General features: G+C 43.6%; 6 protein-coding genes, 4 long non-coding RNA genes and 1 pseudogene across 12 annotated transcripts; 7 read left to right on the top strand and 4 right to left on the bottom strand.

Moving 5' to 3' along the window:
* Positions 1–8,453: 8,453 nt before the first annotated feature.
* Positions 8,454–9,905, bottom strand: LOC121270206 (gastrula zinc finger protein XlCGF8.2DB-like). Its single transcript, XM_041175520.1, has one exon. It carries the CDS (start codon positions 9,558–9,560, stop codon positions 8,886–8,888), a length of 675 nt encoding a protein of 224 aa, XP_041031454.1. The 5' UTR covers positions 9,561–9,905; the 3' UTR covers positions 8,454–8,885.
* Positions 9,906–10,923: 1,018 nt separating this feature from the next.
* On the top strand, positions 10,924–18,831 carry LOC121270205 (gastrula zinc finger protein XlCGF71.1-like). 3 transcript variants are annotated; one of them, XM_041175517.1, is made up of 2 exons: positions 10,924–11,000; positions 17,341–18,831. In XM_041175517.1, exon 2 carries the CDS (start codon positions 17,687–17,689, stop codon positions 18,503–18,505), a length of 819 nt encoding a protein of 272 aa, XP_041031451.1. In that variant the 5' UTR covers positions 10,924–11,000; positions 17,341–17,686; the 3' UTR covers positions 18,506–18,831. The 3 variants fall into 3 exon arrangements, with proteins under 3 accessions (XP_041031451.1, XP_041031453.1, XP_041031452.1); XM_041175519.1 differs by lacking the exon at positions 10,924–11,000 and adding an exon at positions 12,284–12,345; XM_041175518.1 differs by lacking the exon at positions 10,924–11,000 and adding an exon at positions 12,303–12,426.
* Positions 18,832–28,605: 9,774 nt separating this feature from the next.
* Positions 28,606–33,392, top strand: LOC121270207. The gene is made up of 3 exons (XR_005941491.1): positions 28,606–28,863; positions 29,700–29,815; positions 32,413–33,392. It is a non-coding gene; the product is annotated as an uncharacterized LOC121270207 (long non-coding RNA).
* Positions 33,393–45,686: 12,294 nt separating this feature from the next.
* On the top strand, positions 45,687–46,883 carry LOC121270167 (zinc finger protein 239-like). Its single transcript, XM_041175470.1, has one exon. The coding sequence runs from the start codon at positions 45,687–45,689 to the stop codon at positions 46,554–46,556; it is 870 nt and encodes a 289-aa protein (XP_041031404.1). The 3' UTR covers positions 46,557–46,883.
* Positions 46,884–53,292: 6,409 nt separating this feature from the next.
* LOC121270606 lies at positions 53,293–57,698 on the top strand. The gene is made up of 3 exons (XR_005941581.1): positions 53,293–53,469; positions 54,470–54,523; positions 57,222–57,698. It is a non-coding gene; the product is annotated as an uncharacterized LOC121270606 (long non-coding RNA).
* A 12,673-nt stretch (positions 57,699–70,371) lies between these two features.
* LOC121270546 lies at positions 70,372–75,411 on the bottom strand. The gene is made up of 2 exons (XR_005941567.1): positions 75,357–75,411; positions 70,372–74,652 (listed from the first exon to the last, which is right to left on the bottom strand). It is a non-coding gene; the product is annotated as an uncharacterized LOC121270546 (long non-coding RNA).
* Positions 75,412–75,826: 415 nt separating this feature from the next.
* LOC121270625 (zinc finger protein 239-like) lies at positions 75,827–86,019 on the top strand. The gene is made up of 2 exons (XM_041176013.1): positions 75,827–79,327; positions 85,668–86,019. Exon 1 carries the CDS (start codon positions 76,938–76,940, stop codon positions 77,784–77,786), a length of 849 nt encoding a protein of 282 aa, XP_041031947.1. The 5' UTR covers positions 75,827–76,937; the 3' UTR covers positions 77,787–79,327; positions 85,668–86,019.
* On the top strand, positions 85,865–89,357 carry LOC121270627 (zinc finger protein 214-like). Its single transcript, XM_041176014.1, has one exon. It carries the CDS (start codon positions 86,031–86,033, stop codon positions 86,703–86,705), a length of 675 nt encoding a protein of 224 aa, XP_041031948.1. The 5' UTR covers positions 85,865–86,030; the 3' UTR covers positions 86,706–89,357.
* On the bottom strand, positions 86,824–115,823 carry LOC121270166 (annotated as a pseudogene).
* Positions 115,824–117,837: 2,014 nt separating this feature from the next.
* LOC121270624 (zinc finger protein 235-like) lies at positions 117,838–121,976 on the top strand (the record flags this gene model as incomplete). Its single annotated transcript, XM_041176012.1, has 2 exons — positions 117,838–117,872; positions 120,953–121,976. A coding segment is annotated over exon 2 (921 nt), but the record flags the coding sequence as incomplete, so codon positions are not given.
* An 11,176-nt stretch (positions 121,977–133,152) lies between these two features.
* On the bottom strand, positions 133,153–143,012 carry LOC121270628. The gene is made up of 3 exons (XR_005941586.1): positions 142,903–143,012; positions 142,047–142,157; positions 133,153–134,091 (listed from the first exon to the last, which is right to left on the bottom strand). It is a non-coding gene; the product is annotated as an uncharacterized LOC121270628 (long non-coding RNA).
* Positions 143,013–144,179: the final 1,167 nt, after the last annotated feature.

The raw sequence follows: 144,179 nt of genomic DNA, 5'->3' as shown, positions 1-144,179 counted from the left end.
TGGCCCCATGAATTCTGCTCAATTTCACAACCTGTCTTTTGTTTTTGTGTTCTCTCTCACACTGTCTTTTTCTTTTTTTCTATTTGTTTTACCAGATATTAAAAGGAGAGAATGTACCGATGGGAAACCCAAACCTAATATCACATCTGGATCTGACAGAGCTGCTCAACTCCTCTGGATCTGAATATCATCGGCCTTTGAACATGGAAGGAAATAGCACTGTTCACAGTGGGGATAAACCGTACACATGTTTTGTGTGTGGACAAGGTTTCAGTTGATCATGTGGCCTGTCAAAACACAGGCGGAGTCACACTGGGGAGAAATCATGGAAATGTGGGGATTGTGGGAAAGGATTCAATTATGCCTCTGAGCTGAAAGGTCATCGACGCAGTCATACGGGGGAGAGGCCTTTCACCTGTACTGAGTGTGGGAAGGCATTCACTCATTCATCCACCTTGGTGACACACCAGCGAGTTCACACTGGGGAAAGGCCATTCACCTGTTCCCTGTGTGGGAAGAGATGTATGTTTTTATCTGGGCTGCTGAGACACCAGCAAGTTCACAATGATAAGAGACAGTTTCATTGCTCTGACTGTGATAGGAGCTTTAAATGTCCGTATGGACTGAGGGAGCACCAGCGCATTCACACTGGCTACTCACCATTCACTGCTCTCACTGTGGGAAGAGCTTCAGGCGATCATCCAGCCTGTTGATACATCAGCGAGTTCACACCAGGGAGAGGCTGTTCACTTTGCTCTGTGTGCGGGAAGGGATTCATTAATTCATCCAATCTGCTGATACACCGGCGAGTTCACACTGGGGAGAGACCTTTTAAATGCTCAGACTGCGGTAAGTGTTATAAAAGTTTTGGAGACCTGGCTCACCATCAACCAGTTCACACTGACGAGAAACCGTTCAGGTACTCTCACTGTGGGACTGGGTTCAGGCAATCATCTGACCTCACTGTACATCAGCGAGTTCACACTGGGGAGAGACCGTTTACCTGCTCAAAACGTGGGAAGCGCTTTGCTCGTTCATGCAACCTGTGGAGGCACCAGCAAGTTCACACTGGGGAGAAGCCTTTCACCTGCTCTGTGTGTGGGAAGGGATTCACTCGTTCTTCCACTCTGCTGATGCACCAGCGAGTTCACAAGTGACTGCAGGGGTTGGACTCTGCTGTTATTGTTGCTGTTAACCACATCCAGGACAGAACCATGTTCATTCTAAGAGTTGGGATCTGTTTCTGATGATTTTGATAAACTCCAATCTAGTTACAATTGTTCAAATTCTGGATAAGTGTCAAATCAACTTTGTATTAAACACAGTGTGTTGTGTCTTTTTAAAAGCACTAAGACAAGTTAGTTCCTTTTGAAATACTCTTTTTGTTCTTTCACAACAGCCAGTTTGTGCACAGCAAGATCCCACAAACAGTAATGCGACAAATGACCAATTAATCGAGATTTTTTTTTGTTGGTGTTAGTTAAAACACGAATGTTGGTCCCACTGCACCAGGAGAACTCCCCTCTGGGTAGTTTGTGGAGTTGTTAAGGTCTTCTGAGTTGAGAGTGGAGCTGATTGAGCTGCTGGGCCTGCAGCGTACCTTGAAGAACCGCTGTCTGGGATCTTTCCTCTTAATGCTCTGACTCCCAGTCGAAGTTGTTTCTGCAGCAAAATAGGTAACTTTGAATATCAATTTCAATTTAATCTTTGGAGCAAAATTGACAACTTTTAATCAGCTGTAAAACAGAAAGAAAGTTCTTGTGTTCATTTAGCACCTTTCAGATCCTCAGAAAGGGATCCACAGTCAATGATACAGTTTGGAAGGAAGAATGAGGAGAGGCAGTATAAACTAAATGGTACAATTTTAGACAGAGTGCAGGAACAAGAATACCCTATATGTGGAGAAATCTTTGGAGGTAGCAGGACTATTTGATAAAGCTGTAATAAAGCACAAAGGATCCTGTTTTCACTGAAATAGGCTCAGAGTACAAAAGCAAGGAAGCTATAGTAAACTTTTATTAAACCACTGGTGAGTCCTCAGCTGGATATCATGACTAGTTCTGGGCACCCCAATTTAGAAAGGACATCACTATCTCAGAGAGGGTGCAGGAGAGATTCAACAGAATTATACCAAGCCTGAGGGATTTCAGTTCTGTGGAGGGACTGGAGAAGTTGGGATTTCCCTCCTTGGAGCAAGGAGGTTAGGGAGAAATTTAATGGTGGTGTTCAAAATGCTGAGAGGTTTCGAAAGGTAGATAGGAAGAAAATGTTTCCACTGTAGGAGAGTCAGTTAGCTCTGGAATTCCTTCCCTAAACATCTCCACCTCACTTTCCTCCTTTAAGATACTCCTTAAATCCTACCTCTTTGATGAAGTTTTTGGTCTCATCTGCCCTGTTAATCCTTACATGGCTCATTGTCAAAAGGTGATTGATAACTCTCCTGTGAAATGCTTTAGGATGTTTCACAATGTTAAAGGTGCTACATAAATACAAGCTGTGGATGTGAGAGTCATACTGGGTTATGGATTATAAATTGTACAAACATTAAAAAAGGAAAAGAGGATTTAAATCTGTCTGGTCTTTGATTACCTCTCCTCCAGATCCAAACAAATGTATCAAACAACAATACTGAAGCAGTCACTGTCCCAATGCAGCAAGACCTGGGCAATATCCAGGCTTTGGCTGACAAGTGGCAAGTAACATTCGTGCCTCACAAGTGCGGAGCAATGACCATCTCCAACAAGATAGAATCTAACCATCGCCCCTTTACATTCAATGGCATTTCCATCACTGAATCCCCTACTATCAATATCCTGGAGGCTACCATTGATCCAGAAACTGAACTGGACGAGCCATATAAATACTATGGCTACAAGAGCAGTCAGAGGTAAGAGATCCAGGGGCGATTAGCTCACCTCCTGACTCCCCAAAGTTGTCCACCATCTACAAGGCACAAGTCAGAAGTGTGATGGAATGCTCTCCGTTTGTCTGGGTGAGTGCAGCTCCAACAACACTTAAGAAGCTTGACACCATCCAAGTCAAAGCAGCCAGCTTGATTAGCACCCCATCCACAAACATTCACTCCCTCCACCACTGACGAACAGTGGCAGCAGGGTGTACCATCTCCAAGATGCACTGCAGAAACTTGTCAATGCTTCTTAGACAGCACCTTCCAAACCCACAACTGCTACTATTTGGAAGGACAAGGACAGCAGGGACATGGGAACACCACCAACTGGAAGTTCTCCAAGCCAATCACCATCCTGATTTGGAAATATATCACTGTTCCTTCGCTGTCGCTGGGTCAAAATCCTGGATCTCCCTCCCTAACAGCACTGGGTGTACCGACACCACAAGGACTGCAGTGGATCAGGAAGGTAGCTCACCACCACCAACTCAAGGGCAATGAGTGTTGGGCAATAAATGGTGGTCTAGCCAGTGATACCCACATCCCATAAATGAATAAAAAAAGGGTAAGGGGGCACAAAAATAAAATATTTCAGATGCTGAAAATCTGAATTCAAAAACAAATATAAAATGCTGACATCCAGTGGTATCTGCTTTTATTTCAGGGAATAGTGGGACTTGGTACCAGTAGAACTAGACCTCGTTCTCTACGGGACTGAACCCCTGGTACCAGTGGGACTAGACCCCAGTCTCCATGGGACTGAACCCCTGGTTCCAGTGAGACTAGACCCTGGTTTCCATGGGACTGAAACCTCAGTCACTAGCTCTTGTTAGCTTAAAATCCCTACCTCTGCGTTGTGATTGTTTTTGACTGAGTGGGCCCCGGATTCTCGTGCTTCAATTTTTTGTTACCCTCCCTCTACTTTTCTGAAAGGGCTTTTGCCCCTCAAATCTCCATGCTGCCAGAGAAAACCGTTTGTCACGAGGAACTTGTCAGTGATTCTCTGTGGTTCCTTTGCTTGATCCAAAGGAGTCTGCTGGTAGATCTTTCTCAGGAAGGGCGCTCCACATGGGGCGGTGAGATGGATGGCGGGCAGTAGATAGGTTGAATAGGTCATCATGGACTGGTTAGTGGGGAGCAGCACGGATGGTTTCAAGCAGCTTGTGGGTTTTAGTCAGTTGGCAGATATGTGGGGGAGTGATGTTTGCGAGGACAGGAAGCCAGGGGAAGGGTGTTGAGTGGAGAGTTCCGGCTATGATGTGCATTGACAGTGAGATAACAGCAAACAACAAAATAAACCTCCAATGGCAGCCTCCACCACTTCTCTCCAAGCCGGATCACAACAAAAACCTGAGAGCAAAGACAGTCCCAAAATCCAGGAGAGGCAGAGAGTGTCTATAAATGTAGGAGAAATGGAGATTGGTCAGGGAGCATCTATGAATGGAGGAGAAACAGAGACTGGTCAGGGAGAGTCTGTTAATGTAGGAGAAATGGAGACTGGTCAGGGAGCATCTGTAAATGGAAGAGAAATGGAGACTGGTTAGGAAGCATCTGTAATTGGTGATGACAGTTCTGTTATCTCAACTTTCAAATGCCTGACATTCTAGGGGAGTACAAAGAAAATGCTTCAAAGACACTCTAAATGTCTCCTTGAAACAGTGACTTTGGCCTTTGTGACTGGGAGGAGCTTGTTACCAATTGTTCAGAATGGCAACAACTTGTCCATCCAGCTGCCTCACGCTCTGAGTCCCAACAGCTTAATGAAGAGGCAGAACAGTGGCAGAAATGGAGAGAAAAGGAAGCAATCCTGCACTCTGGATCCCACTACCTCGTAGAACATCTGCCCCATGTGCCCAACAATCTGTGGGTTAAGAATCGGCCTGTTCAGTCACATGAAGACCAGTGGCAGAAACTCATGGCCCTGAGTAGGCATTATCCTCAAAATGAGGGAATGCTGATGACCTTCCAGAGGAGACGGTCATGAAGGTGTGACAGGAGATGGGAACTCCTGTGCTTCAGCAGTTCACCTGGAATTCCATCCTTGCCGGGAGCCTTTCTGCTTGCTGCACAATCAATGGACTTTTCCAGCTCAAATGAAGAAGATTTCTGGTCCAACTCAATCATGACAGGAAGCTGTATGAGAGTCAAACAGAAACTGGGAGATGTCCGTTTCATGGGAGTACAGCTCACAGTAATGTTTAATCCAACCCAGCGGGACATCTGTTTACTTCTGTCAGTGAGTAATTCATCTGCCAATTTCAAAGGGGCAACTTTGGTGATGGTTGGACCAAGCACCCTCTTGATCCCGTCATACACAGCACATAGATTTCCTTTGTCACAGGCAGTTTGGATTTCTTGATGTAGGCTGTTCCAGTGTTTATTTGCACAGTATCTCTCTGTCTTTTTGCACAACTATCTTGGATAATTTCAAGTTACGCAGCATTCTAGCTGTTGGGTTTATGTTGTGTATCAGGTAGACTTTGCTTTTTGCTTCAATGGCAGATGTCATTGTGGATTGTGGCTGCTCACTTAACTATTTTTGGGAAATCTATGTTGGTAGCTCTATGTCACAAATACTATAGGTGGTGCTTGGTAGATCAGTCTATTTTGTTTAAAGTTAAGGACTTTAGGCAAGATTGTTCCAAATAATTGAGGGTTCTAGATCATCTTAATCAGATTCATCTTCATTTCATGGTGAGTATGGAGACATAACTAGTCTGAAGGAGTAAGGTAGTTTATCCAAGAATAATAGTAGTTCTCCAAAAAGATGCTAGTATTTTGTCAGGGGGCATATCTGAAAACAGGTGATCAATCGAAGTAAAAGGTAAAATGTAGACACTTGTTTCGTATTTGGAGAAGTTAAAACAATTGAAAATTTGATTTAATTTTAAATCTGCTTTGTGGTGAAGTTGATGTTTAGTGGTTTTAAGACTTGATTAAATGTTTTTGTATCAAATACAACACTGACATAACATGATTACTTTAGCCTGCTATATTTACAATAGGTTAAGCTTCCTGCTAACGCACTCAGAAAACGTGCTGGAAGGCCATATCATGAAATTGTGCACACTAACCTAAGATATTGAAATTATAAACATAAAAGATCACAATTTATGCTACGAGCAATTCAGCAGAAATTTACACCTAACAGTATTTGAAGACAACTTTTTAAAGTTTTCTCAGGTGACAGTGGTATCTACCTCCAAGGTATCAATTTAGGTGTACCCAGTTGGCTGTTGCTGCCTTTACATGTCCCAACCTAGTGTTTACAGAATGAGATTCTCTTCAATTTTACCTTCTGTGTATATATGCACATATATTTTATATGTTATTTTATATTTGTTCCTAAAAGGTAAACTTTGCAACAAAAGTCCCTATTTGGGAAGGCAAGGGTTTATATCAACAACAATATTTGGGTATATTAGCCTAATTATGGGTCATGTAATGAAATGTGTAGGTTTACATTTGCCTGTCACTTTTTAAAAATTTATTAGCAATTCTCATTCCCGATTGCCTATCTCGCACATTTCATTGTCCCTATTGTTGTCTTCCTATCACATTTTCTAGAGTGCTCTGCTGCTGAAAATAATGGAGGGATGATATTGGCTTAGCTGTAGGAGACAGAGGGTGGTGACAGAAGGCTGCTTATTGACTGGAAGCCAGTGTCCAGTGGCATACCACAGGGATCTGTGCTGGGTCCCCTATTATTCGTCGTTTATGTAAATGACATAGATGACTATGTGGAGGGTAGGATTTGTAAGTTTACGGATGACAAAATGATTGGCTGGGTGGTTAACAGTGAGGTTGAGTGTCTTGGGCTACAGGAAGATATAGACGGATGGTCAAATGGGCAGATAAGTGGCAGATGGAATTTAACCCTGAAAAGTATGAGGTGATACACTTTGGAAGGAGTAATTTGACAAGGAAGTATTCAATGAATGGCATGACACTAGGAAGTTCTGAGGAACAAAGGGACCTTAGCGTGTGTGTCCATAGATCTCTGAAGGCGGAGGGGCATGTTAGTGGGGTGGTGAAAAAGGCATATGGAACACTTGCCTTTATCAATCGAGGCATAGATTACAAAAGTAGGGAGGTCATGTTGGAGTTGTATAGAACCTTGGTGAGGCCACAGCTGGAGTACTGTGTGCAGTTCTAGTCGCCACATTATAGGAAGGATGTGATTGCACTGGAGGGGAGATTCACCAGGATGTTGCCTGGGATGAAACATTTAAGTTATGAAGAGAGGTTGGATAGACTTGGGTTGTTTTTGCTGGAGCAGAGAAGGCTGAGGGGCGCCCTGCTCGAGGTGTACAAGATTGTGAGGGGCATGGACAGGGTGGATAGGGAGCAGCTGTTCCCCTTGGTTGAAGGGTCAGTCACAAGAGGGCATAAGTTCAAGGTGAGGGGCAGGAGGTTTGGGGGGATGTGAGGAAAAACCTTTTTTACCCAGAGGGTGGTGATGGTCTGGAATGCGCTGCCTGGGAGGGTGGTGGAGGCGGGTTGCCTCACATCCTTTAAAAAGTACCTGGATGAGCACTTGGCACATCAAAACATTCAAAGCTATGGGCCAAGTGCTGGTAAATGGGATTAGGTAGGTTGGTCAGGTGTTTCTCATGTGTTGGTTCAGACTCGATGGGCCGAAGGGCCTCTTCTGTACTGTGAGATTCTGTGATCTCTGCTGAGTAGGTCTTAAACCAGCCTTTGTTGTTGGTTCCACCTTTACCAAATGTTGCTGCTGCATCAGAAATAGAAACATAGCAAATAGGAGTAGGTCATTCGGTCCTTCAAACCTGCTCTGCCAGTCAATATGATCATGGCTGATCCTGTATCTCAACACCATAAACCCGTTCTCTCCCCACACCCCTTGATGCCTTTAGAGTCTAGAAATCTATCTGTTTTCTTCTTAAATATATTCAATGACTTGACCTCCACAAGCTTCTGTGGTAGAGAATTCCACCCTGTAGGTGAAGTTTCTCCTCATTTCAGTGCTAAATAACCCACCCTGTAGCCTGAGATTGTGACCCCTTGTTCCAGACCTCCCAGCCAGAGGAAACATCATCCTTGCATTCAGTCTGTCCAGCTCTGTCAGAATTTTATATGTTTCAATGAGTTCCCTCTCATTTTTCCAAACTCCGGTGAATACAGGCCTAGTCGACCCAATCTCTCCTCATATCATAATCCTCCCATCCCAGGAATCAATCTGGTAAATGATTAAAATCAACAACTTCAAAGCTTCACCAATATCAATGCTGATTGATGAAACTTTTATTGATGTCCCTGTAAAATATTTCACTATTCTGTTTCATGATGAAACTATTTTGTTTCATTTGATTTCATAATGAAGCTGCCTCTATGAAAAGTGTGCAAGTTAGTAAGGCTTAAATAGCCTTTTCTAACTGAAGATGTTAATTGGAGATAGAACCTAACAGGGGAGTTGAGGAGAATTTTTTTCACCCAGAGGGTGGTGGGAGTCTGGAACTCACTGCCTAAAAGGATGGTTGAGTCAGAAACTCTCGTAACATTAAAGAATTATTTAGATATTCACTTGTGTTGCCATAGCCTCCAGGGCTATGGGCCAAGTGCTGGAAAAAAGGGACTGGTGCAGTCTGATCTTTGTTTAGCGGCGTGGACACGATGGACCAAATGGCCTCCTTCTGTGCTGTGGACGTCTATGAGTCTATCACCTTACATACACCAAATGTAGATTTGCAAAGATCAATTTAGGATGAAGTAAAAGTTCATTTTATATTTTAAAAAAAAGGTTCCTGTAGAGAGCTCTTGTATTAAGGGGAGAGATCGCAGATGGTGCTTTTAAAAAGGGATACTGCAGCCCCAAAAATCAGTGGCAAATCCAGGATGTTAAACTCCATCCAGTTATAGGGATTGTTAACATCAGCAGAAACAAACATAATATTGTCAGACTATCAATCCTTGACGTGATTAACAGCAACATAACAACAGAATCCAAACCCTGCATTCACTTGTGAATTTGCTGATGTCTCAGCAGGTCTCGTGACTGAGCAAATGCCTTTCCACACAGGGAACAAGTGAAAGGCTTCTCTCCAGTGTGAGTGTGTTGGTGTATCAGCAGGTTGGAGGATGTGGTAAATCTCTTCCCACACATTAAACAGGTAAACGGTTTCTCCCCAGTGTGAACTCGCTGGTGTGAAATGAGATCGTTCGACTGTCTAAAATGCTTTCCACAGTCAGTGCAGCTGAATGGCTTTTCCCCAGTGTGAACTCGCTGATGTACAATGAGATGGCCTGACTGCCTGAAACTCTTTCCACAGGAAGTGCAGCTGAACAGCTTCTCCTCAGAGTGAATTCGCTGGTGAGTCACCAGGTTGGATGACATTGTGAATCCCTTCCCACATGTGGAGCAGGTGAATGGCCACTCCCCAGTGTGAACACGCTGGTGTGCAATCAGGCTGGATGAAGACCTGAAGCTCTTTCCACAGGAAGTGCAGCTGAATGGCCTCTCCTCAGTGTGAGCTCGCTGGTGTGACATGAGATTAGTTGTCTGAGTAAATCCCTTCCCACACATGGAACAGATGAATGGCTTCTCCCCAGTGTGACCACGTCGATGGTTTTCCAGCAGGGATGGATAATTGAATCCCTTTCCACAGTCCTCACATTTCCATGGTTTCTCCATTGTGCCAGTGTCCTTGTGTCTGTCCAGGTTGGATGATCAGTTGAAGCCTGATCCTCACACAAAACGTGTATACAGTTTCTTCCTGCTGTGAAAGGGGTGATGTTTTTCTAAGACTGTGTAACTGGTTAAAGCTCAGTCAGTTCACTGGAACATAATCTCTCGGTCTGTGTCTCTTGGTGATTTTCCAGTCACACTGCTGTTTGAAATCAATTCTCTCAGACAGAACAGAGAATCATTTCTCCTTCTGCATTCAAAGGCTAATGATATTCAGGCCTTGATGAATCAAATGACTCAACCAGATCTTTACGTGAAGTTTCGTCTGAGCTTCTGCAGATCCTCCTTCTTAATATCTGTAAAAAGAGATCACAAATGCTATCACTGTCAGTACAGGGGAGACATTGGGAACAGAGAGTTCTCGTTTCTAAAAAATACATTTTAAAATCTCTTGTTCCACAAAAGCTGTAAATCCCCGTCCCACACACTCTCCCTCCTCCCTGGGGTGAAATCCAAACCCATCTCACCATCTGCACCATTACTTTCCTCCACTCCCAGTTTTCTCTCTCCCTCCCTTTCCTCTGCCTGGGTTCAGTTCTCCAGCTCCTGTCTGCAGACTGACAATAAAATCAATGAGTCTTATTGGGAGTTTGGGGCCTCCAGCGGGTGTTTCTGAATCCTCCCCGCCCACCTCCCAGGGTTTCCTTCCTTCCCACAGATCAGATTCCTCATTGATTTGAGCCCAAAGTGTAACCTCTTATTTATTGTCCCCCCTCCCCCATCCTCTGATGTGAACCATCCTCCACTCGCTGACCCAGGATGGCGGCCGTTAACCTGGGCCTGTTCCCGGGAGGGAGAAGCCCCGCAGCTGCAAACCAGGAGCTGACAATTATTCCTCAGGGTTTGCGGATCCACAAAGTGTTTCCAAACCCTCCCCGTCCAGCCGCCGGCTCCATCGCTCCCTCCCCCCGGGCCTGTCACCGCGGGGTAAACACGGGGCCTGGGGCCTACCCCAGAAGTTGCTCCAGTTCCCAGTCCAGCCGCGGTTTCCATTCCTACCCTGTGCTCACAATCTCCTCCCGCCTCCCGAACCGTCCGCTCCTCCTCACTCTGTCACCATGACTGACACTGAGCATGCTCAGAGCGCACCCACACTGCACCTGCGCACTGGGAGCGGGCTCATCGGCCGTCGCCATCTTGGGAGAGGAAAGCGGGTCTTGTTCAGGGAGTGGGGCGCATGGGCGGCCATCTTGGTAAGGGAAGGGGTGAATGAGGGCGGGGCTTCCTCCCCGGCGACAGGCCCGGGTTACCCGGGCAACCGGCCGCCGCCATCTTGTGCTGAGGGTTTTCCATCCGGGTCTTTAGTGAAGGGCTGGACAATGAGCTGGAGTCAGTTTGAAAACTGTTCAGAGGAAGGTCTGAAATCAGATTTACATCCAGATACCTGTAAGGACAATAAAGTTTACATCAATTATGTGTTTAAAATGAAATCAGAATGCTGGAAATACTCAGTTCTGAAGAAGAATCATATTGGATTGGAAATGTTAAATCTGTTTCTCTCTCTTCACAGAAGCTGCCAAACCTGCTGAGGATTTCCAGAACTTTCTGTTTTTATTTCAGATTTCCAGCATCCACCGTATTTTACTAAAATTATTATGTTTCTTTGAAATTTTGTTGCACAACTTAATTAAGAACATAATAATTGTTACCATTTAAATGTACAAATCAGTGATATTTATTTGTGTAACTGAGACGTGGTTGTTCAGGAACAAAACAAAAACAGAATTACCTGGAAAAACTCAGCAGGTCTGGCAGCATCGGTGGAGAAGAAAAGAGTTGACGTTTCGAGTCCTCATGACCCTTCGACAGAACTAAGTAGAAATAGGAAAGGGGTGAAATATAAGCTGGTTTAAGGTGTGTGTGTGGGGGGGTGGTGGGTTGGCTGGGGGGAGAGAAGTGGAAGGGGGTGGTGTGGTTGTAGGGACAAACAAGCAGTGATAGAAGTAGATCATCAAAAGATGTCACAGACAACAGTACAAAAGAACACAGGTGTTGAAGTTGGTGATATATATCTAAACGAATGTCCTAATTAAGAATGGATGGTAGGGCACTCAAGATATAGCTCTAGTGGGGGTGGGGGGACCATTAAAGATTTAAAAATATTTAAAAATAATGGAAATAGGTGGCAAAAAGAATTTATTGGAAAATAACAAAAGGAAGGGGGAAGAAACAGAAAGGGGTTGGGGATGGAGGAGGGAGTTCAGGATCTAAAGTTGTTGAATTCAATATTCAGTCCGGAAGGCTGTAAAGTGCCTAGTCGGAAAATGAGGTGTTGTTCCTCCAGTTTGCGTTGGGCTTCACTGGAACAATGCAGCAAGCCAAGGACAGACATGTGGGCAAGAGAGCAGGGTGGAATGTCGAAATGGCAAGCGACAGGGAGGTTTGGGTCATTCTTGTGGACAGACCGCAGGTGTTCTGCAAAGTGGTCGCCCAGTTTACATTTGGTCTCTCCAATGTAGAGGAGACCAATGTCAGAAATCACTTCACAGAAAATATAGTGGAAATCTGGAATTCTGTTGAGATTTCATCAATTGAAATTTTAAAATTACTTATGTTGCTGGACATTTCTGAGGCAAGTGTATCAAGGCAAATAAATGGATTTAACATCAAGGATCTACATACTGGAGCTCCATGTCTGAGGTTAGACTGATTCTGGTTCTGTTTTGAAGGTGGTGCAGGTTTCCTGTCTGTTTTCTCGATTACCTCCACGCCAGTGGGTAATTTACTCGAGGTGAGATGCAGAGAAGAAAGTAGAGAAGAGGATTGGTGCAATGATGCAGCCTTGCCTGATCACAGTCTTCACTGAGATAGGGTCTGTGGTAGTTTCGTTGATGAGTTTCACGGCTTTCGTGTCATCATGGAGTAGGCAGAGGATGGTGACAAATTTCTGAGGGCAGGCAAATTGGTGGCGGATACTGCATAAAACTTCATGTTTGACAGTGTAAAAGGCTTATGTAAGGTTGAAAAAGGCCAAGCATAGAGGTTGGTGCTGTTTCTTGGAATTTTCTTGGGTTTGCCGCACAGTGAAGATCGTGTCTGCGGTGCCTTTCAATGAGGAAACCCGCACTGTGACTCTGGAAGGAGCTCTTTGGCCACTAAGAAAAGGTGATTGAGGAGGATATTGCATTGATTTTCAGGCAGCAGGAAGACTCTGTAATTTCCACATTCGGACTTATCTCCCCTCTTGAATGGAGCCACAATCAGAGAATCACATAGTGCGGAAGAGGCCCATCGAGCCTGCACCAACACATGAGAAACACCTGACCTACCTACCTAATCCCATTTACTAGCACTTGGCCCATAGCCTTGAAAGTTATGACGTGCCAAGTGCTCATCCAGGGACTTAGAAACCATAGAAAAGTTACAGCTCAGAAGGAGGCCATTCAGCCCATCTTGTCCATGGCAGCCCAAGGACACCCAGGTGCTCTTTCTAATCCCACCTTCCTGCACCTGGCCCATAGCCCTGCAGCTTACAGCACTTAAGGTGCAGATCCAGGTACTTTTTAAAAAAGTTTAGAGTTTCTGCCTCTACCACCAACTTGGGCAGCGAATTCCAGACACCCACTACCCTCTGTGTAAAAAAGTTCTTCCTCATATTCCCCCTGCACATTCTGCCACTTATCTTGAATCTATGTCCCCTAGTTCTAGAATTCTCCACCAAGGGAAACAATTTTATCCTGTCCACTCTATCTAGTCCCCTAAAGGATGCGAAGCAACCCACCTCCACCACCCTCCCAGGCAGCACATTCTAGACCGTCACCACCGTCTGAGTAAAAAAGTTTTTCTTCACATACCCCCTAAATCTCCTGCCCCTCACCTTGAACTTATCCCCCCTTGTGACTGACCCTTCAACTAAGGGGAACAGCTGCTCCCTTTCCACCCTGACCATGCCCCTCATAATCTTGTACACCTATATCAGGTCGCCCCTCAGTCTTCTCTGCTCCAACGAAAACAACCCAAGTCTATCCAACCTCTCTTTACAACTTAAATGTTTCACCCCAGGCAACATCCTGGTGAATCTCCTCTGCAACCCCTCCAGTGAAATCACATCCTTCCTATAATGTGGCGACCCGAACTGCACACAGTACTCCAGCTGTAGCCTCACCAAGGTTCTATACAATTCCAGCATGACCTCCCTACTTTTGTAATCTATGCCTCGATTGATAAAGGCAAGTGTTCCATATGCCTTTTTCACCACCCTACTAACATGCCCCTTTGCCTTCAGAGATCTATGGACACGCATGCCAAGGTCCCTTTGTTCCTCAGAACTTCCTAGTGCCATGCCGTTCATTGAATACTTCCTTATCAAATTACTCCTTCCAAAGTGTATCACCTCACACTTTTCAGAATTAAGTTCCATCTGCCACTTATCTGCCCATTTGACCTTCCTGTCTATATATTCCTGTTGCCCAAGACACCCAACCTCACTGTTAACCACCCAGCAAATTTACTAATCCTACCCCCCACATAGTCATCTATATAAATGATGAATAATAGGGAACCCAGCACAGATCCCTCTGGTACGCCACTGGATACTGGCTTTCAGTTACTAAAGCATCCTTCTGTCATCACCCTCTGTCTCCTACAACTAAACCAATTTTGAATCCACCTTATCAAATTATCCTGTATCCCATGTGCATTTGCCTTCTTTATAAGTCTCCCATGTGGGACCTTGTCAAAGGCTTTGCTAAAATCCATATAAACTACATTAGCTGCACTACCCTCATCTACACACCTGGTCACCTCCTCAAAAAATTCAATCAAATTTGTTAGGCAAAAATCCCTTTGACAAAGCCATGCTGACTATCCCTGATCAAACCTTGCCTCTCCAAGTGAAGATGGATTCTCTCCTTCAGAATTTTATCCAATAGTTTCCCTACCACTGACATGAGACTCACTGGCCTGAAGTTCCCTGGCTTATCTCTACAACCCTTCTTAAATAGCAAAACCACATTAGCTGTTCTGCAGTCCTCTGGCACCTCCCCTGTGGCCAGAGAGGAATTAAAAATTTGGGTCAGAGCCCCTGCAATCTCCTCCCTTGCCTCCCTCAGCAGGCTGGGACACAAATCATCTGGACCTGGAGACTTGTCCACTTTTAAGCCTGCCAACACTTTCAACACCTTGTCAGTCCCTCTATCAATTTGCTTAAGAACCTCGCAGTCTCTCTCCCCGAGTTTGATACTTTCATCCTCATTCTCTTGGGTGAAGACAGATGTGAAGAATTCATTCAGCACTCCACCCGTGTCCTCTGGCTCCACCCATAGATTGCCCCCTTAGTCCCTTATGGGCCCTACACTTTCCCTGGTTATCCTCTTCCCATTGATATACTTTTAGAATATCTTGGGATTTGTCCCAGAGATCCTGCAACATGCATCCCTCATCCCAATGAGGAATATGAGGTTGTGCGGCTGGGCCAGGAGTGTAACTCCGCCGTGTTTCAGAATTTCAGCAGGGATTCCATCTGCTCCAGAGGCTGTGTTGTTTTTCAGCTGTTGAATGGGTTTTTCACTCTCGCTCCCGACTGTGGTAGCCTGGCAGGGTATTGAGGAATGGAGTTGAAGACATTCAAGTGGAAGACAGAGTCTCGGTTGACGAGTTCTTCAGAATTCTCCCCAGTGAGCACTGACCACCTCCCTGTCCTTGATGAGCTCCCCTCCATCTTGGCTCTCAGTGGGTTGGGCCGCAGAGTGCTTGAGTCATAGATTGCCTTGACAGCGCTGAAGAAACCATGCATGTTGTTGATTTCCGTGAGTTGTTGGATCTCCCGTACACTTTTTACCCACCATTTGTTATTTATCTTGTGGGTTTTACCACATATTTCCCCTGCCCCCTTCCCATCGAATAAGAGCAACAGTGAAATCCTGCAAAATATGTATCATTTTCTTTATCTTGGGAGCTTCCTCTCGCTGAAGGCTGACATAGACAACAAAATTCATCATCGCCTCCAATGTGCCAGCTCAGCCTTCAGCAGAATGATGAACAAACTATTTGAGGACCAGAATGTCAAACCCAAGACCCAGGTCCTGGTTCACCGGACAGCAGAGATCCCTGTGCTCCTAAAGGCTTCAGAGACTTGGTCAACCTAGAGCAGGCGCCTCAAAGCACTGGGGAATACCACTAGCAGTGCATTCGCAAGATCCTCCAAATCCAGTGGCATTGAGGGCAGTCCAATAGCAGCATCTTCTCCCAAGCCAACTCGCCCAGCATTAAGGGGCTGATCACTCAAAACCAGCTCTGCTGGGCAGGACATGTTGTTCGTATGTCTGACACCAGACACCCGAATCAACTGCTCTACTTGGAACTCAGTCACAGACGCTCAGGAGGTCAGTGGAAACACTTCAGAGATCTCCTCAAAGCACCTCCTGATGAGATCAGTTGTCCCCACCAACTTATGGAAGACCCTGGATTGTCACCATTCGAAATGGAGAAGGGTCATTCGCAAAGGCACATGACTGGGACTTTGTCGGGAACACGCAGAGGTGAAGTTGAGGTGTCTCAGGGAACACACAAACCTCCAAAAAACCCATTTACCCAACCCTTCAACCCCGCATGTGACAGAGTCTACAGATCACACATTGGACTTATCAGCCATCTCAGAACCCATCGAAACAGAGTGGAAACAAGTCATCTTTGATCCAGAGGAACTGCCAAAGGAAGAGGGAATCAGGGCAGATCAGGGAGGGAGGCTCCCTTTCCAGTGACAGGGCCAGGTTACTCTGATACCCAGATTACCAGTTGCTATTTGAGTGAGGAAGGCTGGCCATTTTTAAAAATTAATTCACGAGATGTGGCTTCGCTGGCTGGGTCAGCATTTATTGCCCATCCCTAGTTGCCCTTGAAAAGGTGGTGGTGAGCTGCCTTCTTGAACTGCTGCAGTCCATGTGGTGTAGGTACACCCACAGTACTGTTAGGGAGAGAGTTCCAAGATTTTGACCCAGCGACGGTGAAGGAATGGTGATGTATTTACAAGTCAGGGTGGTTAGTTACTTGGATGGGAGCCTCCAGTTGGTGGCGTTCCCATCTATCTGCTGCCCTTGTCCTTCTCGGTGTTTGTTTGTGGGCTTGGAAGGTATTGTCTAAGGAGCCTTGGTGAATTTCTGCAGTGCATCTTGTAGATGGTACACACTACTGCTACTGTGCGTCAGTGGTGGAGGGAATGAATGTTTGTGGATGTGGTGCTTTTCCCTGAATGGTGTCAAGCTTCTTGAGTGTTGTGGGAGCTCATCCAGGCAAGTGGGGAGTATTCCATCACCCTCCTGACTTGTGCCTTGTAGGTGGTGGACAGGCTTTCAGGAGTCAGGAAGTGGGTTATTCATGGCATGATTCCTAGCCTCTGACCTGCTCTTGTAGCCACTGTATTTATGTGGCTAGTCCAGACAGCAGGGTGCATGTGTGGCCATCTTGGTGGGTGGTGAGAGGATTTGTCATCGAATGGGTAGGGCTTCAGGGTCCCAGTGACCAGGAGAGAAAATGATTGACTCATCAATTTTATTCTCAGTTTGCACCTGGGAGCTGGAGAACTGAACCCAACCAGAGGAGAGGGAGGGTGAAAGCTGGGAGTGGAGGACAGAAACTTAACTGGAATTTACACTGGAGAGAGGTGGGGTGGTGTGTAGGTTGGGAATTTACAACTTGCAGGGAAAACATGTTCCATAGAAAGTAGAATTGTCTGTTCTGAATTTCTATCCTGGACTGACATGATGACTTTTGTTAACTCTTTTTGCAGGATATTGGAAGCTGAAGATTGGCAGACAGAAATAAAAATCATCACATCAAGATTTAACAGAGTCACTTGATTCACCTGGATCTATATCATCGGCTGTTGAATGTGCACAGAGAAAAGCTTGCCTGTTCTGTCTGCGGAAAAAAATTTCAAACATCAGTGTGACTAGAAAAGCACCAAGACACACACACCCGAGTGAGAGTATTCCAGTGAATTGACTGTGGAAAGAGTTTTGACCAGTTACACAGCCTAAAAATACATTGCACCATTCACAGTGGGGAGAGACTGTACACGTGTTCTGTGTGTGCACAAGGCTTCAACAGATTGTCCAACCTGGAAAAACAAAGACATGAACACCGTGGAGAAACCATGGAAATGTGGGGACTGTGGGAAGGGATTCGATTATCCATCCCATCTGGAATACCATCGATGCAGTCACATTGGGTTTGGCGTCACAGAGAGACCGTGGAAATATCAGGATTGTGGGAAGGAATTCAATTACCCATCTGAATTAGATATTCATCGACGCATTCATACCAGGGAGAAGCCTTTCACGTGTTCAGAGTGTGGGAAGGGATTCTCTGATATATCCACTCTGCTGAAACACCAGCGAGTTCACACTGATGAGAAACCATTTAAATGTCCAGACTGTGAAAAATGGTATAAAAGCTCCAGGGCACTGATGCGCCATCAGCAAGTTCACACTGACGAGAGGCCGTTCAGGTGCTCTCACTGTGGGGCTGGGTTCAGGCGATCATCTCAACTCACTGTACACCAGCGAGTTCACACTGGAGAGAGACCGTTCGTCTGCTCCGAGTGTGGGAAGGGATTCACTCATTCATCCAACCTCTTGAGACACCAGCAAGTTCACACTGACTTGAGAACATTGAAATATTCTGATTGCGGGGTAATCTATAAAAGCAGCACTAGTATTCTGAGACACCAGTGCACTCACACTGGAGTGGAGCCGTTCATCTGCTCCATGTGGGGGAAGGATTCTCTTGGGCATTCACCCTGCTGTAACACCAGCGAGTTCACACAGGGGAGAGACCACTCACCTGCTTCGAGTGTGGGAAAAGATTCACTGATTCATCCCACCTGTTTCCCTGGTTCAGAGCTCCTGGACATGGAACAGAAGGCTCCTTTACAACTGTGTTTAGAGTCATGAAGAACAATGGTGACTGCTGGAAACGTGCTGTCAAATCAGAGATTGGTGTAAAACTGTGATCTGTAAAACTGTAAAAAAGCGAAACGGCAGGTTTAAGTTTCCAGTCTGAAAATGGCTGTGATAATTATGTGAACATAGGAATTAAGAGTCGGCCATTCACTCCTTCAAGGCTGCTCCGCTAATTGATAAGATCATGGCTGATTTGATTGTGGTCTCAGCTCTACTATACCATCCCTATAACTCCCTTATCAATCAAGAATCTTATCTAATTCAGTGTTAAAAACATTCAATGACCCAGCCTCCGCTGCTCTGAGGAAGAGAATTGCCCAGACCAACACACTCTGAGAGAAAAAATGTTCTCCTCATCTCCGGCTCGATAAATGGGAGACTCCTTATTTTTAAACTGTGTCCCCTGGTTCTAGTCTCTCTCAGAAACATCCTTTCAGCATTCACACTGTCAAGACCCCTCAGCATATAATATGTTTCAATAAGATCACCTCTCATTCTTTGATACAGGCCCAACATGTCCAACCTTTCCTCATAGGAGAACCCATTCATCCCATGAATGAGTCACATGAACCTTCTCTGAACTGCTTCTGATGCAATTATGTGCTTTTTCAACCCAGGACCCAAAACTGCACTGTACCCCAGATGTAGTCTCACCAAGGCCTGTACACCTGCAATAAAACTTACCTATTTTCATGTTACATTCCTTTTACAATAAACACAATATTCCATTTGCCTTCCAAAACACTTACTGTGCCTGCGTACTAAAATTTGTGATTCCTGTTGCAGGATACCCAGTTCCCTCTATACCATAGAGTTCTGCTGTTTCTCTCCATTTAAATAATATGCTGCTTTTCTGTTCTTCCTGCCAAAGTGGACAAGTTCACCTCTTCCCATGTTACACTTTATATGTCATTTTTTTTCCCACTCACTTAATCTGCTTCTTTATCCCTCTGCAGACTCCTAATCTCCCCTTCACAACTTACTCTCCTACATAGCTTCGTGTCATCAACAAATTTAGCAACTTTTCATTTGGTCCTTTCATCCAAGTCCTTGATACAGAATGTGAATGGCTGAAACCATTGATCCCTGTGGCATTCCACGAGTCACAGCTTACCAACCCAAAAAGGACCTATTTACCCTTAATCCCTGCTTCCTGTTAGCTAACCAATCCTCGATGAATGCCAATGTGTTACCTCCTACACCGTGAGCTCTTATCTTGAGTAGTGACCTTCAATATGGCATCTTCTCAAATACCTTTTAGAAACCCAAGTATACCAAATCCACAGGTTTCCCTTTATCCACATTGCTTATTACTTCCTAAAGGACTCTAATAAATTAGTCAAACACGATTTCCCTTTCACAAAACCATGCTGACTCTGCCTGATTACATTAAGATTTTCGAAGTGCCTTGCTATAACTTCCTTAATAATAGATTCTAACATTTTCTCTGTGACAGATGTTAAGGTAACTGGCTGGAATGTTTCTTCCTTTCTGTCTCACTCCTTTCTTGAACAGAGGATTCACATTCACTGCTTTCCAATCTGATGGGACCTTCCCAGAATCTAGGGAATTCTGGAAAATTCTAACCAGTGCATCAGATAGCTCAGCAGCCACTTCTTTTGAGACCCTGGGGTCGGAAGGTTTAAACACTTTTTGTGATGTTCCTGAGTTTACCATTGTAAAACAATAACAACAACAACATCTTACATTTATAGAGAACCCTTCATACAGCAAAATGTGCAAAGGTGCTTCATAGATGGTCCAAAGCTTGGTCGAGAGAGGTTTAGGGAGGGAATTCCAAAGCTTGGGGCTCAGGTTGGGGAGGTGGTGACATAGTGGTATTATCACTGGACAAGTGTTTCAGGATAATGTCTGGGGACCTGGGTTCAATAAAAAAAATCTGGAATTTCATGATGATGATCATGAAAACATTGCTGATTGTCATAAAACCCAATCTGGTTCACTTATGTCCTTTAGAGAGGTAAATCTGCTGTCCTCACCTGGTCTGGCTGAAATGTGACTCCAGACCCACAACAATGTGGTTGACTCTTAAATGCTGTCTGAACAAGGGCAATTAGGGATGGGCAAATAAGTGCTGGCCTAACCAACAATGCCCACATCCCATGAACGAATTAAAAAGCAGCTGAGAGCGGGGCTGCCAAATTGGGAGTGATGAAACTGGGGGATAGAAAGGATCTGCCCCCTTCCTCCTCCTCTCTGCTGTGCAATGTTGTACAGGATACAGCACATCACTATTATTCTGGAGTCCCTGGCTGCCAAGTACTGAAGATCACCTCCAGACCTACCCAGACACCTGAAACACATTTTCAACATTGCGATGGTTTGCTCGATGACACACCTGGTGGTCATGTGACCCTGGTTGTATCGTTCCTAAACCTCATTGGTGCAATTCCTCACATGAGCTGAGTTTGAAGGGCAAGTCCTTGGTCTCCAATGATCCTTCCCTTAAATCTGGTTCCTAGAACAAACACATCTGGAACAGTGGAATATCGCAGTCTGAATCCATTAGGACAGCTCCCAGATCTGGGGGATAATGTTCACTGTTTTATATTCGGGACCGGGGGATAATTTTCACTGTTTTATATTCGGGTCTGGGGGGTAATGTTCACTGTTTTATATTCGGGTCTGGGGGATAATGTGCACTATTTTATATTCGGGACTGGGTGGGGTAATGTTCACTGTTTTATATTTGGGTCTGGGGGATAATGTTCACTGTTCTATATTCAGGTCTGGGGGATAATGTTCACTGTTTTATATTCGGGTCTGGGGGATAATGTTCACTGTTTTATATTCGGGTCTGGGGGATAATGTTCACTGTTCTATATTCAGGTCTGGGGGATAATGTTCCCTGTTTTATATTCGGGTCTGGGGGGGGTAATGTTCACTTTTATATTCGGGTCTGGGGGATAATGTGCACTATTTTATATTCGGGACTGGGTGGGGTAATGTTCACTGTTTTACATTCGGGTCTGGGGTATAATGTTCACTGTTTTATATTCAGGTCTGGGGGATAATGTTCACTGTTTTATATTCGGGTCTGGGGGATAATGTTCACTGCTTTATATTCGGGTCTGGGGGGATAATGTTCACTGTTTTATATTGGGGTCTGGGGGATAATGTTCACTGTTTTATATTCGGGTCTGGGGAATAATGTTCACTGTTTTATATTCGGGTCTGGGGGATAATGTTCACTGTTTTATATTCGGGTCTGGGGGATAACGTTCACTGTTTTATATTCGGGTCTGGGGGGATAATGTTCACTGTTTTATATTTGGGTCTGGGGATAATGTTCACTGATTTATATTCGGTCTGGGGATAATGTTCACTATTTTATATTCGGGTCTGGTGGATAATGCTCACTGTTTTATATTCGGGTCTGGGGAATAATGTTCACTGTTTTATATTCAGGTCTGGGGGATAATGTTCACTGTTTTATATTTGGGTCTGAGGAGGATAATGTTCACAGTTATATATTCGGGTCTGGGGGATAATGCTCACTGTTTTATATTCGGGTCTGGGGGAATAATGTTCACTGTTTTATATTGGGGTCTGGGGGATAACATTCACTGTTTTATATTCGGGTCTGGGGAATAATGTTCACTGTTTTATATTCGGGTCTGGGGTATAATGTTCACTGTTTTATATTCAGGTCTGGGGGATAATGTTCACTGTTTTATATTCAGATGTGGGATAATGTTCACTGTTTAATATTTAGATCTTGGGGATAATGTTCACTGTTTTATATTCGGGTCTGGGGGATAATGTTCACTGTTTTCTATTCGGGTCTGGGGGATAATGTTCGCTGTTTTATATTTGCGTCTGGGGGATAATGTACACTTCTATATTCGGGTCTGGGGGATAATGTTCACTGTTTTATATTCGGGTCTGAGGGATAATGTTCACTGTTTTATATTTGGGTCTGAGGAGGATAATGGTCAATGTTTTATATTCCGGTTTTGGGGATAATGTTCACTGTTTTATATTTGGGTCTGGGGGATAATGTACACTGTTTTGTATTTGGGTCTGGGGGATAATGTTCACTGTTTTATATTCGGGTCTGGGGGATAATGTTCACTGTTTTATATTCCGGTCTTGGGGATAATGTTCATTGTTTTATACTGAGCTCTGGGGTTTATTAGATGGGGTTGATTTTGACTCTCGGTGAATGCTAAACTGTCACAACCGCCCTTAAAGACCTTCATCTCAGGTCAGTGACTGAGTTTTCTCTGGGATGGAGAATCAGGGTGGGGGTAAAGTTCCTCAGGGACAGTGTGTTGGAATGGCTATAAAATAAACCCAAACTACATCAGGTAATGTGATCATCATGAAACTATCACAAACAACTGCAGCACGTGTTAGAAAATTTTGGAGAATATTTTATCTGAATCCTTGATCAATTTTGTTTGATTAAATATTATAACTGACAAGTTGGATTGCTGGTTAGTTTCTAAAGGCAGCTCAGGACCATCAGTTTATATTCGGGTCTCAGGGAGATAATGTTCACTGTTTTATATTCAGGGCAGCATAAATCAGATCTGTTGAAGGGTCATGAGGACTCGAAACGTCAACTCTTTTCTTTTCCACCGATGCTGCCAGACCTGCTGAGTTTTCCAGGTAATTCTGTTTTTGTTGTAGTGGTATTGTTGCTGGACTAGTAATGCAGAGACCCAGTATAATACTCTGGGGACTACGGCAGATGGTGGAATTTGAATTTCAATAAAAATCTGGAAATAAAAGTCTCATGGTGACCATGAGACCATTGTCATCTGGTTTACTAATGTCCTTTAGGGAAGGAAATCTGTCACCCTTTCCTGGTCTGGCCTACATGTGACTCTAGATCCACACCAACGTCGTTGACTCTTAAATGGCCGAGCAAGCCACTCAGTTGCATCTGACTGCATCGTGTTGTGTGGCACTACCTCCATGCTAAATGAGATAGATTTTGAACAGGCCGAGCAACTCGAGTCTGGGCATCCATGTGTTCCCTCAGCAGCAGCAGGATTGTACTCGAATACAATCTGTAACCTAATAGCCTGGCATATCCCCCACTCTACCACTACCATCAAGCCAGGGTATCAGCCCTGGTTCAATCAAGAGTGCAGGAGGGCATGCCAGGAGCAGCACCAGGCATACCTAAAAATGAGGTGTCAACCTGGTGAAGCAATAAAACAGGACTGCTTGCGTGCCAAACAGCATAAGCTACAGAGCGAAGCGATCCCACAACCAACGGATCAGATCTAAGCTCTGCAGTCCTGCCACATCCAGTCGCGAATGGTGGTGGATAATCAAACAATTCACTGGAGGAGGTGGCTCCACAAATGTCCCCATCCTCAATGTTGGGGGAGCCCAGCACATCAGTGCAAAAGATATGCCTGAAGCTTTTGCAACAATGTTCAGCCAGAAGTGCCGAGTGTATGATCCATCTTGGCCTCCTCTGGAAGTCCCCAGCATCACAGATGCCAATCTTGACCCAATTTGATTTACTTCATGTGATATCAAGAAATGGCTGAAGGCGCTAGATGCTGCAAAGGCTATGGGCCCTGACAATATTCCAGCAAAAGTACAGAAGTGTGCTCCAGCACTTGCAATGCCCCTAGCAAAGCTGTTCCAGTACAGCTACAAACTGGCATGTGGAAAATTGCCCAGGTACATCCTGTACACAAAAAAGACAAATCCAACCCGGCCATTTACTACCCTATCAGTCCACTCTCGATCATCAGTAAAGTAATGGAAGGGGTCATCAAGAATGCCATCAAGCGTCACTTCCTTAGCAATAACCTACTCACTGACACCCAGTTTGGGTTTCACCAGGGCCACTCAGCTCATTATAGCCGTGGTTCAAACATGGACAAAAGAGCTGAACTCTGAGGTGAGAGTGACTGCCCTTGAAATCAAGGCCACATTTGACCGAGTGTGGCATCAAAAAGCACTAGCAAAACTGGAGTCAATGGAGCTCACCACCACCTTCTCAAGGGCATCTAGGGATGGGCAATAAATGCTGGCCCAGCCAGCGAAGCCCACATCCTGTGAATCAATAAAAAAAAATCGGGGAAAAACCTATTGCTGGCTGGAGTCATACCTAGCAAAAAGAAAGGTGGCTGTGGTTGTTGGAGATCAGTCATCTCAGCTCCAGGACATTACTACAGGAGTTCCTCAGGGTAGTGTCCTTTGCTCAACCATCTTCAGCTGCTTCATCAATGACCTTTCCATCATAAGGGCAGAAGTGAGGATGTTGGCTGATGATTGCACAATGTTCAGCACCATTTGCGACTCCTTAGATATTGAAGCAGTCCATGTCCAAATGCAGCAAGACCTGGACAATATCCAGGCTTGGGCTGACAAGTGGCAAATAACATTCGGGCCACACAAGTGTCAGGCAATGATCATCTACAAGAAGAGAGAATCCAACCATTGCCCCTTAACATCCAATGGCATTCCCATCACTGAATCCCCCACTATGAACATCCTAGGGGTTACAGAAACTGAAATGTGTAAATAGTGTGGCTACAAGAGCAGGTCAGAAGCTAGCAATTGTGTGATGAGTAACTCACCTCCTGACTCCCCAGTCCATCGTTTACAAGGCACAAGTCAGGAGTGTGATGGAATATTCCCCGCTTGCCTGGATGAGAGCAGCTCCCACAACACTCAAGCAGCTTGACACTGTCCAGGACAAAGCAGCCTGCTTGATCAGCATCCCATCGACAAAGGTTCACTCCCTCCACCACTGATGCACAGTAGCAGCAGCATATATCAGCGTATAGCAGCAGGATGCAATGCAGGAATTCACCAAGGCTCCTTCGACAGCACCTTCCAAATCCATGACTACTATCACCTAGAAGGACAAGGGCAGCAGATATGTAGGAACACCACCACCTAGAAGTTCTCCTCCAAGTCACTCACTGTCCTGACTTGGAAATATATCACTATTCCTTCTCTGTCACTGGGCCAAAATCCTGGAACTCCCTAACAGCACTGTGGGTGTTTCTACACCACATGGACTGCAACAGTTCAAGAAGGCAGCTCACCACCACCTTCTCAAGGGCAGCTAGGTGTGAGCAATAAATGCTGCCCCAGCCAGCAAAGCCCACATCCCATGAATGAATTTCAAAAAAGTATCACCATGAACTTGGCCTTGGGGACTGAGGTGAGTTTCAGACCAACAGGAATAAGGGAAAGGGACTGGCGCATTGAGTGGGAGATCTGTACCTGAATCTCAACATTTGTTAATGAGATGGATTCATTCAGGACAGAGAGCGGGAATTATCTGAAGGAATAACACGGTGTAGTGAGAAAGGAAATACAGTGGATGTTGTGTGGATGGATTGTCAAAAGGTGTTTGATAAGATGCTGGACAGGAGGCTCGCTGATAAAGTTAAAGTTCACGGTATTAAAAGAAGTGGGGCAGCGGGAATAGGAATTTGGGGAAAGGACAGAAAACAGAGAATAATGGTTACTGGATGTTCTTCAGACTGGAGGGATGTAAACAGTAGTGTCCCCCAGTGTCAGTGTTGGGATCCATTTGCTCTTTTCAACATAGAGAAATTATCTGGGTTTGGGAAATGGGGCATAAGATCAAAATCTCCAGACAGGGAGTGTGAGGATTGTCAGCAACTTTCAAATAAGAAGAAAAGACTTGTATTGACATATCACTGTTCACAATCTCAGGTTTGACAGAACAATGACAGAAAGGGTTTCAAAGAACAACCTGGGGAGGGGTCGAACGTATGGCAGGAATAGAACTTCAGACTGGACACAGTCCAGGAGCGTGATGACCATCCACCTATTGTCCCTGTTGTGTAAAATCAAACACAGTGGTTTTATTACCCATCCAGTTATCTGGCCTTTTCGTTTTGTACCATTTACACTGATCTCCGTGGTAACACAGATATTGTGTTTCCTTCCCTCGTTTCCAATTTACTAATATAAGATTTGTTTCTCGCAATCTTTCTAGAACACCATATGGACCTTCCTAATTGGTCTCCCAGTGCCATCCCTTTTCAAAAAGTTTTAACATGATTTCACATCCCATTGAACGGGTGAGGTGCTTTTCCCTGGAGGTGTTGAGATGGGCAGCCTCCATCTTCTCCATTGCCTGTAGCAGGGAGGATGCTGAGGCTTGTTGGAGGTTCTGGAGAAACTGGTGCTGAGTCTGTCAAGTAGCCATGGGGAATGGGACCTCGGGGGATTCACAATCTGGAGTGGGTAACCTGTCATGAGATGAAATGGGCTGTGATTGGGTGAGTGAACAGGAATGGAATGAATGGTTATTAAGACACCAGACAAGGCGGTGGCCCAGTCATTGGCCTTGACCAGATCATTAGCTCCTGTCATGACAGTTTTTTCAGCGCTGTTTCTATAGGGTGATTAAAGCTCTCAACCATCCCACCGGAATGAGGTTCTGGCGGTGATGGACCTGCTGGTGCATCCTCGATGACCAGCAGTAATTATATAAAATATCAAGGACTTGAAATACAGAAAATGTCCCAATTTGATCCAGAAACAAAATTAATTATTTTCTAAGGCATCAAGATGTGACAGAAATCTGATTTGAACCATCCTTGTGATAGGAAACATCATCAAGTAGGATGACTGAGTCCTTATTTGCTGCTAGGGATGAGGGAAAGTCTTTCCTATGGTGTACAGTCTGTTTGAGCCACATCTGGGTCAGGGTCATGAAAAGTTTTAAAATCAGATTTAGCTGGAGTCTGTCATACTGGTGCCAATGATTGTGTTTTGGGTGGGTCCCATGGAATCCCCTCTGGAGCAGTTTTCCTGGTGAGTCAGTCTGCCTGGTTATTACCATCACCCTCTTCTCTAACTGCTGCTACTGATGTCCCCACACCTTACAAATAGCAACTTGTCCTGGACACTTACCAGCTATATCCCAAATCATTTGGAGTTTGTAGTGGCGGGTGAGTGGTTTCCTTTCTGCTGTAAAGAAGCCACATATTTTTTCCCAGTCTGATAGATTTTCCATGAGGGAATTACAACCAAAGGAGCTTTCAGAATAGTTGGTGCTTCTCTCAGTAAGGGTTTGATGGGCCATGATGATGCTGCCCTTAGCTTTCTGAGATAAATATTGTGATGGGTATTTAATAAGGGTACTACAGCTGTCATGAGGAATCAAAGACACAGAACCAGTCCGATACAAAATGAAACCCATACACATAAACCCCAGTGGAGTCTAACGGCTTTAGTACGTCCGTTAGGAATGGCCTCTTTCACCTGACAAGTTTGTGGGATTGTTTCATACTGCAATATCTCTGCCAGGTTGTAATTGTGAGGTTGCAGGATATTAATACCTTTGGTTTGTTGTTCCACAATTCATCTACTCCATCACACTGGCACTACTCCCTTAACTTGGCTTTTTATTAATGATGTCACTGTTGTATGTGGGGTATGTAGAATTATTGAATTAAACTCTACTAGGTATTCTGTGCACTTAACTAACCAACGAACCCTTCATATCTGCTTGGGCAATTGATGTTTCCAATGGGGATGTGAGTTCCATTCACCTCTTGCCTTACTACAGCAGATGTCCGTTATTCTGACAGCACCAGCAAGGCTGTGGATTTAATTGGATTGATCTTCCAAAGAGCCAGCAGGGGCATGGTGTGCCAAGTGGTTTCCATCTGCGCTGCGTCATTCTATAAAATAATAAATATTCAACATTAGCGGGTAGAGGCATGAAGAGAGTGGAACCAGTGACTGTGGGATTGAACCCAGCCAGAGTCAGCAGCTTCAGAGGAAGAGAGGGGGAAACCAGTAGAAAAAGCTTTAAACGTTCTGCGTAGTTCCACAGGAGAGCAGTAGTTTAAATCACTTTGAGAAAAAGAACATAAAAGATTCACAAGGATTTTTGTGATTTAAAAAAATAATTTATCTCAATTTTTAATAAAGTTATTTTCCATTCCCTATTTGGAGAATCAATGATGCTGCTGTTACCCAACATTCCCGGCGGCTGTGAATGTTCCCTCCTCACGCTCCAGGCCCACTGCGCAGGCGCAGTGCTGGACGCAATCTGGGGCATGCGTAGTGTTACTTTGATCAGAGCTCTGCGAGTGTGTGGGACGATTTTTGTCGCGAATGAGAGTCGGTCGGGCGGAGGGAGGAATCGAGCCGAGGGTCAGGGTCGGGGTGGTGGGGCGGCTTCATAAAGGCCTGTTGCAGGCCGCAAACCCGAATAAGATCCTGCGGGCCCGTGTTTACTGTTCCGAGACTTTTTTCCGGGAAGAAGGTCAGGTTAACGGCCGCCATTCTGGTTTAGCGAGGAGCAGAGCGCGTGATGGGCCATTTTGTTGACGCAACAGAGGAGGCGGTGCTTCAAGGTTCTGGTGACCAGGAGAGAAAATAATTGACTCATTGATTGACAGGCCAGGATTAGCGGGCGCCATGGTTAGATGGGGAAGGTGCTGCAGGGTGCATGTGTGGCCATCCTCACAACAGAAGAATAGGAACATCAGGATTAGTGTGGGCCATTCGACCCCTTGAAATTGCTTTGCTACGCAATAAACTCATGGCTGATCTGATTATGGCTTTACTCAATTTTCATCCTGCCCCCTCCAATAACCTTTACTCTCTTGTAGATTAAAAAAATGTTGAACTCAGCATTGAATATATTCAATGACCTCGCCTCCACGACTCACGAAGGAAGAGAATTCCACACGCTAATGACTCTCCGAGAAGAGAAATTTCTCTTCATCTCAGTCTTAAATTAGAGGCCCCTTATTTTTAAACAATATCCCTTAGTTCTAGATTCCTCACACCTCTCAGCATTTACCTTGTCAAGTTCCCTCAGATCTTATATGTTTCAACAAGATCACTTCTCATTCTTCCAAACACCAATGAGTACAGACCCAACCTGCTCAAATTTTCTTGATAAGACAAACTCCCTCAACCCAGGAAATGGCCTAGTGAACCTTCACTGAACTGCTTCTAATGCAAGTATATCCCGCCTAAAGTAATCCTGGGCTTGGCAGCAGGAGGGGAGAATGTTGTGAATTTCTATCCTGGACTGACAGTGGTGAATTTTGAAAACTCCTTTCACAGGGAATTAAAAGGGGAGGATTTACACACAGCAAACTCAAATCAAGAGAAATGTTTGTCTCTACTGAATTTGTAACTGCAACTGACACTTATGAATTTTGTATTCTCCTTTTTACAGGGAGTTGGAAGATTTGAAGACTCAGATTTTTCTCTGACTCCAGTACTGCTGATATCTTTCCACTGCAGGCTCCAGCAGGAAATTTTAAATTTGGAAACAGTGAAACTGTTTCAGAGGTGAGTATTATTGAGCACTCAACTACTATTTAAAGCTTTTAGCGCTATGCTCTGGTTTCATGGCTCTGGAGTTGATGTGGCTCCTTTACTGTGGATCTAAATCCATGTCCATCCATTGCTCTGTTTCACCTCTGCCCTCCCTGATCACCTCTCTGCCATTGTCTCACTTCCTCTGTCTCTAATTATGGGTGTATTTTCACCATGTTTGGGATTTTACTGTTATTCCTGTTGACTGTGTCTAAATGAAGTTTCCACTGCTGCCCAACCCCAGCTATTCACTGCTGATTTACCAGCTTTATTTTCCCATGGTCAGGAATTGTTTTTCCTGCATTAGGGATCATCTCTCTTCCATTTCTAAGCTTATATTGACCATCAAATTCTGCACCATGTTTATTCCCCATAATTCATTCTGCACACCCTGAAAGATTAACTCTCTTTCTCTTTCCACAGTTACTCCCTGTACAGCATTTTCTCTTTTTATTTCTGATTTCCAGAAACTGCAATATTTTGCTTTAGTTTTATTGCAGGTGTTTCTCACAGATCTAAATCTAGGAACAGAAATGGACAAATTAATAACTGATTTGAAACAAAAAATGCTGGAAAATCTCAACAGGTCTAACAGCATCTGTGGAGAGAAAGACAGAGTTAACGTTTCGAGTCCGTATTACTCTTCTTCAAAGTTATATCATGCCTTTAATATTATAAAATGTTCCAGCTCTGAAGAAGAGTCTTTCTCTCTACAGATGCTGTTACACCTGCTGAGTTTTTCCAGCATTTTTTTGCTTTTATTTCAGAATTCCAGCATCCAAAGTATTTTGCCTTTTTCTAAGAACTGATTTGTATCGGGTTGGGTGCTGGTTGCAGAGCTTGGTCCTGGCTTCCGGTATAGGTCCTTTTTCATGCAGATATAGAATGATAACAATTCCCACAGAGACCATTTAACTGTCATGCCCGTGTTAGCTTTCTGCAAGAGAAAATCAGTTAGTCCCACTCCTCTGCCCTTTCCTTGTAGTCCAGCATTTTTTTATCTTCAGATGGTTCTCCAATCCCCCTTCCTTTGCTGCATCAGTTTTAGCCAGAGTGGAGATGAAGGAGAGGCTGCTGGTTTTAACCCCGAGGACTTTGGAACCCAGCTGGGCTCAGCAATTACTGATGTGAAATTGTCAAAGGAGGTAGATTCTAGGGAGATCAGGTTGCTAAGAGGACACTGTATGTAAAATTTGGAAGAATATTGTTTCAGTAACAAGTTTTTCTGTATATGCTTTTAATCTATTTTACATATACATATTTTTAAAACTTATCCTTGGGATTTGGGTGTCACTAACAAAACCAGCAGCATTTATTGCCAATCCCCAGTTGCCTATAAAAAAATGTTCGACCTTCTTGAACCTCTGCAGTTTGTCTGTTCAAGGTGCTCCCTCAATGCTGTTCAGTAAGGTGTTACAAGTTGTTTACCCAGTGGATGAAGGAACGGTGATATATGTCCAAGTCAATAACAACGATTTGTACTTAGATCGTATCTTTAACATTATAAAATGCCCCAAAGCATTTCACAGAAAGGTTACAAAGCAACATTTGACACCGAATCCCACGAGGAGATATCAGTGCAGGTGACCAAAAGCTTGGTCATAGAGGTAGCTTTAAAGGGTATCTTGAAGGAGAAACATGGGGTGGAGAGGCAGAGAGGTTTAAGGAGGAAATTCTAGAGCTTGTGACCTAGGCAGCTGAAAGAATGGCCACCAACCGTGGAGCGATCGAAGTGAGGAGTGGTCACGAGGCTGGAATTGGATGAGTGCAGAGATCTTGGAGGATTGTGTGGATGGAGGAGATTACAGATAGAGGGACAATCACAACCATGGCAGAAAACAAGAAAATTTAGAATTTTGGCACTTCTTAAACAGGAGGCTTTGTAGGTCAGTGAGCATGGTGGGGGTGGCGAACAAGCCTTGGTGTGAGTAAACACATGCAGCAGAGTGTTGGATTACCTCATGATTACAGGGAGGGTGAGGCTGGCCAGGAGTGTGTTTGGATAGTTAAGTCTAGAGGTAACAAAGGAATGGATCAGAGTTTCAGCCTCAGATGAGCTGAGACTAGGATAGAGTCGAACGGGACTGAATACTGTGGCTTCAGTCTTATCAATACTTATATGGAGGGAATTTCTGTTCAGCCAGCACATGATGTCAGACAAGTCAGGATGGTGTGTGACTTGGAGGGGAACCGGGAGGTGATGGGGTTCACATGCACTATTACCCTGGTCCTTCTTGCTGATGGAGCTTGAGGATTTTGAAGTTTGGTTGGGTTGTTAGTATATAAAGTTCCTCTCCTTCACCTCCTGCTGCTCCCATCTCTCTCTCTCCTTCCCCCATAGAGGTCAGATTCTTGTGTAGACCCACATTGGATGGCATTTTTCCCTTCCCTGAAGAGCGATAGTGAACCAGTTGGGTTTTTATGATAATCCAGCAGTTTTCATGGTCACTTTTACCCAGTGCCAGCCCCACAAATGACCAGATTCATTCAACTCAGTTTCGCAACCTGCCTTTGTGTTTTTGTGGGTTCTCTCTCACTCCCTTTTTATCTGTTTTAAATCAATTTCACAGGATACTCGAAGGGAAAGATTTGCAGTCAGGAAACTCAAACCAAACATCACATCAGGATGTGAAGGAATTTCCAATTTTTCATAACCTGAATACCATCAGATTTTGAACATGGATAACAAAAGCATTGTTCACAGTGAAGAGAAACTATACACATGTTCTGTGTGTGGACGAGACTTCAGCCGATCATCTGATCTCTCAGAACATAAATGTCATCACACCGGGCAGAAGCCATGGAAATTTGGGGACTGTGGGAAGGGATTTGATTATCCAATTAGGTTGGAAACTCATTGGCGCAGTCACACTGGGGAGAGGTCATTCACCTGCCTGAGTGTGGGAAGGGATTCACTATCTCATCCCACCTGCTGAGGCACCAGCGAGTTCACACCAGAGTGAGACCATTCACCTGCTCCAAGTGTGGGAAGGTATTCACTCAGTCGTCTAACCTGTTGAAGCACCAGTGAGTTCACACTGGGGAGAGACCATTCACATGCTCTCATTGCGGGACTGGGTTCAGAAAATCATCTCAACTCGCTGTACACCAGCGAATTCACACTGGGGAGAGGCCATTCACCTGCTTTGAGTGTGGGAAGGGATTCACTCAGTCATCCAACCTGCTGAAACACCAGCGAGTTCACACCGGGGAGAAACCTTTTAAATGCTTAGAGTGTGACAAGTGCTATAAAAGTTCAGGGGAACTGATGTCTCATCAACTTGTTCACACCGATGAGAGACCATTCAGGTGCTCTCACTGCAATGCTGGGTTCAGGAATTCATCTCAGCTCACTACACCAACGAATTCACACTGGGGAGAGACCGTTCACCTGCTTAGAGTGTGGGAAGGGATTCATTAATTCATCTAACCTATTGGCTCATCAGCGAGTTCACACTGAGGACAGGCCTTTTAAATGTCCAGACTGTGGGAAGTGCTATAAAAGTTCCCGGGACCTGATGTCCCATCAACGTGTTCACACTGACGAGAGACCCTTCAGGTGCTCTCACTGCGGGACTGGGTTCAGGCGATCATCTCAACTCACTGTACACCAGCGAGTTCACACTGGGGAGAGACCGTTCACTTGCTCCATGTGTGGAAAGGGATTCACTCAGTTATCCCACCTCCTGACACACCAGCGAGTTCACAAGTGTCTACAGTGATTGGATTTTGCTGTTAATCATGTCCAGGACTGAACCATGTTCATTAGGTTCTGTTTCTGCTGATTTAATAAACTCCAGACAAGTTATAGGGACTAATATTCTGGATAAAAGTCAAATAAATCACAGTAGGTTGAGTCTTTAATGCCCCGAACGCAAGTTAGTTCCTTTTGAAATGCTCTCCCTCTCCCCTGCCTCCTCCATCCTCACCTCCAACAGCAACTGCAAGGAGCTCATGGAGCTTCTTTGTCACTCAGATTGAGACAATCTGATCAGCTGCCTCTGCTGCTTCCCTCCCTTCCACTAATTCACCAGACCAAATTGCCTCTAAAGTTCCAACTTGTCAGAGCCCGGAATTCCCATCTTTCTCTATCCATCCTCCACACACATCAGTGAGTTCATACTGGAGAGAGAGGGTTAAAATACTTAGACTGTGACAAGAGCTTTAAAAACCCACATTCTGTGATGCAGCACCGGCTCATTCATTCCAAGTCCACTCCATTCATCTGCTTTCACCGTGGGGAGAGGTTCAGTTATTGTCCATCCTGCAGCAACACCAGTGAGTTCACATCGGGAAGAGGTCATTCATCTGCTCCATGTGCGGGGAGCGATTCACTAATTCATTCAACCTGTTGACCCACCAGCGAGTTCACACTGACAGGAGAAATTTTAAATGTCTGGATTGGGGGAAAGTGTGATAAATTTTCTGTGGAGCTGATCTGACATGCCATCAATATGTCCACACTGACAAGTGACCATTCGGGGGTGGGACTGGGTTCGGGTGATCATGTCAACTCAGTGTCCACAAGTCCATTCACACTGTGGAGAGACCGTTCACCTGTTCCACATGTGGGAAGAGATCCACTCAGCCATCCCACCTCAATACACATCAACTTGTTCTCACTGATAAGAAGTGATTATAAGGATTGGATTCTGCTGTTATTGCTGCTGCTATTCACATCCAGGACTGAACCATGTTTATTTTGACACTTGGAGTTTGCTTCTGCTGATTTGATAACCCCTCTTACTGGGTTGGAGTTTCATATTCTGGATAAATGCCAAATAAATCAGCGTTGTTATAAACGCATTGTTGTAGATTTTTATCTTTTCCACCTGATTGTTTAACATCACCTGGCTAGAGCTCAGAAAGGACAATCTGGGGGAGGATCATACGGCAGGAACAAAACTTCAACCTTTACACTGTCCTTCAGGGTCACGCTGAGAGGGACAAACAGCACTTTGGTCTTTCTCATCTCTATTCACTGACCAAAGTCCCCATGTGGGTTAATCCTGAGGTGTGTAAGAAATATGTCCCATCCGCTCTCTTCCATGGTTCAGAGCTCCTGGACACAGAACAGAAGGCTCCTTTACAATTGTGTTTATTGTCAGGAAGAACAACAGTGAATGCTGGAAATGTGCTGTCAAATCAGAGATTGGTGTAAAACTGTGATCTGTTCCTGACAAAGTGAAATGGCAGGTTTAAATTTCCAGTCTCAAAATTTTATTTTGTGAAGATTCAACATTTTGTGTGACAGTCCTGAGTCTACCATTTTTAGGCAGGTGTTAACCCATTCAAAATAAACCCAATTGAAACAAATTGCTTAAAGCTTGCATTAAAGTAGTGCATGGAGGAGTTCACAGGATCCTGTTAACTGCTGGGACGGCTATACAACAGACATTTGATCTCCAGATAAAAAAGGATCTGCAGTATGTTTCTAGGAATTCCGTGTTTTATTGATGTGTTGTGTTAGACACCAGGATAAGTAAAAATACACAACCTGGAACAACCAAGGAATTGCAATCCCAACAATTACTCTGGAATTCCACCACTGACCCTGCTGAAGGTTGTAGGCTTGGAGTGGGGTCTCCAGGAGTTGTAAGTTCTAGGTACTATTTGAACTTTAATTGCAATTTTGTTCATTTGAGACTTTAACCATACAGGGAAGAAGAAACAGTTTGGTGGCGTAACTCAGGAAACTTTACTTAAATTATGAAGCAATACTTAACAAAGCAGGGCAGTGACTTTATTGACGTACTATGGTTCTTGCTTCCCGGTTCAGATTTGGGTGCAGGTAAACACTCGGTTCTCTGTTCTCTTTCCATCACTTCTGTGGTCTGCTGTTTCCCTGTGGACAGTAGGCTCTGCAAACTTCAATTTCAAACTTGGTGCGCGCCTTGATCAGTGAAATCTGCTGCTTATTAATTCTTCCCAAGCCACAACCCACAGTGTGATCAGTGAGTTATTGCATTCTGATTGGCCTACACAAGGCAAGGCTATTTTCTAATTGGCTTAAGGGGTGCATGATCGATTCATGATTGGCCCCTAAGGGCGAAGGTCAGCGACTGATGTCACGTCCCAGTATCCTCTGCCTGGTTCCTTAAAATGCCATTTACTTACAGGACCATCTTCCTCATTGAAGTTTGTTTCTATTATTTTAATTACTTCTTGCTAAGATAAAAGGACATTTTATGAAATTTTCCTTGCCCATTTGTTTAGGATAGGGCAAGTATGCTGTCATACCCTCATGAATGATACCTTGAGCTCCTCACCTCAAACTTTGCTTAATTGGTATAAGTTCCTCAATAAGTCAGAACTTCTATCAGTGACTGATTATTTTCGAGGCCATTTGCGAGGTGATGTTATTCTCTTTGTGGCTGTTGGTAATTGGAATGAGTTACTTTACTTTTAAAACAAAGGATAGAATGGAAAAGCTACTTATAACCTTAACACTATGTAGGTCTGATACAAAAGATTTCAAAGCAATAATACAACAGGTTACATAATAGGACTTAAAATTATACAGAGTGTGTATAAAATATAAGTGCATAGCAATAATCAGTGTTTAGTAAGGTAGAAAAGTTTCCTTATACATTCAGTTAATATACAGTCTTGGGTGATAAAAATCTAAAAGGATTATACAGTTAAAAATCTAGTCACACATTGTAACAAGAGTTAATTCTAATACAAATAATACTTTGAGCCAAATGTACTTTTAACTAAAACACTACGAATTAAAACTAGCTTCACGTAAGAACACACTGTTGTTACACTTTCCTCCTTTTCATACAATAAATCCTTCCAACTCTCCTTTGCTGAGAACATCTGGTTTCGATAAGGTTTTACGATGTGGGGATGTAAGCTTGCCCATTCAACCTTGAAGGCAGCAAGTTCTTGCACTCTGACTTTGTGAAATGGCAATAAGTAACAGCAGGGCCTCTCCAGCAGTTGTTCTGTAATTAACTCAATATGTTACCTCTATACTGTGTAAAATCCCATGGTGCCTTTCTCTGTCAAATGAAGCTAAGCAGAATCACATGATATGAAATACTGAAGTCTTCTATTTGTTACAGTTTAAAAAGGATAATATACTATTAGGTTAATCAATTAATATACTTTGATTGTGTGTAAACTAAAATTAATCATTAAACATCAATTTCCCGACAGAGTGGACTGTAAGAAAGCTGAGTTTCAGTTTCCTGATGAATATATGGTGAAGAACCAGAGGAATCCTTACTGAGGAGCTATCTGGGGTTTTACCTGTCATTGTAGGTCTAGGGGTGAATGACTCCCTGAACTGGATGACATCAAACCCAATTTGGAACAAGATGGATTCAATGTCCAGGAGAATGGGGACCAATATCACCCACAATTGAGGGAGACACAAGCAGCCATTAGAGAAGTGAAGATATCTTTGGAAAAAAAGGTAGTGAACAATTGTGGGAATAATAGTGGCAGCTTTTCCAGCTTCATCAGGACTGAGAAGATGGTTAAAGATAGTTTCGAGCCACTGAAAGTCAGTTCAGGACAGATTAAAGCAGATTGCCAGGCTATGACAGAGCTGTTAAATGACTATTTCACATCAGTCTACACTCCTGTGGATGATGCTCAGATTCCAGCTGTGGAATATGCTGTCGACAGTAACATCATCAGTATTAAAATAGAAAGCGATTGTCACCCTGGATAAAATAGGAAATCTCAAACTAGATGGTGCTGCAGGTCCAGATGAAACCCATCTAAGGGTGTTGAAAGAGATGGAACGGGTGATCTTTGAGCCTCTTGCCTGAATCTTCAACAGCTCAATAGAGTCAGGGAACTTCTGCAGCTGCTCCACCTCTGGTCTTCCTCTGGGCACATCGGATGTTGCGAGTCTGCCACAGATGGCCCTTGAAACATGCTGAACCAAATTTCAGTGTTTGCCTCCACATGGGCCAATTGGCTGCAGTGTTTTCCCCAGAGAGGTGGTCTGCAATGCACAGGTTTGTAAGGATCTTTTTTAGGGTGTCCTTGTACTGTTTGTACTGACCACCTTGATGATGTTTACCCTGAGGCAGTTCCCCATTGACGATCTGCTTGGGAATTCTGTCATCATCCATGAGGGGGACATGGCCTGGCCATCCAAGTGGAATATTCTGCAGGCTAGTCTTCGTGCTGTTGAGCCCAGCACGATGGAGACCTCGTTGTTTTGTGATTTTGTCCTGCCATCGAATTCTCGTGATGGACCTCAGGTGTCTTTGGTGGAAGCATTCCAGAGCTTTGATGTGGCTCTGAGAGCAGACCCAGGATTCTGCTCCATACAGCAGGGTGGTAAGGACAATGGCCTGGGAGAGTCTGAGTTTAGTCTTCAGGTTAATGCCATGCTGCTTCCCGACACAAACAAATAATAGTGGATTCAGAGCTTGATTACATAGGATTACAGAGGATATACGGCACAGAAACATGTCATTCAGCCTGTGTTTATGCTCCACTCAAGCCTCTTCCCATCTTTCCTCATCTAACTCTATCATTGTAACCCTCTACTCCCTTCTCCCTCTTGTGCTTGTCCAGTTTCCCCTTAAATACATCTGCACTATTCACTTCACCCACTCCTTGTGGTAGCGAGTTCCGCATTCTCACCACTCTCTGGGTGAAGAAGTTTCTTCTGAATTCCCTATTGGATTTTTGGTGACTACCTTATATTGATGGTCTCTCTTCCCCACAAGAGGAAGCATTCTCTGTAACCTCCCTATCAAAATCTTTCATCATTTTAAAGGCCTCTGTAAGGTCACCTCTCGGTCTCCTTTATCCAAGAGAGAAGAGACCGAGCCTGTCAATCCTTTCCTCATATGTAAACACACACATTTCTGGTATCATTCTTGTCAAACAGCGCTTCCCTTTGGCTGTTCCCAACAGGCAAAGTACTGATCATACTCAACTGGCCCAGGCTCGCAAAACTCATAACAAAGTGTCCAACATGATAATTGATTCTGCAAATCTGATTAGGCTAAGAATGACACTGACAAACAATTTAAGATTATCAATCAGGCTTGCGGTATAGCTCATTAACACAGACTAGAAACTCATGTCCTGCTTTCTCTGTTTGCAAAGGACATGTCCACACATTGCACCATTTTCAACGAAACAAAAGCTTGGAGACAGCCATTTCATGGTTCATTCCCCATGACAATGCCATGACCAACCAGAATCGACCTGGCTTGAATTTTAACAAAAGCTTGGCAGTTAACTACTTCCTGGTGCATTCTCCATGGTAACACTTCCACTAATCAGAGTTCTCTTGCCAACCAATCAGCCCCTCTTCTCATGTAGTATAAATCATTGTTCCATTTACAACTGGTATTCTTACAAATCTGTCCTGATGAGTGCAGGATGAAAAACTTCAACGGGATGTCTCTTTTTTTCAGAAATGTTCAACAAAATTTCAGCAATAGTGATCCTGGGTGTGTTACCGATACCTTCACTGGATGCTAAGGCTAGGAGAGACATAAGAACATGAGAAATAGGAACAGGAGTAGACCATTTGGCCCCTTGAGCCTGCTCCACCATTCAATAAGATCATAACTGATCTTCTTGTGTTTCAATCCTGATAACCTTTGATTCTCTTACCTAACAAGAATCTATTTACCTCTGCCTTAAAAATATTCAGTGACCCTGCCTCCACCGCCTTCTGAGGCAGAGTTCCAAAGTTGCACAACACTCTGAGAAAGAAAAAAATCTCATTTCTGTCCTAAAAGGGCGACCCTGATTTTAAAACAAGTGCCCCCTAGTTCCGGACTCACCCACAAGAGGAAACATCCTTTCGACATCCACCTTGTCAAGGCCGTTCAGGATCTTGTAAACTTCAATCAAATCACCCTTCACTCTTCTAAACTCCAGTCTCTGTGGAGAGAAAGCCAGAGTTAATGTTTTGAGTCTGTATGATTCTTGAGTTCTGAAGAAGTCATATGGACTCGAAACATTAACTGTCTTTCTCTCCGTGGATGCTGTCAGACCTGCGGAGTTTTTCCAGCAATTTTTGTTTTTATTTTAAAGACCTATGTCAGACGAGACAAACATTTCTCTTGGTTTGAGTTTGCTGTGTGTAAATCCTCCCCTTCTAACCCTCTGTAAAAGGAGTTTCCAAAATCCATCCCTGTCAGTCCAGGACAGAGATTCACAATATTCTCTCCTCCTGTTGACAGGGACACGGATGACCGCGCATGCGCCCTGCTGCACATTGATCCCAGTAAAGATGGCGGCCGTTAACTCCACAATTTTACTGAGAACCGCGGTCCGCAGCTGCCCCCACGACCGTTCGCTGCGACCGCGGGGCCACTGCAATTTATTCGGGTGTCGACGTCCCCAGTGGATCTGTATAAAATCTCACTGCCCACTCCACCGCCTCCAATCCTCCCCATCTACCGGCTTCAGTTACGCGCCTACACTCGGAAATTGTCATCTCCTTTGACCAGCTCTTGCTGCAGGAAGCAACTGTGCATGCTGCCCTAAAAGCACCCACAATGCTGGACTCACACCCAGTATTGCGCCTGCGCAAGGTCTTACTGCAGCGAGGCTAGGGCACATTCTGCCCCGCCGCGAATGCTGGGTAAAGCCCCGGCCATTGAGCACCGATATTGTTGAATAGAAAATCGTGTTTTGTGATCGATTGGAGTCATAGGGTCAAGATATGACATTATCACATTAATTGAAACAGCAACCAATGTGCACGGGTCCTCCACCATAGTTCTGTCCTGGGTGTAATTAATAGAAATGAACACTTCAACAATTAAATTCAAACTCACTGGAGTCTCAGAACGTGGGGGAAACAAATGATTTTTTCCCAAGGCTCAGAACACTTAAGATGTCTCTTTCTAGTCAGAAAGCGCTGATTGTGAATCAAATCCTTTGAACTTTCTAAATTGGTGAGAAAACTAAGCAAATCCTTTCTCACTCGTGAAATATCTGAAAGGTCTCTCTGCAGTCTGACTGCTATTGTGTCAGTAAATGGGATGACTGATTGAATCCCCTTCCACTTCCAGATGGTGATGATCTTTTCACGCTGTGATTTTACTCATCAGTTTCCAGCTCAGACGGGGATCTCAAACCCTTCTTGCAATGAGCTCCACCTTCTCAGCACTCTCCAGTTCAGGAAAAGAAAAATACTGCAGATGCTGGAAATCTGAATGAAAAACAGAAAGTGCTGGAATTTTCAGCAGATCTGATTGCGTCTGTGGAGAAAGAAACAAAGTTTACATGTATTTCAGTCTGTGACCTTTCATCAGAACCACACTGTTTCTGTGCATTATTCTGATTTTCAGTCACCTGAAGCAGCCACTGAAAACTGCCCTCGACTTCACTGGAAGTACAAGGGACAAGTTTGTAGGTGTGGTCTAATGTACAATGCATGATGATATTTCAAAAGAGAGCCTATGTACCAATAGATATTTACATTAATTAACCAAACTTCTTAACCTTGAAGTCTTCTTAAAAAATTTACCTTTTTAACAAAGTCAGGATAATACAGCTCAGACACAATCTGTCTCCAGATTTCTAGCCAAATGAGTTCACCTGCCATTTTATAGCTTTCTCTCTCTCTCTCCCTCTTCTATGCAGACCATGTTAAACAAACATGTGTCACCCTTTGAACTGCCATTTCTTGAGGTGTTGTGGCAACTTCAAAAGCCTAGAATGTTAATAACCTTATCCTCACAACCTTAATCTTCCCCAAACTAAAGATTATCTGTAAAATATTCATATGAACCATGAACAAGATGGTTATGAAAATATGTGTTTCATTGTTTCAACACTTCAAAATGATGATTGTTTTCCTATGTAACTGCCTATGTTTATTCAATGAAATGTTTGTAAAAGATAATGGTGGAGAAAGATTGAGAGTTTTTAGTGAAGTGAAATGGGTCAACAGAGAAGCAACACATTTCCAATCAGAGCAGAAATAGATGACAGATACATAATGTTCTTCCACCTGTAGTTTCATCATGAGTTCCATTACCATCGCTTTTGCTTTGCATCCTCATCCCCTTTGTTATTTAATATCTCCCAATCACAAACTTCTCTTTTATTATTTCCCCATCCCCCACTTTCCATGTCTGTGAACTTGTCCTGATGGAAGTTCAGTGTCTTGGACCATTAACTGTTTCTCTCTCCACAGACTCGGTCTGACCTGCTCAGTATTCCCAGCATTTCCTTTTTGTGAATTAGACTGAGAGATGTTTGGTCAGTTCCCCTTGGTTAGGGATATTTGACACTGATTTCCATAGTGCAGTGATCATAATATTTGATTTACAAGTGAAATTCCTGGTTTCATCCGATGTGGAAATGTTGTATTTCAATTGCAAAGGGCAGGTGATCAGTTCACTGGACTAATAACCCAGATGCGCGGACACAGGTTCAAATCTCACCATGGCAGTGGGAGAAATTTAATCAATAAGTCTGAATTTCAAAACTAGCCTCTGTGATGGTGACCATGAAACTATCATCGATTGTCATGAAAACCCACCTGGTTCTCTAATTTCCTTCAAGGGGTGAAATCTGCTGTCCTTACCTGGTCTGACCTACATGTGACTCCCGGCACACAGTGATGTGGCTGACTTTTTACTGCTTTTTAAAATGGCCGATCAAGCCACAAAGTTCAATGGAAATTAGGTTTTGGTCATAAATGCTGGTCTTGACAGTGACCCTACATCCCATGAAACAATAGTTTAAAAAGTGCATTTTGTTCCATTTGTTTTCGAACAGGGTGACAGTAACTGTTGCCTCATTCCTTAATAGCTCCTTCTTTAACTTCTTTAAACCAGTCACATTAAGTGAGAGAAAACTGTTCCACAGTGACCCAAAAGCAAAACACTGCAGATGCTGCAAATCTGAATTTAAAAGAGATACGGTTGGAAACACTCAGCAGGCCAAATAGCCTCTATGGAGAGGGCAGCAGAATCAATGTTTAAGGTGAGTGAACCTTTATCAAACTTGAAGAATTTAGAGATGTAATTGTTCACAAACAAGTACAGAGTCAGGGAAAAGAGAGGGGAAGAGAAGGAAAGAACATTGTTAATGGACGGCAGGAGTGATTAAATGACAAAGGGAGGATAATGTCAGACAAAATTGTGTGATAATGAGACTATAAACTAATATGACAAGTGAACAAATAAAATTCAGATCCAGAGGGAGTATGAATAGCATCAGCAGAATCATTACCAGCACCTGCAGTCTGAATCAATGGGAGTAGTGATTATGATCAGTGCAGGAGGCTGAGGACAGAGAGGTCAGACCAGGAATGGGGTGGAGAATTAAAATAGCAAATGACTAGATGCTCAGGAATACATTTGAAGATTGAATGGTGATGTTCCACAAAGCAGTTACCCAATCTTGATTTAGTCACCTCAGTATGGAGGGGATCACATCATGAGCAGTGAATACATGATCCTAAGTTGAAAGAAGTACAAGTAAATTGCTGTATCACCCAGAAAGTGTATTTGTGGCCCTGGAACGCGGAAATGGAGGTGAAAAGGTGGTTGTTACATCTGCTGTGCTTGTATCAAATGTACTGGAATAATGCCAGAACTGCCAGGTTATACCTATCAAGAAAGATTGAACAAGCTGGAGATGTTTTCTCTGGCAAAGAAAGTGACAGATGACCTGATCGAGTTTTTAAGATATAAATGGGGTTGACAGGGTAGGCAAGTTGAAGATGGTTCCAGTTTCAGATGGATGAGAATAAATATAAGTTTATTACCAACAAATCTAATGTGCAATTCGGGAGAAACTCCTTTAACAGGAGATAAAATCAGAAAATGCTTCAAATCCTCACCTAAAGTGCTGTAAGCTGCAGGGCTATGGGCCGGGTGCAGGAAGGTGGGATTAGAAAGGGCACCTGGGTGTCCTCGAGCTGGCATGGACAAGATGGGCTGAATGGCCTCCTTCTGTGCTGTAACTTTTCTATGGTTCTATGTCTGGCAGCATCTGTGGATTCGGAAACATAGTTAACATTTCAGCTTTGTGCACCGACACAGTACATTTCTAATGAAAGTTTGCAGACCTGAAATGTAAATTATATTTCCCCTCTGTGGATGCTCCCAGTTCTGCAGAAAATTCCAGAATTTTCTGTTTTTATTTCAGATTTACAGCACTTGAAGTTTTTTTTTTACCAGGAGAATGTTGAGAATCTGGAATTCATCACCGGAAGGGTTTGAGATCCCCGTCTGAGCTGGAAACTCACAGATAAATTCACACCCATGAATAGATCGTTCACCAGCTGAATGTGGAAATGGTTCACTTAGTTAGCTCATCTACTGACACAGCAGGACAGTCACACCGGAGAGTGACCACGCAGATACTACACACGTGTTTCTTTTTATTCATTTGTGGGATGTAGGTGTCGCTGGCTAGGCCAGCATTTATTGCCCATCCCTAATTGCCCTTGTTTATTTGGCATTTTTAAAAGAGTCAACCACATTGCTGTGGGTCTGGAATCACATGTAGGCCAGTCCAAGTGAGACAGTAGATTTCCTTCCCTAAACAACATTCGTGAACCAGATCGGTTTTTATGAAAATCAACAATGGTTTCATGGTCATCATTCGAGTTTTAATTCCAGGGATTAATTCACTTTGCTCACCTATTCACACCTCAGCTTCATAAATTCAAAGGATTTTAGCCGTAATAGGTACACTCTTACAGGGAAGGCATGGTTTAAATGTTCCATGTATGGGGAAAAAAATCATTTGTTCACCCCAGCTGCTGAGACTCCAGTGAGTTCACACTTAACTGTAGTGGTTTGTTCTGCTGTGAATTACGCCCAGGACAGAATTATGATGGGGCGCCACTTTGTTTGCTGTATCAATTAATTTAATAATTTTATATCTTGGCCCTATGGCTGCATCGTCATCAGATCACAAATCATAATGTTCTATTGAACAACGTCATCCTTCAATGGCGTGGCTTTTACCCAGCATTCTCGACGATACAGAATGTGCCCTATACTCACTATAAGGAACCCTGGCGCAGGCGCAGTGGTGGATTGTGACCGGAGCATGCGCACCGCAGGTTTGAACTGGCGCATGTGCAGTTTGGGTGCTGGAACTGCAGTGAGGTGGTCATTTAGACTCCGAAATCAGTGAATTACGGCTGACTATACGTGCGGAACAGAGGCGGCGGAATGGGCGGAGAGGCCTCATAAACATCCAGTGGAAGCCTCGGACTAAGATTAAGAATCCACCAGTCCCGCATTTAGTCCAAACGGGGTAACAGCCGCGGAACTGAACCTGATGACAGGCCTGAGTTAACGGCCGCCACGAGCAGCCGTGCGCATGCGCAGTCAATCATGTCCCTGTCAGCAGGAGGAGAGGATGTGCATTTCTATCCTGGACTGACAAGGATGAGTTTTGGAAACTCCTTTTCCAGGGGCTTAGAAGGGAAGGGTTTACTTTTAGGTGGTGGAGATTGAGGGTTTGGGAAGTTTTGTCAAAGTTCTGGTCGTGTTGAAGGCACATAAAATCTCCCTCCTTCTTGCCCAGTTTCTCTCACCCTCCTCCCGTCGAGGTCAGAGTCTCGAGTAGGTCCAGACTGTCTGGCAGGTTCACTTCCCTGAAGGACATTAGTGAACCAGGTGGGTTTTTACAAGAATCAAACAGCTTTTTCCTCATGCTGTCCCCACAAATTACCAGATATGTTCAGCTTAATTTCACAACCTGTGTTTTGTTTCTGTGAGTTGTCTCTCACTCCCTTTTTTCTGTTTTAAATCAATTTCATAGGGTATTATAAGACGAGGATTTGCATCCAAAAAACCCCAACTAAATATCACATCAGGATATGACGGAGTCGCCCAATTTATCATAACCTGAATATCACCGTTTGAACATGGAAGGAGAAAGCACCATCCACAGTGAAGAGAAACCGTACACGTGTTCTGTGTGTGGACGAGGCTTCAATCAATCATCTAACCTGTCAAAACATAATTGCAGTCACAATGGGGAGAAACGATGGAAATGTGGGGATTGTGGGAAGGGATTCAATTATCCAGTTGAACTGGAAACTCATCATCACGTTCACACTGGGGAGAGACCATTCACCTGTTACAAGTGTGGGAAGGGATTCACTCTGTCATGCAACCTGTTGGCTCACCAGCGAGTTCACACTGACGAGAGACCTTTTAAATGCCCAGACTGCGGGAAGTGCTATAAAAGTTCAGGGGAACTGATGCGCCATCAACGTGTTCACACTGATGAGAGACCGTTCAGGTGCTCTCACTGCGGGACTGGGTTCAGGCAATTATCTGACCTCACTGTGCACGAACGAGTTCACACTGGAGAGAGTCCGTTCACCTGCATGGAGTGTGGGAAGGGATTTACTCGGTCATCACGCCTGCTGACGCACCAGCGAGTTCACACTGGGGAGAGACCATTCTCCTGCCCCAAGTGTGGGAAGGGATTCACTAATTCATCCACCCTGCTGAAACACCAGCGAGTTCACACTGGAGAGAGGCCATTCACCTGCTCCAAGTGTGGGAAGGGATTCACTCAGTCAACTGACCTGCTGGAGCACCAGCGAGTTCACACTGGGGAGAGACCATTCACCTGCTCTGACTGTGGGAAGAGATTCACTCAGTCGTCAACCTTGCTGACACACCAGCGAGTTCACACTGGGGAGAAGCCATTCACCTGCTCCGTGTGTAAGAAGAGGTTTTCTCACTCATCCACCCTGCTGAGACACCAGCAAGTTCACAAGTAACTAATCTGATTGGATTTTGCTGTTAATCCATTTGTCCATTTGGGTCTGTTTCTGATGTTCATGAAGTCCAGCCCAGTTACAGTGATTAACATTCTGGACAAAAGTCAAATCAGCTTTGTGTTAAACACACAGGGTGTTGGATCTTTTAATATTTCTAACTTAAGTTAGTTTATTTTGAAGGACTCTCCCTCCCCCCTGTCTGTCTGCCCCATCCTCACCTCCAAAATGAAGGAGGAGCCTTGAGTTCTTTGAGGATATAATAAGCTGAGTGTATAAAGGGGAACCAGTAGATGTAGTGTGTTTGGATTTCCAAAAGGCCTTCAATGAACTCTCACATTAAAGGTTACTGCACAAGATAAGAGCTCATGATGTTGGGGGTGATATATTAGCATGGATAGAGGATTGGCTAACTGACAGGAAAGAGTGAGTTGGGATAAATGGGTCATTTTGAGGTTAGCAAACTGTAACTAGTGGAGTGCCGCAGGGATCAGTGTTGGGGCCTCAACTATTTCTGATCTATACGAATGACTTGGATGAAGGGACCAATTGTATTGTAGCTAAATTTGCTAATGATGTAAAGGTAGGTAGGAAGGCATGTTGTGAGGAGGATACAAAGAGTCTGCAAACAGATATAGATAAGTTAAGTGAGTAGGCAGATGGTGTATAATGTGGTAAAATGTGAGGATGTCCACTTTGGCAGGAAGGATAGAAAAGCAGAATATTATTGAAATAGCAAGAGAGAGACTGCAGAATGCTGCAGCACAGAGGAATCTAGGTGTCCTTGTACATGAATCACATAAAGTTAGTATTCATGTACAGGAAGTGATTAGGAAGGCAAATGGAGTGTTGGCTGTTATTGCAATGGGGATGGAGTATAAAAGTAGGAGAATCTTGCTGCAATTGTACAGGGTATTGGTGAGACTGCATCTAGAGTACTCTGTACAACTTTGGTCTCCTGACTTAAGGAGGGATATACTTGCATCAGAAACAGTTAAGAGAATGTTTACTAGGCTGATTCCCGGGATGAAGGGGTTGTCTTATGAAGAAAGATTGGGTCTGTATCCATTGTAGTTTAGAGGAATGAGAGGTGATCTTACTGAAACATACAAGATTCTGAGGGGATTTGCAGGGTAGATGCTGAGAATCTGTTTCCTCTCATGGGGGAATTGATAAGTAAGGGACACTGTTTAAAAATAAGGGGTCTCCCATTTAAGACGGTGATGAGGAGGAATATTTTTCTCTCAGAGGGGCATTAGTCTCTAGAATTCTCTTCCACAGAGAGTGTGGAGGCTGAGTCATTGAATATTTCAAGGCTGAGTTCGACAGATTTTTGACCTACAAGGAAATCAAAGGTTCATGGGATTGGGGACAGACTGGAAAGTGGAGTTAAGACCACAATCAGATCAGCCATGGTGCAGCCTCTATGGGCTGAATGGCCTATATCCTATGGTCTTGCCTACCTGACCAGTACATTCTTACCTCCCTGCAGTCTCCAGCTTTCTATCTCACTACCAAGCACACATCCATTTGTTTTTTGTATCATGCGCAAACTTCTTATTCATGTCCCTACATTTAAGTCTGAATCAGTGATATAAACCAGGAATGATGGACCCAGTACTGAGCTCTGTGAAACCCCACTGGAAACAGCCTTCCAGTCACAAAAAAAAAACACCCATCAATCATCATACATCACTTCCTACCATTGAGTCAACTCTGCATCCAACTTGTACCTTGCCCTGGGGTCCCATGAGGTTTTATTTTTCTTCCCAGTCTGCCATGTGGGACCTTGTAGATGTGGAGAGAATGTTTCCGTTTGTGCGAGAATCCAAAACTAGGGGCCAGAAACACAAGATAGTTACTGATAAATCCCAAAGGGAAATAAGGAGAAATGTGTTTACTCAGAGTGGTTAGAAAGTGGAACTCACTACAACAGGAAGTGGTTGTGGCAAAAAACTGAGCTAATTTCAAAAGGAAAGTAGACAAGAGAAAAAGGAATAAAAAGATAAACTGAAAGACTGAACTGAGGTAGATGGAATGGAAGGTGACGCTTGTGGAGTGTAAAGACCAGCAGTGACGAGTTGGGAGGAATCGCCTGTGTCTATTCTGTACCTTCTGTGTAATTCTGTGTAAACTCTTTTTACAAGGTATTAGGAGGAGAGGATTCACAGGTATGAAACTAAAACCAATTATCAAGATCTGACAGAGCACTTGATTCATCAGGGCCTGAATATCATTGGCCTTTGAACATGGAAGGAGAAATGTTTGTCCATGGGAAGAGATTTCAAACATCAGTGTGACCGGAAAAGCACCGAGACACACACACCTGAGTGCGAGTGTTCCGGTACACAGCCTGAAAAGAATCACACCATTCACAGCGAGAAGAAAATGTACATGTGTTCTGTGTGTGGACAAAGCTTCAACTGATCTTCCAAGTTGGAGAGGCAGAAGGACCATGGAGAAACCATGGAAATGTGGGGACTGTGGGAAGGGATTCAAATGCCAATTGCAGTTGGAAATCCATTGAACATTCATACTGGGGAGAGACCATTCCCCTGCTTCTTGTGTGGCAATGGATTCATTAATTCATCTGACCTTCGGATACACCAGCGAGTTCAGACTGGAGAGAGGCCACTCACCTGCTGTACCTGTGGGAGGAATTCACTCAGTCAGCCCACCTGCTGGCCCACCAGGGAGTTCACACTGTGGGGGGAGAGGCCATTCACCTGCTCTGATTGTGGGAATGGATTCTCTCGGTCATCCCACCTCGCTTTCACCAACTGGTTCACACAGATAAGAGACCTTTTAAAAGCAGGTACCAGTTGCTGACACACCAACAGCAGGGAGAGGCAATTCACCTGCTCCGAGTGTGGGAAGGGATTCATTCATTCATCTGACTTTCTGATATACCAGCGATTTCACACGGGGAGAGGCCATTCACCTGCTCTGTGTGAGGTAAATTCTCACAATTATCCTGCCTCACTGCACACCAACTGGTTCACACTGATCAGAAGTCCTTTAAATGTTCTGACTGTGAGAAGAGCTTTAAAAGCAGGCGTGAATTGCTAGCACACCAACGCACACACACTGGGGAGAGGCCGTTCACCTGCTCCAAGTGTGGGGAGGGATTCGTCCATTTATCCAACCTCCTGAGACACCAGTGAGTTCACACTGTGGGGAGGTTGTTTACTTGCTCAGAGTGTGGGAACGGATTCACAAAGTTATCCCACCTGCTGAGACACCAGCGAGTTCACAGGTGACAGCAGGGGTTAGATTCTGCTGTTATTGCTGCTGTAAATCACACCCAGGACTGAACCATGTTCATTCTGAGAGTTGGTGTTTCTTTCTTCTGATGTTAATAATTGAACTGAAGTTTAGTATTCTGGTTCTGTATCAAATAAAGCTGCTTTGTTTTAAACATATTGTAGATTTTTGTCTTTCCCCCCTGAGTGTTTAACATCACCTGGCTGGAGCTCAGAAAGGACAATCTGGGGGAGGATAATACAGTAGGAACAGAACTTCAGCCTGGACACTGTCCAGGAACACGATGACCATCCACATCTTGTCCCTGTTGGATAAAATCAAACACAGGGTTTATTCTCCTTCTCATTATCTGACCTTTTCGTTTTGTTCAGTTTACACTGATCTCCATGGTAATACAGATATTGTATTTCCTTCCCTCATTTCCAATTTGCCAATATAAGATTTGTTTATCCCAATCTATTTAGATCATCAAATGGATTTTCCCAGGTAGCCCCCCCACCCCCCAGAGCAACACCGTTTAACAATGTTTTTAACATGACTTCGTCTCCCATTGAACAGTTAATGTAATGGGTGGGTTGGTTCTCCCTGGAGGTGTTGAGATGGGCAACACCATCTTCTCCACTGCCTGTAGCAGGAAGGATGCTGAGGTTTGTTGGAGGTTCTGGAGAAACTGGTCCTGAGTCTGTCGAGTAGCCATGGGAAATGGGACCCGGGGGAATTCACAATCTGGATTGGCCAACTTGTCATAAGCTGAACCAGGCTGTGACTGGGGGAAGTGAACAGGAGTGGAGTGAATGGTCATTAAGACACCAGGCAAGGCAGTGACCCAGTCATTGGCCATGACCAGATCATCAGCTCCCCCATGACAGCTTTTTTCAGTATCTTTTCTCCTGAGTGATTAAAGCTCCCGACCATGGACTTTGGTAATGGGGGATGTGGAAATGTTGTTCCACACCCACAAGATGATCCAGCTGCTGCATTACTTCTGCTGTGAAATGAGAGCCATTATCATTCTCTATCCTTTTCCGAAAGCCCCATCTGGTAAAGATTTGTTCTCACAAGCTTTTAGCTGTTGCAACTGCATCATTTTTACTGGCAGGAAAAGCTTCAATCCACCAGCCAACATACATATAACTATCAGGATATACCAGTCTCCTCTTTTACTGTGGGTTGTGGGCCTGCCTGTTTCCCAGCGACGTAATTCAGATGGGATGTGCCCATTGGGATCCTACATTTCGCACGGCCAGATTAATTTGGATACAGGTGAGACACAGGTTCAGGTAGTAATGGACATCGTGGTGCGTCCTCAGCCACCAAGAGTAATTATGTAACATATTGAGGACTGGAAACAGAGAAACACTCCCCTAATTTGATTCATAAACAAAATTAATTCTTTTCTGAGCCATCAAGGTGTGACCTAAATCAAAATTAGAGCTATCCTTGTGATAGAAAACCTCACTGCGGAGTATGAGTGAATCCCTACTTGTTGTGAGAGATGAGGGAAATTCTTTGCTATGGTGTACAGCCTCTTTGACCACAGTCACATCAGGGTCAGGATCCTGACAAGTTTTTAAATCAGGTTTAATTGGAGGCTCATACCGGTGCCAATGATTGTGTTTTGAGTGGATCCCAAGAAATCACTTCTTGAGCAGCTTTCCTGGTGAGTCAGTCAGCCTGGTTATTACCATCACCCTCTTCATTACTCCTGCTGTTGATGTACGTTCACCTTACAAATAGCAACTTGTCCCAGTCACTTACAAGCAAGATCCCAAATCATTCGAAGTTTGGAGTGGTGGGATAGCGATTTCCTTTCTGATGTGGAGAAGCTGTGATTTTTTTGCCAGAGACGTAGGTTTTCTCTGTGGGAGTTACAACCAAAGGATATTTTCAGAATAGTTGGAGATTCCATCAATAACAGATTGAAGGGCTGTGATCACAATAACCTCAGACTTCTGGGCTAAATATTGCGGTGGGTATTTAATAAGGGTACTATGGCTGTTAAGCAAAGCCACAGCATGAGTCTGATACAGTCCTTATTTATAAAACCAAGGCCCATCCACATAAACCCCACTGGAGTTTAACAGTAGTGTGGCCTTAATATGTCCATTGGACACTGCATCTTTCATGTGACAACTATGTGGGGTTCTTTCATACTGCAACATCCGAGCCAATTGGTATTTATGAGATTACAGGATATTAATGCCTTTGCTTTTTAACTCCATAATTCATCGACTCTGTCATTCCAGAGATATTCTCTTAACTTGGCCCTTGTCACTGTGGTATATGGGGTGTGTAGAATCACTCAATTAAACTCTACCAGGTACTCTGTGTGCTTAACTCTTATTTGAAGGCAATATACCTGTGGATGCTGAAGATCCAACATAAAAACAGAAGGTTCTGGAAAAACTCAGCAGGTCTGGCAGCATCGGTGGAGAGAGAAAAATAGTTAATATTTCTAGTGAAATATGAGTCTTCTTTAGAACTGAAGAGAGGTAGAAATGGGATGAGTTTTATGCTGTTGAAAAAGTGGTGTCAGGTCGAACAAAAGAGGTCAGGGAGAGTTTAGAGGGCGGAAGAGATTAAACAATAAAGATGTAATTGAATGAAAGGTAAAAGGAGCTGTAATGGTTGTGATAAAGAAACAAGACACAGTAATTTTTAATGTCAGAATAAAGGATGAAAATCTGTCCATTTCAGTTCTGAAGGAGAGTCGTATTAGACTCAAAATGTTAACTCTGTTTCTCTCTCCAATGACTCTGCCAGACCTGCTGAGTTTTTCCAGTACTTTCTGTTTTTATTTCAGTGAATCCTTTATATCTGCTAAATACACTGATCTTTCCACAGGGATGGGTGTGTCTAAGTAGCCTGAAAAGCCTTTTCCATTCACCACTTGCATTACTACAGCAGATATACATTGTTCTGACCTTGCAAGCAGGGCTGTGGAATTAATTGGATGGATCTTCAAAAAAGCAGGCACAGGTGTGATGAGCTGAATTAAATTATATTTGTGATGTACCATTCTATAAAAGAGTGAACATTCATTATTAGGGATCGAAACGCAAGGAGGGAGGAATCAGTGACTTTGAGATTTAACCCAGCCAGGGTCAGCACCTAGAGGGGAGGAGGGAGAGGGGAACGAGTGGAAAAGCTTTAAAAGGTCACCGGATTCCCACAGGAGAGCAGAAATTTAAATCACTTTGAAAAATAGAACATAGTAATACACAAAATTTATATGTTTTTAACTTAATTTATTTCAATTGGGTAACAAAATTATTTTCTATTCTGTATTTCGAATGTCAATGGCGCTACTGTTACCCAACATTCCTTGCGGATGTGAATGTGCTCTATACATCCCGCAGGCGCCCAGTGCGCAGGCGCTATGCTGACCTCTGGAGCATGCGCAGTGCCACTTTGATCGGAGCCCTGCGAGTACGGGAGAGGGTCTTGGAAATGGGTGAGAGCGGGCGGGGCGGAGGGAGGAATGGAGCTGAAGAGTGGAGTGGAGTGAGAGGAGGCTTATAAGCGCCCGATGTAGGCCTCAAGGCCAGAATCAAGGTCTGCAGGTCTCGTGTTTCCAGCCTTGGGGCTTTTTTACCTGGGAACAGGCCCAGGTGAACCATTATTAGAGGCTCAGGAAGTTACACAATAACAGGTGATTGGGGAGGGCGGCGGGGAGCCGAGCGCATGCGCGGCCATCTCGGTGACGTAACGTAATGGGCGAGGCTTCAGGGTCCCGGTGACCAGGAGAGAAAAATATTGGCGCGTTGATTTTATTCCCACTCTGCAAACTGGAGCTGGTGACAGGCCAGGATGAACGTGCATCATTTTTGGAGGGGCAATGTACTGCAGTGCGCATGTGCGACCATCTTAATACTATAAGAATATTAGAATTAGAAGCACAAGTGGGCCATTCTGCCAATCCAGCATGCTTTGCAATTCAAAAAGATCTTGGCTAATCTGATTGTTTCCTTAACTCCACTTTCCTGCTTCCCTCCTAACCCTTGACTCCCTTGTATATCAAAATCTCAGCCTTGACTCTATCCAAAATATTCCGTAGCCTGCACTCCTCCCTGGGCAAAACAGTTCCACAAAGTAATATGCCTGAGCGAAAAGATTTATCCTTACATCAGTCTTAAATTGGACCCCCCTTATTTTTAAACCTAGTTCTAGATACCCTATCAGGGAAAACATCCTTCAGCATCCACCCTGTCAAGCACCCTCAGAATCTTACATGTTTCAGTAAGATCACTTCTCATTCTTCAAAACTCCAATAAGTACGGGGCCAACATGCTCAACGTTTTCTCATAAAATAAACCCCCTAATCCCAGGAATCAGCCGAGAGAACCTTTGCTGAACCGCTTCCAATGCAAATATGTCCCTGCTTAACTAATCCTGGACCAGGGAGCAGAAGGAGAGAATGTTGTGAACTTGTGTCCTGGACTGACAGAGATGGATTTTGGAAACTCCTTTTTCAGGGGGTTAGAAGAACAGGATTTACACACAGCAAACTCAACCCAACAGAAAAGCTGTCTCCACTGAAATTCAAACCTTGACTGAATATTGTGACATTTATAATCTCCTGTGCAGGGAGTTAGAAAATATGAAGATTGCCAGATTTTTCTCTGACTCCAGTGTTTCTGATTTCTTTCCAGCTGCAGACTCCAGCAGGAGATTTTAAATTTGGAAACAGTGAAATTGTTTCAGAGGTGAGTATTATTGAGCATTCATCTACCATTTAGAGCTCTTAGTGCTGTGCTCTGATTCCATAGCTTTGGGGCTGGTGTGGATCCTTTACTGTGGATCTGAATTGCTGATTCACCCCTGTCCTCACCAATCACCTCTCTGCCATTGTCTAACTTCCCCTGCCTCTAATAATGGGTGTATTTTAACCATATTTGTTATTTTACTGTTATTTCTGCCAACCGTGTCTACATGAGGTTTCCACTGCCGCCCAGCTCCTGTCTATACACCGTTGATCTACCAGCTTTATCTTCCCTTGGTCAGGAATTGTTTTTCCTGCATTTCTCTCCCACTTCTGAGCTTATATTGACCTTCGAATTCTGCTTCATTTGTATTCGCTGTAATTCATTCTTTACACCCTGAAACATTGACTGCTTTCCCCTCTCCACAGTTACAGCCTCATCTGCTGAATACTTTGAGCATTTATTCTTGATATTTCATATTTCTAGTAGCTGCAGTAATTTGTTATTATGTTATTTCTTACATCATTCACAGAACTGAGTCTAGAAATGCAGACGGACCGATTAAAAGCTGGTTTCTATCAGGGTGTGTGTTGGTTGCAGCAGTTGGTCTCTAGCCTCCAGTGCTGGTCCTTTTTCATCAAGTCATAGAATCATTGAATGATGACAATACAGATGGAGGCTATTTAACCTGTCATGCCCACACAAGAGCAAATCAACCAGTCGCAGTCTGCTGCATTTTCCTTGTAGCTGAGGATTTTTTTTCTCTTCATGGCCTTATCCAATTCGGTTCTGAAAGCCTTTGTTGCATCAGTTTGAGCTGGAGTGGAGATGGAGGAGAAGCTGCTGGGTTTAACCCCAAGGACTTTGGAACCCAGTCGGACCCAGCAATTTCCATTGTGAAATTGTCGAGAGAGGTAGATTCCAGGAGAGATCAGGCTGCTAAACAGACACTGTCCATACAATGTAAAGGGATATTGTTTTAGGAACAAATATTTCTGTAGATGCTTTTAATCTATTTTCAAAAAACATATTTAAAAATTTATTCTTGGGACTTGGGTGTCATTAACAAGGCCTGTAGCATATATTGCCAATCCCCAGTTACCTATGGGAAAGATGATGTTTGACCTTCTTGAACAGCTGCAGTCTGTGTGGTGAAGATGCTCCCACAATGATGTTAGGTAAGAAGTTACAGATTATTCTCCCAGCAATGGTGAAGGAATGGTGATATATGTCCAAATCAGCAACAATAATTTGTATTTATATAGCACCTTTAATGTATTAAATGTTCCAAGGCATTTCACAGAAATGTTATGAAGCAACATTTGACACCGAGCCTCACAAGGAGATATGAAGGCAGGTGAACAAAAGCTTGGTCAAAGCGGTAGGTTTTAAGGATTACCCTAAAATAGGAAAGTGAAGTAGTGAGCAGGAGAGATTTAATGAGGAATATCTAGAAGGAACTGCAAGAACAGCCACTGAAAGTAGAATGATCCATATCAGCCGGAATTAGAAGAGAGCAGATATCTTGGAGGGTTGTGTGTTTGGAGGAGATTACAGAGATAGGGAGGGGCATGACCAGGGAGGAAAACAAGGATGAGAATTTTCAAGTTTAGGCGCTTCTTAAACGGGAGTCTTTGTAGGTCAGTGAGCACAGGGAGGATGGGCGTCTTGGTGTGATTAGGCACACGGGCAGCAGAGTCTTGAGCAATCTCAGTATTACTGGGAAGTTAAATGTGAGAGGCCAGCAACAGTGCAGTAAGTCCAGAAAGAACAGAGATAGGGATAATCACAGCCACAGAAGGATTTGAAAACAACGATGACAGTTTAAAAATTTTGGTGCTCCTTAAACAGGACCCTTAGGTCAGTGAGCACAGGGGATATAGGTGAACAAAACTTACTGCAAGTAAACACACAGGCAGCAGAGTGTTGTATCACCTCAAGATTACAGGGAGGGTGAATGTTGGGGGCCAGCCTGGGGTCTGATAGGATAGTTAAGTCTTGAAGAAATAAAACAATGGATGAGTGTTTCAGAAGCAAATGGTCTGAGACGAGGGTGGAGTCGGGCAATGTTACTAAGGTGGAAATTGGTGGTCTTGATGATGATGTGGATATGTGGTCAGAAGCTCACCTCGGGGTCAAGTACTCCACAAAGTTGTGAACAGTCTGGTTCTGCCTCAGACAGTTGCCGGGGAGAGGGATGGAGTTGGTGGTTAGGGAGTGGAGTTTGTAGCAGGGACTGAGGACAATGGCATTGGTCTTCCCGATATTTAAATGGAGGAAATTTCTGCTCATTCGATCAGGGTGATGTGTGACTTGGAGGGGATCTTGAAGTTGATGGTGTTCACAATACCTGCCACCCTGGTCTTTCTGGTTGGTGCAGGTTGAGGTTTTTGGAATTTTTGTCAAAGTTCTGGCCAAGTTATAGACATATAAAATCCCTCTCCTTCACCCCCTGCCTTTCTGTCCTCCTGTGGAGGCTAGAGTCTTGTGAGACCCAGACCGGGTGGCAGGTTCCCTTTCCTGAAGGACATTAGTCAATCAGTTAGTTTTTTACAACATTCCAGCAGTTTTCATGGCCAGTTTTCCCTGGTGTCAGCCCCACAAATTACCGGATTCATTCAGCTCAATTTCACAATCTGCCTTTGTGTTTTACTGGTTGCACTCTCACTCCCTTTTTATCTGTTTTAAATCAATTTCACAGGATATTAGAAGTGGAGGATTTGCAGTTGGGAAACTCAAACCAAACATCACATCAGGATCTGACGGAGTCGTCCAATTTATTGTAACCTGAATATCATTGGATTTTAAACATGGAAGGAAAACTACCATCCACAATAGAGAGAAATCATGGAAATGTGAGGACTGTGGGAAGGGATTCAGTTACCAGTCTAAGCTGGCGCGTTCACACTGGGGAGCGGCCGTTCACCTGCTCTGAATGTGGAAAGGGATTCACTCAGTCTTCCACGATGCTGACACACCAGCGAGTTCACACTGTTAAGAGGCCATTCACCTGCTCCAAGTGTGGGAAGGGATTCATTAATTCAACCAACTTGCTGACACTCCAGCAAGTTCACACTGGGGAGAGACCATTCACCTGCTCTAAATGTGGGAAGGGATTCACTCTGTCATTTGACCTGCTGACACACCAACGAGTTCACACCGGGGAGAGGCCATTCACCTGCTGCATGTGTGGGAAGGGATTCACAAGATCATCCCATCTACTGAGACACCAGCAAGTTCACACTGATGAGAGACCTTTTAAATGCTCGGACTGTGACAAGTGCTATAAAAGTTCTGGGGACCTGATGTCCCATCAACGTGCTCACACTGATGAGAGACCATTCAGGTGTTCTCACTGTGGGAGTGTTCAGGCGATCATCTGACCTCATTGCACACCAGCGCATTCATACTGGGGAGAGGTCTTTCATCTGCTCAAAGTGTGGAAAGGGATTCACTCAGTCATCTTACTAACACCCCATCGAGTTCTCACTGAGTGACAGAAGGGATTCACTCAGCCATCCTATTTGCTGAAACAACAGCAAATTCACAGTGTGGAGGGACATTTAAATGCCCATATCATGGGAAATCCTACAAAGGTTCCCGGGAAGTGATATCCAATCAAAATGTTCACATCACCAGGAACTGTTCAGGTGCTCTCACTTTAGAACTGGGTTTAGGAGATCATCTCAACTCACTGTACACCATAAACTAGTGAGTTAGTAGTGGAGAAAGGCCGTTCACCTGCTGTGGGAAAGGATTCGCTCATTTATCCCACCTGTTAGTCACTAGTAACTTCACAAGTAACTACAGTAATTGAATTTTGCTGTTAATCACATCCAGGACTGAACCATGTTCATTGAGATCTGTTGATGCTGATGTTTATCAACACCAGCCCTGTTATGGGTGTTAATATTGAGGATAAATGTCAAATAAATCAGCTCTGCATTAAATAGAGTATCAATTCTTTTTAATATCTCTACCTCACGTTAGTTCCTTTTGAAGGTTTGTCCCTCTCCCCTGTCTCCTCCATCCTCACCTCCAACAACAAGTATGCAGAGCTCATGGAGCTTCTTTGTCACTAAGATTGAGACAGTCTGATCAATTGCCTCTGCTGCTTCTCTCCCTCCCACTATCCCACTGGGCCAAACTGCCTCTAAAGTTCTCCCTTTCCTGAGCCCTTCCCATCTTTCTCTAGTTTCCCTCCCATTTCCTCTCATGCCCCCCCCCCAAGGGCTCATCTTGTCCATGAGACCTACTGCTGCTCCAAAAACTCTATTCCCTCAAACCCCTGACCACCCAACTTCCCCATGTATGCTGATTTTGTTAATGGTTCTCTCTTTAAATACTTCCCCTCTTTCCTTCATATCTGTCATCATCACCCACTCCTCAATAAAAACAATCCTTCACCTCAGTCATTGCAATCTACCGGCCCTTCACACCACCCTTTCCTCTTCAAGGTCTTTCTTACCTCCCAAGTCCATGCCCCTCTTTCCGAGAACTTAATCTTTGAATCCCTCCAATAAGATTTCTGTCTCTGCCACAGTATCCAAACAACCTTAATTAAAGTCACAAATTACATCTTATTTGAGTGTGACAAAGGTAAACTGCCCATCATTGTCTTTCCTGGCCTGCCTGCAGTCTCTAACATCATTGATGAAACCATCCTCCTGCAATGTCTCTGCACTGTTATCCAGCTGGAAGGGACTGCACACTTCTGATCCCTTTTTTAGCTATTTAATTGTCGTCAAAGGATAATCTGTAGAAACTGTGATTGTTTGAGTTATATTTTTACACACTCGCTCATTTAGTAAGTGATCAGGTGTCACTGAACTTTGACAAAATGTCCTGTTATCATGCTCACAGTGGCTACATCTTGCAAACCAAGTCTCTCTAATTATACCAGTCCTGCTGGATAAAGAGAAGAGTAAAAATTTGCAGTCCACCGTGCAAGCTCTTAGTGGTAAAAAAAAATCTGATACTTCCCATTAAAATGCAAAGCTGTGGATTGCTCTGTATCAAATTTATTGAAACAGACGCATTGCCAAGATTGGCTATCAGATCAATTGTTGGAAGATGCGGATTGGGAGATGAATTTTGGCCTTTCTTATTTTGCAATCCTTATGAGATCAGAATCTCCTCCTCACTTCCCCAGATACAGACCAAGAATAACTAAGACTGGGTCTCCAATGGCGGCCGCGTCACCCACAATCCCGTGCGTCTCAGAAACCACTCTATCTGCCGTGGGTTGGCGGGCAGTTACGCGCATGCTCGTGGGATCTTGAGGTTGTTCCCGGAGAGAAGCCGGAAGCGGCGGATAGCGAGAGTGGAGAATTTTCATTGTTTAATATTCGGCTCTGGGGCCGCACTCGGGATTTGGAAACCCCGCACCCCCGCCCGGGGTTTATTAACCCGCTCCCGACAGTGACCTCTCACCTGACAGCTCACAATGCCCAGCTGATTGAAGGCAGCTCCGGCCCAATAGGAGAGGAGGCAGGTGTGGAGGACCAAACAAGGAGCGGCTAATCCTCTAACCCATCGGAGTGAATGAGGGGGCGGGGCTGAGCCTGGACCTCCCTGATTGGCTGAAATTCCGCATCATTTTGAAAACTGATTTGTCTAAAATTCAAGTGCCCAGTGTAAAACATTAAAGATGATTTGTTGTTGTGAGCTGCATTATTTGGTAGAATTAGAGTGAAGGAGTGGGATTGATCCACAGCCTGAGTCACCAGTTTGCGGACAAGAAGAGAGAATCTGGAGAGGAGAAAAGAATAAGTTGGAGACTGGACACTGAATCAGGAACAATGATCAGAGAGGGAGAGGAGTGTGTGGGACAGAGATTTATAGAATTGTGGGAATGAAAGGGGGGAAATGTTCCATACAAACTAGAATTGTCTGTTCCGAATTTCTGTATTTACAGTGATAACTTCTGTAAACTCCATTTACATGGGGTTAGAAGGGGAGGATTTGCAGGCAGGAAACTCAAACCAAAAATCTCAACAAGATCTTATGCAATCACTTCATTCACATATGGTCAGCTTCCAATTAGGGAAGGAAAAATAATTAGATAAAAGCAAAATACTGTAGTTGCTGGAAATCTGAAACAAAAACAAAAATAGCTGGAAAAACTCAGCAGGTATGACATAATCAGTGGAAAGGAATACAGTTAACGTTTTGAGTCCGTTTGACTTTTCTGATGAAGAGTCATACAGACTCGAAACGTTAACTGTATTCTTCTCCGCAGATGGTGTCAGACCTGCTGAGTTTTTCAGCTATTTTTGTTTTTGAAAGAGAAATAATTGTTTGTTTTGCCTATGCATTTAAATTATCATTGAAATTGGAAAAGCACTGAGACACGCGTATCAAAGTGAGAGTCTTTCAGTGATCTGTGTGTGGAAAGTTTCACAGCCTGATAAAACCACAACAATCAAAGTGTGGAGAAACCACATATAAGTTGTGTGTGGACAAGGCTCCAATCGATCATCCAACCTGGAGAGACACAAAGAAACTTGCACCATGGAGAAATTAGTTATGATAGATCAGAAAGAAACAAGAGAAAGTTGCAAGTCAGGCTAGGACAGTGGAAAACTTCAGAGACAGCTGGGCCAGGTGGGCTAGTGGAAGGGAGGGAAGCAGCAGAGGCAGCTGATCAGATTGTCTCAATCTTAGTGACAAAGATGCTCCATGAACTCCTCACATTTGTTGTTGGAGGGGAGGATGGGGGAGACAGGGGAGAGTGAAAGCCCTTCAAAAGGATCTAACTTGAGCTAGAAATATTAAAAAGAGATTCAATACACTGTGTACTTAACACAAAATGATTTATTTGACTTATGTCAGCAACTTAACTGCCATAATAAAAACTGGAAATGCTGGAAATCATCAGCAGGTCTGACAGCATCTGTGGAGACAGAAACAGACTTAACGTTTCAAGTCCACATGACTCTTCTTTAGAGTTAAGGGAATTTGAAATGTGATGGAATTTATACTGTTTAAGAGGGATGGAGCAGGTAAAGCAGGATAGGTCAGCGACAGTTGGAGGCTAAGGAGAGATAGACAAATATGTCATGAACAAAAGACAAAGGGAGTGTTAACGGCAGTGGTGAAGACTAAAGAAGGTGCTGATAGTGGCACAAAGGTAAGAAAGTAGAATGCGTGAATAGCAGGACAAGAGTCAGCACTCTGTGAAAGAACAACATAGAAACAAGTAACAGATGGCCCTGTTGAGGGAGGGGGAGGTGCCATAACTGGGCCGGAGTTTATTAACTTCAGCAGAAACAGACCCCAATGAACAGAGTTTGTCACATAGTCCTGTATGTGGTTAACATCAAAATTCAATCACTGTTGTTACTCATGAACTCGCTGGTGTTTCAGCAGGTCAGGTGACTGAGTGAATCCCTTCCCACAGTCAGAGCAGGTGAACGGCCTCTCTGCAGTGTGAAGTCGCTGGTGTATCAGCAAAACGGATGAGCGAGTGAATCCCTTCCCACAACCCATGCAGGTAAACGGTCTCACCCCAGTGTGAGTGTGCTGGTGTACAGTGATTTCATCTGAATCTAGTGCCACAGTGAGAGCAGCTGAACGGTCTCTCCCCAGTGTGAATTCGCTGGTGTGTCAGCAGGCTGGATGACTGAGTAAATCCCTTCCCGCACTCAGAGCAGGTGAATGGCCTCTCTCCAGTGTGAGTGTGTTGGTGTGTCAGCAGGTGGGATTGAACTGAGAATCCCTTCCCACACTCAGAGCAGGTGAACGGCCTCTCCCCAGTGTGAACCTGCTGGTGTGTCAGCAAGTCAGATGACTGAAAAAATCCCTTCCCACACTCTGAGCAGGTGAATGGTCTCTCCCCAGTGTGAACCCGCTGGTGTGTCAGCAGGTTGGATGACTGAGTAAATCCCTTCCCACACTGGGAGCAGGTGAATGGCCTCTGCCCAGTGTGAATGCATCGATGAATTTCCAGCAAAGACGGGGTTATGAATCCCTTTCCACAGTCCCCACATTTCCACTGTCTCTCCCCACTGTGAACGGTGCTTTTTCCTTCCATTTCAAAATCTGATAATATTCAGGATACGATAAATTGGATGACTCTGTCAGATCCTGATATGATGTTTGATTTGAGTTTCCTAACTGAAAATCCTTCCCTTCTAATACCCTGTGAAATGGATTTAAAATAGAAAAAAGTGTGAGAGAGAACCCACAAAAACAGGTTGTGAAATTGAGCTGAATGAATCTGGCAATTTGTGGCACTAGCAAAAAGTGGCCATAAAAGCTGCTGGATTGTAATAAAAACCCAACTGGATCAGTAATGCCCTTCAGGAGGGAACCTGCCACGTCTGGTCTGGGCCCACACAAGACTCTGGTCTTCATAGGAGGAGACTGATAGAGAGAGAGACAGAGAGAATCACAGAATTGTTACAGTGCAGAGGGATTCCATTTGGCCCATCATGTCTGCACTGGCTCTCAGAATGAGCATTTCATCTAGTGCCTTTCTCCTACCTTCTCCTGTAACCCTGCAGATAGTTTATTTTCAAATAATCATCTAATTCCTTCTTGGATACTTTTATGGATACTCCAATGCAATCACAGGCAGTGCATTCCAGACCCCAACCACTTGCTGTGTGAAAAAGTTTTTCCAATAAATTATAAAGATTTTCCTTTTCCCACCTATTTCCATTATTTTTTAAAAAAAACACCCCCACTAGAGCTATACCTTGAGTGCCCTACCATCCATTCTTAACTAGCACATTCGTTTAGATATTATCACCAACTTTAACTTTAACACCTATGTGTTCTTTTGTACCATTGTTGTTGACATCTTTTGATGATCTGCTTCTAGCACTGCTTGTTTGTCCCTACAACCACACCACCCCCCCCTCCACCTCTCTCTCTCTCTCCGCCCCCAACACACACACCTTAAACCAGCTTAAATTTCAACTCTTTCTTGGACTCGAACTCAAGTTCTGTCGAAGGGTCATGAGGACTCGAAACGTCAACGCTTTTCTTCTCCGCCGATGCTGCCAGACCTGCTGAGTTTTTCCAGGTAATTCTGTTTTTGTTTTTGTTTTGGATTTCCAGCATCCGCAGTTTTTTTGTTTTTAACTTGTCTATGTTGTTTTGAAGTTCTACGCTATCCTCCTCACAGTTTACAATGCTTCCAAGTTTTGTATCATATGCAAATTCATAATATTGCTGACTATACACCAAGGTTTAAATCATTTATCTGTCAGGAAAAGCAAGGGTTCCAATACCGACCCCTCGGAAACTCCACTACAAATCTTCCTCCAGCCTAGAAAACATCCATTAACCATTACTCTTTGTTTCCTGTCACTCCACCAATTCTGCATCCACGTTGCTGCTATCCATTTTATTGCATGAGTGAGAACTTTTCTCACAAGTCTGTTGTGTGACACTGTATCAAAAGCCTGGAGAGAGGTGGAGAAGCAGCAGGCAAAGTTGTTTCTAAGAGGCGGGACTGGAGGACTGATGATGTCATCTAGTTCTCCCACCAATCAGAGTGCCTGTTAAGGGCAGGGTTTGCAAAATTAAGTGGGCAGGGCTGACCGGTGAACTCCCTCTGGCTTAAAAACAAAAAACTGCAGATGCTGGAAATACAAAACAAAAACAGAATTACCTGGAAAAACTCAGCAGGTCTGGCAGCATCGGCGGAGAAGAAAAGAGTTGACGTTTTGAGTCCTCATGACCCTTCAACAGAACTAGGTGAATCCAAGAAAGGGGTGAAATATAAGCTGGTTTAAGGTGTGTGTGTGTGTGTGGGGGGGTGGGGGGGGGGGGTGGGGGGCGGGGTTGTTGGGTCAGGGGAGAGAAGTGGAGGGGGCTGGTGTGGTTGTAGGGACAAACAAGCAGTGATAGAAGCAGATCATCAAAAGATGTCACAGACAACAGAACAAAAGAACACATAGGTGTTGACGTTGGTGATATTATCTAAATGAATGTGCTAATTAAGAATGGATGGTAGGGCACTCAAGGTATAGCTCTAGTGGGGATGGGGGGAGCATAAAAGATTTAAAAATATTTTAAAATAATGGAAATAGGTGGGAAAAGAAAAATCTATATAATTTATTGGAAAAAACAAAAGGAAGGAGGAAGAAACAGAAAGAGGGTGGGGATGGAGGAGGGAGTTCAAGACCTAAAGTTGTTGAATTCAATATTCAGTCCGGAGGGCTGTAAAGTGCCTAGTCGGAAGAAGAGGTGTTGCTCCTCCAGTTTGCGTTGGGCTTCACTGGAACAATGCAGCAAGCCAAGGACAGACATGTGGGTAGGAGAGCAGGGTGGAGTGTTAAAATGGCAAGCGACAGGGAGGTTTGGGTCATTCTTGTGGACAGACCGCAGGTGTTCTGCAAAGCGGTCACCCAGTTTACGTTTGGTCTCTACTGCCTTTAAAATATTCATTGACTCTGCCTCCACTGTTCTCTGGGGAAGAGAGTTCCAAAGATTTACAACCGGCCGAGAGAAAAAAATGCTTCTCATCTCCATCTTAATTAGGAGACCCCTTATGTTAAAATGTGCACCCCTCGTTTTAGTTTTTCCCACGAGGGGAAAGATCCTTTCAGCATCTACCCTGTCAAGTCCTCTCAGGATCTTATATGTTTCAGGAAGATCACCTCTCCATTTTCTAAACGCCAATGGATACAGGCCCAGCCTGTCCAACCTTTCTTCATAAGATAACCCCCTTCATCCCAGGAATCGACCAAGTTTACCTTCACTGAACCACTTCTAATGCATTTATATTCTTTCTTAAATACGGAGACCAATACTGTACACAGTATGTCTTCTCACCAATGCCCTGTCGAACTGTAGTGAAACATCCCTACTTTTGTGTTCCATTCCCCTTGTAATAGACAACAACATTCCATTTGCCTTCCTAATCACTTGCTCTACCTGCAGACTAACCTTTTCTGATTCATTTACCAGGGCACCCAGATCTCTCTCTGCCTCAGAGCTCTGCGGCCTCTCTCCATTTAAATAATATTCTGCTTTTCTATTCTTCCTGCCAAAGTGGACAAGTTCACTTTTCCTACATTATACTCTATTTGCTTGTCCACTCTCTCTAAATAATAGAGGTTCTATACAAATAGTATATCTTTAGCCTGATATATAAATATACTTAGATATAAATAGTTGAGTTATATAAATATGTGAGGCTCCAGAACTGATGCCTGAGGCACTACACTCATCACAGCTTGTCAACCTGAAACAGACCCATTTATTGCTACTCTCTGCTTCCAGTTAGCTAACTATCTGCTATCCATGCTAATATGTTACCCCCTACCCCACGAGTTCTTATTTTGCATTGTAATCTTAGTGGCATGTCACCAAATAATGCTCTGGGTATTGGTGAATGGAGCTGCAGAGGGCAACTGAAGCAGGAAGTGAGGAGAGGAAACCATATAAAAGTTCACTCATGACCTTCAGGGAAAGAAATCTGCCATCCTTACCTGGCCTGGCCTACACAAGACTCATGACCACAGCAATGTGGTTGACTCCTAACTACCCTCAAATGGCAATTAGGGATGGGCAACAAATGTTGGCACTGTCTGCAATACCCATCCCAGGAAATAAATTAAAAAAAGGAGTGACAAATGGATATTCTTCAGACTATCCAGTTCTCTCCCAGCGTTGGTCTTTTGACCATTGCTCTTCTCAATATAAAGGAATGATCGGGTTTCGCATTATGGGTTTAAAATCAAAATCTCCAGATGATTTTACAATAGGAAATGGGCAGAACAGTGAAGAGGAATATAAGTGACTCACTATGAATGCACAGGTTAGTAACTGGTGCAGGTAATATGTCAGATTAAATTTAACACAGAAAATATGAGGTGATATATTTCCTGAATTAAAAAGCTAAAATATTCACTAAATGCTTATGGTTTAGAAGGATTGGAGAAACAGAACAGTAAAGACAGGGAAGATTCTAGTTTACATTTTCTTATTAATTATCACACTGATGAGGTTTCATGTCAGCAACTTTAATACCTTAAGAAATACAGAAATAAAGAAATGAGCAGATTCACGTCCTCTACTCTATCTTATATTGTTCCATCAATCTGAGTAAATATCCAAGTCCCAAGTGTCATAGAGAGTCATAGAGGTCAACAGCACAGAAAAAGGCCCTTCGACCCATCACGTCTATGCCAGTCAAGCAAGTAATGAACTATTCTAATCCCATTTTCCAGCACTAGGCTCATAGCCTTGTATGCCATGGCATCACAAGTGCACATCCAAATACTTCTTAAATGTTATGAGGGTTTTTTCCTCTACCACCCTTTCAAGCAGTGAGTTCCAGATTCCCACCCCACTCTGGGTGAAAAAATTCTTCCTCACGTCCCCTCTAAACCTCCTGCCCCTTACCTTAAATCTATGCCCCCTGGTTACTGATCCCTCCACCACGGGGAAAAGTTCCTTCCTGTCTACCTTATCTATGCCCCTCATAATTTTATACACCTCAATCATGTCCCCCCTCAATCTCCTCTGCTCCAGGGAAAATAACCCCAGTCTATCCAACTCTCCTCACAACTAAAACTCTCCAGCCCAGACAACATCCTGGTAAATCTCCTCTGCACTCTCTCTAGTGCAATCACATCCTTCCTATAATGCGGATTCCAGATCTGCACACAATACTCTAGCTGTGACCTAACCAGCATTTTATACAGTTCCGGCATAACCTCCCTGCTCTTATATTCTATGCTTCGGCTAATAAAGGCAAGTGTCTCATATATCTTCTTATCCACTTATCACGCTACCTTAAGGGACTGGTGGACATGCACACCAAGGTTACTTTGATCCTCAGTACTTCCCAGGGTCCTACCATTCATCATTTATTCCTGTGCCTTGTTTGTCATGCCCAAGTGCATCACCTCACACTTAACTGGATTAAATTCCATTTGCCATGATCAGCCCATCTGAACAGCCTGTCTATATCCTCCTGTAATCTAAGGCTATCCTCCTCATGATTTACCACCCCACCAAGTTTCATGCCATCCGCGAACTTACTGATCAATCCTCCTACATTCAAGTCTAAATCGTTTATATATACCACAAACAGCAAGGCACCCAACACAAATCCCTGTGGAACCCCACTGAACACAGGCATCCAGTCACAAAAACACCGCCAATTCTGGATCCAATTTGCCAAATTGCCTTGGATCCCATGGGCTCTTATCTTTGTTATCAGTCTCCCAAGCAGGACCTTATCAAAAGCCTTGCTGAAGTCCAAGTAGACTTTGTCAAATGAATTGCCCTCATCTATACACCTGGTCACCTCTTCGAAAAATTCAATCAAATTGGTCAGACATGACCTCCCCTTAAAAAAACCATGCCGACTGTCCTTGATTAATCTCTGCTTCTTCGTGTGTAGATTAATTCTGTCCCTCAGAATTGCTTCCAATAGTTTCCCCACCACTGAGTTTCGACTGACTGGCCTGTAGTTCCCTGATTTATCCCTTCCTCCCTTTTTGAATAATGGTACCACATTGGCTGTCCTCTGGCACCTCTCCTGTGGCCATAGAGGTATTGAAAATTATTGCCAGCACCCCTGCTATCTCCTCCCTTGCCTCACTCAACAGCCTGGGATACATTTCATCCTGGCCTGGAGATATGTCTCCTTTTAAGCCTGCCAGACCATTTAGAACCTCCTCCCTTTCAATGCTAATTTTTAAATTATATCACAGTCCTTCTGCCTGATTTCCATACCCACGTTGTCCCTCTCACTTGTGAACACCGACACAAAGCATTCATTTAGAACCCTATCCACTTCTTCCGGCTCCACACACAAGTTACCACTGTGGTCCTTAATGGGCCTGACTCTTTCCCTAGATATCCTCTTACTCTTAATGTACTTGTAAAATAACTTTGGATTTTCCTTTATTTTACCTGCCAATGTTTTTTCATGCCCCCTTTTTGCTTTCCTAACCTGCTTTTTAAGTTCCCCCCTAGACATTCTATATTCCTCTCAGGCTTCCACTGTTTTGAGGCCAGGGTGTCTGCCACAAGCCTCCCTTTTTCACTTTATCCAAACCACAGTCACTTACATGGTCAGTCAGCTGGATGGAACCTCGGGCACCCTGAGCTTGATCTCCGGTATCTTCAGTCCTGATTAACCCCCTTATATCCGAACCTTTCACTTTTATACTCTGTAGTGATCCAGCTCTGGCCCCTGACTCTTTGTCTCCTCTGTTGGGTTTTGGCAGGAAGTGAAGAAGACAGTTGGAATTTCTCTAATCCGTGATTTACAAGGACACCTTCCCTCATTCCCAGCAGTTACTTTTCTTCAGTAATTTTCTCATTCTCCCTAAACTCCCCTGCCTACTCTTAATTCTGTTATTTCTTTTAGTTTTACATTACAGATATAAACATTACAGATGATAATCTAATCTATTCCATTTCTCACTTTGTTTACGTTTCTGTTGTGGTTAATAACAGACAAATTCTGTCCTTTCCCCTGATCTGATTAGAGTTTCCAATAATTCGATTCTGTGGAATGGAATGTCTTATCAGTGTTTCCATGGTGACATGCCTGCAGTGAAGAGTCTTGTTTAAGTTTCTAACTCTGACTAAACTTCTCTATCCCATCATATACGTTATATCAGACATTGGATGTCAATGTATTTTAGTCATGTTGTGTTAATACCTCTAAAACCAACAAGGTATTCAGAGACACAAACCTTTAATGGTCAGAGGGCAAGTTGGTAAAGTGGTTAAAAAGCAAATGGGATCCTGGGTTTTATAATTCGGGGTGTAGAGTTCAAAAGGACAGAGGTCATTTAAACCTGTGCAAATGGTTAGGCTGCGGTTAGAATATTGAGTCAAGTTTTGGAGATCTTACACCAGGAAGGATGTCAAGACCATGGAGAGGGTGCAGAAGAGATTCACTGAGATGATCCCAGGGAAGAGAAGCTTTAGTTATCAGGAGAGATTAGAGAAACCGGGGCTCTTTTCATTAGAACAAAGGCTAACTGGAGATCTGAGGGAGAGGTTCAACATTTCATCAGGTAAATGAGGAAAAACTGTTTCCACCAGTCGGTGAGTCAGTAACTAGCGGACATCAAATTCAAATCATCACCAAAAGACTCAGAGCCAGGAATGGGATATGGAGCAGACTGTACAATAATGTCCAGGACACTCACTGTCCCTCCGGCTCTCTGTCTACACTGTCCCATCAAACACTCTGAGGGCAGGTACACGGGTGTGTTACTGATACCTCCCCAGGGTATCCGGGTGAGGAAAGGCACTCTAGAAGGTAAGGGGAGCTGGAACCTATCCATGAGAGTGGCCAAGGTTCTGAGAACTGGAAAAATCCAAAGTAATGATGAGGTGTTAGCCATGGCTTAGAGGTTGCATTCTCATGTCTGAGTCAGGAGGTTGTGGGTTCAAATCCACCTCTAGAATTTAAACATAAAATCTAGGCTGACATTCCACTGCAGTACTGAGAGAGCCCTGCAATGTCTGAGATCCTGTCTTTCATATGAGACTGAACGAGCAGGTGTAAGAGATCCATTGGGGCTATTTCAAAGAGCAGGAGATTTCTCCCCAGATTCTTGGTCAATATTTGTCCCTTAATCAACATCGCTAAAGCAGACTATCTGGGTATTATCAACTTCTTGTCTGTGGGATCTTGCTGTGTACAAATGAGCTGCTGTATTTCCTACATTCCAATATCGATGCACTTCAAAGGAATTTCATTGGCTGTAAAATGCTTTGGGACATCATGATGTCATGAAAGGCTCTGCAGAAATACAAATCTTTCTTTAACAGAGGAGAAAAGGCCCAAAAATGGAACTGTCAAGGATTTCAATTAACTTTCTCTTGTCCTGGAGAAAACAAATACTCCACACACTGTGTTTGACACCAAGCTGGTTTATTTGACATTTATCCAGAATATTAATCTCCAGCCCAGTTATGGGTGTCATTAACATCAGCAGAAACAAATACCAAGTATCAAAATGAAGATGGTTCAGTCCTGGATGTGACTAACAGCAGCAATAATATCAGGATCGAAACCCTGCATTTACTTGTGAACTCACTAATGTCTCTGTAGGTGGGATTAATTAATGAATCTCTTCCCACACATGGAGCAGTTGAATGGCCTCTCCCCAGTGTGAACTCGCTGGTGTCTCATCAGATGAGATGACTGAGTGAATCCCTTCCCACAGTCGGAGCGGCTGAATGGCCTCTCCCCAGTGTGAACTGGTTGGTGTGTCAAAAGGCTGGATGACTGAGTGAATCCTTTTCCATGCACAGAGCAGGTGAACGGTCTCTCCCCAGTTTGAATACGTTGGTGTGTCAGCAAATCTGGTTTTCTTTTCAAGTTCTTCTCACAGTCAGAACCTGTAAACAGATTATCAGAATGAACAAGTTCGTGTGTCTGAAGGCAGGACAACTGAGAGAATCCCTTCCCACACCTGGGGCAGGTGAACAGCCTCTCCCCAGTGTGAGTGCATCGATGAGCTTCCAGGTGGGATGGGGAACTGAATCTCTTCTCACAGTCCCCAAATTTCCACGGTTTCTCCATGGCGTTGGTGTCCTTGTGCCTCTCCAGGTTGGATGATCAGTTCACGCTTTGACCAGACACAGAACACGTGTACAGTCTCTCCCCGCTGTGAATGGTGTGATGTTTCCTCAGGCTCTGTGACTGGTTAAAGCTCTTGCCACAGTCAGTGCACTGGAACAATCTCACTCGAGTGTGTGTGTGTCTCGGTGATTTTCCAGTTACACTGATGTTTGAAATCTTTTCCTGCAGCCAGAACAGAGAAACATTTCTCCTTCCAGATTCAAAGGCCGTGATATTCAGGTCCTTACGAATCGAGTGACTCTGTCAGATCTTGATATGATGCTTGGTTTGAGTTTCCTGTTTGTAACTCCCCCTGTTTAAGGTTTTTACAAGAACAATCACCAAGGACTGAACAAACATTTCTCTTGGTTTGAGTTTGCTGTGTTCAAATCCTCACCTTCTAATCCCTGAGTTTGAGTTTCCAAAATCCACCACCGTCAGCCCAGGATACAAACTCTGAATTATTATTTGAAGGGGAAGGATGAACGGGGTTACAGGGAGAAGGCAGGGGAATGGCACGAGGTGAATTGCTTGTTCGGAGAGCCAGCACAGACACGATGGTCTGACTGGCCTCCTTCCGTGTTGTAACAATTCTGTGAAACTCACAGCATTCTCTTCTGTTTCCTGGCCCAGAATGATGGTGCGTGCGCCCTGGTGCACACTGTCCCCCTAACCTGGGCCTGTCACTGGGGGAATGCCCGGAGCTGTCAACCGGACCGGTACAAACATGGATTTGGGGTTTGCGGCCTACCGAAAGTGTTTGTGAAGCTTCCTCACCCACCCGCTGGCTCCATCACTCCCTCTGTCTCTCCTCGACTGCTTACCGACGGCAGATACGAAAAACAAGTGTCATCCATGGCCATCGGTCACACTGAGCATGCTCCAAACCCTGTTTGAAACTGTGCCTGTTCACTGGTCTCCTGTGGTGTAGATAGGGGACATTCCCCATCGTGGGGAATGCTGGGCAAATGTCCCGCCACTGGAGGTCCCAGTTTGTGAATAGTCATTTTGTTCTGTGATGGGTGGAGGTTTGGGCTGGAGGGCCAATCAATATAATTAGGAACAAAATTATACAGAAACCCAAGTGCACAGACCCTCCATTATCCACCAGAAAGAAAGGGAATGGGAGTTGGTGAAGAATCAAATCGAATCGAATCTAACAGCAGAATCTAAGCCCGACAGTCAGATGTGAACTCACTGTTGTCTCAGCAGGTCGGATGAACAAGTGAATCTCTGCTCACACACAGAACATCTAAACAGCCTCTCTCCAGTAACAATGCACTGATCAAGCATTGAACCAGTTGATCTTTTAAAACCGGGATGTTAACAGGTGAGAAAACTGGATGAAATCCCTTTTCACCTCTGTGAGATTTCTGAAGCGTTTCTCAGTGTGTCTGTTCTGCCATGTCAGTAAATGGAGTGAGCATGTTAATCCTTTTCCTCATGCAGTTGGTGAACACCCTCCCTGGCAGGACTGGACCAAGTTTCCAGTTCAGATGGGCAACTGAATCCGCCCACAGTCAATATCAACAACAGCTTGCAGTTATATAGTGCCTGCATCATTCTGTTCCGATGATGATCTGCGCAATGGTTGTATGATGCCTACATGTTGGTAACAGTTATTCAGGTGAAACTTAATACACTGTGTTTGAGCAGTAGTTTATAAAGTAAAAAGAAGAATTTAATTCTGCACTATTGACCATTGGGATGTAGGAGGGGCCTCATTTCTCTGATTCACATTCATGTTTAAGCCAATTTGGAGCAGTGACCCTCCTGACCTTTCCAAACTGAGAATGTATCAAACCCACTGGGATAAATCCCAAAACCTGGAATCACAGAAAAATCCACCCAATCATCGTTCTCCTATTGTCCCATTCTAGCCAATCATTAGCCTAGTAGGTTCTGTCTCTGGGTAGAGTTCCTGGGCCTCCCCCTATTAGCTTTTCACCCTGGGCCTGAGCACAAACACAAACTGGGTGTCTGTTTCCATGATGCTGAGGTAACCCAGGACCTTCATGGTGACGAGTGTTCTGTGTCAAAACTGAATGCTGGAAATTAGTAACAAGGATTTCTAATTGATAATATTCCCCAGGTTTATAAGAGCTCGCTGTATTTCCACAATCAAAGAAGAACTTCCCCCTGTTCTTTCCTTGTGATAATAAGGGAGTTTATACAACACCAAAGCCACTTCTCACACATTCAAAACCTTGAGGCAGTAGAAAGTCCAAGGCAGTACATCTCATTGCAGAGAGAATCTATCCAGAGAAATGTTTCTGACCATTTAACGCTTGCAATGTCTAATTTCTCAAAATACCCTCAATAGCTCCAATTACTTACACAGCTCTTACTGTTCATTAATGTTTAACATGATCAGTCTCTCCTCAATCTTCCTATCGAAGTGTATCACCTCACATTTTTGTGTTGAATTTTGTCAGGCTTTGTGTCTGCCCAATCCACCAGCCTGTCGATGTTCTCTTGAAGTTTCAGCAGGTTATTTGTAATTGTAAAGCTCTTCTCAGTCAGAGTATTTGAAACGTCTTTTATCAGAGTGAAGGTGTTGATGTGTCAAGAGGTGGCTGAACAAGTAGATCCCTTCCCACACACAGAGCAGATTAACAGTAACAGTAAGAGCCTCCTCTAAATGTGCACACACTGGTGTCTCAGCAGATGTGATGGATGAGTGAAACCCTTTCCACAGATGGAACAGGTGAATGTTGTCTCTCTATTGTGAATGCCCTGGTGTGTCAGTAGGCAGGACGAAACAGTGAATCCCTTCCCACACACCAAGCAGGTGAACGGTCTGTGCCAGAAGGAGGGATGAGGAAATTAATCCTTTCCCACACTGGGAGCAGGTGAATGGCTTCTCTCTGGTGTGAACTCGCTCGTTTGTCAGAAGACGGCATGAAACAGTGAATCGCTTCCCACAGACAGAGCAGGTGAATGGCCTCTCCCCCCAGTGTGAACTCGCTCAAGTGTCACAAGAAAGGATGCACAACTAAACCCCTTTCCACATACAGAACAAATGAATGGTCTCTCCCCAGTGTGAACTCGCTGGTGTGTCAGCAGGATAGATGACTGAGTGAATCCCTTCCCACACACAGAGCAGATGAACGGCCTGTCCCCAGTGTGAGTGCATCGATAAGTTTCCAACTGGGATGGGTAATTGAATCCTTTCCCACAGTCCCCACATTTCCATGGTTTCTCCATGGCATGGATATCCTTGAGTCTCTCCAGGTTGCATGACCAGCTGAAGCCTTGTGCACACACACAACACTTGCACGATTTCTCCCCGCTGTGAATAGTGTGATATTTTTTCAGGCTGTGTAACTGGTTAAAGCTCTTTCCACAGTTAGTTCTCTGCAACACTCCCACTCAGATATCTGTGTCTCGGTGCTTTTCCAATCACATTGATGCTTGAAATCTTTTCCCTCAGACAGAATGGACAAACATTTCCCTTTCCATATGCAAAGTCCAATGATATTCAGGTCCTGATGAATCCAGTGACTATGTCAGATCCTGATATGATGTTTAGTTTGAATTTTCCATTTGCGCATCCTCCCCTTCTAATGCCCTGTAAAAGGAGTTTAGCAAAGTCAACAGTAAGTACAGGGTGAAAATTCAGAACAGACAATTCAAGTCACGATTGAACATTTTTCCCTCTCTTGTTCCCTCAAAGTAAATCCCCATCCGACACAGTCTCCCTCCTCCCTGGGCTTATATTCAAAACCATCTCTGCCAGTTCCCAGTTATCTCCCTCCCTCCCTCTACTCTGGCTAGGTTCAGTTCTCTGGTGCCTGTATGGAGAGTTAGAATAAAATCATCGAATCAATGATTTTCTCTCCTAGTCCCTGGGACCACTTTATTCTAGCCCCCAAATTACCAAATCCATTCAGCTCAGTATCACAACCTGCCTTTCTGTTTTGGTGATTCCCTCACACTCCCTTATCCTGTTTTAAATTCATTTTTCAACGTGTTGGAAGAGGTGGATTTACAGACGGGAAACACAAACCGAATATCACATCAAGATCTGACAGAGTCATGAGGACCTGAATATCATTGGCCTTTGAACAAGGAAGCAAAGGTACCGATTTCCAGCCTGGATAAACCATATACGTGTTCTGTGTGTGTGGACGAGGCTTCAGCCCTTCTGCCCGAACACAAAACCAGCGCAGTCACACTGGAGAGAAGCTGGAAATGTGGGGACTGTGGAAAGTTTTTCAGTTACCCATCAGAGCTGGAAACTCATCAGTGCAGTCACACAGGGGTCACACTTACCACAAACAGAGCAGGCAGCCCTGTTTGTCCTTCCACAATCAGATGCAGTTGATACCCAGGGCCTGGTGAATTGAGGGACTTACTCAGAACAAAAACAGAATTACCTGGAAACTCAGCAGGTCTGGCAGCATCGGCGGAGAAGAAGAGTTGACGTTTCGAGTCCTCATGACCCTTCAAGAGAACTCAATGCTGCCAGACCTGCTGAGTTTTTCCAGGTAATTCTGGTTTTGTTTTGGCCGCAGTTTTTTGTTTTCATCTCCCCCACAGATTCAACAGGACATCGTCCAGCACCCGCAATGCGCATGCTCCAATATCTGCACCATAACACGCATGCGCTCGAGAGTGCGGTTAGTGCCCCGCCCCCATTCACTCCGATTGGTTGGAGGGCCAGCAGCTCCCACTCGATCCTCCAGTTCCCGCCCCCTCCCTTCCTATTGGTCTGGAATCACCATCCACCACTTCCGGCTTCTCTGCGGCACCAAACTGAACCAGAGGCCCAATTGGGAAAAGATGGTTATTTCCGTTCATTTAACATCACTGCTAAAGTCAATGAAGGTAATTTGTTGTTTTGAAGCAAAGTATTTGGTAGAATTAGAGTGAAGGAGTGGAATTGATCCACAGCCTGAGTCACCAGTTTAAGGACAGGAGGAGAGAGAATCTGGAGAGGAGAAAAGAATAAGTAGGAGACTGGACACTGAATCTGGAACAATGAGCAGAGAGGGAGAGGTGTGTGTGGGACAGAGATTTATAGATTTGGAGGAATGAGAGGGAAAAGTGTTCCATAGAAACTAGAATTCTCTGTTCTGAATTTATATGTTTAATACCACAAGGACTGCAGCGGTTGAAGAAGGCAGCTTACCACCACCTCAAGAGCAACTAGGGATGGGCAATAAATGCTGGCCCAGCCGGCGAAGCCCACATCCCATAAATGAATAAAAGAAAATATCCTGTATTTACAGTGATAACTTCTGTAAACTCATTTTACAGGAGGTTAGAAGGGGAGGATTTCACTGTCACTTGATTCAGCAGAACCTGAATATCACTGGCCTTTGAATGAGGAAGGGTAAACATTTGTCTATTCTGTCTGTGGAAAAAGATTTCAAACATCAGTATGACTGATAAAGCACCAAGACTCGAATGAGAGCGCTCCAGTGCACTGACTGTGGAAAGAATTTTAATCAGTTACACAGACTGAATAAAAATCACACCATTCACAGCAGGGAAAAATCATTCATGTGTTCTGCTTGTGAACAAAGCTTCAGCTGATTGTCCAGCCTGGAGAGACACAAGCACATCAGGTCCTTTGAGAAACCGTGGAAATGTGGGGACTGTGGGAAGGGATTGATTTCCCCATCAAAGCTAGAAACTCATCGACGCTCTGACTCTTTCTGACATTTTTAAACATCAATGTGAATGGAAAAGCACAGAGACACGCACCCCTGAGTGCGACTGTTTCAGTGGACTGACTGTGGAGAGAGCTCTAACCAGTTATACAGCCTGAAAAAACATTGCACCATTCACAGCGGAGAGAGGCTGTACACACATTCTGTATACAGATGAGGCTTCAGCTGACTGGTGAACATGCAGAGACACAAGGACACCTGCACCATAGAGAAACCATGGAAATGTGGAGACTGTGGGAAGAGATTCCGTTCCCCATCTGCACTCGAAATTCATCGACGCATTCACACGGGGGAGAGGCCATTCACCTGCTCTCAGTGTGGCAAGGGATTCAATCACTCATCGCATCTGGTTACACACAAGCGAGTTCACACCGGGGAGAGGCCGTTCACCTGCTCCGTGTGTGGCAAGGGATTCACTCAGTCATCACACCTGCGGTTGCACCAGCGTGTTCACACTGGGGAGAGGCCATTCATATGCTCCGTCTGTGGGAAGGGATTCAGTGAATCATCCACCCTGCAGAACCACAGTGTTGTTCACACTGGGGAGAGGCCATTCACTTGCCCCGTGTGTGAGAAGGGATTCACTCGGTTAACCAACCTTCTGCGACACCAGATAGCGCACACCGGAGAGAGACCATTCACTTGCTCCGTGTGTGGGAAGGGATTCACTCGGTCAACCAGCCTGCGGGCACACCGACGTGTTCATACTGGAGAGAGGCCATTCTCCTGCTCTGAGTGTGGGAAGGGATTCCCAAATTCATCCAGCCTATGGAAGCACCGGCGAGTTCACTCCGGGGAGAGGCCGTTCTCCTGCTCTCTGTGTGGAAAAGGATTCACTGAATCATCCAACCTGCTGAGACACCAGCGAGTTCACACTGGGGAGAGGCCTTTCACCTGTTCGGAGTGTGAGAAGGAATTTGCTGATACATCCAGCCTGCGGAAGCACCGCCGACTTCACACAGAGGAGAGAGACCGTTCACCTGCTCTGAGTGTGCGAAAGGATTCACGGAGTCATCCAACCTGCTGAGACACCATTGCAGTCACACTGATTACAGACCCTTTCGATGCTCTGACTGTGGGTATTAATTGTATCAGCTGTGGTTACAAAAACATAGGTGAAGGGAATTGATTGGATGGTTACTTGAGGACAGATAAAAAGAAACTTACTGGCATGGAGTGGAGTCAGGAGTTGTCTAACTAAAATTTCACTCTGTGAATAAGTCTATACCATGTAAAGACTGGCTCCAGTTTCTTTCTTCACCATAAGGCTATCATGGTAACAGATTGCTTGCCTAATGGCGAAGGATGGAAACTAAACGGAAATAAAATTTTGGACAAAAGCTTACAATCCTAGTAATTTTTGTGAGAAATGGCTGAAAGCAATTGTCAGGGTCTGATACCCAGTCTCTGTTCTTGGAGTCTGAGCCATACGACCAGTGGAAGAATGAAGTGGATATGTGGACATGGGTTATGTCCCAACCAAGGAGGGAACAAAGTCTGGCCTTGACACTGTCAATTCCTAACAAAAGTAAAATCAGAACAGAAGTATTTTGTGAGCTGGATGCCTGTCAGTTGGATATCGATGAATGTTTTGATCTTCTATTCGGGTTCATTGATGAAATTTACAAGAAAGCCTGTGAGCATAATCGGATTTTGACAGGTTTTGAATGAGGGTGAAAGCACCTTCAGCAGATCTGGATTGGAATAGCACTAATAGGTGAATGGGAACAATTAACAAGTGTTTCAGGACTAACTCAAAATAGGATTATGAGCCAATCTGCCCAAAGTGGAAAATCAGGGTCTTCAAAGTGACTCATGACACAGAGAATTCTGAAGCTGAAGATCATGACAATTATCACTCTGAAGGAATTGTACTCGTCACAATGAGTTTTGGTCCATTGATGGGTATATTGTTCACAGACGCTTTCAACTCTGCTGTGTTAGATAGTGGCTGCACCTCAACAGTATGTTGATCAGATTGGTAAAGATATTACCCAGTTCTCCTCATGGTGAAGATGGACACAAGGTTAAGGAGGGTTCAACTTGTTTAGGTTTGGGTGAAGTCACACATTGAAGTCACTAAAAAGAGTGGTGATTCCATGCAAAATATCCGGATTCTGCCACTTTATGAGGACTGATGTAGTCTTTCGTGAGATCCCCTCACTATTGTGTAAACCTTAGATAAAAGGCATAATTGCAACCGGACATGAATCAAGATAAGACAACTGTTTTTGGAAAGTCAGTGAGTCTGCAGTTTACTCAATCAGGACATTATCGTATCCCTTTAACAATACCTGCTGTTTCGAATCAGACTGTTTGAGAAGGATTAATGGAATCAAGTGATAAGAATCAGCGAGAAGAAAAGCAAATTGTCTTTAAAGCTACAAAGACAGTTTGCTCACCCTTGTCAAAGATTAAAACTCTTGCAGGTTGTATACGAGGCTCATAGAAGAGATTAATGCAAGGTGTGAAATGTGTAAAAAAAAGTATCAGAGGACACCGTCACATCCTTTTGTAAACCTTCCCTTGGTACGTGACTTCAACGAGGTAGTTGCCATGGATCTAAAGGTATGGGACAAAGACAGAAATATTTTCGTTCTACACTTTATAGACAAGGTAACCACTTTAGTCTTTCTCCAATAATACATGGCAAGGACAAAAAGGTGATTATAGACCAAATCATGGAGAAATGGATAGGGGCTGGACTTGGGGCACCAGCTAAGTTTCTGACTGATAATGGAGGGGAATTTACAAATGAGTTTAGAGACGTGTGTGAAAACATGAACATTGTGGTCATGAACATCACAGCTGAAACTCCTCTCAGCAATGGGTTCTGTGAAAGGAATCATGCCGTGATCGATGAAATGCTGCATAAAATCTTAGCTGATCAGCCAAACTGCAAGCTGACAACTGCACTGACGTGGATGGTTCATGTAAAGAATTCACTTCAGATGGTTGGAGGGTACAGTCCCTATCAATTGGTCTATGGGAGAAATCCCAAATTAGGCTCAGTGCTGGGCAATAACCCTCCTGCTTTAGAAGGGACTACAGTTAGTTCCAAGTTTAGTCATCAATTGTTTCACGAAAATAAGTGCTTGAACTCAGAACTTATTAGGAACCCTAGTTGAGGGGTGTCTCATAATGTAATGCTTTGTACAAATTAAGGATAATCATATTTTTTCTTTTTCAAAATATTGTTTGTGGCTATTGTTAGGATCCCAATTGTGACTATTAACTTTTAAAGAGAAATTCAAACACCAGTGATTAACTGAAAGAATTACGCCACAAGATTCCATGTTTTTAAACAAAAACAAACTTTACTGTGTATATAAGAGAAAAGAAAATTAAAAAGCAGCACAATGAACTTAACACTATAGTTTATAAAGACTTATACTATTAACCCAATTCTACTTTTTAACTTCCAGGAGTTCTCTTATACTTAACGATATTTTGAAAGTTAATTCACTTCTGTTGCTGGGACCATCCCAAAGGTTTGTCAAAACTCCCCAGAATTCACTTTCAATTCTCCTCAGTATTCCAGCTGTTCTCCAAGTTCCAAGGTTTTATGATGGTCCTTCCATTAGCTTTTAGCTAAACAACCCTCCAACTTTCCTTTAATACTTAAAAACTGTGGACTCCTCAGTCCAAGCGTGGGCTTCACTGCCTTCTTGTTGAGGGATTGAAACATTAGGATCACTCCTAGTTCCTAATGGCCCAAGAGGCTTCTAGTCCCACAGCTGGTTCACAGCTCTGGGCCCACAGCTGACTGCTTCCAAGCGAACTGCAGACTGCCTGCTTTCTGTGAGAAACACCCAGAATTCCAACCAAGGCTCCACCCTGAATCACTTATCCCTATGTTAACAGAGATCAGTTGGCATGTCCAACTGATATTTAAATTTATTAACTTTTAGCTTCAAAACCAAACCTTTTTTCCCTGAGATCTGCATGAAGAATTTACCTCTCTAACAAAAACAGGACAATAATTGTCAGACCCAATGTCTCCAGGTCTCCAGCTAAAACAGCCCACCTGCTGTTTTACAGTTCTTACCCTTCGAGAGCTTTGGCTTCTTAAATCAACATGGGCCACACCTTGTGATTGCGAATTCCCTTAGGGTGTTTTTGTCAGATTCTCAGCCCAGGTTTTCCATTCATTGTACATTTAAAAAATATCCAATTCCCAAACTGAATGTTATATTTCTAAAACGTGAATTATGAAACAAGATATTCACAACACCTTCCCCAGGAAGAAATAAAAATGTCTCACCCTTGTAATATCCCATTTAGAATATTACAACTTACAACCTGCTGTACATCTTAACAACAGCCATGATCTTATCGAATGGCGGAGCAGGCTCGAGGGGCCAAGTGGCTGACTCCTGTTATAAAAGCAAAAAACATGCTGATGCTGGAAATCCAAAACAAAAATAAAAATACCTGTTCCTGAGTCCTATGCTTCTGTTTAACTATCTTATAACATGCAATACACATGATAATCCCTCCAATGTCCACTTCAAATTCACAAGTCTATCTTGATAACAGCACACTGCTAAATTCCATGTCCAGGAATCACATTCCACCGAAGATGTGAAATATTACAGTTTGCAGTGTTTTCTGAAAGTTTTCTTCTTACAATAATTATAGTCCAAAGTTCCTTCTGCATTGCTGTTCATATGTGTATTTTCAATTTCAGTTTGAAAATCCGTATGTTCAGAGTTCACCTTTTGAGCTTTATTTTCTTCCATGTCTGTAGTTTCTCCATTGTTTAAATCCAAAAGGAATATTGCAATCAATTCGACATTGAAAGTGTCTTCTTCTTGATCAGTTAGAGGTGGAACTTCATTTTTCAGTTCATTTCCCAGACTCAAACATTTTGGATTCTCATTTTGAGACAAGAAGTTCAGAAAGGCTTCTTTTTGTGGCAACAACTCGTTCCTTCATTGGTCAAAATCGTCCTTAGCCATTTCAAGATTGTTGTTCAAATGCTTTAATGTTCAAATAAAAATATTCCTGTTTTGAGTAAATGGGATCTTGAGCTTCAGAAACAGAGGTATTGAGAACAAAAGGAGGGAAGTTGGGCCAATAGTTTATAAAGCTCTGGTGAGACCACTACGAGAGTCCTGAGTTCGGTTCTGGTCACGACACTTTAAGAGGATGTGAGGGTCCTTGAAAGGGTGTAGAAGAGATTTACCAGAATAGTTCCAGGGATGAAGGATTTTTACAAGTTTAAGTTACAGAAGCTGGTATTGTTCTTCTTGGAGTAAAGGAGGCTGAGGGGAGTTTTGATAGAGATGAACAAGATTATTGCAGGTTTAGATAAGGGTGGGTGGAGGCTCGAGCAGACCATAAATGGGGAGGTGGTGGCATAGTGGTATTATCACTGGATTGGTATTCCAGACACCGAGGGTAATAACCTGGGGACCTGGGTTTGAATCCCAACATGGCAGATGGTGAAAACTGAATTAAACAAAAATCTGGAATTAAAAAGTCTGATGATGACAACATCTGGTTCACTAATATCCTTTACGGAAGGAAATCTGCTGTCCTTACCTGCCCTACGTGTGACTCCAGACCCACAACAATGTGGTTGACTTTTAAATGTCCTCTGAACAAGGGCAATTAGGGTTGGGCAATAACTGCTGGCCAAGCCCTGTGCTGTAGACCCAATGGAACAGAGACAAATGTATTTATTTGGGACCTATCTGTAGTGGAAGAAAAAACACTATTTACTATCCAGGATAAAATAAACATTCTACATCAGCTTTTGTGGATCATTTCGGTGGAAACTTGCACTCCCAAGCTAAAGCAGCATCAGCCAACTGGAAGCAAAATCATGAGACTGGCCAGTCCAGCAGAAAGAAACCCTCCGGCCCTCCCACTTCAACAATCGTCAGAATGAACATGGTTCAGTCCGGGATATGATTGACGGCAGCAATAACAGCAGAATCGAACCCCATTATCACTTGTGAACTCGCTGGCGCTTCCGAAGGTAGGTTGACCGACTGAATCTCTTCCCACACTCAGAGCAGGTGAACGGCCTCCTCCTGGTGTGAATTCGCGGATGTCTGAGCAGGTGAGATGAATGAGTGAACCCCTTCCCACACTCACAGCAGGTAAATGGTCTCTCTCCAGTGTGGCTGCGTTGATGAATTTCCAGCTGAGATGGGGATCTGAATCCATTCCCACTTGAAGTTTGGTTCGATTTTTGTCTCTAAATCCTTCTCTTCTAATATCGTCTCAAAGGAGTTTATAAAAGTCAGTACTCTCAGTCCAGGATAGAAACCAGAATTGCCTGTTCTTAATTTCTCTGGAACTTTATTTCCTTTCTTACCACCCAAGCGCTGTAAGTAGCTGCCCCCACACACACTCCCTCCATTAGCTGGAGTGTTTAGTAGTTTTGGTCTCCTTACCTAAGGGAGAATATACTTGTCACAGGGGGAGTTCAGCGAAGGTTCACCAGACTAATGCCTGCGGGGTGGGATTTTCCTATGAGGAGAAATTGAGAAAACTCGGCCTCTATTTTCAGAGTGTGTGAAGCAAAAACAAATGTTGTGCTGTTTAAAATCAAACTACAGAACTTGGAAGAAAATGAGGGGAAGACATATTGTAAACTCCCCTCCCCCACTCCCTCAGCTGGCAGCGCAGGCGCAGAAAGCGCTGCTGTCCGGAGCAGGCGCAGTGCAGTTGCTGCCAACGGTCGCTCTCTATTTTTGGACCAGCCAACCGCCGTAGACTGGGGAGAGGGGGGGCGAATTGGCCGAGCGACTTCTCCCGCTGGCCGGAGCCGTCAGCCGGTTAACTGGAAACGTTGTCTCGAGGAGGTGCAGGTGGAAGGGGAAAAACGTGTGGGGGCGGGGCTCACTTGTCCGCGCGCCTGGCTTGCAGACTGGAACCCGAGGACGTCACCGCGGAAAAGGGTGATTCCTATTGGCTGATTCGGTGAATTTTCCATTGTGGACGTCACAATGCGAAAGGTGGACAATCAGCTTCAAACCAAAACTTCCTCCTCTGGGCAACATCTGTGAGGAAATCAATGTTTTTACTTCGATTTGTTTTTTTTAATTCTGGGGTTAAATTATGGACTTGTGGGAATTGAAGGGAGAGGAAGTGAATCTAGGGAGGGTGCAGACTCTGGAAAGGTTGGCTCACGTCTCTTTCTCTTAAAATCATTGCCATTCTTTGTTCCCTCAATTTGACATTTATTTGTCTGTTTGAAAGGTTGATCTCTTTCCTAGTGTTAACAATTAAAGGGGTGATTTCTCCAGGAGATGGCTGACATTTAAGATGACAAGCTAGTAAGGTAGGACATTAAAGCGTGAGGTGATGCATTTTGAGAGGACTAACAAGGCAAGGGAGTACACGAGAGTGGTTGGACCCTTGGAAGTACAGTGGGACCTTGGTGTGCATGTCCATTATTCCTTGAGAGGAGAACAGTTGATAAGGTGGTTAAGAAGGCATATGGGATACTTGCCCTTATTCAACAAGGAACTGAATACAAGAGCAGGGAGGTTATGATGGAGCTGTATAAAGTGTTAGTTAGGCCACATCTGGAGTACTGTGTGCAGTTCTGGACACCACACTGTATGAAGCTTGTGATTGCACTGGAGAGGGTGCAGAGGAGATTTGCCAGGGTGTTGCCTGGGCTGGATCATGTCAACTATGAAGAGAGACTAGATAGGCTGGAACAAAAACAAAGAATGCTGGAAAAACTCAGCAGGTCTGACAGCATCTGTGGAGAAAAAGACAGAGTTAACGTTTCGAGTCCATATGACTCTTCTTCAGAGCTAAAGGGAAGTAGAAATGTATACTGTTTAAAGGAGGTGTAACAGGTGGAGGCAAAGGAGAGATTGTGGATTATGTCATAAACAAAAGGTCAAAGGGCTGTAAATAGCAGTGGTAAAGGAGGTGCTAATGGAGACATGAAGAGTGGAAAGCAGAATGTGATACTGGCAGGACCAGGGTAAGCATTCTTGAAAGTGACAGATGGCCCTAATGGGGGTGGGGTGGGTGGAGGGGACGGTGGTGGGAAAAAAGATCAAAAAGGCTAAAAACTGGGGATAAAACAATGAATAAAAATTGAAATAAATTTTAAAAATAATAATGAAAATAAGTGGGGAAAAGATATATAAATAAACAAATAAAAATTAAGAAATAAAAATTATAGTTTAAAAAAAAGGATCAAAAAGGGGTAGATAGGCTGGGGTTGTTTTCCTTAGAGCAGAGAAGGCTGAGGGGGACCTGATTGAGGTGTACAAGGTTATGAGGGGCACAGATAGTGTCGATAGGAAGAAACCTTTCCCCTTAGTGGAGGGGTCAGTAACCAGGGGGCATAGATTTAAGGTAAGGAGCAGGAGGTTTGGAAGGGATTTGAGGAAAGATTTTTTCACCCAGAGGGTGGGCGGTTTTTGGAACTCACTGCCTGAAAGGGTGGTAGAGGCAGGAACCATCACAACATGTAAGAAGTATTTAGATGAACGCTCGAAGTGCCATATCACACAAGGCTATGGGCCAAGTGCTGGAAAATAGGATTAGATTGGATAGAGGCTTGATGACCGGCGCAGACACGATGGGCTGAAAGGCCTCTTTCCATACTATAAAACTCTATGACTCTATTTTTGAATATAGATTGTGTATGTGTAGTATTAATACAATAAATGCTAGATTTTTATGGTTCTTTAATAAAGTACATTTATTATTATTTCTAGTTTTCCAATATAGTACTGTATATATTTCCAGTCATTAAGGCACAGAAGTTGTCCATTCAGCAACTTGAGTCCATGCTGATTCTCTGTAGAGCCCCATTCCACCTGTATATCAAGAGAGGAAAGAATAAGCCAAAGCAACTAGAATTGGCTGTTCTGAATTTTTGTCCTATACTGACAATGATGACTTTTGTAAATTCTTTTTACAGTATTTTAGGAGAGGATTTGCAGACAGAAATCCCAAAACATCACATCCTAACCTCACAAAGCCACTTGATTAATTGGGACGTGTAAAACGCTGGCCTTTGAATCTGGAAGGAGAAATGTTTGTCTGTTCTGTCTGCTTCAAAAGGTTTTAAACATCAGTGTGACTGGAAAAGCACCAAGACACAGAGGCCTGACTGAATGTGTTCCAGTGTACTGACTGTGGAAAGAGACTTAATCAGTTATACAATCTGAACAAACATCGCACCATTCACAGCAGTGAGAGACTGTTGTCTGTCACATTATCTGTGTGGGGACGAGATTTCAACTCATCGTTGAATCTGGAGAGACACAAGGCAACCCGCACCATGGAGAAACCATGGAAATGTGGAGACTGTGGGAAGGGATGCAAAGCTCCATCAGAGTTGGAGATTCATTTACGCAGTCACACTGGGGAGAGGCCATTCACCTGCTCTGAATGTGGGAGAGGATTCACTCAATCATCCACCCTGCAGAAGCACCAGCGAGTTCACACTGGGGAGAGGCCGTTCACCTGCTCTGAGTGTGGGAAGCAATTCACTCAGTCATCCAGCCTGATGGCACACCATATCACTCACACCAATGAGAGACCCTTTAAATGCTCTGACTGTTTGAGTAGCTTCAAAAGTGCAGCAGATCTGAGGGTCCACCAACGCATTCACACTGAGGAGAGACCGTTCAGCTGCTCTCACTGTGCAAAGAGGTTTACAACATCATCCAACCTTTGGACACACCAACGCATTCACACCGGGGAGAGGCCGTTCACCTGCTCTGAGTGTGGGAAGGGATTCACTCAGTCTTCCAACTTGCGGGCACACCAGCGAGTTCACACCAGGGAGAAACCATTTGCCTGCTCTGAGTGTGGGAAGGAATTTATTCAGTCTTCCAACCTGCGGGCACACCAGCGAATTCACACCGGGGAAAGGCCGTACATTTGCTCTGTGTGTGGGAAGGGATTCACTCATTCATCACACCTACCGAGACACCAGCGAGTTCACAAGTGAATGCAGGGGTTGGATTCTGCTGTTATTGCTGCTGTTAATCCAGGACTGAACCATGTTCATTCTGACAATTGGTGAAGTGGGAGGGTCAGAGGGTTTCTTTCTACTGGACTGGCCGGTCTCAGAACTTTGCTTCCAGTGAGCTGATGCTCTTTAAGCCTGGGAGCTCATATTTCCACTGAAATGATCCACAAAAGCTGATGAAGCATATTTATTTTATCCTGAATAGTAAATAGTGTCTTTCCTGCCACTACAGGTAGATTTAAAATAAATACATTTGTCTCTATTCCATTAGTCTACAGCACAGGGGCCAGGCCAGTCGGATCAATTGGTCTATGTCAGTATTTATGCTTCACATGAGCCTCCACCCACCCTCTTCATCTCCCCTCATCAGCATATCCTTCTATTCCTTTCTCCCTAATGTATGTATCTAGCTTCACCTTAAAAGTATTCATACTATTCACCTCAACCACTTGCTGTGGTAGTGAGTTCCACATTCTCACCACTTGCTGGATGAAGATGTTTCTCATGAAATCCCTGTTGAATTTTTGAACCCCTTTATAATCTTAAAGACTCCCATCAGGTCACCCTTCAGTCTTCTCTTTTCTAGAGAATCGCGCCCCAGCTTTTCATGAGGGTTAAATGCTCTCAGTTCAGGTATTATTCTTGTGAATCTTTGTTTCCCCGCCTCCAGTGCCTTATCTTCTTTCAAGAAATGAAGATCACAAGTGTTGACCATCCTCCCAGTGTAGTCTAATCATGGTTCTGAACCAGTTGAACATAAACTCCCTGTTTTTCATTCTATCCCTCTAGAATGCCCTACATATGGGCTCCAGATTCAAGGAAATTTGCGAAGTTCTTCGGAAATCTGGAGAGAGGATTTATGAGATTGCCACCATGGATGAGGGACTACAGTTAGTTGGAGAGACTGGAGCAGCTGAAATCTCTCTCATTAGATCATTGAGTCATTAGTGTAGGCAATGGGGCCATTCCGCCCATCGAGTCCATGTTGGCTCTCTGTAGAGATAACCTGTCAGTCCCATTGCCCAGTCCTATCCCTGTAGCAGTCGAGGTTCATTTCCCTGAAGTGCCCATCCAATTTCCTTTAGAAATCATGTCATCAGCTTCTAGCACACTCATAGGAAGTGGGTTCCAGGTCATTACCACTCACTTTAAATGCACACAAGGCTCACAGAGCACAGAAGGAGGCTATTTGGCCCATTGTGTTCATGCCAGATATTTGAGAAACTATCCAGTTAATCCCAGAACCCTGAAATTTGATTTTCCTTTCAAGAATCTGCCCAATTCTGTTTTGAAAGATAGAGTCCAATCTGCTCTCTGCACTGTTTTCAGGCAGTGGGTTCCACATCACAAAAACTCGCTGTGTTTCAACGCAAATAATTCAGGATGTAGCATGTCTGGATTTTCACAAGAGTGTTTGAAATGTTGTCAAAGACAAGGTTATTGCACAAAATTAAGACTCAATCCATATTATTTTGATGTGCAGACAAAGTGTAATATATCCAAATTTGTGGACATTTGGAAAAAATTGCATTTCTTAGCACCTTGCACCACCACATGACCTCCTACAGCATTTTACAGCCAATAAAGTACTTCTGAAGTCTAGTCACTGTTGTAATGTATGAAACTGTAGGTAGGCCTGGGTAGCTAAATTTAGTATTAAAAATCAATCACTTTCACACTGTATTCACTGTTATAGGTAACAAGGTTAAGGAAGCCATTTTAAACTCTAACGTGGCTGGATCTTTATCATAAAAACTGTATCAACATAAATGTTTCCAGAACCTGCAAGCCCAATGCAAATTGGTTAAACAAAGAAATTCTTTTCTAATTTTAATAAATTATAGGACATCATAATCTGCCAAAGTTCAGTTCAAGAAGAAGGCTCATTGTTCAATCCAATCAAGATTAGTAATAATCTATTGTCTTCTCCAAATTGTCTTTTTGAACCACTTGTATCAACCAAATCGATTAATTAAATATTACTGTATTAATTAGGTACCAGTCAGTAACAGCTGATTGAATAAGTAGTGAGCCTTAATTGAATTACAATTAATAAATCAATTCTGAATCAGTAGTTATAGTAAAAGACTGAGTTTTATTTGTTGTAAAACTGTAAAACCTTAATTGCTGTGTATGTAAAGAATGTGCAATGAAGACAAATGTACTGGCAAGAGAGACCTTCAAACCCTGATTAGCCTCAACATTTGGAACTGTATAAGGGATCATATAGATTCAGATAAAGGGATCGTTTGAAACAGTTCTATTGTATTCCTGTCTAAGATAATGAAAAGATGGTGTAAGTAATTTGGGATCCCAGTAAATTAACCAATTGTTATGTTACACCAAGCTCCACTCTGACATGAGGTAATTGTCACATTGGACATAAAAGTAGAGGTTCTGAAGGTCTTCCTTGCTAGCCAAGTATGATGATTCCCCCAGGCTGAGTTCCAAGAAAATTACTGTCAAAAAAGGAGCCAGACTCCTGAGGCTGAATTCCATAAGAATTGCTGTCAAAGAAGGAGCCTGAGAGGGTTATGCTTTTATGGACTGATCACCACATGAGGCTGTAAAGTTATTATTTTAAAGTTGTGAAGTAAATCTTTTTCTTTTAATAAACTTCTTTTAAATTTACAATCCCATAGAATTCTGCCTTTGCCTTAATTGGTGAAATTCTTGTCCGAACTAAAGTGAATTCATTAATTGTCAAGTTGGGGGTGGCTGAAATTGATTAAGTTACAGATCATAAGATCAGGTAACACAAAACTTGAATTTAAAAACTTGCATTTTTAAGGGCCATTCACAACCACAATACATCCCACAATGCTTTACAGCCAATGAAGTACTTTTTGTAGCGTAGTCATTGTTGTAATTTAGGAAACACGGCAGTCCCTGCTCTTTTCTGAAATTGTGGCCATGGGGACTTCCAAGTCCACCCAAAGGGGCAGACGGGGCCCTAGCGTTGGCATCTCATCCAAAAGGGAGCAGCTCCAACAGTCCAACATTCCCTCAAGCTTCAACTTCCACAAGTTTTGAATTCCCATTTTACCTCCGGCATCTTTCTGTCTCTATTGCTCATGTCAATGACAGCCAGGCGACGGAGCTGAGAGCTGAATTTAGCTGAGAATAACAGGGCCTGCATTCCAGTTAAGAAACTGCCATGGGTGTTGACTAATAGACAGGAAGATGTTGATAGGCTGACTGGGAAATGGGTCTCAGCCAATTGGGGAAGGAGTGGGGGGTGACCAGGGGCTGCTGATGATGTGACCACCGCCCCCCCCCCCCCCCCCACCACACCCCCCCCCCCCCCCCCCCCCCCCCCCCCCCCCCCCCCCCCCACCTCCCCGGGGCTCAGTGGCTCTGTGTCCAAAGCGGGGAGTCACGGGAACAGTGTTCAGAGGAGCTGAAGAGAAACCATTTGGGTCCAGAACATTGAGCAAATCCTTTTACTCTGGTTGTCTTTGATCCTCAAGTAATTTACCTTTAAAAATTGTTCTGTTTCATGAATGAACTTTTATCAGTAAAAATATTTGATTTTTCTGGACCTTTCATGATTAGCTTCATGCGCTTTAGGGAAAGTGGATGAGAGGGGTTGGCAGGCTCTTTAACAGCAAGTAAGTCCCTCTAAAGTAATTGGCAAAGGAGCCAGAGAGGGGGAATGAGATTTTATTTTTGACACGATGTTAGAAAATGGGGTTCAGGGAGTTAATTAACTCTTTATTCCCTTTCCCAAACTCTGAAATAATTCACAGGTATAACATTGATTGGCGACAGTAGTTAGATTTTATTCAGTATAAATATGACCTGACACTTGCTAATGTCTGTGCAGTAGTATCAAAGTGCAGCAGCATTACCATTACACTCTGGATAGAAGCACCATCTCCACGTAAATGCTTCCTGATCTGCCCCAGATGCCATGGCACCAGTCAAATTAATATGTAAAACTTCTAAAAATCTCTAAGATAAAAGCAAAATACTGCGGATGCTGGAAATCTGAAACAAAAACAAAAATTGCTGGAAAATCTCAGCAGGTCTGACAGCATCTGTGGAGAGGAAGACAGAGTTAACGTTTCGAGTCCGTATGACTCCTCATCAGGACTAAAGAGAAATAGAAATGTGGTGAAATAAAAGCTGTTTAAGTGGTGGTTGGGGGGTGGGGGGGGGGGGGGGTGGTGCTGTTGGTAGGACAGTTGAAGCTGGATAGAGGCCCAGTGATAGGTGGAGGCAAAAGAGAGATTGCCAAAGATATCATAAACAAAATGTCAAAGGGGTGTTGACAGTGGTGATATTAGCTAAAGGATGTGCTAATGGTAACATTAAGGTGACAATGGTGACAATATTGCTTTATCCCCACCTTTTAGCCTATTTTGATCCCCTCCCCCCACCCCACCCCCACTAGGGCCATCTGTCACTTCCTCATCCTGCTTTCCACCCTTAATGTCACCATTAGCACATCCTTTAGCTAACATCACCATTGTCAACATCCCTTTGAACTTTTGATTATGACACCTTTGGCGATCTCTCCTTTGCCTCCACATATCACTGGCCCTCTAACCTGCTTCACCTGTCCAAACCCCCCTTAAACAGCTTATATTTCACCACATTTCTATTTCTCTTTCGTTCTGATGAAGAGTACTACGGACTCGAAATGTGAACTCTGTCTTCCTCGCCACAGATGCTGTCAGACCTGCTGAGTTTTTCCAGCAATTTTTGTTCTTGTCTCTAAAGATCTCTGTTCTTGGAGAATTCCTTCTTCTACTTTGTTACATCACAAAGTCTATGGAGATTGATTTAACCCAATCATTGCCGAACCATCATTTGAAGGGACCGATTACAAAACCTGTCATTGAACCATCTACGCCCATCCAAGACATGTCAAACTCTCAAACAATTGACTTCCCCACGGTCCATTCCCAGGACAGGGAGTCAGCATTCCCAGGCCAAGCAGTGAAAACATGGTGGCCTTAACACTCTGTCCTCTGGGAGCTGTTTATCTCCCTGTTCCCATATAGCAAGTCATCTGTTCTCAGTTATGCTACATTTACTGCTGAACTCTGGTCCCTTTTAAACCCTTTGGATCAATAAAACACTTGGTCACTGAAGACCCAAAGCACAATTTCCCATCCTGTCACTTGTCAGCCATCCTTACCCAAAGCATAATCACAACAGGAGTAGAAACAGGAGAAATGTAACAACCAAATTAAAAATAAATGCACAACTAGTCATAGAATTTAATTTAACGTTTGCTAATTAGGAAGAAATGCCAAATTAGGGGTACCCCAGCATTCTTACAGTCCACACCTTGAGGGGACGAGAACTCTCTCTCCGACTCCTCACTCAATTTCACTTTGTTACTTTCCAGTTCTGTTCTGGTCCCCGCTGGGGTAACATCTACCTGATCTTTTCTTCTCCTGAAGGAGCATCATGAGTTCTAAGTTGCAAGTACATAGGACATATGCTTCGAGCAACAGGTCAAGCATGGATGTACAAGATTCTCCAGCTCTCTCTTTATCCCTATCCAACTTGTGGCCAGTTCTTACTGAGTATTATTTCTCCCAAGCCTCAAATTGTTTAGTCCAAGTTCTTATCCCTTTTTAATTTAATTTTATTCACTTATTGACCATGACCAGTGTATTTAATTCTGTCCTGGTTGTTTTAACGTCAGTTTCACTATGGAGTATGTGTCAATTGCTTGATGATGTCAAAATGTTGTCTCATTCCCCTGGTCACATTCACCATTTAATGTCATTCTGGGTGTCAGGTAGCTGTGCATGGTTGGGACCCATTCTTCAGCGCACGTTCACCATGCATTTCCCGCAGTTAGCTGTCTCACACGTAACAAATCACAGCTGCACACCCACACTGCTATCCCAAAATCATGCCACATATTATCGACTTTCAGGTGACCTCATGAAAAGATCAAAGTGGGTAACAGTGTTGAGATCTTCTATTATCTCCCCCAGTATGGTCCTGATATTTCAGGTAGTGGCCAGGCTTTCAAATGTGGTTTTCTATTTTTAAAAATGTTCACAGGCAAAGGATACAAATATCTCATTTATTTCGTCTCTGCACTTCCCTGAATTCATGGCAATGTATATGGGCACCAGATTGATATATTCCATTGAACTGCACCTTTGATAAGTTATTCCAATTCCTTTACTGTCCAGTACAATATTTTCAGAATATTTTTGAAACAGAAAACAAACAGTCCCATTTGATTTCAGCTATTAACATATTTTGTTTGTCCTTTATTTTAGATGTCAGGCCTGGGTTGTTCTTCTTGGAGCAATGGAGTTTGAGGGAAGATTTGATAGAGGTGTACAGGAATAGGACAGGTTTAGATAAGGTGGACAAAGAAAAGCTGTTCCCATTAGCTGATGAACAGGGATGAAGGGACACACATTTACGGTTTTGGGCAGGAGATGTGAGGAAGAACATTTTTACACAGCAAGTGGTAATGATCTGGAACTCACTGCCTGCGAGGGTGTTGGAAGTGGAGATGATGAATGATTTCAAAAGGAAATTGGATGAACACTCGAGGGAAATAAACCTGCAGTGCTACGGTGTAGAACAGCGCAATGGGACTGGCTGGTTTGCTCAACAGAGAGCTGGCATGGACTCGACGGGCTGAATAGCATCCAATGCCTAAATGACTCTATGATCTGAAGAGAACAATTTCAGCTGCTCCAGTCTCTCCAGCTAATTGAAGTCCCTCATCCCTGGTGCCGTCCTTGTAAATCTCCTCAGCATCCTCTCCGAGAACACATTTTTCCTAAAGTGTGGGGCCCATATATAGGGTTCCTTTTTAGAGAGATATAGTTAGACTTAGCATCATTTGGAAAAGGACAAAGATAGAACAGGATTAAAAGTACTAAATTGGGGGAAGACAAATTTTACAAAGCTCAGAGTTGAGCTGGCGAGAGTGGACAGGATACAGCTAGCAGAAGGAAGAACTGTGTCAAATCAGTGGGAGGCATTCAAATGTGAGATTCTATGGGCATAGTGTAGACATGTCCCCACAAAGAAAAAGGGTGGTACTGCCAAATATAGAGCCCCCTGATTATCCAGAAGCATACAGGCCAAGATAAAGCAGGAAAAGAAAGCTTCTGACAGTCACAAGTAGCAAGCCTAGAGGAGTATAAAAAGTACAGGAGTGAAGTAAAAATTGAAATTAGGGAAGCAGAGAGAGGATAAGAAAAAATGTCGACAGGTAAAATTAAAGGAAATCCCAAGATGTTTTACCAGTACATTAAGAGCAAAGGAATAACTAAGGAAAAGGTAGGGCCTATCAGAGATGTACATGGTAACTTGTGAGTTGATGTAGAAGATGTGGGGCAGGGTTCTCAATGAATACTTTGTCTCTGTCTTCACTAAGGAGAGAGATGATGCAGACAAGCTAGTTAAAGGGGAAGAGTGAAATATTGGATGCAATAAGCATAGTGAGAGAGGAATTAATGGAGGGACTGACATCCTTGAAGGTGGATAAATCACCAGGGCAGATGGATTGTATCCCAATCTGTTTAATAGAAGCCAGGGAAGAAATAACGGGCTCCGAGTATCATTTTCCAATCCTCACTAGATACAGGTGAGGTCCCAGAGGATTGGAGGTCTGTGAACATTGTACCATTATTTGAAAAGGGTGCAGGGGATGGGCCAGAAAATTATAGGCAAGTCAGTATGACTTCAGTAATGGGAAAATTATTGAAAACAATTCTGAGGAGGAGGATAAACTATCATTTACAAAGACACGGATAGATCAGGGATAGTCAGCATGGTTTTGTTAGGGGAAGATCGTGTGTTACTAACTTAATAGATTTTTTTGAGGAAGTAACAAGGGAGATTTATGAGGATAGTGCAGTGGATGTTGTCTACAAAGATTTCAGTAAGGAATTTGACAAGGTCCCACATAGCAGACTGGTCAGGAAAGAGGCAGGTTGGGTCCAAAATTGGTTCAGCGACAGGAAACTAAAGGTAATGGTCAATAAATGTTTTTGTGAATGGAAAACGGTTTCCAGTGATCTTCCACAGGGCTCAGTATTGGGGCCCTTGCTGTAAATATTAATGATTTAGACTTAAATGTGGGAGGCATAATTGGGAAATTTGTAGATGACACAAAAATTGGCCATGTAGTTGATAGTGAAGAGGATAGCTGTCGACTCCAGAATTATATCAATGGTTTGGTTGAATGGGTGGAAAAGTGCCAAATGGAATTCAATCTGGAAAAGTGTGAGGTAATGCATTTGGGGAGGGCAAAAAAAACAAGAGAGTGTTTAATAACCGGGAAGCTATTGAGAGGGATTGAGGAAGTGAGAGACCCTGGAGTGCATGTCCACAGTGCCTTGAAAGTGGCAAGACAGGTGGACAAGATGGTCAAGAAGGCATATGGAATGCTTTCATTTATTGGGCAAAGTATTGAATACAAAAGCAGGGATGAAATGATGTATAAAATTGTAGTCTGTAATTCACTGCCTAGGCTTGTGGTTGAGGCTGAAACACTCAACTTAATTAAAAGCTACCTGGACCGCATCTGAAGTGCTGTAACCTGCAAGGCTACGGACCAGGTGCTAGAAAGTTTGGGTTAAAATGAGCGGCTAGTTTCTTATTTCTCTTTTTTGGCTGGCGCAGACACAATGGGATGAATGGCCTCTTTCTGCACCGTAACTTTTCTATGGTTCTATGGATAGAATCGAGAAGCAGGAAAGTTTGGAATCATGGTTAGACTACACTGGAAGGACAGTCAATATTTGTGATCTCCATTTAGAAAAAGGAGACAGACACACCAGAGAAGGTGCCAAAAATATTCACAAGGATCAGACCAGAACTGAGGGCGTTTAACCCTCAGGAAAGGCTGGGCTGCCTTCCTCTAAAAAAGAGAAGACTGAAGGGTGACCTGATGGAAGTCTTTAAGATTATGAAGAGGCTCAATAATCCAATAGGGATTTCATGAGAAACCTCTCTACCCAGCAAGTGGTGAGAATGTGAAGCTTGTGACCACAGCGAGTGGTTGAGGTGAATAGCGTGAATATATTTAAGAGGAAGCTAGATACACACATTAGGGAGAAAGGAATAGAAGGATATGCTGATGGGGGGAGTGAAGAGGGTGGGTGGAGACTCATCTGGAACATAAATACTGACATAGACCAATTGAGCCGACTGGCCTGGCCCTGCGCTGTAGACTCAATGGAACAGAGACAACGTATTTATTTTAGATCTACCTATAGTGGTAGGCAGAACACACTTTACTACCCAGGATAAAATAAATATACTTCACCAGCTTTTGTGGATCATTTAGGTGGAAACGTGCACGCCCAGGCTGAAAGAGCATCAGCCCACTGGAAGCAAAGTTGTGAGGCCTGTCCAGCAGAAAGAAACCTCTGACCCTCCCACTTCACCAACTGTCAGAATGAACATGGTTCAGTCCTGGATGTGATTAACAGCAGCAATAACAGCAGAATCCAACCACTGTAATCACTTGTGAACTCGCTGGTGTCTCAGCAGGTGAGATGAATCACTGAATCCCTTCCCACACTCAGAGCAAATGAATGGCCTCTCCCCAGTGTGAACTCGCTGGTGTCTCAGCAGGCTGGATAACTGAGTGAATCTTTTCCCACACTCAAAACAGGTGAATGGTCTCTCTTCAGTGTGAACACGCCGGTGTCTCTGCAGGTTGGATGAAGTAGTGAATTTTTTCCCACACTCAGAGCAGGTGAATGGCCTCTTCCCATTGTGAATGCGTTGATGTGTCAATAGGCTAAATGAATGAGTGAATCTCTTCCCACATACGGAGCATGTGAATGGCCTCTCGCAGGTGTGAAGACGCAGGTGTGTCTTAAGGCTGGATAACTGATTGAAACCCTTGCCACATTCAGAACAGGTGAACAGCCTCTCCCCAGTGTGAACTCGCTGGTGTACGAGCAGGGTGGATGAATCAATATAGCCTTTCCCACACTCAGAGCAGGTGAACGGCCTCTCCCCAGTGTGAACCCGCTGGTGCACCAGCAGGGTGGATGAATCAATGAATCCTTTCCCACAATCAGAACAGGTGAACGGCCTCGCCCCAGCGTGAACTCTCTGGTGTGTCCGCAGATTGGATGACTGACTGAATCCCTTCCCACAGTCAGAGCAGGTGAATGGCCTCTCCCCAGAATGAACTCTCTGGTGTGTCTGCAGATGGGATGACTGACTGAATCCCTTCCCACACTCAGAGCAGGTGAAAGGCCTCTCCCCAGTGTGAACACGTCGATGAGTTTCCAGCCCAGATGGGAACTGGAATGCATTCCCACAGACACCACATTTCCATGGTTTCCCCATGGCAAGGTTGTCCTTGTGTCTCTCCAGATTCAATGATCAGTTGAAGCTTTGTCCACAAAAAAAAATCTGTACGGTTCTCCCCACTGTGAATGGTGCAATGTTTTTTCAGGATGTCTGACTGGTTAAAGCTCTTTCCACAGTCAGTACATTGGAACACTCTCACTCGGGTGTGTATGAGAGTCTTGGTACCTTTCTAGTTGCACTGATGTTCAAAACCTTTTGAAAGAGACAGACTAGACAAATGTTTCTCCATCTAGGTTTAAAGGCTAATGGTATTCACGTCCCAATCAATCGAGTGACTCTGTCAGGCCTTGACGCTTTGTTTGGTATCTGTCTCCAAATCCTCCCCTTCTAATATTCTGTAAATGGAGTTTACAAAAGTCATCACTTTCAGTACAGGGTAAAAATTCAGAAAAGAAAAGTCTAGATTCCGTGGAATATTCTTTCCTCTCTCATTCCCCAAAACCTGTAAATATGACCCCAACAATCTCCCTCCATTCTCACTCCTCTGTACATAATATACACCCATCTAGTTCTCATGAAGGTGTCATTCCAGGCTGATCAGCAGACTGACGCTCACCACTTCTTGTCCTGTATACAAGAGACCTGAAAATCTTCATGCAGGCTGCTAGCCTATATATGTATTTGTGTATATTGGTCAAAAGATTTGTGTGATATAAAGTTCTGTATTACTTAGATAAGATATGGTGGGATGTGAGGAAGAACTTTATTTAGACAGTGAGTGGTCATGACCTGGGACTTGCTGCCTATGAGGGTGATGGAAACGGTGATGATTATCAATTTCAAAATGAAACTGGATGAGCACTTGAAGGAAATAAACTTGCAAGGGAACAGGATATAGAGGGGGAATGGGACAGACTGCATTGCTCTACAGAGGTTCAGCATGGACTCGAGTTGCTGAATGGAATCCTTCTGTGCCATAAGGACTCTATGGCTGGAAATAAATAATGTAGCTATCGTACTATTTTACAAAACTAGAAATAATAATAAATTACAGAACCATAAACAATATATCCACTGTGTATCATATAACAACACTGACATATTGCTCTTGTTACAATCCCCTTAAAATAAACAAATTCCCAGACAATCCCAACAGAATAAACCGAAGGACAAGGTTTCACTTTTTAAAAAAATTTACCGTAATTCTCAAACAAAAATCAACATGAGGCATGCATTAACAGACAAATAATATTTGAATAGACAGAATAAATTTGAGTTTAAATAGCTCATATGATACAAACAGGTTCAACAAAATCAAAGCATTTCACTCCTCAGCATTTATGGCACTAATTCCAGTGGCACTAATTCCAGTTACAGAGTCCCACAGCTCTCTGTATTTCCCAGGAGGGAGAAAGAAACTGTTTTATCCACAGATGTTGGGCAGAGGAGGAAGTTTTAGTGTGTTTATAGACTCATAGACGTTTACAGCACAGAAGAACGCCATTTAACCCATTGTGTCTGCGCCGGTCAACAAAGATCTGGCTACACTAATCGCATTTTCCAGCACTTGGTCCATAGCCCTGGAGGCCATGGTAATGCAAGTGAATATCTAAATACTTCTTAAATGTTACCAGAGTTTCTGACTCAACCACCCTTTCAGGCAGTGAGCTCCAGACCCTCACCAGCCTCTGGGTGAAAAAATTTCTCAACTCCATTCTTAGCCTTCTACCTCTTAACTTATTGACCCCTTTGCTGATGGAAAAAGTGTCTTCGTATCCACTCTATTTATGCCCCTCATAATCTTATACACCTCTTTCAGGCCCCCTCTCAACCTTCGCTGCTCCAAGGAAAACAACTCCAGCCTATCCAAGCTCTCCTCACAGCTCAGACCCTCCAGCCTAGGCAGCATCCTGGTAAATCTCCTCTGCACCCCTTCCAATGCAATCACATCCTTCCTATAATGTGGTGACCAGAACTGCATGTAATACTCTCACTGTAGCCTAGCCAGCGTTTTATACGGGTTCCAGCATAACCTCCCTGCTCTTATATTCAATGCCTCGGCTAATAAAGGCAAGTATCCCATTTGCCTTCTTAACCACCTTACCTACCTGCCCTGCTACCCTCAGGGATCTGTGGTTATGCAGACCAAGGTCCCTCTGATCTTCAGTACTTTCCAAGGTCCTGCCATTCACAGTGTAATCCTTGTCTTGTTAGTCCTCCCCAAGTGCATTAACTCACACTTTTCCGGGTTGAATTCCATTTGCCACTGCTCTGCTCGCTTGACCTACCCTCGTTTGTGAAACTAAGAACAAATCCGGTGCTGTTTAAAGTCAAACTACATTACGTGGAAGAAAATAAAGGAAGACATATTATAAACACCCCTCCCCCACTCCCTCAGCTGACAGTCCAACCCGCAGACGCAGAAAGCGGTGCTGACCTGACCTGAGCTGTCCGGAGCAGGCGCAGTGCAGTTGCCGCCAGCGGTCGCGCTCGATCTTTTTTCGGACCAGCCAGCCGCCGTAGACAGCGGTGGTGAGGGGGAGTTCGCCGAGCGACTTCTCGCTCTGGCCGGAGCCGTCAGCCGGTTACCTGGAAACATTGGCTCAAGGAGTCGGGGGAGGGGGAACAATGGGTGGGGGCGGGTCTCCCATGTCCGCGCGCCTGACCTGCAGACTGGAACCCGAGGACGTCACCGCGGAGCAGAGTGATTCCTATTGGCTGATTCAGGCAGGGTTCCATTGTGGACGTCACACCCCTTCCCACTGTATCTCTCATTAAGAAATACAGTGCTTTCTGTCACACATTTTTAGTCCACTTATATGTACATACCAGCAGCCTCCATAAACATTTTCGGTCTCTGGTTCCAGGACATGCAGCACTGACCATGGTCTGTCGATCAACATGAATCGCTCCTTCAGGACAATAAGGAGGTTCAAAGTTATGTGCGGCAAAGTAAGAATGGGGAGGAGGTGTCTGGGATGACTTTTGGTTGAAAGAAGAATGAATGTTCCATAGAAACTAGAATTGTCTGCTCTGAATTTCTATCCTGTACTGACAGTGACGATTTTTGTAAACTCCTTTTACAGGATATTAGTAAGGAGAAGGTTTGTAGACAGAAATCTGAAACCAAATGTTTCGTCAAGATCTGACAGTCACTCGATTTATCAGGACCTGAATATCATCAGCCTTTGAATCTAGAAGGTAAAATGTTTGCCTGTTATGTCTGCTTCAAAAGGTTTTAAACATCAGTGTGACTGGAAAAGCACCGAGACACACAAATACTTGAGTGAGGGTGTTCCAATGCACAGACTTTAACCAGCTCAACCCATTTAAAAAGCCTGAAAAAAAATCACGTCATTCACAGCCGGGAGGGATTATACATGTGTTCTGTATGAGGGCGAGACTTCAACTGATTGTCCAACCTGGAGAGACACAAGGACACCGACACCATGGAGAAACCGTGGAAATGCGGGGAATGTGGGAAAGGTTTCAGGTGCCCATCTAAGCTGGAGATTCATCAACACAGTCACACTGGGGAGAGACCGTTCACCTGCTGTGAGTGTGGGAAGGGATTCAGTCATTCAACTGCACTGCTGACACACCAGTGAGTTCACACTGGGGAGAGACCATTCATCTGCGCTGAATGTGGGATGGGATTCAGTGATTCTTCCACCCTCCAGAAATACCAGCAAGTGCACACTAGGGAGAGGCCATTCACCTGTTCTGAGTGTGGGAAGGGATTCAGAGATTCATCCACCCTGCTGACACATCGGCGAGTTCACACTGGGGAGAGACCGTTCATTTGCTCCCTGTGTGGAAAGGCATTCACTCAGATATCTAGCCTTCTGAGACACCGACGAATTCATAAATGACTACAGGGGTTAGATTCTTCAGTCATTGCTGCTGTTAATCATATCCAGCACAGAACCATGTTCATTCCCTGCAGGGTCGTCCAGCAGGAGCCAGCATGAGCCAGCTGACTGAGGGGGTGGTGGGGGCTGGTGCAAGAACTCCTTGTGGACTGAGGCTGCTTCCCTTCAGAGGCCACTGAGTACATTGTGGGAACATCTTGCTGGTCTGAGAATCCACCCCTTTCCCCCTGTGTAATGCTGGCTGAGAATAGACCTCGGGTCTCAATGTACTGACAGTACCTCTGCCACTGAAGATGGGTGGAGGTAATGTTCTTGTCCATGTTATTCTGTTTGTCTGTAAGCAATTTATCTCACAAACTAATGGATAGATTTTACCAGAATCTGGTACACTGACAGGGTATGAACCACGGAAGAACTGATTTATTTTTGGTGAAGACCGGGATCCTGGAATTTTTTTCAAGGATCCGCTCACATTGGAAAATCGGGAGCATTGACTTTTTCTTTTAGATTGTTGTGATTTGTTTTATTTCAAATAGTGATTGTTTTATAATGCTGTGGATTGTTTCCGCTGCTGGGGTGGAATTTGTCACAGCTGTCAAAACTTCAACAGAGTTTTCAGAGCAGGTTGCTGGATGTGGATTCACCTGAAGCCTCTTCAATGAGATGGACGCTCTTAATAAGAACATTTATTTTTTCATTTTTGGAGTTACAGAGTATGCTTTCATACCTGTTTGTTTGTCTGTCTGTAACAATATGTCTAAAAATCTAATGGATGGATTTGAACAAAATAAGATATGGCCGAAGGAAGAAATGATTAGATTTGGTGAACTTGTGGACTGGTACCAGATCCTATATTTTTTTATATTCATACGCAAGGCCCAGTCCTCTGCAGGCAAAAGGAATTTGTCCAGGCATTGCACCTTTTCAATTAAACAAAAACTTGGGGGACAATTGTTCCCTGATGCATTCGCCAAGGCAACATCTTGACCATTCAGATTCGACTTGCCATCCAACCTGCACCCTGTTTCTCAATATTAATTGTTGTTCCCTTTGAAATATGGTATTCTTGCATCTATCCTGATGAGTGCTAGATGCAAAGCTTTGACATGTCTCTTTTTTTCCAGGAACATTCAACTTTAAATAATTTATCAACAATGATAAATTGCCTGGAAGATCACATACATTTGCACTCTCTCTCTCCTTCACCTTGTATTTCTCCCAGTACACTAACAGGGGTTTCTCTCTACCTCTCCCTCACACTGTGTTTCTCTCAGTTCAATGACTGAAGTCTTTCTCTCTCCCTCACACTGTTTCTCTCAGTGCACCAACTGGGTTCTCTCTCTCTATATATATATCTCCCTCCCTCACCCTGTGTTTCTCTCAGTACACTGACTGAGGTCTCTCCCAAACCTTGTTACTGTCAATATAAATCCTCATTTGAAAAGGCAAGGATTACTCAAGGGAAGGCTGTGTCTGACTAAATCAATTTAATTTTTTGAGGACATAACAAGGAAGGTTGATGAGGGTACTGCATTTGATGTGGCCTATATGGATTTTAGCAAGGCTTTTGATAAGGTTCCACATGGCAAACTGATCAGTCAATTAAACATTCATGGGATCCAAGTGGAAGTAGCAAGTTTGATCCAATACTGCTCAGTGGCAGGAAACAAAGGGTAGTGGTGAATAGATGTTTTTGTGATTGGATGACTGTTTCCAGTGGGGTTCCACAGGTAACAGTACCTGTCACTTACTGTTTGTGATATATATCAACGATTTAGACTTAAACATAGGAGTTATGATTAAGACATTTGCAGATGATGCACAAATTGGCTGTGGGTTTGTTAGTGAGGAAGAAAGCTTTAGACTACAGGAAGATATCAATGGACTGGTCAGGTGGACAGAGAAGTGACAAATGGAATTCAAGCCCGGAGAAGAGAGAGGTAATGAATTCGGTGAAGGCTAACAAGGCAATGGATTTACCACAATATATGGTAGGATAGTGAAAAATGAAGAGGAACAGAGGGACCTTGGACTGTATGTCCAACCATCACTGAAGGTAGCAGCACAGGTAGATAAGGTGGTTAAGAAAGCACAGTGGATACCTTTCTGTAATAACCGAGGCCTAGAATATAAGAGCAAGGAGCTTATGCTAGAATTGTATAAAACACTAGTTAGACCACAGCTGGAATACTGCATACAGTTCTGGTTACCACATTACAGGAAGAGTGTGATCGCACCAGAGAGAGTGCAGAGGACATTTATGATGATGTTACCAAGAATGGAGAACTTTAACAATGAGGATGGATTGGAGAGGCTGAGTTTTTTTCCTTTGGAACAGAAGAGGCCAAAGGAAGATTTAATCAATCTGTATGTATTTCTGAGGGGCCCACATAGAGTGAATATTTCCCATAGCAGAGAGACCAGTAACCAGGGAGCATTGATTTACAGTCATTGCTGGAAGGATTAGAGGGGAGTTGAGTAATCTTTTAATCCAGAAGGTGGTGAAAGTTTGGAACTCACTGCCTGAAACGTTGGTAGATGCAGAAATCCTCATCACAATTTAAAAAAAAATCTTGGATATGAACTTGAGGTGAGGTAACCTACATGGATACAGACCAGGAGCTGAAAGGTGGTGTTAGACTGGGTTGTTCTTTTTTGGCTGCCACAGACACGATGGACCGAATGGCCTTCTCTGCTGTAAATATATTATGTAGCTTTGAGAGGGCAGATGGGACCCCAGTTTAACCTCTCATTCAAAATACAGAACCTCCGACAGTGCAGCATTCTCTCAGTACTGACATTGATTTAGAGGGGTGGAAAGGTTTAAGGAGGGAAACCCGAGTTCAATCCCAGAGAAGTTTGAGGTAATTAATTTAGGGAAGGCTAACAAGGCAAGGGAATACAGAACAAATGGTAGAGTAGTGAGAAATGTACAGGAACAGAAGGACCCTGGAGTGTTTGCCTACAGATCCCTGAAGGTAACAGCACAGGTAGATATGGTGGTTAAAAAAGCACGTGGAATATTTTTCTTTAATAGCCGAGGTCTGCATATCTCCAGCACTTTCTGCTTGTATTTAAATCTATATCCTTATGCTTGAAATTAACAAATTGATTGGCGAAGGGGGCGTCACAATAAAATACAGTAACTACCCACATATACTTTCTGTAAGTGTGGGGTCAGTGCGCCCTTCCACCCCCACATTTCATGCAGTCTGAGGAGCTTGGAGATTGGGATCCGTATGAGTAATGTCGGCCATAGCTCCCGCAATCCTCTGCGTTGGTGAAACCGCTCTATCTGCCACGCGGCGGGGTCCCGGGACTGCGCATGTGCAGAGGAGAGCCCCTGCCCTCCCCAACATTACAATTATGTTGAGATGTTGACCAATGGGAAGACTTGGAGGACTCTGGTGTTCTAGCCAATCAGAGTGCAGGCTTTGCGTCTCCAGCGCTTGAGCTTCACAGAGACGAAAACTTCCTCCTGTGTCCAACGTCTGTGAGTAAAACACTTTTCTCATTCTGAGTTTAAATTGTTGATTTGCAGGAACTGAAGGGAAAGGAAGTGAATCCAGGTAGGACTCTGGAAAGATAAAAACAAAATAAAAACAAAAAAACTGCGGATGCTGGAAATCCAAAACAAAACAAAAACAGAATTACCTGGAAAAACTCAGCAGGTCTGGCAGCATCGGCGGAGAAGAAAAGAGTTGACGTTTCGGGTCACGAGGACTCGAAACGTCAACTCTTTTCTTCTCTGCCGATGCTGCCAGACCTGCTGAGTTTTTCCAGGACTCTGGAGAGGTTGGCCCATTTCTCCCTCTTAAAGACATTGACATCCTTTGCTCCCTCAGCTCGACACATTTATTTGTCTGGCTAAAGGGATGGTCTCTTTCTTAATGTTCATAATTAAGGGGATGGTTTCCCCAGGAGATGGCTGGCATTTAAGGGACAGTAAATTAATATTGGAAGAGTTATGTCGAGTGTTGTTATATGATACATATTAGAGATATTATTTATGGTTCTTTAATCATGTACATTTATTATTATCTCTATTCTTGTAATATATGAGGCGGTAGCATTTTATATTTCCAACCATAGAGTCATTTTGGCATTCAGCGACTTAAGTCCATACCAACTCTCCAAGATTAGCCTGGAGTCTCCAGGAATTGAAGATCATTCTCCAGTTCACTGCTGCGTGCAACCCCTGGAGAAAATTCATCAGGAAATTAATAAAGATTGTTTTTTTGTAATTTTCTTAGAAGATTTCACTTTGCCAGATATAAAAATATTGAAAATATGTGTGGGGATGGATGTGGGGTGGTGGGCGACTGGGGAGGGTGTGGAAGGCTGCTTGGCTGACAGTTGAGCATCATCCAAGTGGGTAATGTCTTTTTGCTTTCCAGTTAGTGTAGGAAGGCAGTGCGCCACAAGATTGGCTGTGTTGGTTGATTAACAGCTGGAACGTGGAGGTAAATCATGCAGTGAAACCTCCAGGAATACATTTCATCACAGTTGGCAAGCTTATTCCTCACTCACTCTCCATAAAGCAATCCAGGCAGTTCCATTCACCCTGTAGATTCTCAAAGTCTTGCAAGTTTATTTCCTTCAAATGCCTATTAATTTCATCCTCAAATCATTGTTAATATCTGCTTCTACCAGCATCGTAGGCAGCAAGTTCCAAGTAAATCTAAGAGTACTGTATCTGTAACTCAGCATCAGAGTACAGTATCTCTAGCTCAGCATCAGAGTACTGTATCTGTAACTCAGCATCAGAGTACAGTATCTCTAGCTCAGCATCAGAGTACAGTATCTCTAGCTCAGCATCAGAGTACTGTATCTGTAACTCAGCATCAGAGTACAGTATTTCTAGCTCAGCATCAGTGTACTGTATCTCTAGCTCAGCATCAGACTACTGTATCTGTAACTAAGCATCAGACTACTGTATCTGTAACTCAGCATCAGAGAACTGTATCTGTAACTCAGCATCAGAGTACTGTGTCTCTAACTCAGCAGAATACTGTCTCTCTAACTCAGCTTTATGGTACTGTATCTCTAACTCAACATCAGAGTATTGTATCTCTAGCTTAGTAATAGAGTACTGCATCTCTAACTCAGTAGTAGAGCACTGTATCACTCAGCAATAGAGTACTGTATCTCCAGCTCCACAATAGAGTACAGTATCTCTATATCAGTATTGGAGTACTGAATACTATGCACATTTTTAGTCCTGTGATAGATTTTCATGCCTCCCTGTCCAGAACAGGAAGCGGTGAGTGTGGAACTGTCAATTAGCATGATTTGCCACATTCAGGAGAATTGGGAGGGTGTACATTAAGTAATGCAGAGCTAGAAAGGAGGGAGAATATGTGGGATGGAGATTTACACATTTTGGAGCATAGGAGGGAAGAATGTTCCTTAGAAATTAGAATTGTCTGTTCTGAATTTTTATCCTAGACTGATGACATGTGTGAACTTCTTTTACAGGATAATAGAAGGGAGGATTTGCAAACAGAAATCACAATACAAAAGTCACGTCAAGATCTAACAGTAATTCAATTCATGGGAGCTAAATATCATCAGCCTTTGAATCTAGAAGGAGAAATGTTTGTCTGTTCTGTCAGCTTCAAAAAGTTTTAAACATCAGTTTGACTGGAAAAGCATCGAGACACACACACCCAAGTGAGAATTTTCCAGTATACTGACTGTGGAATAACCTGAAGAAACAAAAGGACACTTGCACCATGGAGAAAGCGTGGAAATGTGGGGATTGTGGGAAAGGATTCCGTTCCCCGTCTGTGCTGGAAATTCATCGACGCAGTCACACTGGGGAGAGGCCGTTCACCTGCTCCGAGTGTGGGAAGGGATTCACACGATTATCCACACTGCTGACACACCAGTGAGTTCACACCGGGGAGAGGCCATTCACCTGCTCTGAGTGTGGGAAGAGATTCACTCAGTCATCCCACCTGCTGGTACACTAGCGAATTCACACCGGGGAGAGGCCCTTCACCTGCTCCTTGTGTGAGAAAGGTTTCAGTGATTCATCTACCCTGCAGACACACCAGCGAGTACACACTGGGGAGAGACTGTTCACTTGCTCCATGTGTGGGAAAGGATTCGCTCTGTCATCCAACCTGTATTCACATCAGCGAGTTCACATTGCGGAAAGGCCATTCACTTGCTCTGTGTTTTGGAAGAGGTTCCCTCACTCATCCAACCTGCTGAGACACCAGCAGGTTCACAGTGGGGAGGGGGCTTTCACCTGCTCTCAGTCTGGGAAGGGATTCAGTGATTCATCCAACTTATTTTCACACCAGAGAGGGGAGAGGCTGTTCATGTGCTTTGAATGTGGGAAGGGATTTACTCAGTCATCCAGGCTGCAGACACACCAGCGAATTCACAGTGGGGAGAAGCCATTCATCTGCTCTGAATGTGGGAAAGGATTCACACAGTTACAACACCTGCTGAGACACCAGCGAGCTTACCAGTGCTTCCAGAGGTTGGATTCTGTTGCTATTGCTGCTGTTAATCACATCCAGGACTGAACCGTGTTCATTATGAAAGTTGGTAGGGCCAGAGGGTTTCTTTCTGATGGACTGGTCAGTCTTATCACTTTGCTTCCAGTGGGCTGATGCTGTTTGAACGTGGGAGAGCACATTTCCACTGAAATGATCCACAAAAGCTGATGAAGTACATTTATTTATCCTGGATAGTAAATAGTGTTGTTCCTACCAGTTAGATCTAAAATAAATACATTTGTTTTTCTCCCATTGAGTCTACAGCACATGGCCAGGCCAGTCGGCTCCATTGGTATATGTCAGTATTTATGTTCCACATGAGCCTCCACCCACCCCTCTTCATCTCCCCCATCAGCATATCCTTCTATTCCCTTCTTCCTCTTATTTGTATCTAACTTCCCCTTAAATGTATTCATGCTATTCACCTCAACCACTCACTGTGATAGCAAGTTCCACATTCTCACCACTCACTGGATAAAGAGGTTTGTCATGAAATCCCCATTGGATTATTGAACCCGTTCATAATCTTAAAGACTCCCATCAGGACTCCCTTCAGTCTTCTCTTTTCTAGAGAAAAGCAGCCCCAGACTTTCCCGAGGGTTGAAATGATCTCATTTCTGGTATTATTCTTGAGAATATTTGTTGCCACTTCTCCAGTGCCTCTATTTCCCTTTTCTAAATGGACATCAAAAATGTTAACAGTCCTCCCAGTAATCATGGTTCGAAACAAGTTGAACATAACTTCCCTGCTTTTCAATTCTGTCCCTCTAGAAAGGAACCCTACATTTAGATTACAAACTGGGATTGTTCTCCTTGGTGTAAAGGATGTTCGGGGAGATTGGATAGAGATGTAGAAGATTATGACAAGTTTACATAAAGTGGACAAAGATGTGAAATTATGTGAGAGGGCACAGAGGAGAATCATGAGAATGCACCAGAGATGAGGGTCTTCAGTTAGTCAGAGAGACGGGAGCAGCTGAAATTTCTGTCTTTAGATCACTGAGTCATTAGGGCAGAGAAGGAGGCCATTCAGCCCATCAAGTTCATATTGACTCTCGGCAGAGCAAACTAGTCAGTCCCATTGTCCTGTTCTATCCCTGTCACCCTGAATGTTTATTTCCCTCAAATGTCCATCCAATTTCCTTTTGAAATTATTCATTGTCTCCTTTTCAACTGCCCTTTTAAGCAGTGAGTTCCAGGCCATTCCCACTTATTGTGTAAAATATTCTTCCTCACATCCCCCTGCATCTCCTCCCCAAAAGCTTAAATCCATGTCCCCCAATCCTTGTACCATCAGTTAATGGGAACAGCTTTTCTTTGTCCACTTTATGTAAACTTGTCATAATCTTCTACATCTCTATCCAATCTCCCCGAACATCCTTTACACCAAGGAGAACAATCCCAGTTTGTAATCTAAAATAAAGAACAAACAAAATATGTTAATGCCTGGAATCAAATGGGAATTTAAAGGTATTATGAAAATATTGTACCGGACAGTAAAGGAATTGGAATTATTCACTTTGGGTGTCGTTCAATGGAATATATCAATCCGGTATCCACGTACATTCTAGTGAAAGTCAAGGAAGTGTCGATGAGATGAACAAGTTGATAGCTTTATCTTGGAAATATTTGTATTCTTTGCTTATGTTCTTTTTTAGAAGAAAACCACATTTGATAGTCTGGCTAATCCCTAAACTATCAGCACCATATCAGGGGAGATAAGCAAAGATCTCAAGATTAACACCCACTTTCATCTTTTAATAAGAACACCTGAAAGTTCAGAATATGTGGCATGGTATTGGATACCGATTTGTGTGTACAGATGTAATTTGTTACATGGGAAGCAACTAACGTGTAAATTCATGGCGAAAGGCACTGAAGAATGGGTTCCAACATGGAGAGCTACTTGACAAACACCATGACATAAAATGGTTAATGTGGCCAGGGAAATGAGACAACATTTTGACATCATTAAGGCACTGACTCATATTCCATGGAGAAATTGACTTTAAAACAATCAGGATAGAATTAAACACACTGGTCACACTCAAAAGACGAATTAAATTGAAGTTAAAGGGATAAAAAATTTGGATTGGGAAAATCAAGGGTTGGGAGAAATAATACTCAGTAAGAACTGTCCATAAGTTGGGTAGGGGTAAAGAGAGAGCTGGAGAATCTTTGACATCCATGCTTGATAAGTTGCTTCTTGATTCTCTTTGATATTCCTTATGTACTAGTACCATAGAGCTCATGGAGCTCCTTCATGAGAAGAAAAGATCGAGTAGATGTTACTCCAGATGGGGCCAGAACAGAACTGGAAAATAACAGAATGAAATTGAATGAGGGAGTCAGAGAGAGAGAGTACTGCTCCCCCTCAAGATGCGGGCTGTAAGAATCCTGGGGGATACCCGCTTGGGGTTTTTTTGCGAATTAGCGAACAATAAAATAAATTCGATAACTGGCTGTGCATTTATTTTTAATTTAATTCTTACGCTTCTCCTGTTTTTATTCCTGTTGTGATTACACTCTGAGTAAGGATGGTTGATGGGTGACAGGATGGGATATTGTGGTTTGGGTCTTCATTCACCAAATGTTTTATTGATCTGAAAGGTAAAAGGGGCCAAACTTTGGCAGAAACCTAGTAGAGCTGAAAAGAAATGACTTGCTGGGGTGTCCTTGGGCTGGCATGGATAAAGATGGGCCGAATGGCCTCCTTCTGTGCTATAACTTTTCTGTGGTTCTATGTGGGAACAGGGAGACAAACAAGCTCCCAGAGGACAGAGAAAACAAGAGTGCCTTGAATCTCAGACGACACCTGGGTGTGAAGGCCATCATGTTTTCACTGCTTGGCCTGGGAATGCTGACTCCCTGTACCGGGGATGGAGTGTGGGGAAATCAATTGTTTCAGAGTTTGATGCAGCTTGGACGGGTACAGATGGATCAATGACATTTTTAATTGGTTCATTCAAATATTAGCTTGGCAATGATTGGGTTAAATCAGTTTCCATAGACTTTGCAATGTATAAGACCATAAGACATAGGAGCAGAAATTAGGCCAATCGGCCCATCGAGTCTGCTCCGCCATTCAGTCCTGGCTGATAAGTTTCTCAACCCCATTCTCCCGCCTTCTCCCCGTAACCTTTGATCTCCTTACCAATCAAGAACCTATCTATCTTGGTCTTAAATACAATAAATATGAAAGTAAAAGAAGTGATTCTCCGAGCACAGGGATTTGTAGAGGTTTTACAAACTACATTGACTGGTGCCATGGCGTCTGGGACAGATCAGGGAGCATTTACATGGAGATGGTGCTTCTATCCAGAGTGTAATGGTAATGCTGCTGCACTTTGATACTACTGCACAGACCTGAGCAAGTGTCAGCTCTTATTTGAATAACATCTAGCCACTGTCACCAATAATTGTTATCACTGTGAATCATTTAAGAGTTTGGGAAAGGGGGACAAAAGGTTAATTAACTCCCTGAACCCCATTTTCTAACATCGCTGTGTCAAAAATAAAATCTTATCTCCCCCTGTGGCTCCTTTACCTTAGAGGGACTCATTTTCTATTAAAGAGCCTGTCACTCTCCCTAAAGTGCATAAATCTAATCATATAAAGCCCAGCAAAATCAAATATTTTTTCTGATAAAAGTTTATTCATGAGACAGAACATGGGTAAAAAGAAGAAAATTACTTAAGGATCAAAGACAACCAGAGTAAAAGGGTGTGCACATCGTTCTGGACCCAAATGGTTTCTCTTCAGCTCCTCTGTATGCTGTTCCCATGACTCCCCGATTTGGAATCAGGGGAACTGAACCTCAGGGGTCACGTCACCATCAGTCCCGGTCACCCCCCACTCCTTCCTCAATTGGTTGGAGGCCTACTTCCCAGTCAGCCTTCCAGCATCTTCCTCTTAGTCAACACCCATGGCAGTTTCTTAACTGTGACGCAGACCCTGTTATTCTCAGCTAAATTCAGCCCCTCAGATCCATCATTGACATGAGCAAGAGACAGAAAGGAGCCAGAGGCTCAAATGGGAGCTCAAAACTTGTGGCTGTAAGCCAAAACTGTAACATTTGTCAGTCAAATACATGTTATTTATGCTGGAGTTTTGATTATTAGATTTAGGCACTAGAGGCAAAATGTGGGGGATTTAAAAGATAACTTTCCCTTTCTAACTTTGTATTGTCATGGTTTAGTGAATCACACTCATATCTCTGAGTTAGAAGGCTGAGGGCTGATGACTCACTCCAGGGACCTGAGGACAAAAATCAAAGTCAACATTCCAAGTGCGAGCACTGAGGGAGTGCTGCAGTGATGGAGCTGCTGTCCTTTGGATGAATTACTAACTCAAGGGCCCTGTCTGCCCCTTTGGGCGGAGACGGAAGTTCCCAAAGCCAATATTTTGAAGAAGAGCAGGGGAGCTATCCCAGGTGATCGGGCCAATATTTATCAATCAACATCACTAAAAACAGATCATCTGCTCATTATCACATTGATGTTTGTGGGATCTTGCGGTGTGTAAACCGGCTGCCATGTTTCCAACTTTACGACAGTGACTACACTTCAAAAGTACTTCATTGGCTGCAAAGCATTTTGTGATGTATTGTGGTTGTGAAAGACGCTATATAAATGTAATATCTTAAAATTAAGATTTATATTATCTGATCTTGTGATCTGTAACTTAATTGATTTCAGCTTGCCACTTAATAAATTCACTTTGGTCCAAACAAGATTTTAACCAATTAAGGCAAAAGCAGACTTCTCTGGATAGTAAACTTAAAAAAAAACTTTTTTATTCATTCATGGGATGTGGACGTCGCTGGCTAGGCCAGCATTTATTGCCCATCCCTAATTGCCCTTGTTCAGAGGAGCATTTAAGAGTCTAGAGTCACACGTTGGCCAGACCAGGTAAGGGCAGCAGATTTCCTTCCCTGACAATGGTTTCATGAGTCATCATCAGCCTTTTAATCTCATTCCTATTGAATTCAAATTCCATCATCTGCCATGGTGGGATTCAAACCCTGGTCCCCAAGCATTACCCTGGGTCTCTGGTTACTAGTCCAGCAACAATACCACTACACCATTGCCTTCCCTAGACATAAGATAAAGGTTTACTTAACAATTTTAAGACATTAACTTTTACAACTTCATGTGGGTGATCAGTCCATAGAAGCGCCACCCTCTCTGGCTCCTTCTTTGACAGTAATTTCCTTGGAACTCAGCCTTGGGAATCTTCAGCACTTGGCTAGCAAGGAAGACCTTTTATCCCCAAAGTGACCATTACATCGAATCAGAGTGGGGCTTGTTGTAACATGACAATTGGTCAATTTAGTTACTAGATTAATTGTATTCACAATTACTTACACGACCTTCTCTCATTATCTTTGACAGGAATACAATAGAACTGTCTCATACTATCCCTTTATCAGATTCTATACAATAACAGGTTTTCAAACAGTTTCAAATTTTGGTCTCTCTTGCCAGTACATTTATCTTCATTGCACATTCTTTATGTACGCAGCAATGAAGGTTTCACATCTTTACAGTGAATAAAATTCAGTCTTTCACTATAACTACTGATGCATTATTGATTCATTAATTGTAACTCAATTAAGGCTCACTACTTAAGTATCTGTTACTGACTGATAGTTAATTAATACAATAATATTTAATTAATACATTTGGTTAATACAAGATACAGTGGTTCAAAATGACAGTTTGTGGAAAACAATAGCTTTCTTTTTTACTAACTTTGATTGGGATAAACAATGAGCCCTATTCTTAAGTTGGATTTTGGCAGAATATGATGTCCTATAGCTTTTCAAAATTAGAAAATAATTTATTTGTTTAAACAATTTCTGCCAGCTCTGCAGTTTCTAGAAAAAATAGGTTTATATGGTGTTCATTTTTAAAATGCAGATACACCCTTTATAATATAATTATCTATTACATTGATTCACGAAGTGATAACTTATTCAAGGTTCATTATTGAATAATCATCTGGTTCATGATTGGCTATTAATACAAAACCAATATGTATTTAATAAAGAAAAGTTACACAATGTGCAAAAGTTTCAAGAAGCCACATGTTAATAGTTTAAAATGGCTTCCTTGACCTTGTTACTTATAACAGTGAATACAGGATGAAAGTGATTGATTTTTAAAATGAAATTTGACTACCCCACCCTATCTGTGGTTTCATATAATACAACAATGATGAGACTTCAAAACTACTTCATTGGCTGCAGAACACTTTAAGAGGTCCTGTGATCCTGAGAGGTACTGTAGAAATGTATTGTTTCGTAATTGTCCAGAAAATTGAATATATTGCACACAATCCCCCCGTCAAAATCATTGATAAAGATTGAACCTTAATTTTGTGTTAAAACCACATCTTTGACACCATTTTGAATACTATGTGAAACTTCAAACACACAATATCCTGAATTATTTGTCTTAAAACACAGCAAGTTGTTGTGATTTGGAATGCATTGCCTGAAAATGGTGCGAGAAGCAGATTCACTTCTATCTGTAAAAAGGGATCTGGACAGATTCTTGAAAGGAAAAGTAAACTGCGGGGCGACTGGATTAATTGAGTTATTTTTCAAAGAGCCAGCATGAGCATGATGGGCATAATGGCCTCCCTCTTTGCTCTGCGAGCCTCGTTGGCATTTAAAGTGAGTGGTCATGAATCTACTTCCAATGAGGGTGAGAGAAGCAGAGATAATTGGGTGGACAAATAAACCTATAGGGATGTGAGGATGGAACAGGGCAATGGAACTAACTGGTTCACTCTGGAGAGCTGGCATGCAATTGATGGGCCGAATGCATAACTCTGTGATCTAAAGAGAGGAATTTCATCTACTCCAGTCTCTCCAACTAACTGAAGTCCCTCATCCCTGATGCTGTTCTCATAAATCCTGTCTCCAGCCTCTCAAAGAATTCATATCTTTCCTTTAATGTGTGGTCCACATGTAGGATTCCATTATAGAGGGATAGAATTGAAAAGCAGGGAGTTTATGTTCAACTTGTTTTGAACCATGGTTAGACTAACTGGGAGTACTGTCAACATTAGTGATCTCCATTTAGAAAAAGAACAATACCAGAAACGAAAGCATTTTCTTCACTGACACTTTTCAGAAAAAAGAGAGAAGACTGGAGGATGACCTGATGGAACTCTTTAAGATTATGAAGGGATTCAATAACCCAATAGGAATTTCATGACAAACCTCTTTACCCAGCGAGCGGTGAGAATGTGGAACTTGCTATCACAGTGAGTGGTTGAGGTGAAAAACATGAAGACATTTAAGCAGAGGTTAGATACATACACGTGGGAGATAGGAATAGAGAGATATGCTGATGGGGGGAGATGAAGTGGAGGCTCATGTGGAGCATAAATACTGACATAGACCAATTGAGCTGACTGGCCTGGCCCCATGCTGTAGATGCAATGGAACAGAGACAAATGTATTTATTTATGATCTATCTGTAGTGGTAGGAAAAACACTATTTACTATTTAGGATATAATAAATGTACTTAATTAGCTTTGTGGCTCATTTCAGTGGGAATGTGCACTCCCAGGCTCAAAGAGCATCAGCCCATTGGTTTCAAAGCTGTGAGACCAGCCAGCCCAGCGGAAAGAAGCCCTCTGACCCTCCCATTTCACGAACAGTCAGAATGAACATGGTTCAGTCCTGGATGTGATTAACAGCAGCAATAACAGCAGAATCCCTGCAATCATCTGTGAACTCGCTGGTGTCTCATCAGGCTGGATAACTGAGTGAATCCCTTCCCACAAGCGGAGCAGGTGAATGGCCTCTCCTCAGCATGAACTTGCTGGTGCTTCAGCAGGGTGGATGAATGTCTGAATCTCTTTCCACAGTTACAGCAGATGAATGGCCTCTCCCCAGTGTGAATTCACTGGTGCAACAGCAGGGTGGATGAATCACTGAATCCCTCCTACAGTCAGAGCAAGTGAATGGCCTCTCCCCGGTGTGAACTCGCTGTTGTCTCAGCAGGCTAGATATCTGAGTGAATCCCATCCCACACTCAGAGCAGGTGAATGGTTTCTCCCCGGTGTGAACTCACTAATGTGTCTGCAGAGCGGATGAATGACTGAATCCCTTCACACAGTCAGAGCAAGTGAACAATCTCTCCCCGGTGTGAATTCGCTGGTGGGTCAGTAGGCTGGATAACTGAGTAAATGCCTTCCCACAGTCAGAGCAGATGAACGGTCTCCCCCCGGTATGAATTCGCTGGTGTCTCCGCAGGGCGGATGAATGAATGAATCCCTTCCCACACTCAGAGCAAGTGAATGGCCTCTCCCCTGTGTGAACTTGCTGGTGCTTCAGCAGGGTGGATGAATGTCTGAATCTCTTTCCACAGTTACAGCAGATGAATGGCCTCTCCCCAGTGTGAATTCGCTGGTGCATCAGCAGGGTGGATGAATCACTGAATCCCTTCCCACGGTCAGAGCAAGTGAACGGCCTCTCCCTGGTGTGAACTCGCTGTTGTCTCAGCAGGCTAGGTAACTACCACCCCTCAGGCGGTGTGTTCCAAATTCCAACCATCCCCTGTGTGAAAATATTTTTCCTCAAATCCTCGCTAAAGCTCCTGCCCTTTACCTTAAATCTCCGCCCCCCAGTTATTGACACCTCCACTGAGGGGAAAAGTTTCTTCTTATCTACCCTATCTATGCCCCTCATAATTTTGTACACCTCTATCAGGTCCCCCCTCAGCCTTCTCTGCTCTCAGGAAAACAACCCCAGCCAATCCAGTCTCCCTTTATAGCTGAAACACTCCAGCCCAGGCAACATCCTGGTGAATCTCCTCTTCACCCTCTCCAGTGCAATCACATCCTTCCTATAGTGTGGCGCCCAGAATTGCACAGATTACTCCAGATGTGGCCCAACTAGTGTTTTATACAGCTCCAACATAACCCCCCTGCTCTTATATTCTATGCCTCGACTAATAAAGGCAAGTATCCCAAATGCCTTCTTAACCACATTGTCTACCTGTGCTGCTGCCTTCAGGGATCTATGGACTTGTACACCAAGGTCCCCCTAATCCCCTGTACTTCCTCGGCTCGTAACATTCATTTGTATTCTCTTGCCATGTTAATCCTCCCAAAATACATCACCTCACACTTCTCAGGATTAAATTCAATTTGCCACTGCTCTGTCCATTTTACCAGCCCATCTATATTACCATGTAATCTAAGGCTTTCCTCTTCACTATTTACGACACCATCATTTTTTGTGTCACCTGAGAACTTACTGATTATACCTCCTATATTCACATCGAAATCATTAATGTACACTACAAACAGCAAGGGTCCCAGCACCGATCCCTGAGGTATACCACTCATCACAGGCTTCCAATTACAAAAACAACTTTGGACCATCACCCTCTGCCTCCTGCCACTAAGCCAATTTTGGATCCAATTTGCCAAATTGCAGAGCTCGAAATCGGGACTAAATTAACCACGTTAACTATATGGGGGCTGCAGCTGACCGACGCTGCAGAGTACCACTGCTCCCTGAGGCTCACAGTGACAGAAAGTAGTGAAACTCTCATACAGAACTCCCCCCACTCTGGATGCCTGGGCCCCAGCTGCTGAAGCATGATATAAGGGCTGACACGGTGCTGAGTCACACCCCTGTGAGCTGACACACACGGAGATGGAGCCAGGAAGTAGCCCCTTGTGTGAAGCACTCATAACAGACTGATTATTTGACACTGGGAAGTGTTCTTGAGTGTCAGCAATCTCTGCCTCGGTGTGTATCTGAACATTTAACCCTGGTTTTAAAGGGAGATGTATTTGATCAGAGGCAGGAAGGAAGATTTAACGTGTACATTGATTCTCTGATGGGTCTGTCTGTCCGATTGGATTCTACAGTTTGTTTTCTCAGCTGCTCCTGGAGACAGTTGGGTGACAGTTTATGCCGAGTTTCTACCTGACGCCCAACATACAGGAGTTCCCAGCCACAGTCCAAAGGCAGTTTTTGTACAGGGCTGAGACAGTTTTCCATTACTGTGAGTCTTAGAGAGAATGCAGTGCGAATACGCTGGTGTCTCAACAGGTCATTGCTTCTTGTAAAGGTATTCTCACATTCAGAATATTGAAACAGAGTGAACACATTGGTGTTCAGTGTATTGGGAGGATTCAGAGAGAAGCCGGAAGCGGCGGATAGTGAGAGTCGAGAATGTTCATTGTTTAATATTTGGCTCTGGGGCCGCACTCGGGATTTGTAAACCCCGTCCGGGGTTTATTAACCCGCTCCCGACAGTCACCTCTCACCTGACAGCTCACAATGCCCGGCTGATTGACGGCAACTCGGGACCAATAGCAGGAAGGGGCGTGTCCGCAGCCCGGCTGGTTCTCGAGCCAATCGGAGTGATGGAGGGGCGGGGCTAGGCTGCGACTGAAGCATGCGCAGTACTGGAATCGGAGCCGGAAGAAGGTGGTCGGGTTAAGATCACAAAGGGTGAGAAATGAAGCCGACGGCTGGAGGTTGTGAACCGGAGGGGAGCCTGGAAACCACGCGCGAGCTCAGAGGGCGGGTGGAGATTATGAACCGGGGGGTGGGGGAGCCTGGAAACCGCGCGCGATCTCGGGGGGCGGGGAGACGGTGGACTAGTGGTAATGTCACTGGGCTAGAAACCCAGAGACCCTGTTCTGAGGATATGGATTCAATTCAGTGAATACATCTGGAATATAAATCTCGTCTCGGAAATAGTGACCATAAAACTATCATGGGTTGTTTTAAACCCCCATCTGGTTCACCTGCGCCCTTTCAGGGAAGGAAATCTGCCAACCGACATGTGACTCCAGACCCACAGGGTTCACTCTGAAACCGTCCAGCAAGCCCCTCAGTTCCAGGACTGTTAGGGATGGGCAATGCCCACATCCCATCATGGAATTTAAAAAAACATGGTGGCTGTGGGACTGGAAACCCTGTTAAGAGGCCTGGCATATGCAGGCAACTGCCTGTCACCATCTTAGGAGGGGAAAGGGGAAGGTTGTGGGTGGTTGGGGGGAGGGGGGGTGAATGGGTGGCCATATTGGTGAGGGAATTGTCATTTGTGGGAGAGAATTCCAAACTTTTGTTTTTGTGTCAACAATTGTTACCTCATTTCATTCTGAAAGACCTGGCTACACTTTTAGACTATGCCCCTGGTCCACAACTCCCCAGTTAACAAAAATAATTTCTCTCTATCTTGGATAAATTCCTGGAAACACAATCCGAGTTTCAGTCATCTCTCCTGATAATTTAATTTCAGGTATCACTGTGACTGGAAAAGCATCTGGATACACAAAGCCCTGATCAGACAACATCTGGAGAATGGTAAAAACAAAAAAACTGCAGATGCTGGAAATCCAAAACAAAAACAGAATTACCTGGAAAAACTCAGCAGGTCTGGCAGCATCGGCGGAGAAGAAAAGAGTTGACGTTTCGAGTCCTCATGACCCTTCGACAGAACTTGCGTTCGAGTCCAAGAAAGAGTCTTTCTTGGACTCGTACGCAAGTTCTGTCGAAGGGTCATGAGGACTCGAAACGTCAACTCTTTTCTTCTCCGCCGATGCTGCCAGACCTGCTGAGTTTTTCCAGGTAATTCTGTTTTTGATCTGGAGAATGGTGTTCAGTTCTGGGCAGGAAGGATACATTTTCCTTGGAGGGAGTGCAGCACAGGTTTACCTGAATGATACCTGGACTCCAAGAGTTAAATTGTGAGGAGACATGACACAAAGTTGGGTTGTATTCCCTAGAATTTAGAAGATTAAGGGGTGATTTGATCAAAGTTGTCAAAATATTAGTTGGAACTGAGTGGATAGAGAGAAACAATTTCCACCAGTTGAGGAATCTGGGACTGTCCAATGTCATTAATATCTTTCGTTAACAAAGATTGTCCAATGTCAGATTTAACATTAACATTGATCTTGCATCAACTAGGGATGAGAACTGAACATCCAGGGGTATTTAGTATTTAGGATGGTCAGACAAAAAGGAAAAGGCGATGGAGTTGCATTGCTGGTTAAAGAGGATATCAATGCAATAGTGGGCATAATGTAAACATGAAAGCTAGACCTTTCAGAAGTGAAGTTAGCAAACAACTCTACACACAAAGGGAGGTAGAAGTGAGGAACTCTGTTCCACAAACAGCAGTTGATGCAAGATCAATGTTAATGTTAAATCTGACATTGAACAATCTTTGTTAACCAAAGGTGTTAATGGATGTGGAGCAAAGGCAAGTGTATAGAGTTAGATCACAGATCAGCCATGATCTCATTTCATGGTGGAATAGACACGAGGGACTAAATAGCCATCCCCTAGAATCATAGAAACTTACAGCACAGAAAGAGGCCATTCAACCCTTTGTGCTTCTGCAGTCTCTTTGAAAGAGCAGTCATGTTTAGACCCACACACATGCATTCTGTTTGTAATCAGTAAGTTCCTCATTCTCAAATCCCTGTCAACTTCCTTTTAAAATTCCCTGTAAAATCAGGTTCCAGCACCTTTTCAGGTCAAGAGTTCCTGATCCTGACAACTCACTGTGGTGCAGAAACTGCTGAACTCGATGTTGAGTTCTGGAAGGTTGTAAAGTGTCGAATCTAAAGATGAGCTGCTGTTCCTTAAGCTCCCATTGAGCTTCATTGGAGCAGCTCAGGGGGTCAAGGACAGTGAGGTCAGAGTGGGAGTGGGGCAGAGAATTAAAATGACAAGTGACCAGAAGCTCAGGGTCAAGCTCATAGACTGAACAGAGGTTGTTCCACAAATTGATCACCCAATCTGTGTTTGATCTTCCCACCGTAGAGCTGACCACATGGTAAGCGCTGAATAAAGAAACTAAATGGAAAAAATTACAAGTAAATCACTGTTTGTTGTAGGCCGAAGAAAGATGCTTCATTTGAAGAGTAAGGGTTACAAAGTAAAACAAGGCAATTTCCAGAATATTAAATCACCAGTCCGGTTACAGAAATTATTAACGTCAGCAGAAACCAACCCACACTATCAGAATGAAAATGGTTCAGTCCTGGATGTGATGAACAGCAGAATCCAACCCCTCGAGTCAATGCTGAACTCGCTGGTGTGTCAGCCGGTTGGATGATGGATTAAACCCCTTCCCACACGTGGAGCAGGTGTCTGGCCTCTCCCCAGTGTGAACTCTATGCTGTGTGTCTTGAAGCTGATGGTTTTCCCCATGCACCAGCTGCTCTTGTCTTTTCAGGTGGTGGGGGCCATGGGTTTGGAATTTCCAAATTCTGGTTGAATTGCAGATCTATGAAATCCATCTCCTTTTCCCCTCCTCCACCTCTCACTCTCTCTTCTCCCATAGAGGCCAGAATCTTGTGTAGGTCCAGACTGGGAGGCAGGTTCCCTTCCCTTAAGGACATTAGTGAACCAGTTGGGTTTTTATGACAATCTGGTAGTTTCCATGGTCACATTTTCCTCGTGCTGGTCCCACAAATTACCAGATTCATTCACCTCAATGTCACAGCCTGTCCTTGTGTTTTTGTCGGTTCTGTTTCACAGTTCCTTGTTTATGTTTTAAATTCATTTTGTAGAGTATTAGAAGGATTTGCAGTTTGGAAAGTCAAACCACTATCACATCAAAATCAACCAGAGTCACTTGATTCATCAGGACCTGGATGTTATCATCCTTTGAACATGGAAGCAAAAAGCACTGTTCACACCAGGGAGAAACCCTGGAAATGTGGGGACTGTGGGAAGGGATTCAGATCCCCGTCTGATCTGGAAACTCATCGGCGCAATCACACCGGGGAGAGGCCATTTATCTGCTCCGTGTGTGGGAAGGGATTCATTCAATTAGTCTGCCTTCAGAGACACCAACGACTTCACACTGGGGAGAGGCCATTCACCTGCTCCGTGTGTGGAAAAGGATTCACTCTCTCATCCCACCTGTTGAAACACCAGCAAGTCCACGCTGAAAAGAGAGAGTTTAAATGCCCTGATTGTGAAAAGAGCTTTAAAAACCCACACGGACTGAGGGAGCACCAGCGCATTCACACCGGGTACGCACCATTCAGCTGCTCACAGTGTGGGAAGAGGTTCAGGACATCGCCTCACCTTCTGACACATCAACGGGTTCACACTGACGAGAGACCTTTTAAATGTCCAGACTGTGGAAAGTGCTTCAAAGGTTCTGGGGATCTGCAATATCATCAACGTATTCACACTGATGAGAGACCGTTCAGGTGCTCTCACTGTGCAACTGGGTTCAGACGATCATCTGAACTTACTGTACATGAACGAGTTCATACTGGGGAAAGGCCGTTCATCTGCTCCAAATGTGGGAAGGGATTCACCCAGTCATCCAACCTGCTGACACACCAGCTAGTTCACACTGGGGAGAGGCCCTTCACCTGCTCTGAATGTGGAAAGGGATTCACACGACCATCCCACTTGCTCACACACCAGCGGGTTCACACTGGGGAGAGGCCATTCACCTGTTCCGTGTGTGGAAAGGGATTTAATCGATCATCCAACCTGCTGAGACACCAGCGAGTTCACACTGGGGAGAGACCCTTCACCTGTCCCGTGTGTGGGAAGGGATTTATTCATTCATCCAACCTGCTGACTCACCAGCGAGTTCACACTGGGGAGAGGCCCTTCACGTGCTCCATGTGTGGGAAGAGATTTAATCGATCTTCTAACCTGCTGACACACCAGCGAATTCACACGTGACTGCACTGTTCAAATTCTGCTGCTGTTAATCAGATTCAGGAGTGAACCTTGTTAATTATGATATTGGGTAAGTGTTATTGCTAACCACAGTATCTGGGCTGGAGTTGACAGAATTGCAAAGTGCCTTTCACAATCTCAGGACATCTCTGTGCGCTGTAAACCTCCACAACAGCAATGTGATCATGACTAGGGATGACCTGTTTTTAGTCAGATTGGTTGAGGGTGAAAGATTGCCCTCGTCATGGAGTGCGTCCCTGCTCTCCCTAAAAATAGCAGCCATGGGATCTTTCACATCCGCCTGAGAGAGCAGACAGGACCCTCAGTTTAACACCCTCACACCTCTTTATGTGGTGCAGGGTCATCACTCCTGTGAAGCCCCTTGGGCTGTTTCTCAATGCATGAAAATAGCTTTATAAATGTGACTTGAATGCGACATCACAGACAGAGATGTGCTGGGTAAAACTGAACCAGGCGCTGCCTGCAGCTGAGAGCCGAACACACAGGAACCGTCAACAACAATTGGAATGCTGCAGTTTTTATAATACCATATAAAGAATAAAAGGAACAGCAAAGAATGACTAAAAGGTTAATAAAGAGGGAGAAATTAGACTACAAGAGAAAGCTACCTAGAAATATAAAAACAGGTGGAGTTTCGACAAGTATTTACAAAGGAAAAGAATCAGTAAAGTGAGCAATGGTCCTCTAGAGAGTGAATCTGGGGAATTAATAATGGAAAATAAGGAAATGGCAGACAAACACAACAGATTTTTGCGCCTGTCTTCACTGCAAAGAATACAAATAACTTGCCAGAAATGATTGTGAATCAGGAGGAGAAAGGGAGAGAGGAACGTAAAACAATTACAGGGAACTTATAACCGGACCAGGGAAAGTGTACCGAGAAAATTATTAGAACTAAAAACTGACAAGTCCCCTGGTCCTGATGGACTTCATCCTAAGGGCATAAAAGAAGTGGCTGCTGAAATAGTAGATGCATTGGTTTTAATTTTCCAAAATTCCCTCGATTCTGGAAAGATCTCATCAGATTGGAAAATAGTGAATGTGACTCCTCAATTCAAGGAGGGAGACAGAAAGCAGGAAACTACAGGCCAGTTAGTTTAACATCTGTCATTGGGAAAATCCTAGAACCTATTATTCAGGAGGTTCTAATGGGCACTTGAAAAGTCTCAATGTAATCAGGCAGCGTCAACATGGTTTTGTGAAACAGAAATCATGCCTGACTGATTTATTAGTGTTCTTTGGGGAAGTAACAAGCAACAAGGTAAGGGGAACCTGTGGATGTGCTGTACTTAGATTTCCAGAAGGCATTTGACCAAGTGCCACATCAAAGGTTACTGCACAAAATCAGAGCTCTTGGTGGAAGAGGCGTTACAATTAATTTATGGGGTGCAACTCATTTGACCTGATGTCCCCAATTGTGTATTATCTAATAAATCATTTGGTTCACACTAGGCTGAATCATCGGACAAGACTGAATACTTCAGATGGTAAATTTAAAAGATTTGTTAACAATTAAAAGGTAGAAAGGTAATAAGTTAAAAAATTAGAAAACTAAGTTTCAATTAACAGTAAAAGGAAAAAGCTTAACAACTAAACAGACTTCTCACACCTTCCTCGGGTGATCAAGCTGAAGGTGTGAAGTGATGCTAACCCTCTGCTCGGCCGTCAACAGTCGATCTTTCAGAATACTGTCTCAAACACTCAGTGCGTGGATAACATGCCAGCAAAATGGCTTCTCCACACCTTCATTTGATCCCCTTAACTCATATTTTCTTATCTCAAATTAGCCTAACTGTCAAACAATAATTAACTGTCTGCTTATTTATAATTTGTTTCTCACATATGTGAGCATCTTTCCACACAATAATAAAATGGGGCTGCTCCCTATGTTTCAGTTTCTGATTTTTAATAATTCTTGAATAATGCCTTATTCTCTACCCATCTTTATGTTACTCCCCAAGGACATAAAGACTTCGATTTAGCACTACTTATCTTTCTAGATTGGTCTGTGAAAAACCATTTTACAATGCACTATCTTATAATGTACAATTAGTATATTTAAAATTATGTGTAAGCTTTACAGACCCGGATTATATGTCCAGCCTTTACCAATACATCTATTGATTAATTGCTTATCCTTCACAATTGAGTCTCACTACTTTGTTCAAGCATTCCTGGCTGGTTTCCATTCATGCAGTAACTGGTTTATATTACTATCACCGAATCACAGTGCCGAAGAGGCCCTTCGGCCCATCATGTCTGCACCGACATGTGAGAAACACCTGACCTACCTACCTAATCCCATTTACCAGCACTTGGCCCATAGCCTTGAATGTTATGATGTGCCAAGTGCTCATACAGGTACTTTTTAAAGGATGTGAGGCAACCCGCCTCCACCACCCTCCCAGGCAGTGCATTCCAGACCGTCACCACCCTCTGGGTAAAAAAGTTTTTCCTCACATCCCCCCTAAACCTCCTGCCCTTCACCTTGAACTTATGCCCCCTTGTGACTGACCCTCCAACTAAGGGGAACAGTTGCTCCCTATCCATGCCCCTCATAATCTTGTACACCTTGATCAGGTCGTCCCTCAGTCTTCTCTGCTCCAATGAAAACAACCCAAGTCTATCCAACCTCTCTTCATAACGTAAATACTTCATCTCAGGCAACATCATCGTGAATCTCCTCTGCACCCCCTCCAGTGCAATCACATCCTTCCTATAATGTGGCGACCAGAACTGCACACAGTACTCCAGCTGTAGCCTCACCAAGGTTCTATACAACTCCAACATGACGTCCCTACTTTTGTAATCAATGCCTCGATTGATAAAGGCAAATGTCCCTTTTGCCTTTTTCACCACCCCACTAACGTGCCCCTCACCTTCAGAGATCTATGGACACACATGCTAAGGTCCCTTTGTTCCTCAGAACTTCCTAGTGCCGTGCCGTTCATTGAATACTTCCTTATCAAATTACTCCTTCCAAAGTGTATCACCTCACACTTTTCAGGGTTAAATTCCATCTGCCACTTATCGGCCCATTTGACCATCCCGTCTATATCTTCCTGTAGCCCAAGACACTCAACCTCACTGTTAACCACCCAGCCAATCTTTGTGTGATCCGCAAACTAACTAATCCTACCCCCCGCATCGTCATCTATGTCGTTTATATAAATGACAAATAATAGGGGACTGAGCACAGATCCCTGTGGTACACCACTGGACACTGGCTTCCAGTCACTAAAGCATCCTGTCATCACCCTCTGCCTCCTACAACTAAGCCAATTTTAAATCCACCTTATCAAATTACCCTGTATCCCATGTGCATTTGCCTTCTTTATAAGTCTCCCATGTGGGACCTTGTCAAAGGCTTTGCTGAAATCCATATAAATTACATCAACTGCACTACTCTCATCTACACACCTGGTCACCTCCTCAAAAAATTCAATCAAATTTATTAGGCATGACCTCCCTCTGACAAAGCCATGCTGACTATCCCTGATCAAACCTTGCCTCCCCAAGTGGAGATAGCTATTCTCCTTCAGAAATTTCTCCAAAAGTTTCCTTACACTGACGTGAGATTCACTGGCCTGTAGTTCCCTGGCTTACCTCTACAACCCTTCTTAAATAGTGGAACCACATTAGCTCTTCTCCAGTCCTCTGGCACCTCCCCCTTGGCCAGAGAGGAATTAAAAATTTGGGTCAGAGTCCCTGCGATCTCCTCCCGTGCCTCCCTCAGCAGTCTGGGACACAAATCATCAGGACCTGAAGATATGTTCACTTTTAAGCCTGCCAACACCTCCAATACCTTGTCACTCCCTATATCAATTTGCTTAAGAACCTTGCAGTCTCTCTCCCCGAGTTCGATACCTTGGGTGAAGACGGATGTGAAGTATTCATTCAACACTCGAGTGATGTCCTCTGGCTCCACCCATAGATTGCCCCCTTTGTCCCTAATGGGCCCTACTCTTTCCCTGGTTATCCTCTTCCCATTGATATACTTATTGAATATCTTGGGATTTTCCCTACTTTTACCAGCCAGAGGTTTCTCATATCCCCTCTTTGCTCTCCTAATTGCTTTCTTAAGCTCCACCCTGCACTGTCTGTACTCCACTAATGCCTCTGCTGATTTGCTTCCCTTGTACCTGCTAAAAGTCTCTTTTTTCCATCTCATCATAACCTGAACATCTCTGGTCATCCATGTCTCCTGGATTAGTTCAAAATGGCTTCTTGCCCTATTAGCTTACTAACGTCTGTTAGTTCCATCTGTGGCCCAATCACAGTTGTTACAATAGACAGTCAAGTCACAATAGTTACACTGATGCCAACAAAACTGACAAAATTACTCCGGTTACAGTATCTCTCAGGAGGTGGAATCGGTTGCATTGCCGTTCTGCTTTGGGCTGCATTAGAGGGCTTAAGTTGGTGTTTGGTGAGTTGAGGGAGTTCAGTGAAGAGGGCAGGTGATCCTTTCATTTTCTATCTTTTCTCTGCCTGCAGTAGCTGACTCTTACTTTGCTACAGCAGAAGCCTATAAAGCAGCAGGAGTTCAGGGAGAAAGAGAGAGCCCAAAAAGGCAGAGAGAGGGAGAGCCAGAGAAAATCTAAAAGTGACATGACAGGAGTCCCATAAGTTGATTAGTTGGTAAGTATCGGCCTTTCTGGTCTCACCACAGAGAAGAGAGACAATTGATAAGTGACAGGTTGGTTATTATATTGTACCATACTGTAGTAAACAGTTTATATAAAGTCTAAGATATGGGAGTGCAGCTTGGCATGTGAAATGTGCATCCTGCAAGATGTGGTAACTTGTGCAGGCACAAAGTGCCTTCGATTACTACATCTGCATTAAGTGTCACCAGCTGGAGAAACTTGAGCTGCAGGTTGTGGAACTTGAGCAGCGGCTGGAGTCGATGGTGCATCCACAAGGCTGAGGATTATGTGGATAGCATGTTAAGAAAGGTGGTCACACCACAGCTAAGAAGTACACAGGCAGAGAGGGAATGGGTGATCTCCATAGTATCTGAGAGAAACAGGCAGAAAGTGCAGAATCCCCTGAGGTTATCTTGCTCTCTAACCGCTTTTCCATTTTGGATACTGCTGAGCAAGATGGTTCCTCAGAGGACTGTAACAAGAGCCAAGGTTGTGGCTCAGCTGCACAAGAGAGAGGAGGAAGTGTGGAAGAGGTATAGTGGTAGGGGATTCCATAGTTAGGGGAGCAGACAGTTATTTCTCCAGCTATAGACCTGACTCCAGGATGGTATGTTGCCTCCCTGGTGCTAGGGTCAAGGATGTCACAGAGTGGCTGCAGGACACTCTTTTGGCGGAGGGTGAACAGCCAGAGGTCATGATCCACATTGGGACCAATGACATAGGTAGGAAAAGGAATGAGGTCCTGAAAGCAGATTTTAGGGAGTTAGGGAGGGAATTAAAGAGCAGGACCTCAACAGTAATAATCCCAGGATTACTCCCAGTGCCACGTGCTCATGAACATAACAATAGAAAGATTGAGCAGTTCAACATGTGGCTGGAGAAATGGAGTCGGAGGGAGGCCTTTAGGTTTCTGAGGCATTAGGATCGGTTCTGTGGCAGGTGGGATCTGTACAAGAAGTACAGGTTATACCTTAACAGGACTGGGACTAATGTCTTTGTTGGGAGGTTTGCTCGTGCTGTTGGGGAAGGTTTAAACTAGATTGGGAGAGGGGTAGGAACCTGAAGGAAAAATCAGATTGGAGAGCAGAAAAACTGCCAGTGGGAAGTAGTGAAGTATTAACTGATAAGGGGGATACATCAGAGAGTAGCACCGAGATAAATAGAATACTTAGGGAGTTTGATAGAATCAGAGTAGGCAATAGTAAGTCATTAGATGGAGTCAGATTGGTCAAGACATTGCCCTGAGGAATGAGTCAGCAATTGGCTGTCACTTATTCTGTTCAATTAAAACAGACACAATCTTTGTACATGTTCTTTCTGTCTGCAAAGAACAGGGCCTTGTGTATTAATATATGTAGCTTCCAGTAGACACAATGCACTACATTGCAAGCCCAACTGGCAATCTTAAATTGGTTGTGAGTGTAATTCTAAGCACATTGAGGGTTACTTAGCAAATATCCAATTGTGGAATCACATCTAATGTTGGCCAATGTGTTTTGAGTTTTGCAAGCAAGGTTGTCTACGGTCTGTACCCTGTCCATTGTGAACAGCGGCTGGGACATGCAGTTTGATAAGATCTGCCAGTCTTTGGGATGTACAGCCTACATACCCAGCATCAGACTGGCACTGAAATTTATATACCACATTACTCATTTGTGTGATAGGCAGAATGTCTTTTTGGCTTGATGGCAGCATTCTGTTAGTGGTGAATACCATTCATGTTGCTGCTGCATCGTAGCAGCATGAAACTGCTAGCTTCATCTGTTGCATAAATTTTTCAGTTACCTTGCTCTTCCAGGGTAATCTGAGGTAGACTGGGCACTTTTCAGGGCAGAAAGTGACAGCAGAAAGTTCTCAGTACCATTTGAACTTAAATTCCAATTTTGTTCATTTGAGACTTTAACCATTCAGGCAATAGGAAACAAGTGATTCAGGAAACTTTAATAAGTTCTAAGTTAATACTTATCACAGCAGGGCAGTGACTTTACAGGCATACTACGGGTCTTGCTTCCCGGTTCAGCTTCTTTCTCTCTCTGGAGCCTTCTTGTTTTCTGCTTTCAGCTGACAAGCAGTTTTCAGTTTCAAATTCAGCATGGTTTGGTGAAAGCTGCTGCTTATTAACTCTTTACTAGTCACAATTCACAGTATGATCAATGATATTGCATTCTGATTGGCCTAAACAAGGCGAGGCTATTTTCTAATTGGCTCAAGGTGTGTGTGATCAATCTGTGATTGGTTCCCAAGGGTGATGGTCATCAACTGATGTCACCTACCAGTATCCCCTGACTGGTTCCTTAAAATTCCAGTTACTATAGGACCATCCTCCTCATTAAAGTTTGTTTCTGTTATTTTAATAACTTCTTGCCAAGATAAAATGATGTTTTATGATATCTTCCTTGGCTATTTGTTCAGTATGCTGTCATGCCTCATGAATGATACCTTGAGATGGTTGTCTCAAACTTTGATGAATTTGTGCAGATTCCTTATTAAATCAGAACCTTTATCAGTGACTTTGTTTTCGAGGCCATTTGCTAGGTGTTTCTTTTTTGTGCTGTTGTTAATTGTTACTTTACTTTTAAAACAAAGGATAGAATAGAAAAGTTACTCATAACCTTAAAACTATGTAGGCCTATTACAGAAGATTACAAAATAGGTAATACTTAAAAGTTATAAGAGTGCGTATAAAATATAAGCGCATATCAATAATTAGTGTTTAAAATGTAAGGTCGTAAAGTCTCCTTCTACATTCAGTTATTACATAGTCTTGAGTGATAAAAGTCTAAAAGGATTACACGTTACAAAACGCAATGTTATAAAAATTAACAACAAAGATTAATACAAAGAATACATTGAGCCAAATGTAATTGCTTTCTTCGAAAACACTACGAATTAAAACTAGCTTAATGTAGAACACAACTGTTGTTATTCTTTCCCTCCTCCCTACAATAAATCCTTCCTAACTTTCCTTTGCTGATAACACCAGGTTTCGATAAGGTATTATGATGTGGGGGGATGTAAGCTTGCCCGTTCAACCTTGAAAGTGGCAAGTTCTCGCAATGTGGCTCTGTGAAATGGGAATGCATACAACAGGGGCCTCTTCAGCAGTTGTTCTGTAATTAACTCACTGGTATGTTACCTCCATTGTGTCTAAAGTCCTGTGGTGCCTTTATCTGTCAAGTGAAGCTAAGCAAAGTCATATGATATTAAATGCTTAAGTCCTCTATTGGTTACAGTTTAAAAGGATAATATACCATAAAGTCAATTGATCAATATAATTTGATTGTGTGATCTAAACTAAGACTAATCAATAAACATCACTTTCCCTATATGGCCTTAGGCCCATTCATGAGTTTGCATGATATACAAGACAAAATGATTTGATCAGGGTGGCCATTATTCCTCAGGATGCCTTTGATGCGCCCTATTTACAAGGTTGTCGATAGGGCCAGTCTTATAGTGTGTGCAGCTGTAAGAATCCCAATGTGTATATTGACCAATGAAGGCTCCATCCTATACTCAAATTCACCTTTGAAATGGAGCAGTCAAATGAACTCCCTTTCCTTGACATACTAGTTGAGAAATCTGCCAGGGGGTGATCTACCACGGTCTGCCAGAGGCCTACCTTCAATGTGCTAAGAATTATGCTGACAACCAATTTAAGATTGTCAGTTGGGCTTGCAATGTGATACATTTGCATGTAAAGGAAGCTACATATATTAATACACGGGGCCCTGTTTGCAGGCAGAAAGAACAAGTACATACATTGTGTCTGTTCAAGTTAAACAAAATAAGTGACAGCCAATCACTGACTCATTCCTCAGGGCAATGTCTTGACCAATCAGGGTCAAGATGCCTGGTTTAAATGTCAAACAATGCTTGGAAGTTAACTGTCAGTCACCATCAGTGGTGCATTCCCCATGGCAATGCCACTTGCCAACCAATCAGTATTCTCTTCACATACAGTATAAATTGTTGTTACACCCTTATATTGGTATTCTTGCAAGTGTCCTGATGAGTGCAAGATGAAAAGCTTAGGAGTGTCTCCTTTTCCAGTCTTAATGTTTAAATATAAAGATCCAGCCATTAGAGTATAATTGTCTTTTACATTGAGTGACTAATGATAACTTAATCAAGGCTCATTACTGAATAATCATATGTTTTATGATGTGCTTTAATACAAAATGAGCATATCGTCAATAAAGTGAAGTTGCAGAATATGAAAAGGCAACAATCCTTGTAGAGGTTAAGATGGCTTCCTTGACCTTGTTACTGATAACAGTGAATATATTATGAAAGTGATTGATTTTTAAAACTGAATTTCATTACGCAGACCTACCTACAGTTTTCTACATTATACCATTGACTACACTTCAAAACTACTGCATTGGCTGTAAAACACTTTCGGGAGTCCTGTGGTCCTGAGAGGTGCTACAGAAATGTATTTTTTTCTGATTGTCCACAAACTTGGATATATTTCAATCTCCTCATCAAAACCATTGATAAAGATTGAGCCTTAATTTTGATACCATCTTGAATACTATGTGAAACTTCAAACACACTATATCCTGAATTATTTGTTTTAAAACAGTGAGTTGTTGTGATTTAGAATTCACTCCCTGAAAACATTGCGAGAAGCAGATTCAGCTCGATCGTTGAAAAGGGAACTGGACAGATTCTTGAAAGCAAAAGTAAACTGCAGGGCGACTGGATTAATTGGGTAGTTTTTCAAAGGGCCAGCATGAGCATGATGGGCCTAATGTGCTCCATCTGTGCTCTCTGAGCCTTGTGGCCATTTAAAGTGAGTGGCAAAGACCTGGATTCTGCTTCCAATGAGAGTGATAGAAGCAGAGATGATGGAGTGATTTTGAAAGGAAATTGGGTGGGCACTTGTGGGAAATAAACCTACAGGGATGTGGGGATGGAATGGGACAATAGGACTGACCGGTTTACTCTGGAGAGCTGTCATGCAATTGATTGGCTAAATGGTCCCATTCCTTATCCTAATGATTCTATGACACAAAGAGAGGAATTTCAGCTGCTCCAGTCTCTCCAACTAACTGAAGACTGTCATCTCGCAAATCCTGTTTCCAGTCTCTCAAAGAATTTCACATCTTTCCTTAAATGTGGGCCCATATATAGGGTTCCTTTCTAGCAGGACAGAATTGAGAAGCAGGGAGGTTATGCTACTGTTATAAGATACTAGTTCACTAGATACTAGGGAGGTCAACTTGTTTAGAACCATGGTTAGATGACACTGGGACGAGTGTCAATATTTGTGATTTACATTTAGAAGAAGGAAATAGAGGCACTGGAGAAGGGGCAAAAAAGACTCACAAGAATAATACTAGAACTGAGAGCATTTAACCCTCAGGAAAGGCTGGGATGCTTTTCTCTAGAAAAGAGAAGGCTGAAGGGTGACCTGATGGAAGTCTTCAAGATTATGAAGGGTTCAATAATCCCTTAGGAATTTCATGAGAAACCTCTTTGCCCAGCAAGTGGTGAGAAAGTGGAACTCACTATCACAGCGAGTGGTTGAGCTGAATAACATGAATACATTGAAGAGGAAGCTAGATACATACATGAGGGAGACAGGAATAGAAGGATATGCTGATGGGGAAGATGAAGGGGGTGGGTAGAAGCCCATGTGCAGCATAAGTACTGACATAGACCAATGGCCTGGCCTGTGCTGTAGACTCCATGGAACAGAGACAAATGTATATATTTTAGATCTACCTGTAGTGGTAGGAAAAACACTATTTACTATCCTGGATAAAATAAATTTTCTTCATCAGCTTTTGTGGATCATTTCAGTGGAAATGTGCACTCCCAGATTCAAAGAGCGTCAGCCACTGGAAGCAAATTTGAGAGACCAGCCAGTCCAGCAAAAAGAAACTCTCCGACCCTCCCGCTTCACCTACTGTCAGAATGAACATGGTTCAGTCCTGGATGTGGTTAACAGAATCACAGAATTGTTATGGCACAAGAGGCCACTCGGCCCATCCTGTCTGCACTGACTCTCCGAATTATTGCTTAGTGCCATTGACCTGCCTTTTTCCCGTATCCTTGCACATTGTTTCCATTCAAAAAATCATCCAATGTCCTCTTGAATGCCTCGATTGAACCTGCCTCCATCACACTCCCAGGCTGTACATTTCAGACTCAAACCACTCGCTGCGTGAAAAGGTTTTTCTCTCACATCACATCTGCTTCTTTTGCAACTCACTTTAAATCTGTGCCCCCTCATTCTTGACCCTTCTTTGAGTGGGAACAGTTTCTCCCCATGTGCTCTGTCCAGCCCCCTCATGATTTTGGACACCTCTATCAACTCTCTTCTTAGCCTTCCCTACTCCAAGGAGAACAGTTCCAGCCTCTCCAATCTATCCTCATAACTGAAATTTCTGATCCCTGGAACCATATCCGTAAACCTCTTCTGCACTGTCTCTAATCCATTCACATCCTTCCTATAGTATGGTGCCCAGAACTATACACAATACTCCAGCTGAGGTCGAACTAATATCTTATACCAGTAGTAATAACAGCAGAATCCAGCCCCTGTAATTACTTGTGAACTCGCTGGTGTCTCAACAGGTTGGCTGAGTGAATCCTTTCCCACAGTCAGAACACATGAATGGCCTCTCCCTAGTGTGAACTCGCTGGTGTGTCAACAAGTTGTATAAATTACTGAATTCCTTCCCACAAGTAGAGCAGGTGAATGGTCTCTCCTCAGTGTGAACTCGCTGGTGTCTCAGCAGGCTGGATAACTGAGTGAATCCTTTCCCACATACACAGCAGGTGAATGGCCTCTCCCCGGTGTGAACTCGCTGGTGTGTCAGCAGGTTGGATGACCAAGTGAATCCCTTCCCACACAGAAAGCAGGTGAATGGCCTCTCCCTAGTGTGAATGTGTCGATGAATTTCGAGTGCAGAAGGGGACTGAATCCCTTCCCACAGTCCCCACATTTCCCCTGTTTCTCCATGGTGTGGGTATCCTTGTGACTCTCCAGGTTCAACGATCAGTTGAGGACTCATCCACAAACAGAACACGTGTACAGTCTCTCCATGCTGTGAATGGTCTGATGTTTTTGTCAAATGGTTAATATCGTTTCCACAGTCAGTGCACTAGAACACTCTCACATGGGCGTGTGCATCTTGGTGCTTTTCCACTCACATTGAACTTTACAATCTTTTGAAGCAATCAGAACAGACAAACATTTCTCCATTAGATTCAAAGGCTGATGATATTCAGGTCCCAATGAATGCAGTGACTCCGCCAGATCTTGACATAATGTTTGGTTTGAGATTTCTGTCTACAAATCCTCCCCTTCTAATATCCTGTAAAAGGAGTTTACAAAAGTCATCATTGTCAGTAAAGGTGAGAAACTCAGAACAGGCAATTCTCGTTTCTACAGCACATTCTTTCAACTCTTGTTCCCTAAAACCTGTAAATCTCTATCCCTCACACAATCGCTCCATTCTCATTCTGCTGTGCCAAATATTCACTGTCCCAATTCTCCTGAAGGTGCTGATTCAAGCTCGCTGCTTCCTCTCCTGGAGAGATTATAAGAAATGGATAAGGAGAAGGCCATTCATTCCATTAAACCTGCTCCACCAAACAATAAGATCCTATCTGATCTGATGTGGCCTTAACTGCACATTCCTGCCTGTCCCCATAATGCTGACTCCCTAGTCGGTCAAAAATGTGTCCAACTCAGCCTTGAATGTGTTCAATGACCCAGCCTGCAGTACTCCCTGTGGAAGAGAATTCCAAAAAGTAATGCCCCTTTGAGAGAAGAAATTCCTCCCCACCTTAAATGAGAGAACACTTATTTTTATACTGTGACCCTTAATTCTAGAATCCCCTCCACCTCAGCATTCTCCAAGCATCTACCCTGTCAAACAGCCTCAGGATCCTGGTTGTTTCAATAAAATCACCTCTCATTCTTCTGAGCTCCATTGAGTTAAGGTTTAACCAGCTCAGCATTTTCTCATATTACTGTACTGTCCCGTTAAATACCGGCCATTACCTGGACAAACCACCCTTTTTACTGAGTCCTGGGGCAACCTTTCTAGAGTCTCCACCCTGCCTGGATTCACTTCCTTCCTTCAGTTCCCGCAATTCAACAATTTAAGCCCAGAATTAGAAAATAAATAGGAATGAGGAAACATTGATTTCTCCACAGATGTTACTCAGATGAGGAAGTTTTATTCTAAAGCTCATTGTCCAACTTCCGCATTGTGACGTCCACCATGGAACCCTGCCTGAATCAGCCAATGGGAATCACTCTGCCCCGCAGTGACGTCTTCGGGTTGCAGTCTGCAGGCCAGGCGCGCGGACATGGGAGTCCCACCCCTACACATTGTTGCTGCACCTCCTTGAGTCAAGGTTTCCGGGTAACCAGCTGACGGCCCCGGCCAGAGCGAGAAGCCGCTCGGCGAATTCCCCCTCCCCCGCCCCTCTGTCTACGGCGGTTGGCTGGGTTCAAATATAGATCGAGAGTAACCGCTGACTGCAGCCGCACTGCGCCTGATCCGGACAGCTCGGGTCAGCAGCGCTCTCTGCGCCTGCACGCTGGGGAGGGGGGAGTTTACAAAATGTCTTCCCTTCATTTTCTTCTGAGTTTGATTTTAACAACATTTGTTATTAACTTCACACAGGCACTAAAACTTCCTCCTCTGTCTAACATCTGTGAGTAAAACACTTACAGAGAGCTGTGGGACTCTAACTGGAATTAGTGCCAAATATGCTGAGGGGGGAAATGCTGGTGATTTTGTGGAACCTGTTTATTGTATAAACTGTTTAAAGTCAAATTATCCTGTCTGTTCAAATCCTGTTTGTCTGTTAATGCATGTTTCATTTGTGTTGATTTTAATTTGATTGTTACAGTAAAAAATTTAAAAAGTGAAACCTTGTCCTTCAGTTTATTCCATTGGGTTTGTCTGGGAATTTATTTATTTTAAGGTTATCGGTCTCCATGGGAATCCTAACAACAAAGGTGTTGTTCTATGGCACCAATTAGGTATAATATTTATGGTTCTGTAACACATTTTGTATTTATTTTTAGTCTTCTAATATAGTATGTGGCTACATTATATATTTCCAGTCACAGAATCATTGCGGCACAGAAGGATTCTATTTGACAACTCAAGTCCATGCAGACTCCCTGTATAGCATCCACTCAGCCCCATTCCCCCTTTATATCTTGGTTCCCCGGCAAGTTCATTTTTGCAAGTGCACATCCAATTTAATTTTGAATCATCGAATGTCTCCACTCCCACCAGGTCATGACCACTCACTGCATAAATGGAGCTTTTCCACACATTGCTCCCTCCGTATCTAACCAAGTGATACGGGACTGTACTTAATACTCATTTTTAGTCTAGTAACATAAACATATTTATGTTAGGCTGACAGCCTGCATGAAGATTTTCAGGTCTCCGTTTCCAGTACAGGAAGCAGTGAGCATGGATCTGTCGATCAGCATAAATCAGAATCTTCAGGAGAATTGGGAGGGTGTGTTTTAGGTACAGCAGAGTGAGGATGGAGGGAGAGTGTGGGACTGAGGTTTACAGCTTTTGGGGATTGAGGGAGGAAAGAATGTTCCATAGAAATTAGAATGTCTATTCTGAATTTCTATCCTGTACTGACAGTGATCACTTTTGTAAACTCCTTTTACAGAATATTAGAAGAGGAGGATTTACAGGCAGAAATATCAAACCAAACATCACGTCAAGATTTGACAGAGTTACCCAATGCATCAGGACATGAATGACATCAGCCTATGAATTTAGAAAGAGAATGTCTGCCTGTTTCAAAAGGTTTTAAACATTAATCTAACTTGAAAAGCACTGAGATGCACACACCCTCGTGAATGTGTGCCACTGCACTGACTATGAAAGGAGCTTTAACCAGTTACAGAGCTGAAAAACATTCACAGCAGGGAGAAACCAGACATGTGTTTGTGTGGATGAGGCTTCAACTGATTGTAGAACTTGGAGAGACACAAGGACCCCCACACCATGGAGAAACCAAATGTGGGGACTGTGGGAAGGGATTCCATGCCCCCTGTGAGCTGGAAACTCATCAGCACAGCAACAGTGGGGAGAGGCTGTTCATCTGCTCCGTGTGTGGAAAGGGATTCATTGATTCATCCACCCTGCAGAGACACCAGCGAGGTCACACCGGGGAGAGACCATTCACCTGCTCCGTGTGTGGAAAGGGATTCATTGATTCATCCAACCTGCTGATACACCAGTGAGTTCACACTGGGGAGAGACCGTTCACTTGCTCCATGTGTGGAAAGGGATTCGCAGGGTCATCTGCCCTGCGGAATCATGAGCGATTGGTGAGGGGTTGTTCACCTGCTCTGTGTGTGGGAAGGGATTCACTCATTCATCCCTCCTGCTGACACACCAACGCATTCACACCTGGGAGAAACCAATCACCCACTCTGTGTGGGAAAGGATTCACTCAGTTATCCAGCCTGGTGAAACACCAGCACATTCATACCAGGCAGAGGCAAATCACCTGCTCCACGTGTGGGAAGGGATTCAGTCAGCCCAGTTCTCTGGGGCACCAAGGTACTCAGACCAATGAGAAACCTGTTCAATGCTCTGATTGTGGGAGCTGCTTTACACACTACGTGCTCGTGGACCATCAGGTAGGAATTCACTGAGAATTCACACTGCTGTCACTGTGCAAAGAGCTTTAGAATGTCGTACGATTTACTGAGACACCAGCGTTCACACTGGGGAGAAACCGTCCACCTGTTCTGACTGTGGGAAGGGATTCGGTGATTCATCCAACCTGCAGAGACATCAGCGAGTTCACAGTGGGGAGAAGCTGTTCACCTGCTCTGAGTGTGGGAAAGGATTCACTCAGTCATCCCACTTACGGACACATCAGCGAGTTCACAATGGAGAGAGGCCATTCACGTGCTCTGTGTGTGGGAAAGGATTCAGTGATTTATCCAATCTGCTGAGGCACCAGCAAGTTCACAATGGAGAGATTTGTTCACCTACTCAGTTTGTGGGAAGGAATTCACTCGTTCATCCGAGCTGCTGAGACACCATGACAGTCACACCAAATAGAGCCTTTTAGATGCTCTGACCGTGGGTGTTAATTGTATCAATTGAGGTTAAGTGTCTGCAGGTGGAGGGCATTGATTGGACAGTTACATAAGCCCATATATGAGACACTTACTGACATAGAGTGGAGCCAGGAGGCCTATACCTGTAATGTTTCACTCTTTGAATTAATCTATACCAAGTAAAGATTGGCTGCAGTTTCTTCTTTTCCCATAAGGCTGTCAGTATTATAACATCGTAACAGAGAATGTTTGTCTAATGGTAAAGGTTTGAAACTCAAGGAAAATAAGATTTCACACAGAGACCTACAATCCTAGCAGCTTTGTGAGAAATGGCTGAAAGCAAGTGGAAATTGTCAGGGTCTGATTACCCACGAATGCTTGTGGAGTCTGAGCCATATGACCAGCGGAAGAATGAAATGGATATGTGGACACATGTTATGTCCCAACCAAGGAGGAAACAAGGGACGGCCTTGGCATTGTCACTACTCTCAAAAGAAAGCCAAACACCTTGTTTTAACCAATAAAGCTACACAACAAGATTTCACTTGTTTTTTTTTACCAAAACAAACTTTAATGTATATAAAAGAATTAAACAAAGCAAGTACTAATAACTTAATATGGTTTATAACTACATATGTTGTGCCCTCAGGTTTACATCTTAGTTTCCCCATGATTCTCTCATAAGGCACATCAAGTATGTCACAGTGCTGTGGAGAATTCTCCTCAGTTCCAGCTATTCTCAGAGGTTAAACTTTCATTTATCATCTCTTGACTGTGGCTGCTCAGTCCCTTGTTATTTTTCCAATGCTTCCAAGCTAATCTACTGTGTAGGTCACTGGTAAAATCTTCTTTCGCCATTTTAAGAATGTCACTCAAAATGTTACGACCACAGCTGATGTTATTGCTGAGCAAGTCAGACTCCTGAGTGAAGTCTGTCTCGCTGATCATAAACCTTTTTTGTGAAAACAAGGAGGAAGAGCTACTGACCTCAAAAACACAGCACTCCAGTCATACCTTTAGAATTTTTAAAATTAAAGGATTTATTAAAAAGGAAAACTTAAGCACACAAGATAAAAGTTAAAACAGCCTTACAGAACAACCCTCAGAAATATGCTTGGTCAAAAGGACACAACTGCACTACCTTTTTGGCAACAACCCCTTAGAGATTTTAACCATAAAAATCCAGTAAACATTACCCAAGTCAAGGAATTATTGTCACTTTAATAAAGGTGTACCTCACGACTTCTTAGGTACTTCCACTCTGATATGGAATTCCAAAAGAAGGTTCAGAAACAAACTGTTTCCTAAGACAAAGACTCCTGGCTTAATACTGGATGGCTGCCTCCAATTCTAAACTTTTACAGTTTCTCAGCCGCTCACAAACAGAGAAGCTGAACCTCAGTTGGTTCTCCCACAGCAACCCTCAACAGTTAAACACCCCTTTCCTTAAATATCTTTTTCCCCTTTCATCTCAGGTTCTATTGTCCTCAAACACCTCTTTGAAACTCAACTTTTCCAAATAGAAAAATATTTCATGTTTTCTATTTTGCCTCTACTTTTGGGTCAATAAAATTTAGTATGCCTTCCCCAATGTACTCATGGAATCCCTGTAAGATGCAAATGTTCCCTGTTACTTCTGAATTCCCTTTTTGAAATTCAAAGCTGAAAAACCCATTTCCCACTTATCTCACAACGCAAGTTTCAGAACCAACCTATTTACTTGTAACTCTAACCCACCATAACCTCTGCACCACATGCACAAACCTAACACCTTTAACCTCTCATCTCTTAGACCTCACAGACAACCTGTCTCTAGTAATCTCCCCCTTGCTTAATTAACCCTGGACACAGACCCGCAGCTTTCTACACAGAAAACATCATCACAAAAATATAAAAGTATACATCTCTCATCACAAAATGCTTTTTATGTTCAAGCAAAAATGTTTGATACTCCTGTGTGGTCTGGTCTTTGAACAGTTTATAATCCTTTTGGTTCATCTAATCTCATTCAGATCGAGTTTAATTTAATTTCTTTCCAGTGATGTTGACAGCTTCTCCATTCTGGACTTTCAAATCTTTTTTCAAACATTTTGAGTCTTCCACGTCACTCACAAACTACTTCATTCCAATCATTTTGAAGTTTGAAGTGTTTTTCCTGTGAACTGTCCCTTTGCCTGAACTCATGCTGCTGTTATATCTTGTTCTGTCTCAGCACAGGCAGCTACATATAATTCAGTGTTCGGTGTCATTAACCCTTTAGGGTTTCTTTGAGATCTTAGTTCCTTCTGTAGTGGGCTTTTATCTTGAAATGTTTCAGGCACTTTTCCTGACTCTGCACTGTCCATGAGTAGGGTGGACACATCAATATCTTTATTTGTATCAGTTTGTTGCTTAACTGGGTCACGAATAGGCGAAGGTTTTTTTTTACTCACAGGAACATCTTCTGAACTGTGAACACGGTCCCAGAAAGCGGAACAACAATATCACCTACTTTTTTTAATTCACGGGATGTGGGCTTCGCTGGCTGGGTCAGCATTTATTGCCCATCCCTAGTTGCCCTTGAGAAGGTGGTGCTGAGCTGCCTTCTTGAATTGCTGCAGTCCATGTGCTGTAGGTACACCCACAGTGCTGTTAGGAAGGAGTTCCAGGATTTTGACCCAGCGACAGTGAAGGAACGGCGATTTATTTCCAAGTCAGGATGGTGAGTGACTTAGAGGGGAACTTCCAGGTGGTGGTGTTCCCATCTATCTGCTGACCTTGTCCTTCTAGATGGTAGTGGTCGTGGGTTTGGAAGGTGCTATCGGAAGAGCCTATATCATTCCCCAATATAAAATCTACATACATAATCAATAACATCAACAATAACAGACCTTCTACGAAAGCATAGTTTAAACTGACTTTACACAATGGGATAGGCACACACTCCCCATCAATACCCCGAACCAATACATCTTTGTTCAGTGAACACCTTGAAGAAAAGTCTAAATCTTTTGTTAACAATAAGCTCTCAGATGAGCCAGTGTCTCTCAGGATAAAAATCTTTCCAGGCTCTTTCTTGGACAAAAATGGAGTGACTTCCTCTTCAAATATAAATCCTTCATAATCCCTCAAGTCTCTATTTTCAGCTATGGTAAATACATTAGAAGGTATTGATTTCTCACAAGCTTCCCTCTTTGGTGCAACTTTCTCTGGAGAAACACCAGCCACTTTTACCAATGCCACTGGTTTACTTTTTAATCTCCAGTAATCTGATTTCAAATGTCCAACTCTATGACTGTGAAAACATATCAGTTTTTTTGACTCAGTTCCATCCTCTACACTATCTTTTTACCACTGTGGGGAGCATATTTATTTTTCATTTCTACTATCCTTTCCACAATAGTTAGAACTATCTTCATTTTCATACAGTCTACTTTTCTACTGGATGTGAATAACAACAGAATCCAACGACTGTGATCACTTGTGAACTCGCTGGCGTCTGAGCATGCTGGATAACCGAGTGAACACCTTCCCACATACGGAGCAGGTGAATGGTCTCTCCCCAGTGTGAACTGGCTGGTGTCTGAGCAGCCTGGATAACTGGGTGAATCCCATCCCACACTCAAAGCAGGTGAACGGCCTCTCCCCACTGTGCAGTTGTTCGTGCTGCCGCAGGATGGATGAATCACTGAATCCCTGCCCACAGATGGAGCAGGTGAATGGCCTCTCCCCAGTGTGAAATCGCTGATGTCACAACAGGTTGGATAGCTGACTGAATCCATTCCCGCACACACAGCAGGTGAATGGCCTCTCCCCAGTGTGAACCCGCTGGTGTGCCAGAAGATTGGATGAATCGCTGAATTCCTTCCCACACTCAGAGCAGGTGAACGGCCTCTCCCCAGTGTGTGTGCTTCAATGAATCTCCAGCAAAGATGGAGATCTGAACGCCTTCACACAGTCCTCACATTTCCACGGTTTCTCCATGATGCAAGTGTTCTTGTTTCTCTCCAGCTTGACTGTCAGTTGAAGCCTCGTCCACACACAAAACATGTGTATAGTCTCTCCCTAGTGTGAATGGTGTGAACAGGCTGTGGAACTGGTTAAGGCTCTTTCCATAATCAGTTTACTGGAACACTCTCACTTGGGTGTGTGTGTGTCTCTCAGTGCTTTTCCAGTCATACTAAGTTTTTTAAATTATTAAAGCAGACAGAACAGACAAACCTTTCTCTTATGGAATCAAAGACTGATGATATTCAGATTTTGGTGAATCAAGTTGCTGTGTCAGATCTTAATGTGATGCTTCATTTGAGTAATTCCACCCCTTCAAATATCCTGTAAAAGAAGTTTACAAAAGTCACCAGTCAGTACAGGATAGAAAGTTAGAACCAATGGAACATTCTTTCTTCTCTCATTCCTCCCAAAGTTGTAAATCTCTGTCCCACACACCCTGCCTCCATTGTCACTCTGCTGGACCTAATAAACATCCTCCCAATTCTTCTGAAGGTGCCAATACATGCTGATCAGCAGATCAATTCTTACTGATTCCTGTCCTGAACACACAGACATACAGCAACTCAGAGGACAGTGGGAGAAAAGATGATCAATAATTTCAAAATGAAATTGGATGGATGCATGAAATTGATTTGAAGGGAATAAAATTGCAGAGGAACGGGGATTTGGAGGGGAAATGGGACTGATTGGATTGTTATGCAGAGAGTCGGCATGGACTTGAGTTGCCGAATGGACACCCTTTTGTACCGTAATGTCTCTGTGACTGGAAATATATAACGTAACTACATTTCTGTAATCCAAGACTAGAAATTAACTGAATGTACCTAATTAGAGAATCATAAATAATATGTACCATATAACAGCACTAGACATATTTCTGTCTGATATTAATTTACTGTCCCTTAAATGGACTCCTTCTATGCTATAATGACTCGATAGCTGGACATAAACAGTGCTACATTACAAAATTGGAAATAAATAATTTACTTTATCAGAGAACCAACAATATCTAGAATGTAACATATGACACTAGACGTACGCTATCTATACACAAGCCATGTCCTACCTTACTATGTCCTCTTAAATGTCAGCCTTCCGGGGAAACCATCCCTTTAATTCTGTGCATCAGGAAAGAGACCATTTTTTTAGCCAAACAAATAAATGCGTCAAGCTGAGAGCAAATGATGTCAATGTCTTTGAGATTAGAGATTGCGCCAACCTTTCTAGACTGCACCCTCCCTGGACCAACTCTTTTCCTTTTAGTTCCTGAAAGTCAACAATTTAAGACCAGAATTAAAAAATAAATAGACATACAATAAATACATTGATTTCCTCACAGATGTCGCACAGAGGAAGAAGTTTTAGCCTGAAGCTCATTGTTAACTTCCGAATTGTTCCGTCCACAATCGAACCCTACCTGAACCAGCCAATGGGAATCACTCTGCTCCGCGGTGACGTCCTCAGGTTCCAATCTTGCAGGCCAGGCTCAGGGGGGAGCCCTGCCTCCACCCATTGTCCCCCCCTCCACCTCCTCGAGCCAAGGTTTCCAGGTAACCGACTAACAGCTCCGGACACACCGAGAAGCCGCGCGGCAAACTCCCCTTCCCCCGACTGTCTACGGCGGCTGCCTGATCCAAAGAGAGATCGAGTTTAAAACAAAAACAGAATTATCTGGAAAAACTCAGCAGGTCTGGCAGCATCGGCGGAGAAGAAAAGAGTTGACGTTTCGAGTCCTCATGACCCTTCGACAGAACTTGCGTTCGAGTCCAAGAAATAGTTGAAATATAAGCTGGTTTAAGGTGTGTGTGTGGGGGGCGGAGAGATAGAGAGAGTTGGGGGTGTGGTTGTAGGGACAAACAAGCAGTGATAGAAGCAGATCATCAAAAGATGTCAATGACAATAGTACAATAGAACACATAGGTGTTAAAGTTAAAGTTGGTGATATTATCTAAACGAATGTGCTAATTAAGAATGCATGGTAGGGCACTCAAGGTATAGCTCTAGTGGGGGGGTTTTTATACAATGGAAATAGGTGGGAAAAGGAAAATCTTTATAATTTATTGGAAAAAAAAGGGGGAAACAGAAAGGGGGTGGGGATGGGGGAGGGAGCTCACGACCTAAAGTTGTTGAATTCAATATTCAGTCCGGAAGGCTGTAAAGTCCCTAGTCGGAAGATGAGGTGTTGTTCCTCCAGTTTACGTTGGGCTTCACTGGAACAATGCAGCAAGCCAAGGACAGACATGTGGGCAAGAGTGTTAAAATGGCAAGCGACAGGGAGGTTTGGGTCATTCTTGCGGACAGACCGCAGGTGTTCTGCAAAGCGGTCGCCCAGTTTACGTTTGG

This window comes from Carcharodon carcharias, chromosome 27, assembly GCF_017639515.1.
Source record: "Carcharodon carcharias isolate sCarCar2 chromosome 27, sCarCar2.pri, whole genome shotgun sequence".
Taxonomy (NCBI): domain Eukaryota; kingdom Metazoa; phylum Chordata; class Chondrichthyes; order Lamniformes; family Lamnidae; genus Carcharodon; species Carcharodon carcharias.
Note: the sequence above shows the minus strand (reverse complement) of the source record. Positions and strands in the feature narration are given on the sequence as shown.

Coding starts and splice junctions, on each gene's coding strand:
- LOC121270206 (XM_041175520.1), bottom strand. CDS start 9,560: ATGGAGAAACCATGGAAATGTGAGGACTGTGGAAAGGGATTCAATTAT.
- LOC121270205 (XM_041175517.1), top strand. CDS start 17,687: ATGAACACCGTGGAGAAACCATGGAAATGTGGGGACTGTGGGAAGGGA.
- LOC121270167 (XM_041175470.1), top strand. CDS start 45,687: ATGGAAGGAGAAAGCACCATCCACAGTGAAGAGAAACCGTACACGTGT.
- LOC121270625 (XM_041176013.1), top strand. CDS start 76,938: ATGCAGAGACACAAGGACACCTGCACCATAGAGAAACCATGGAAATGT.
- LOC121270627 (XM_041176014.1), top strand. CDS start 86,031: ATGGAGAAACCATGGAAATGTGGAGACTGTGGGAAGGGATGCAAAGCT.